Source organism: Podarcis melisellensis (assembly GCF_964234715.1).
Source record: "Podarcis melisellensis genome assembly, chromosome: 7".
In the NCBI taxonomy this organism is placed as follows: domain Eukaryota; kingdom Metazoa; phylum Chordata; class Lepidosauria; order Squamata; family Lacertidae; genus Podarcis; species Podarcis melisellensis.
Window position 1 is genome coordinate 79,355,206 of NC_138539.1, and position 144,179 is coordinate 79,499,384.

Consider the following 144,179-nt stretch of genomic DNA (forward strand, 5'->3'; position numbering starts at 1 on the left):
TGAAGTGCTGTCAGGACAAATGAGGCATTAAATTTAGGCTTTGCTAATCACTCTGAACTATGATCAGAGGCAGTTTTAGGGGAGTGCTACCAGCTTGCCTGCACTGGGTGCCGAGCTGAGAGGGTGCCACAAAAATGACTTGGAGTGGAAGGCGAGAGGTGGAGGAAAGGGTGCCAAATTTTGGCCTTGCACAGGGCACTGCTGAAATTAGAAAGCCCAAAGTCCTCCACTGCTATGTTTTCTGCAAATGGTGATAGAAGATATTAATCTAAAGCTGGAGGAGCATTTGCATGGTGTCAGAACACTGATGGACAAGATCCATTTGAACTTTATTACAGTTTTATATTACAAATTTATAAAGTCAGTCATTTATTACACCACTGAATTGAAAGCAAGCAAGTTGTGTGTATGTATATATATATAAAGTTTTGACAAATAACTTATTAAAAACCAAACATAAATCAATTCACTTAATTCATCATGAAGTACATCAAGAGAAATGCCATTAGGAATGGTTTCCATAGCAATTTTCACAACTTTAGATTACACACAAATCGATGCACACAAAGCACTGAGTATTCTCAGCAGTTTTGAATATGTAATTATTACTAAGCCTCAGTCCTAAAATTCTGCCTGCACTGTTTGCATGTATGGATCCAAATGCCCTGTTTATAATTGCAAAAGAGAAGTTTGAAAAACTTGTTCCAATTAGACTTTTCCTTCTCAGATCACCAAAATGTGCAAAAACCAAATGAGAAGTGAATAAAATGAGAATGGCAATTTTTTAAAAGCTGAGATGTTACAAAACCAACAAAGAGAAACACCAGTTTAATCCCTTAATGTATACATGGCACTTTTTCACCAAGCAATAGCAGAACCAGTCACTTAAAAACCACTATCCACATAAATGAAAACGGCTAAGTAATGAAAAGGAATAAACATTTCTGTGCTTATGGGTTCTGTTCAAAATGTTCAGCTACATCCTTCTTGTGTGCTGATGCAGCAGACGTACATTGTACTGGTTGGAGGAATGTAGAGCTGCACTTCCACTTGAGTCTTGATTGATCCCTTCTGCATTCATGTGATTTAGCTGTAACATAGCACCTATTTTGTGCATGTCCTTGGGGTGGGGGCATCAGAACTGTTAGTGAGTGCAAAATCCCTACCATGCAGGAAAACCAACCACTGGATAGGGGTGCCAGAAGCACAGCTCCACTCCATGTACAGAAAGGAAGTGCATTTTACTTTAAGGTTCTGTGGGAAAGGCGCAATTGTGCTCAACTTTTTGGTATTTAAATAATAATAAACGTGTAATAATAGAACAATCACTTGTCTGTGCTGCAGGGCCACTTAACCCAATGTCTCTGTGCGACAGGAACTTAAAAATTCTACTAGGAACGTGGGTTTGGCCTCTTCTCTTGTTACAAAACATTCCACTAATTTAAATCATAATGCACCAAGAATGGATAATTGCACGTGTTCACAAGGCAGACACAGATAGTCCAAGCCACTTCAGGATTCCCCTGCATACTGATAAAATGCCGTTACACATATTTAATGGAAAGGCAGGGCACAAATTAAGTAAAATTGACTAAACAGTACCCTCATCTAAAATCCTTACACACTATTATTTTTAGTAAGGTGCATCCATGTGGGCACTCCTGTAGCTTTGAAGCTGTCCACAAAAGGAAGGGGTACGAAGCAGGAAGAATGTTAAGGAAATATATGGGTCACAGTTTGCAAAGAGGAAGAGGAGGAGAAATAATAAGGTGGCTTTATATTTCATTTCAAGTACAGTAACCATATTCAATTGCTGTCTGGCCACTGATAAAAATGCAAAAAATAATTATTATTTGTTACCGCTACACGCAAAGCATAAGGCTACATGCTACCCTAACTGAAGAATAACCGATAAGCTCATTTCCATTTAAAAAACCCCAAAAAGGAACCTACAGATGACATTAAAACATCTCCAGCTCCATACACTTACCACCTGAAAATATCCAGCATTAGACTTATGGCAAAGGCAACTCAAGTTTAGATACAAAAGGGTATAAACTTACTGACTCACCAATCCTACTGTTTCTAGGCTGCACAAAGTTCAAATTGCTATGGGACTATGCCTCCTAATGCTTTGACTGAAAAGCTGGCTTTCATCATTTCATCTGGATACATCAGCATCCCTAATTTCATACTTCACGAATTCAATTAACTTGTCTCCTTAAGCTGAAAACTTTTAAGGATTTGTTGCAGATGCATTTGTTGTCCATCCCTGAGTCTTTGCCTTCCAGCTTGTATCCATACTGGGGTTGGGGGAAGGTCTAAAACAAAGAGCCAGCACTATAGGTTTATACTCCCAGAATGATTTAGGGCCCTGACCGCGCAGGGTGTTTCTGATCATACAGGGAACAAGCTTCCTGCTTCTGAGCTCTCCCCAGCTCATTGATGGCAGAGGGCAGGGCTGCCAATCACACAAGGTGGGTGCAATTTTGCATGAGTGAGGGGAGACAGCTTGCATAGGGCTATTGTTTCACTGTGCCTTATACCCAGACAAAAAGTTTATCTTACATAGGAGATATAATTCATTATATTTTTTAGCAGATTACCTTAGATGCCAACTTGTTTTTCTGTCCTTATGAACCACTACAGGTTTTGCAGCGTCAGATGCAGGCTGTTGAGAGGTACATACAACTTGCACTTACATTCTATGTTCGTTTTCCCCAACCCCAAAGCTGATTACACACACACAGAGAGTTAAAGAATGACAAGCTATTTCTTTTCATCTGCCGTTTCCAGGATGTACTTTGGATACACTGAGTACAAAGCGTTTCAACGGAAAAAATGATTGGTAGCATCACTTCCACTTTTCAACGGTACAAATTTCACATTCATCTTTTCAGTCCTGTACATCAAAGTAGTCAATCACAGGCTCCTCTTTGAATCCTCTCTCTGTGCTGCTATTCCCGTGCCTGGAATTAAAACAGAATGGGGGGAAGGAGAAATAAAAATTTGATACTTTCAGGTAAAAATCAAATTTTGGGATTTTCAGTAATTCAGGGCATTCTGGACTGACACAATAGCACATTGGTCTTGGTCAGCAGGCAGAGTCACCTTACAAATTATGTTAAAGGGAAGGGCTTCCCCTCCGTTCCCTGACTATGCTTGGAACCAGGAGAAGCTCCTGAACTTCAAGAGTAAGACTAAGCACTGTTACAACAAGGTAAACTAACAAAAAGATGACAAAAGGAAAGAAGGTAATCCCACTAAATTAAGCATTTTAAGACACCTAGTGAGGGTGTGTGGACTGCGCAAAAAATGCTAAGTCCTGCTCTTCCCAAACAACCAACATGAACGTGTGTGCTTCCTATTTAAGTCTGGGGTGGGCTGCCCTACCCCGTTCTTAATTAAAACTAAATTTTGCTTTCTCCAGTAATGTTTTACTATAGTGGGATTCCTACTGAGACTACCTTCTGGAAAACTCTTCTGCCAAATATTGCATCAGAAGAATACAAGTCAGTGCACTGATACTTAGCAGCCTTACAGATAAAAAGACAGGATTCAAAATCAAAGTCCACTTCCTGATTGTGCAACTACATGCTTGTGCAGGATAAGACATTTGTGCTGTGGCTATGGCTGAAAATGACTGGGGCATCAACTGAGGGAGTCTTCCCAAGGTTTTGGGAGACAGTGTCTAGCCCTAGACCAACGGTAAGGAAGATGTGGCCCTTCAGATGTTCATAGAATCACAGAATGGTACAGTTGGAAAGTACACCCAAAGGTCATCTAGTTCAACCGTCTGCAATGCAGGGATCTCAGCTAAAGCATCCATGGCAGATGGCCATCCAACCTCTGCTAAAAAACCTCCAAGGAAGGAGAGTCCATAACCTCCCAAGGGAGACCTCTCCCCTGTCAAACAACTCTTACTGTTAGAAAGTTCTTCCTAATGTTTAGTTGGAATCTCCTTTCTTGTAACTTGAAGCCACTGGTTTGAATCCTACCCTCCAGAGCAGGAAAAAACAAGCTTGTTCCCTCTTCCATGTGGCAGCCCTTGACATACTTGACGATGGCTATCATATCTTCTCTCAGTCTCCTCTTTTCCAGGCTAAACATACGCAGCTCTTCAACTGCTCATCATAAGGCTTGGTTACCAGAGCCCTGGTCATCTTGGTTGCCCTCCTCTGCACATGTTCCAGCTTGTCAACATCTTTCTTAAATTGTGGTGTCCAGAATTGGACACAGTATTCCAGGTGTGGTCTGATCAAGGCAGAATTGAGTGGTACTATTACTTCCCTTGATCTGGACACTATAGTTTTGTTGATGCCGCCTAGAATAGCATTAGCTTTTGTTGCTGCTGCATCACACTGTTGACTCATGTTAACCTTGTGGTCCACTAAGACCCCTAGATCCTTTTCACATGTACAACTAGTAAGCCAGGTGCCCCCAATCTTATATTTGTGCATCTGGTTCTTCCTGCCTAAGTGCAGAACCTTACATTTGTCCCTACTGAAATTAATTTTGTTAGCTTGGGCCCAGTTCTCCAATCTGTTATTATCATTTTAAATCCCGATTCTATCTTCTGCGGCAGTAGGACAGACTGGGCTGCATTGCCAGCTTGCCCATTTGTAAGTGTATGTATCTTATTTCAGAAAACACACTGATAAAAAATACAGCACAGATATTTCAAAGCAATAGTACTTACTTTTCTGATTGTTTGTGATGAGGAATAGGTGGTGGGGGCCTCGTCTGCCTTTCCTTGGTAAGCAGCGAAGTCAGAGTAACTGTTGGGCAAACTGATTTCCCTCTGGAGAAAGAGAGCCATAATATAAATGAGCTTTGACAAAGGATGCCTACATGGCTGCAACTAGATTTCCCTTCCTCTCATTCCCTCACACCCACTTCTATATCAAAATCTTAAAAAGAAATGGGCTTTGAAAGCAAGGGAGAAAAGCACATCCTTTGTATGGATCTCGCTTCACACAAGAACCCCAGCGGGATAGGATAATGCTTTCATTTAATGTCATGCGTTATTTGGAAATACTAGTGAGTAGTTGTGTTATATAGAGAAAATTAGAAACAAACAAAAAACCCCATCCACCAAGTTAATACTGATGGACAGAAACAATGTCCCTCCTCTCTGCTCCCACAGTAAGACAACAGACAAGTCTACAAAGTCTATAAAAATGAGGGTTGGGAGGAAGACTGATTAACTAATGGTGCTTATGCTGACTTTTGCTCTATATGAAAATCTGACTTGATGCCAACTATTACAGAATTCAAATATGTAATATATATATATAAAAAAAATGAATCAAATGAGGAACGTTTTCAACAACAGAAATGTTTATGAGGACACATTCCTCTCCACAACACAAAACGCTATTTTGAAATACGCGACACACAAAGAACGCACGAGATGTTTGCACAGTGCAAATGTAAAAACAGAACAGGCTTAAATAGAACAAATGCGAATATTACAGTGTCTGTTAAGGAGGTTATTTTGCAACTTATAACAAGAAAATGGAACAACATACTTCACCGCACTGATAACAACATTGCGCTTTGGTTCGTTATCATAGCTCACACTCTCTATGCCGTAAGCCTGAGCAAGCTCATGGATGATTCTGCGGTGTTCTCTGTTCATGGGCGGGAAGCAATGGCTCTTCTTTGTATGCTTGCTCTGGGTGACAGAGAGATGTTTATTTTATATGTTTCTTTCATGAAGGTTGGAGAAGAATGAAGCATGTAGTTTCTAGCTTCTGTTATGTGTTAATCTGCAAGACTAGAGAATGAACTATCTACAATAAATCTGTATCACTTCTTTGAATCACAACTGTTAATTGCAATAATAAAAATATCTATAGCATCCAAGTTTATGTACATATGTGCATCATATATACATATTTCTCTCTGCCCCATAAGTTAAAGAAATCTTACAAAATAAATTTTAGTTTTGTTCATGGCTTAAACGTATGTACACTTCAAAAAATTAACAAGAAATAAAAGGTTCCCCCGTTACTAACCTTATTTACTGCTTCTACAAGGGCTTTCATTTCTTTCTCAACTTCACTGACAAACTTTAAATCTTTCCTGTAATAATAAAGAATTGTATGACAAATGTAAGGAGGACTACTGCTATCCATACATAGCATTTGAAATACACCAGTGTTTTCCCAGCACAAATCATACAGGATACACTGTGAGTGGTTTCGGACTCTCACTTGCAATCCAATTTCATTATGCCTCATTTTAAAGCCACAATTGACATTTTCTGCTTTTTCACAAGGTCAATTTAAAAAAAAAGTATATACGAGCTTCAACATTCACACTGCATTTAAATTCTGATGGAATAAGCATCATACATATCGTTTCACTGCTTTTTTCCCAAGAGGTCACCAACCTCTTTGGACCAGTGGGCACATTTGTGCCTTCAAACGGAGGTCAGTGAGAATCACAAATAAAGCACTAGGTAGGAACATAAAAGCCTGATTGGGCTAACAGTCCATCTAGTTGAGCATCGTCTTCTCAAAGTGGCCAATCAGATGCCTACAGGAAACCCAAAAGCAGGACTGAGTGCAACAGCACTCTTCCTCCTCGTGATTCCCAGGATCCAGAGATTGTTCTGTCCAACAATGGAAGAACAAAGCCACTGTGGAAAGCAGCCATTCAGAGATTTCTCTGCCATGAATTTGTCCCTAATTATTTAATTATCACTAATATGGCACTCGCCAATTTCATAGCTGCCATAAACCGCATTGACATCTTAAATCAATTTGAAATGGAGATTCTGAACCTTCCTCCACATGCTTCCTCTCGCCACAGTGCTCCTCCTAGCTGAAACCAGCTCCAATACTGGAAATGAACATGTGTAAAAGAAAAATCAGCTACAGAAGGGAAACCCCAGGCAGGGGGAAGAGTACAGAATTCCATTGCCCATGTGCTCCACTGAGGCATGAAATTATGCCCCCACCCACAGTTTATGTTCAATATACAGTCGTACCTTGGTTTTTGAACGGAATCCGTTCTGGAAGCCCATCCGACTTCTGAAAATGTTCGCAAACCAAGGTGTGGCTTCCGAGTGGCTGCAGGCGTTTTCTGCACTCAATCAGAAGTCACACTGGACGTTTGGGTTCCAAAGAACGTTCACAAACTGGAACACTCACTTCCGGGTTTGCAGTTTGGGAGCCAAAACGTTCGAGTAACAAGGCATTCGCGAATCAAGGTACAACTGTACTAAACATGCTTTTCACAACATAGTATGCCACCATTATTTTCTTGGAGAACTCGCAAGAAAAGAGGGAAACATTCAAACAAATTTCCCTATCATGTATGGGGGAGAAGAGGCACTTATCAGTATGAGCATTTAATAAAACCTTTGCAAATTAGACCAACTAGAATTTTAACATTAAAACAATTCTCCAGCTATAACCTCTGGACACTGAAGTCAAAGGGCTACTAATGTGTCCCTGGAGAATACACAAACCACTAAGTAACAACGATACATACCTTGCATCCTCTTTCAAGCTATCACTGTACTTGGGTACAGAGGCACGGACATTAAAAGGATCAGAACTGTCATCAATATGAAGAGCCTCAGCAAACCGCCTAATTAATGAATATTAAAAAGTAGTTGTTTTACCCCAGTACTTGACAAATATTAAACTACACAACATTCACATGATTTCAAGCCTTTCTTATACAGTCATTATACTATAGAATCACGATTCACCTCTGGGATTTTTTTCTTTTACATGATTTGAGGTGCTCAGGAGTTTTTTAAGGCATGACTGACCAGTGTTTGAAATTCCCATTGTTCTAGATGCATTTTTGCGACAGGAAATTTCATTACCGTGAGCAGTTTCTGAGCTCTGGGCACAGTACTAGGCCAAGGATTTCAGATTAAAACTGCAGACTGGAAGGAAAGGAGATTTTTTTTCTGCCTCCCCATTTCCAGCTACTCTCTGAAAACTGAAGAAGAGATCCGATACACTTAATATTAGGGGGGTGGGCAGGGGAAGGACTAGACCATGTGAAAAATGAACATAATGTCTCAGCTGCAGTTAATTCATTTTCAGCTTTGCGTTCGTTATAAAAAAGCGCACCTAGACGTTCTGTTGTTGTGCCCATATCCTAGGTTTAAGGTGCCATTTAGCTCCTAGCTTTCATCTCTAACATTGCTACTAACCCATGATTATGCCAAATAAATGCTTCTCATTTACACAAGTAGGGAATTCCTGTTTATGGCTTCATCGTGGTCTGGTAACTTTTTGTTGCCATTTACACTGAGGAAGGCTGCTCCCCTCCACAGGTGTGGTGGACCCTTTCCAAGAGTTCACCTCCAGAGGTTAATGGAATTCCAAGTTGCCCACAGGCATGGGTGATGCCACACTTGTTCCCAGTCCATTTCAAGCACAATTCCAAGTACTAGTGCTTACCTTCAAAGCCGTACACAGTTTGGGACCAGAGTGGTCCTAGATTACTCACTTGCCCCATCATCAGCCTACCATAGAGTGAGGTCTTCTCTGAAGGCCCTTTTCTGGGTGCCACTGGCTTACTAGGGAGAGGCTCTTCTCAGTGCTGACACTGGTGCCCCGGTCAAGAAACTCACCTGGTCCCCATTTTGTTACTTTTTCAGTGCCAAGGGAAATTTTATTTCGCTCTGGGCCTTTAAACGTTTTAAATCCAGGATGTGGCTAGTTTTATATTGCCTTCATCACTCTCCTTTTTTATTTGCTTCTCATTATTTTGGATTTTATTAATGTTTCGTTTTTTGTGTACCTGCAAGCTACACTACAAAGCACTTTTTTTTAATGGAAGGAACAAAGGTTTGTTAAATAAATGAAATACAAATAAATTCCAGTCTGTTCAGATTACCTCCTCCTAATCTTACGTAATTTAATTCCACGATATTTCCACCCAATCTAGAATAAAGAGATGGTTGTTTTATTACATTTATATCCCACCTTTTCTCCAAGGAGCCCAAGGTGGTGCACATGTTTCTCCTCACCATATTTTATCCTCATAACAACCCTGTGAGGTAGTTAAGGTAGAAAGACAATGAGTGGTCCAAGGTCACCTTTGTGGTTAAGTGGGGATTAGAACCCTGGTCTCTCACTCTAACTGCTATAGCACACAATCCGTCTTGCTAAATTAAATTATAAAATTATTACCTACCTGTTTCTTTCAAGAGCCAAACATTCATCATCACACTGCAGCCTACAAAATAAGATACAATGCACAAAATTACATTTCCTTGAAAAATCCTCTCTCCCCCACATATAGAAAAAAATAGTATTTTCAGTGAAACAGAAGCTCCTATTTGCCTTGTCTTACCAGCAGCTGGACATAGCATAGAAAGATTTCAGGTGCTAGTATTCAATAGTGTTCGGACTTGATGCTTAACTGGAATAACTCTATGGGAGCTTCCACTCCTCACCCCTCCACAGGAAACTATGGACAGCTCATAGTTAGTGAACAGTCAACAATGGTAACTGATTACAGTCTGCACCTCCAGCCCCCAAGGCGAAGCAGCAACTGATAGGTAAGCCTTGATTTTAAAAGTCGTTAAGCTCCTCAGTTCAGCAGTAATTTGAGTCTATTCAAGTATTTATTTCATAATTTGATTACCTGGTTTGCTTCATTTCCTTTTTGGTAATCAATTTGCTGATCTCTATTGAATCTCCGTGATGTGGATCTGTTAACTTAGAGGCTATAGAAATAGCAGCTATTCTGGAAGAGAATGATATTTATGAAACATAAAATGTCTTTAAATGACGCAATAGAAAATTCTTGGGGGATGGCACCCAACCCTGAATCAGCAGCTTTCTGCTGGCACAATAGCCTGCCCTGTAACCCCCCAAACAGCTCCACAACATCTCTCAACCCTCCAGAGCTAATTTAGAGGCTACACAGAGGGCTGGAGGGTACACAGAGGATTGAGTGTGTCAAGGAAACTATGAAGTCAAGGGCAATGATGGAATGCACCTGAATGAGCAAAACATACACCTTAGAAGTCTTTTCCGTTAAGGAATAAGCTAATCTCTCCTACCAATGATGCAAGAAGAATACATAGCAGATATTATGTGATTACATCCATAGCTGTCCCCAAATTTTGCATGTATATTATTACTGGCATGCTATCTGAAAAACTTAAATTAGCATCCCTTACTCAATTCAGACACTAGTGGTCTTAAATACCCAAGCTAGACCATGATTAATATGGTGCTTTTTTTTTAATGTAACATTTCTGATAGGAGTTACAAAAGACGATTCAATATAAAAAGTAGGAAAAATTATCATAATTTTCCACTCAGAATAGTTGACAAGAAAAAAATTCTGCCGACAGTTTATTTATGTCTAGTTATTTATTTATAGACTTCCTGTTAAACTGAAACACAGGCGACGTATATTGCAGAGCTGCTACCTCCTGTTAGTAGCAGGAGAACACGTTACAATGCTCAGTATGAAAGAGCAAGTGAGTAAATTAATTTTCTGTTTCTAGGACATACAAATTTTAGACAAAAGCCATGGCTGTGTATGATTGATTACTGCACAGAAACAGCAACACACACATACATTAAGTCTGCAACTTGTGCTGACTCTGCTAACACAATCGTGACCATATGCGGGTGGGGTAGAAATAAGTAAGTAAGTAAGTAAGTAAGAGTTTGGATTTGGATTTTGATATCCCGCCTTTCACTCCCTTTAAGGAGTCTCAAAGCGGCTAACATTCTCCTTTCCCTTCCTCCCCCACAACAAACACTCTGTGAGGTGAGTGGGGCTGAGACTTCAAAGAAGTGTGACTGGCCCAAGGTCACCCAGCAGCTGCATGTGGAGGAGCGGAGACGCGAACCCGGTTCCCCAGATTACGTGACTACCGCTCTTAACCACTACACCACACTGGCTCTCTAGTAAATGGAGTAAATGGAGAACTGGGGAACCCCATTGCTCTTCACTCTCCATTTATTTCTCCCAACACAACCCACCCCTGTGCACCCAGCAGGTTTTCCTCACTTACCAAGCTTTGCGAAGGGAGCAGGAGCACTCTGAAAGCATCCAGAGCCATCATGGCCACTTCCCAAAGCCCAGTAAGCATGGTGGTACCTATCTTACTGGCCTTTGGAAAGGCCAACTCTGGGACTGTCCCAGAGGCCAGTTAAGGAAGTAGCCTCCTTGCTCACCAAGGTGTGGGAAGCTTGCAGGACAGCCCTGGGAAGCTCACAAACACCCGCCCCATGACCTTCTCAGACCCCAATAAGCAGTCCTTCACCTTGCGGGGGGGTGTATTCTGGGACTTTGCACAATTTTGCCTTTGCACGCGTGGACCTTACCCCCCCTCCTGGGAACTGAACCCTCACGTAAGGGACAGGCCTACTGTACTACAGAAGTCAGAGCCAGTAAATACCTTTGAAAAGTGCTTGAGGCTTCTGAACAAATCATAGTCTCCTTTCTTCTCCCACACTCACAATGAAGTTCAACCTATAATGGCACAAAAACAGGAATATGGCAGGAATCTAACGTTCCGAAGTATTTTATGATTTGAAGAAAACACAGGTGAGAATTCCCTGATTCCCTAAAATACGATGGATTCATTTGCTGTTATCTAAGTGAAAATCAAGCTACTGCAATCAACCTTCCCCAACCTAGTACCCTCCAGATGTTTAGACGACTTCCAAGACATTCCTGATCATTGGCCCTGTTGCCAGAGGCTGATGGTAGATGTAATCTAAAACATATGGACGGCAACAGGCTGCATTACACTATAACAGTAGCAATCCAAATAATCTGCCAAACACTCTGCTTGATTGACTGAAAGAGTATCAAGGTTATATCTACTATAATAACATATACAGTGCATCAATGCTGCATAGAGAAATCCCGCTCCCCCCTTTCATAATACTAGAACTCATGGCCATTTAATGTTCAGGACAGCTTCACACAGAACATGGCTAAATTATGGAATGTGGTCCCACAAGACATACTGAGGACCACCAACCTCAACGGCTTTTAAAAGAATTAAGACAAATTCATGAAGGATAAGGCTCTCAATGGCTATAAGATACAACAGTTATGTTCCATGCCCACTGTCAAGCAAAAGTGGGGACAGTGGTAGTGCACTCCGGTCCTACCTGAGGTCTTGCTACAGGCATCTGGTTGACCAACAAGAACATGATGTTGGACTAGGTGGGCCCTTGGCCTGATAGGTAAAGGGACCCCTGACCATTAGGTCCAGTCATGGCCGACTCTGGGGTTGCGGTGCTCATCTCGCTTTATTGGCCGAGGGAGCCGGCGTACAGCTTCCGGGTCATGTGGCCAGCATGACTAAGCCGCTTCTGGCAAACCAGAGCAGCGCACAAAAATGCCGTTTACCTTCCCGCCGGAGCGGGAATGCACTTTGACATGCTTTCAAACTGCTAGGTTGGCAGAAGCAGGGACTGAGCAACGGGAGGTCACCCCGTCACGGGGATTTGAACCGCAAACCTTCTGATCAGCAAGTCCTGGGCTCTGTGGTTTAACCCACAGCGCCACCCAGATCCCCTGATATAGCATGTTAAAAACTGAATAGGGCTCATCTCTATTGGGAGAAATGGCCGATAGGTTTTTCCACCTTCTTATGATGCTTTAAGTCCCTAACAAAACTTAATTCATTCTAAGTGCAAGATCAAACCGTCTTCGTGAATGCAATACATCAAAGATTTCAGTGGCTCTCTAATTTATTTTATTATTTTACTTATTAAATTTGTATACTGCCCTTTATCTACAGATATCAGGGTGGTTCACAACATAAAGATACAATATAAAAACACAAAACATATAATAAAAACAAGGACATCTGACCACAAACCAATTAACACCTCCCTCCCTGCTCAACAACAGTATCATTCACAAACTAATGAAACTTCAATACTTGCAAGTTCATGACATCTGAACAAACCCATTTGACAAAATCAGCTTTAAAAAGAAAGGCTGTGGTTTTTATATTTTGCAGACTGGGCCATGCTGCCCATCTAAAGTGGCTGACATTAAATGAAAACATTTATTATTATTTTTTGGAAAAAAAAGTCTGATTATTTTTTATGTCACCTACCTTTGCACTGCAAGATGTTGTGGGGCATGGTAAAGATGGGTGGCATGGAGACATACATGGATGATTACAGTGAAGCCGAAGGATAGTACACGGTTGCCTGCATTCTTCATCTATGAGGCATTCCCCTTTGTGGCAAATCCTTTTACATTTGTGCATTCCACATTTTAACATTCGATCACAGGGAAGACCACAGGAGATGTCAGTGAGGTAGCAGGGAATATTGCTCCGCAACTAAGCCAGGAAGGAAAAAAGAAGAACCGAAGAGATGGATATTGGACAACCTTGTAAGAAATAAGGTTTATGAATATCTTAATATTTAAAAGCAGATATACTAACTGCATAGGATGGGCCCATCTCTCATTGTAGAGGAACTTTTTTGACAGACATATGAAGGGACCTGTGCTCATTAAAGGCTTCTGAATGAGTTCATCAGGCATCTGTGTTGCAGTGAGACACATGAAGAACCCCTTCATAAAGCAGAGTGATCTTCAGATTTTCACTGTAAAAGTGGCTATCCAAAAGTCAACTCATGGTGAGAAAATGGTTGTCTAAGCCCACATATTTTACTACAATTTTTCACAGAGGCTCCCCCCTCCCCAAATGGGCATGGGCTGCCAAATACTTAAAGAGCTTTGTCAGTTCAGAGCCACAAAAAACGGTAAACACAACTCACACTCCGTTCTCTGCATCAGCACAAATTTAAAAGCCTTGTCATTGAGGAAACAAACTGGTTTGGTCTGGTTTTTTTAAAAGCATCTAAAAATATAAGTTCTGTTTGGACAATCACGTTTTCAGTCAGTAAGCCAAAATATGAATGACCCCTTTTGCCCATGCATGCAGACTTTCTTCTCTTTTCACACTGCACCCAAATGAAGTACAGATCTACAGTCGTACCTTGGAAGTCGAACAGAATCGGTTCTGGAAGTCTGTTCAACTTCCAAAACGTTTGAAAACCAAATCGCAGCTTCTGATTGGCTGCAGGAAGCTCCAGCAGCCAATCAGAAGCCACGGAAGCCCCGTCGGACCTTTGGGTTCCAAAAGAACGTTTGCAAACCAGAACAATCACTTCCGGGTTTGAGGCGTTCGGGAGCCAAAATGTCCGAGTTCCAGGGCCTTCGGGATCCAAGGTACAACTGTATACAATTAACTATGGTTTCCCATTCAATCCGAAAGCTATGATAAGCCTGGTTCAGATGAAATAGGACACTGTGGTCAATTGGAGTCATCTGTATTTGACCCAGGTGTACTGCAAAGAGAGAAGAGAAGGGGCTGTGTGTGCAGACAAAAGGTTCATTTAAATCTTAGCTTAATAAATCAAGACACGATCTGGACCCAGCTGTACAGTGTACAGATATGAGTTCTGCAACACCACTAACATGTACAAATAAAACACAGCTATGCCTTACCTTATCTCTAAAAATGGGAAGTTAAACAGTCACACTTACCTCGTGTCTTCCCATACACCATTTCTGAACGAGGTATGTACATGGTGGACACTTGTCTTCACTATGACAGGAATGATACACTGCAACCACAGAAGGAGGGAAAACGAGTTTCAAATAACGTAAGGAAATGTTTCAAGACGAAATCTCTTTAATGAAACAAATTCAAATATGTCCTTCTAAAGCCATGTATTTTAGCATTTAATATTTTTACATTCTATTGTTCAGTGCAATCAGGCAAGCAAATTTTTACATGGTTGCTCCACTGATTGGTACATCAATTATGGCCTCATCTAAGACACTTGGTCTGCTCTCATTTTAAATGTGGTATCATTTTACCAGTTCTCAAGATGGACTTCCTCTGAGCTCAAAAGAGGACTCCTCTATTAGTGCACAAAAAAGAGGCTTCACAGTGCAAACTATGACATTATTCTTTGCAACAGCATGTCCACCCTCTACACTGTATTGTGGGAAGGTATTTGATAGCTAATCAAATTAATTCATTCCATGTGAGGGATCATCTCGCAACCTACTAGGTTTTATCCAATGCTATGTGAGTGCAATTCCACTCACGCAATGGGACTTTCTGTTCATGTATTCTCCCCAAATGCCGCCAAAATCTTCTGAAGAGGGTTTCCCAACTCCCTGGAGCAGATTTTGATTGTGTAACAGAGGAGAGAAAAGGAGGGGGAAGTTCCATTGTGCAGAATCTGCTGTGCAAGCAGAACAGCAACAACAGACGCAACCTTGTATTTCAAGCTATTTTGTTCCACGCTAATTGAAAAAATAACCACTGCCTCAGTTATTCTACCAGCAAGACAGAGGAAACTTTACCAAATTATCTTTTATCAGATCTCTGATCACATGAAGAGTATTTGAATCTACTTTTATTTGAAGTGAATGCCCTATTTATTCTTCTATGAATAAAGAAAATGCTTTGAAGGCTTTTACACATGCATTTTACTACAGTAAGAAATGTTCTGGAGTTCAGAAATTAACATTAAGATTTAAGTTCAAAACCTACACCTGAATCTGCACCGTTACATCATACATTTGAAAATTTAATAGATTCATCATCTTAGTTTGGCATGGTTGTAGTAGTAGTTGTAGTTGTTAAATGCAGTTTGTATATAAGTCTTACCTGGATGATCACATTCATGAGGTCTAGTACATGAATTTTTACATTCTGGTGGTCGAGTACCACAAGGTATCGGGGGGTATATCACTGATTCACCACAGTAACACGTTAATTCCTCAAAACCTGAAGAAAAACAAAACCAAAAGAGGGTGCAGACATAACCAATGCTGCAGCTTTGCTGGCACAACAGACTTTCATGTACACAATGGAAGAGTTTCCATGACCTATTATCCAACTGATAACTAACCATATAGACCAGTATATCTATAGATAGCGGGCACGAAAGCAAACTGGGGGGAAATGGTATGATACTAAGGGGTATTGCATTGTGCCCAATGTAGGGGTGCTGCTGTTTAGTCGTTTATTCGTGTCCGACTCTTCGTGACCCCATGGACCAGAGCACACCAGGCACTCCTGTCTTCCACTGCCTCCCACAGTTTGGGCAAGCTCATGCTGGTAGCTTCGAGAACACTATCCAACCATCTCGTCTTCTGTCGTCCCCTTCTCCTTGTGCCCTCCATCTTTCCCAACATCAGGTTCTTTTCCATGGAGTCTTCTGTTCTCATGAGGTGGCCAAAGTATTGGAGCCTCAGCTTCAGGATCTGTCCTTCCAGTGAGCACTCAGGGCTGATTTCCTTCAGAATGGAGAGGTTTGATCTTCTTGCAGTCCATGGGACTCTCAAGAGTCTCCTCCAGCACCATAATTCAAAAGCATCAATTCTTCGGCGATCAGCCTTCTTTATGGTCCAACTCTCACTTCCACACATCACTACTGGGAAAACCATAGCTTTAACTATACAGACCTTTGTAGGGGTAGATCAATCCAAAGCCCTGGTCACAAACAGCAGGGTGGGAAAGAGTAGCAAATCCACTGACACATTCAACAATCCTGCTGCTCACTCCAAGATGGAGGTGGTGGTTGTTTTTGTTTTTCCAATTTTGCTGCCCCAGCTCAAGGCTGCCCCAGCAGAAACTCAGATTAAGCACAACTCTGGGAAATGGATCTGCTTTGTACCCAGCAGATCCGTTGGCGGCTCTGCTCTGCCCCAATAAAACCTTCATTTTGGGGACTTATGCCAGCTACCCATACTACGGTTGGAATACTGCCAACCGTAGCTTCCCAACTACAGAGCCCAGCAAAAGGATAGCATCACCTGTTCCCAACCCTCTCCAGCAGCACAGATCAAGGATTGGGATTGTACTCATAATTTTAAACAAACTAATTAATTTTAAACAACCTGAGTGAAGCGAATTCACTATGTATTTCAAAACTAGTATAGAGCATACAATTCTGATGTGCACTCACTAGTCTGCCAGCACTTCTGACAATTGCCACGATGACAAGGTTCTTCGCATCTATGGATGCCACAATTGAGTTTCCGTCCACAAATTAAAGAGCACTTGTGTTCTTTGTCCTGCAAAAGAAAAAACGTGGTGGATGTGTTGTAAGCTATGTCGTTTTATGTGTGATGTGAAAAATGAAAATTGCGCCCCCTCTTTCCTTTATATCATATTAATAATTTATTTAATACTTGGTTTTCTTCTTAATGATTTGGACTGATAGAGTGCGACACGTTAAAGCATTTAGGATCCACAATGGGATGATGGGAAGTCGTTATAGAAATTATGTATAAGGAAAAAACCTAAGAATATGGGAATATGTATTTTTCTTTTTCTGAATGAACATTAATTTAAAAAACCCACATCAACCTGTTGCTTGCTTCAGCCTCTAAAGAAGAGTAATCAAAATGGCTTCAAGCAGATTTTTTTAAAGATCAAAACCAGGATGATTGCTTATGGCTATTATTAGCCAGCCTTCTAAATGTTAATTAAAAGTTCAAACAACTAATAAAAGGAAAAAAACAATTTCTTTTTCTGCTGGAACAAAATATTTCATTATATTTATGAACTCACCACACAGCAAATCTCATTACACTTGTGTCGTCCACATGACAGCTTCTTGTTGCATCTCTTGTCACACAAGAACACAACTTCAACTACAAATGAGAAAATACCATTTACATGATTGCTATTCATTGAAAATTACTGCACCTACCCTTAGGCTCCATGTTGCATTAACTGTGATAAGACATTAGCCCTTGCAAGACCCATATAAAGATCGCATGCAAAACTTATTAGTATCCTGCCTTTCAGGACCCTTCCAAGGCAGCTTACAGGAAACATTAAGCTACAATTTTAAGAATTGCATCAACATATAAAAAGTAACTGGAAAGGCAAATACCATAACTCATAAAACAAAATTGCTTCTGCATTTAGCAGAAGACTGATAGCTATTTAGAAGTTAATAAATATTTCAACCATGAGGCCTAAAACTTAATTTGGCTTATCTGGCTTCAGTGAATGACAAGTATGGAATGCCGAAGCCATGTGGGAGCTGATGATTACTTGTGTAAGAAGCAGCGTATCAATTGCAGATAAACCTTGAGGAATATTTGCATATTTCATATGTATACACAGACAGGTTCTGTTATCCGCCTGCTGGTTATGTGAAAATTCACTTATCTAAACACAGGGATTTTCTACCCATACCTCTGAGTCAGAGAATCACAAAGTTGCAAGGGACCTCACTACACAAACGGCTGATTCAGATATCCAAACAGCCAGACCTGCGTGTAAGCAAAACTCTTGAGAATGAATTTCCTTAGTCTCAGTGAAAATAAAGTAATGGCTTTAAATAAACTTTCCTAGTCCTCTTTTTGCTCGTTTGATTTGTGCGGGGTGTGCCCAGCCATTTTGGGTGCCGCACTCGCTGTTCCCGGGCTCCTTTCCTCAGTTCTGGTTCCAGCTGCCTCTCCTAGCCAGCCACACAGGTTCTCCGTTTTCCTGCTCAACAGCAGCATCATGCAGGATTTGATCTTCCCACTTAACAGCAGTGAATGTGAAGGATTGGCTCCTACCTGGTGCTTCTCCTTCACCTGACATTTAGAAGACATATGAAGGCAGCCCTGTTTAGGGAAGTTTTCAATGTGTGACATTTTAATGTATTTTTAATCTTTGTTGGAAGCCGCCCAGAGTGGCTAGGGAAACCCAGCCAGATGGGCAGGGTACAAATAAATCATCATCATCATCATCATCATCATCCCCCAGCATAATGTCCACTGTTATGCTGGGGTGGGAAGGTGCAGCCAGAAAAACTGTGAAGAGAAACCACAACTGAATAAAGGGAACCAGGGAATAGTGAGCACAGCACCCTAATTAGCTGTGTAAAGGTAAAGGTAAAGGGACCCCTGACCATTAGGTCCAGTCGTGACCGACTCTGGGGTTGTGGTGCTCATCTCGCTTTATTGGCCGAGGGAGCCGGCATACAGCTTCCGGGTCATGTGGCCAGCATGACTAAGCCGCTTCTGGTGAACCAGAGCAGAGCACGGAAACGCTGTTTACATTCCCACTGGAGCAGTACCTATTTATCTACTTGCACTTTGATGTGCTTTCGAACTGCTAGGTTGGCAGGAGCAGGGACCGAGCAATGGGAGCTCATCCTGTTGTGAGGATTCGAACTGCCAACCTTCTGATTGGCAAGTCCTAGGCTCTGTGGTTTAAACCACAGCGCCACCCGCGTCCCTTAATTAGCTGTGTACAACCAGCAAAAAACAAAAAGAAAGAGAGTTTCTATAAAGTTGTTACTCTACGGTATTTTATATTTGCTGAGATCATTAAGTAAAGTCATTCTCAAAGAGTGGCAGCAGGACACACACACACACACACACACACACACACAGTAGGACCTGCAAAGCATGGATTTTGTCATTTCTTCTAGGTCAGGAACACAGTGGGATTTCCCCAATGGGAAACAATTTAAACCAGTGGCTTGGTATGTGAACACTCGCCTAACCAACCATTTCTGGGGAACAGATTAAGTTCTCAAGGCAGAGGACAGTGTACAGTGGTACCTTGGTTTACAACCATAATCCATTCCGAGGTCCGGTTGTAAACCAAAACAGGTTGTAACCCAAGGCGTGCTTTTGCCAATGTGGCCTCCCCACAAAAATGGGTTGTAATCCCAAAAAAAAAGGGACATGCACTTCCAAGTTTGACGTGGTTGTAATCCAAAACGGTTGTAATCCAAAGCGGTTGCAAACCAAGGTACCACTGTATACTTACGTGTGCATATATGCAAGAATTTTGCTTATGTGCTTTCAGTGACATTTCAGGAAATGCTTATGCTTTCTGAGGTGTCAAGGAGCCAGACAACAAGTAGCCACGATTAACGTTTCTTCATACACACGGGGCTCCCAGCATTGGCTGTAGCAGGCAAAGATCTGCAAGGCGTCTCCTTCTCTTTCAATAGTCAGTAACCAAAAGCCTCAGCCAAGTGTGCTGAACTAACTTTGTGAGTTGCAACCACTGTGTTTACATGGCACACAATGTGCTATTTCACAAGGGTACCAGCATATAATAGCTATGAATGTGTTTGTTACCTTGATTTTTGAGTGAGGCACAGGGAACTTCCTAAAGAAAAGAAAATTGATTGGATTATAGCCACATTATTTCTATCATCAGACTGACATTAAAGAAAAACACATTGCAACAGCTAATATTGCATCTTAACCATTGCAAAAATTCTCAGTGCCACATGTTCTCACTGCACCTAGATTTTCAGCATATGAAAACTGAAAAGTCTGACTGTGATGGATGAATCCAGTGAACTGTGTGAAGGCTAAATTATTCCAGAAGCACACAAAAGCAACCTTACAACCAACAGGAGGGGACAACAATTCAGGGTAGTAGCATGTATTTCACAATCAACAAGCAGAATTTCAGATTATGTAAAAGTATCTAGAGGCAGCCTCCTGATCTGGTTAAAGGACTGAAAATATCAGTCTCATGGGTTAGTTTATAAAAAAATAAAAGAGAGATCTACTCTGTGTGGCTGCATTAGCGACTGCAAAACTCCCCTTTGAAATCAACACTACCATAAAGTACATTTGCTGCACTATACAGGCAATAGTTTATTGGAAGCTGATTTGAAATCCAAAACCCCAGTACTGGGAATCAGAGGTTGGATGAGAATATAGAGAGCCCTGCTGCTAGTCCAGAATCCTGTTTTCTACAGAGCACAACAAAGTGCCTATGAGAAACTCACAGACAGGACAGGAATGCAACAACACTCTCCCTACTTGTGCTCCCAGCAGCTGGTGTTCAGAGGCCTGGCCTCTCTGATCCTGGAAGTAGTATATAGCCATTATGACCAGAGTCACTGATAGCCTTATCCTCCACAAATTTGAACGATCCACTTTTAATTCACTTTGAATGATCCACTTTTAAAATTATCTTAAACTGGTGGCATCATCATGTCCTATGGAAGCAAATTCCATTGTTTAGCTAGGCAGTGTGAGAAACACTTCCTTTTGTCCATCCATAATCTCTCACTGGAGAGTATGATCTAGTGCTCACTGGAAGGGCAGATCCTGAAGCTGAGGCTCCAATACTTTGGCCACCTCATGAGAAGAGAAGACTCCCTGGAAAAGACCCTGATGTTGGGAAAGATGGAGGGCACAAGGAGAAGGGGACGACAGAGGACGAGATGGTTGGACAGTGTTCACGAAGCTACTAACATGAGTTTGACCAAACTGCGGGTGGCAGTGGAAGACAGGAGTGCCTGGTGTGCTCTGGTCCATGGAGTGATGAAGAGTCGGACACAACTAACAGTGGCGGAGCTTCATGCTCTGGCACCGGGGGCAGACAGGTGGGGGCAGGGCTGGCATGCATTCTGGGGGGCAGCCCCAGACTAAACAACAACAACCTCTTACTGGTCAGCTTTACTGGATGACACTGGGTTCCAGTGTTACAAGAGAAGGGGGGAAAAGTTCTCTCTCTCCTCTTTCTCCACATCAAGTATCAAGATATTAAATACTGAAAAGCTTATGGTATTAGGGTAAGCTGCAGGAATCGAGAGATCTGGAATTCTTTGTTCAAGCCCAATTCACCTCATCAATACTACTTGGGGATTCTTACACCATCACATTTCCAAAACAAGAGGGGAGGGAAGCCAATTGGCCCATGGGTAAGCATTATAGCACATCTATTTTAAAAATATTTGAATACTTTGGTTAACACTGCCAAAAATAAATGGACCTTCAATAATTGCGGCACAAATATAGGAAAAAACACACCACATGGGACAGAAACGGAAACACAGTTTTGCAAGCTCAGATTAGAAGATAACCATGCAAACATAAAAAGTAGATATCATATGCTTTAGTCTTTCAAGTGCCACAAGACTGTTTTACTTTCAATATTCATTCTTTATTATTTTTAGGAATTACCTTTGTTTTTAAGGCACATCTGCAGGAAATCTTTGATGTGCGAGAACATGGTCCACATTCTCCTTCATGGCAGAGGTTTTCGCATGTATGAACAGCATCTATGCATAATTAAGAGAATATGGTCAACTGAAACTTTAATACGCTGGGTCGTATTTAACTAACGTGTCCTGTCAGCAAATGGGATTCCCCCTCCTCACCCTATACCCTTACCAAATCTGCTCCAGAGGGTTGGGCAAATCCACAGAACAGATTTAGAGGCCTGCTGGAGGAGGAGGGTGGGGGGAAAGTATTGTGGCACAACCAGATATTATTGCATTGATGGGGCATGGTAATGCTAATTTGGATACCACCCAGAGTAGCTATGTATTCCCTGAGCAGAATAAGCAATCACAGATTCCATTCCTTACAGTAAACAATAACACTAGTTGTCCATGATACGGCTTTTGCAACAAATTTTGAACTTTTAACTTTATTGTAAATATATCATTCACTAGGTCCTGTGAGATAGGTTAGACTGACAAATAATGGCTGACCCAAGCTCAGTCATGCAAGTATTTGAAAACAGGCGTTCCTAGCCCAAGTCTGGTGTTCTATTCATTACGTCACACTAGGTCTATACATTACAAAGGTATGGTGCTCCGTTCATTTGCTCTTGTGCAGGATTCACCAGCTTGGAAAAACTGCCTTTCTTACAGCATTTAGATCCTTTTTATCCTAGTGGCTGGAGGTGAGAGGCTGCGCAAAAGTGCAACCATTTGGTAAAACACAGAGCAGCTTACAACCTCTTTTCCATCTTACTCCCCAAAGATAGTTTCTTTTCTATATAGGCTTTTTCTATCAACTTGAACTGCCGCCATAGAAATGCACTTTTATTTCATTTTTTTTTTAATCGTTCTGGAAGCGGCAATAAAATTCAACACAAATGTTACATACACAAGCAAGCAACATTCTAATTACCAAAGCTACTACAAGGCAGAGGTTTTCCACATGTTCTTCCGCACGATGGGATGGGATCTGTGCAGAGTTTACGTTCTGTGCACCCCAGCTCTAATAATTTATTAAGGGGCGTTTGCCCACAAGGGCAACAGTGCACTATTTGTGGCAGCCGTGGACAAGGCTGGCAAGACTGGGGATGGCATACTTGTGCACAGTTGTGCATTCCACAGGACAGTTTTCTGAAATTAAAGAAATATAATTTATGCCATGTAAGGCTATGTTAATCCACAAACGTTGACAAAATTGAGCTCGGGTTCTAAGCAGAACTTACTTGCCGCAAGTTCTCAGACAAGAGAAATGATCCTCACTTGTCCCACATAACACTTCACGAGAGGTGCTCCCACAGTAACACACTGTCCAGAAAAAAAGCATTTGGGGAGAAAGAGAAACAGAAAGGGTTATCATAAAGTTAAAGGACAACACATGAGCCAAAATAAAGATTAAGCAGATCAATTGGATTAACCCACCCCACAAAAGAAGGAGTAAATCCTACGCCAATCCAGAGTGGAGTCCCTAACATGGTTGGATGGCACCTTGTACGCCTATCTCACAACTCTTACAGCCAAGCTGGTGCCAAACGTACTGCTCTGCTTTCCTTTGGTGAACATCAGCAAGGCTGAGAGGGGGGTTCTTGTCGTCTGGCAGCCCAGGACTTCCATACACACTTGCCCAGGCTTGTGCCCTGGGGAGGTCACTTCAGTGCTGCTAATGCAGCAAAGCAACGTGGGGGGCAGCAGTTACAAGTTACCAGTTTCTGCAGCCACACCAGAAATTAGCACAATTAAAACGCCATCCCCAATTGGAACCGTAAGAAACTGCACAGTGCAATATTGGATTGTTTCATCCTTCTCATGTAAGATTGTGATTTTAAGTTACTAGGTTGAACCACTAGGAGTGTGTACAAATAGGTAAAGGTAAAGGTGCCACTGCCCATTAGGTCCAGTCGTCGTGGCCGACTCTGGGGTTGTGCGCTCATCTCACTCTATAGGCCGAGGGAGCCGGCGTTTGTCTGCAGACAGCTTCCGGGTCATGTGGCCAGCATGACTAAGCCGCTTCTGGCGAACCAGAGCAGCGCATGGAAACGCTGTTTACCTTCCCGCCGGAGCGGTACCTATTTATCTACTTGCACTTTGACGTGCTTTCGAACTGCTAGGTTGGCAGGAGCTGGGACCAAGCAACGGGAGATCACCCCGTCGCGGGGATTCAACCCGCCGACCTTCTGATCGGCAAGTCCTAGGCTCTGTGGTTTAACCCACAGCACCACCCGCGTCCCTGTGTACAAATACTGTAGCCTTAAAAGAAGAAGAAAAACAGCAATGGGAAAAACAGGAATGGGAGAGGGAGAGCACTATTCTTCTGATAATACTCCCAATTCCCTAGCTATGTTCCATTTTCCTGATGGAACAATGGTGTCTCCAGCCCTGTTGCTGCTACATCATTTTGTTACTGTGCTTCAGTAGCTCTTCTATTTCGTCATGTCAATTCATGAAAAGATTCAGGAAAGCCTAACATAATTCTGAAGTATGTTGGTCCTACATAATCAACAACTCCTGGAAGTTTTAGTACTATTTTATTAGAAATTTAATTTTCCACAATTTTTGTTGTTGTTCTCACACACACCCCACTCACCTTGTTTTACAGTCAATTCACACGGCTGGCATTTTCCTGAATGGCATATCTGGGCACAGCTATGTGTACCACAATTCAAAACATTCCCACATATATTAGTACACTGAATTGCAGTAGAATGTCCACAGCGAACTGAATGGCTGTAGAAGAAAACTCAGTCAGTCTTCAGTTGCAGCTGGCAAGATTAGAATACTGTGTTTATAGTTTAGGCTATCACCCACATTCCCTCTGAATGTGACTACATATATTTAGTAAAGGAGCTGTTAATATTAACAGGCAAGTCCCTTTAGGCTTTAATATATGCTCCATTGAGGGTTTTGCTAAATTAAAGGGAGAATAATTCCATAATAGTGAAAACCACAGAGATCTTTATTTAAACAGGAAAAATGCTTCCAGCACCCGCAGTACCAGCATGTCTTAAAGCATATACTTTCGCACCATTTGAAAATGCAAAACTATTCTTTGCAATTATACAGTTGTAGCAGCACACAGCAGGTTACACCAAAATGTAACTTTAAAGTGGCAGCTATTTTGTCTCAAATAAAATGCCCATGCACCCTTTCTCAAATGCAAATTTGATACAATTAGTCTGAGTTCTGTGTGTCTAAAGAAGCGTTCATCTGCTCACACAATTGGGCATATGCTATCTAAGAGAAAATACTTGGGGGGGGGGACCATTTCCATTTGGTTCTATTTGTCATCTGTGAAGTAGTTCAAATGGCTTTTAAGCAAACAAAAGGAGATAATGTAGCATTTCTGTTAATTCTTTTGTACCCATAACAAAGGGAGTCAGCTCAATCTGAGAAGGTAGTTTGCAAACCTGACACAAAAGAATTAGAAATTCATATGTACATGAAATCCATACAAATCATGGTGGTTGGGGTGGACAATAAGAAAACCTCTTAGAATGGTAAAACAGACGAGTTATCTAGCTTAGAAGTTATTTATTTAACTCCAAATGGGGAATATGTTGCCCTCCAGATGTCATTGAACTCCAGTGCCCATCAGTCCCAGCCAACACTGCCAGAGATTTGGGGTCAAAGTAGCTTTGAGCTCCTCTTCAAGCCCCTAACACATTCACATTTAGCCCAAGTTTGGCTTAGCATGTTGTGTGAACCAGGCTGTAATGGAAACTATGTTTTAGCTTACTCTAAGCCTGCCCCCCAGAGGGTGCTATAGGAATATACCAATGAGATTTCAGTTTGCAAGTAGAAAAATTGGAGTGTTTTGCCCAGTACACATGTTAAAATTTAAACCATGTTTTCCAAGCCAACGTCAAACCATTTTTTTTTTTCATATGCCAATTTGCAGCTAATTTACAATTACTCACATACTGGCTGCACTGGAGGAATCAGCCATGGTTTACTGTGATGAGAAAGCAACACTGGCAATTACACTGAAAGTGTCTTCTTGCTCATGAGCAAAATGTCTCCTCAACAGACTTTACCACTAGCTCAAGAGGCAGGGTAGGCATCCCTGTCTCTCAGTGATTGGGGCTGCGATTCCCATCAGTCCAAGGCAGGTCTGCTAGCTGGAGCATTCTGAAATAGCTATACATCTGGCCCTGACCTCATTTTGCAGTATTTGGTTTCTGTGTACCTGGGGAGATAGTGGCAATGCAGAGAACTCATCTCAAAGGTCAGAGCATTTTGGCAGGGCTGTCTCCTCCAGCCAGGAGAGCCCTACATAAAGTACTGGTGGTTCTCTCATCCCCACCCCAAACACCCTGTTTCTGATGCTGCAGGGGGAAATTGACCTGACATTGTTTTAGTTTAGCTTTTTTTCCTTTAAGGCTGCTCTCAGTATCCATGCTGATTTATAATTCCAGTACCATTGTGCATGCCCTTTTCCATATAACCAAACAAGAGTCTATCCAGATAAGACTATTTTCAAAGTGAAGGGAAATTAAGACGAAAAAGGAAATGGGGGGTGAGGGTATAATGCAATTTCAACAGGACAAACTAATCTACAACTCAGAATTGTAATCATACACAAAGTGATTATATAGCATACTATGATACACACAGAAGCAACACAAAACTGAAAACCTGAGCTTAGTGGGCCTTACTGTATTTACCTTTTACTATTTTTCTTAGTTTTAATTCGTGGGACAACCTGAGAAAAAAACACCTTAAGAACAATAGCACCAAACATTGGCAACTTCATTTTTACATTAGCAGCAGCAATGAACAAAGAAAACTCGAGGGCCAGCCCATAAATCACGTTCCATTTATTTCAGATGTATCAAAATTATCTATGAATTGTCTGAAAATTCTTACTTGACAGGAATCTCACACAGCAGGGACACGATTAGTCACAATAGGAAGAGTTATTTGTGGTGTACATCATAAAGACAGCAGGCAATTGCTAGGCAATCACAGCAGAGAGGGTGGCATCTATTTCTGATGCGTTTTGCTGCACAGCCTGTAAGAGCTTGTCACTGTACATAGAGAGATCATGTACAGAAAGATTTGCTTATTGCAATATCCCACTGAAGCTTCATATAATATTAGTATCTATGTCAGGCCTTCCTTCTCAAGTAATTTTGTTTTTCTTCCCTAACAGCACCCTTCCATATTTTCAAATGTTGGTAAAAAGAATGATTGCCATTAAAAACACTGGCCACCAGCCAGAGGAGGGCACTGCAGTAGACAATCCAATTACACAGGCATCTACACATGGAAGGAGCATGTATACTAGGAGATACATGCCATTAAAACGGTAGCCAGCCAATTTCCTAATAATATGGACCATTTAAAAATATTATTTTAAATAAATACTGTATTATTTTAAATTTGTTAGATTCTTCAGAGACATTACAAAAAATAATAATACTAAATTATTATTCTGTGACAGGCGGCAAATAAATTTTAAGCATTTTGCAATAAAGTCTAAGTATGATCTCACCTTGTGCGTCCACATTCACATTTTTTGGTCATAAAAGCAGGACATGATGGGCAAGGTCCTGGATGGCAGAGTCTGAAAAATGGAAGCATTCAACAGAATTTAAGTTTTGTAACATTTTCATTTCAATCTGATTCACGAAGGTCAGCAGTTATCCTTGCACGCTGAAGTTAAGGCATCATCAGAACTTTACTACAGTGAACGTTATTTAATAATTACAGTGCTGGACACAATACTACCATGCCTAACACAACACAGAAGCCTAGTTAAGATATAATGATGAGGAACAAGTCCCCAGCTGTGTTTAGAATATCAGGAGCAGTTATTTATTTTAGAGCACAATCATTTGATATTCTAGTTAATGTCAATTTTCATTTAACACTCACCCATGATGAAAGGGCAAAAGGATTTCACACCCTAAAAGGAAGCAGCTGGATGGGAAGGAAATCTATGACCCTACAGCTGCTTATCTCTAACATGCAACTAAGTGAACCCCACCATCAACGTTTGCACCATCTCAGCAAACCCTGCTTACAATCTCAGCAGAACCACTGCTGTGTCTAAAATGCTGCCGTTGTCACTGGCTAGGCAGACAAACGGGGAGGCCAGTAAAGATGTTCTTTTTCACGGCACAAGCTCTGGGCTGGTATAGCCAAGAGGCCCAGGTTGGGCCCATTAGCAGTAGCTGGACCAGCTTAGCACCCAGCAGATTCTTTGCCAGTCAAGCTCTGTGTTCTCCCTATCCGCTGACCCTGAAGCTCCATTTTGGGGAGATGATACTAGCTACCATTAGTGGGGATGCCACCAGTGATAGCTTCTGCCCACCATTTTGGCCAGTGCAGCAAAGACCTTCACAGTGGCAGCTGGACAGTCAGCTGCATCCTAGTTTCCTTCAGTGCAGTGGATCAAGGGTTAGGACTGTTCTACCCACCACATGCTTTTACAGAACGAAAGCAAAAAGCCCTGCTTATCTTTCAAGAGTTAAGGCATATAATCTAATGCGCTGGGCATTTTGAAAAAATACTTACATATTACATAAATGTGGACAGTCTTGAGCTGATCTTTTCTTTCTACAGAGTTCTCCACAGCTATGTGGAATTTCATTTCGATTCCATTCAGGATTTTTTACCCTACCTATAGGGAAAAAAACCAAAACAGAGAATGTTCATTTTTAAAATCAATCAATCAAAGACAGAACTATATTAGAGCGTTAAAAGATTTCATTTTTGTGATTCCTCTTAATGAAGTTTTTTTTAATTCAATCCTCTTTTACATTTTACAACAGGTTTTTAAACTTACATGAGGACAATATGACGAAATTCTTCCAGCACACATCACCCTTCTCTTCTGTCTCTAATCCATTCTTTGTCTATGTATATATGTGTGTTTGTACATAATGTGTATTATATCAATTCAAGAAGTATGCACAGAACTTCATTTCATGTACCTACAAATACAATTAAGGTTTCCATGCTCCTTTCAAGTTTAGCCCTACAACTTCATCCCCTCACCCCTCTCCCCACTACAGGTTCATTCAACACACCTGCCAGCTATTAAAAGAACTGGAAACAATCATTTACAGCCATAATCATTCACATCCTATTATAATTTTAAACATATGTGATTCAGTCTATGCTTTAAAAGATGGAGCTGAATGTTTCCATAGTGACAGAAAAACTGTTCAGCAGCAGACAAGATGGTAGCATCCATACCACAAGCTGCAAATGGTATTTCTTAAAGATCTTTATGAAGACAAGCAAATGAAATGTGTGCTTGTGTAAGTATGTGGGGGTGTGTGTATATTTATGTATGTATATATTTAAAATGTTCAAATATATACTGTATATTAAATTTATATGCTACTCTTCAGTATTGCTTTTCTCAATGCATGTAATACATTGGGCAAATCCCCTAGTGTAAATTCCACCCATTCTAGTTTTTTAGGTGAAAACAGTAAACAAACAACCCTAACATTAAAAATATTAGTTAACTTAAGGAAGTGCCCTTCTCTTTTGTGCAACTACCTGCCTTCTGAAAAGCCTCTTCAGAGAAGAGGGGCTTCTGAATAACGTGGGATGGGAAGTAAGTGGAGTATAATAGATTATGTTTACTGTTGATAAACAAAATGAAAACAATAGCCATATTGAGTTACAAATGCACTGGAAGGTTCATTATGCCAAGCTGGAAAAATGCAATCAAAATGAACTTATATCAAAATGATGACATTTTCAAAAACATTCAATAATCCATGAATTCTGACTCTGAAAGACACTTACCACAGAAACAGGTGTAAATATTAGGAACTTGGGATGAAACATTTTGACAAGCAGGGCACCGCCAGCCACTATTACCATCTGCAAAAAAAATGAGGGAGGCTTTATAATTCTCAATCAATTTCAGGATGTATTTGATCACCTGAAGTAATAAAATATAGGAAAAACCATTTCTTGAAAAAAGTCTCATATAAGACAGTACTTCAATAAACTTGTTTTACATAAAGTTAATTGAGGCTGTCACACAAGATTATGTACAACTATCTAAAAGCAGTTAAGCACAGGGGGTCTTATCAATACATTTAGCAAGTTGGAGGAAATACTGACCTTCAGTCTGTGCTGCTGGTGATCTTGCCCACTTCTTAATGCAGCTCAAGTGGAACACATGATAGCAATTCTGACAGCTCCACACTGGGGCCACCACACGGATCACATCACAACATACCATACATTCATATTTTTCTGAGGTAAGCTGCTCTATCAGAGACCCTAAGGAAGATATTTTAGGACATATACAAACATTATTCCAACAACAAATAAGTCCTGCGGCATACTAAACAAATGTACAGCGGCATAACAATGCTTTTGCCTTCAGTTGCCAATTTGTGAATGGTATTTCTGCTTTCAGGACATATTCCTTTATTTTCTAATCTTATCTTGCATAACCATCTCCCCACCCTACCCAAGGCCCATACCTGTATTCCTGTATTTAACATCAAACACCTTCACTAGCCACTCCAGCCATTTGATGAACAAAGGTATCCAACAGCTCCTCTCCTGTCTTCTCCCTTGGACCACTCATTGTCATCCCACCACCAATCCCCGTGCTCTGAGCCTTCTTCCCTTCTTCCCCAGCTGGTTCCTCCCACCATTCCTCTGCGTCCAACCAGTCCATGACAGTTGCTGACAGGTCTCCAAGGAATAAATTTTATACGCTACAGGCAAAGAGCAGCAAAATGAACAAATATTTCGTGGTGGTAGAGTTCAGATATACACGCTGACTGTAGATGCTCCTCTCCAACCCTGATCACCGAGTTACATTACGAGAAGCAAAAAGTGCCATATTGCTAATAGGCAAGGTGATGCTCCCTCAAGCACTGAATATCTTTTCATCTAAATAGCAACGCTATCTCATCAGTGCAGCAGGTGTCCTGATTCTCTGTAGCTACGACTTTGCAAATGCAGAGTGGCTGTAATTGCCATGAAACAGCAGGCAATTCCAAAACACCAGTCTGCTCAGCAGTACTACAAAGATGAGAGACTTTGCACAGCAAGCGCTGCTGACATTACAGTACTACTGGCACACCTTTCCAAGCAACATGATGTTGAACTTCAGGACATTATTTGTTTGTTACAAACAGAGCATGTCATTTATAACCTTAGTGGTTACAAGTGTTCTGTCTTTAAGAAACACTTCACACACTGACTCAACTACAGTGATACCTCGGGTTACATGTGCTTCAGGTTACAGGTTCCGCTAACCCAGAATAGTACCTTGGGCCCCATTAGCTAAAGTGGTGCTTCAGGTTAAGAACAGTTTCAGGTTAAGAACGGACTTCCGCAACAAATTAAGTACTTAACCCGAGGTACCACTGTACTGCTGCAGATAATCTGAGGCAAATTCTAGCCTCACCACTTTCCCACATGTGCACCAAAACATTTGATAGTGCACAAATAATTGTTATGATGAGCAAGCTACGTTTCAGTAAAGCTTCTCACAGCACAATCCTAACCATGTCTACTGAGAGGTAAGCACTACTAAATGCAATGGCGCTTACTGCCAGGACTGTGAAATCAGCCATTGTTGGTCTTTTTCCTCTGAGGAACTCCTGAGGTGGTTCCAGGGAAACTTCCATAGTGTTCCTCAAAATCACCAACATACCATTTGGAGATCAATTAGGATTACTATTCAGATATCACACCCAGGAAATTAAAAGCTTGCCTGGTGCAATTATATACCACACAATTAATCAAGTTCACAATTGAAAACCTAGGAAGATATACAATCAACTGCAAATAAATAACAAGTACTGTAAGCAACTGACTCAGCAGCTGCACCAGCACACAATTATGCGTAAAATAAGCATAAAACCATATGAAGCAGCGTAAGTTCAAAACAAACTCTAACGTTATCCAACCAAGGGGAAACAGTTTAGGGATAAGGATGTTTTGGCTCTCCAGATTTTCCTAGACTACCAACTCCCATTTTACCGATGGCCATGATGGCTGGGGCTAATAGGAATTGGAATCCAACATCTGGAGATCCACAAGGTTCCTGTCTCTGAAAAGTTCAAACAACAACAAAGTTTCAAAGGCCAGAAACAGAAGGCCTTCACCTGCTGCTGAAAAGTTCCCATTGTAGACACTATATCCACCCATCTTTCTGTCATTCCATTCATTTTTTTGCCCTGTTCCAACACTGCAATCATAAAGCATGTACCTTAACTTATTTTTTCTCAGATGTTTCCTACATATACATCCAGAGCACTCATCCATACGGCCAACTTCTAGCATTTTGAATAACAAAGCAGAGCACCAAGGAAAACCACTTTTGTAAAAGCTAAAGGAAAGCACACAACTGGGCTTTCAGGTCCTCAAATGGATTAAGAATGGAGAAATTTACCTGTATGAGTTTCCTTGCTCTTTGGTGCATCATTTTGCTTTTTCCAGCGCCTACTTTTATATCCATCTTGAAGGACAGGTTTTCTCCCATCACGTGTACCTGATTCCTGTACTGGCTGTGCCTGTGCCACACTCACTAAGTTTGAACCCCTTTCACGCAGCACAGATTCTCTCTTCTCACTGGTGCGTTCTTTGGGAGGATGCGGAAGGGACGCATTCTTAACATGTTTTACATGTTTGCTCCTAGATGTATCTTGCCTTTTGCCAGTCTCTTTATTCCACATAGGCTCCCTAAAATATCTGTTTGCAAAGGGGTACTTTCTCCGTGCAATGCTATTGTCAGAAAAGCCATCAGATACTGCTTTTCCAAGTGATGCGTCAGAAGAGTCCGACTGTGTAAGATCTATTGCTGGTATATTTTCAAAGGGCTTGTCCTTCCATTTAGAAACTAATCTTTTATCCCTTTCAGGAGGATGTTTCTCCTTTTCCTTCAATCCTCTTCCACGTGAATGCATCAAATACGTCTTCTTTGGCTTTGCTCCTCTGTTATCTGCAGTAGCAGCCTCCTTTTCACTGTCTGAAGAAAAATCACTGTATTGTCTTGGATTCATCCTTCGTCCTGGAATCAATCTGCTATCTAAACATTGAGGATCTTCTGAATTCCCTGCATTTGTCTGCCTTGCCTGATTTTTGCCATGTGTTCTATCATTCCTTGATCTCAGCCATCGCTGACTCTGTAAGTTGCGGCCCTTTGTTTTACCCATACTGTTGAACAAGGAAGAATCTGGTTGGCTTCTATGCTGACTCTCTAGACTATAAAAAGTATGCTGATCTACAGGAGAATTTTCATATTTACTGTGTCTAGGGTGAGCAGAAGGTGGTATAGCATTTCTGTCCCGATTTGATTCCAATCTGGATTGACTGTTCCAGTTCAGACTGAAAGTTTGCCTGTCTCTTGGAATGAAGTCAGTTGCATCTGGATTTAACACACCTAGGAAAAAGGAATATATATTGGAAAAAAGCATTTGGCTGTTCAGCAAAACCCAGAATGAACTAACTGGCCAAATACTGTAGCCTCTTTTGGGTACATTTCAGGTTTTGGGGGAGAAATTTCTGGGAAACAATGAAGGACACACTGCCATGTTTTTTTTTACTCCAAACTACATTTTGTTTCTTTGGTAAAAAGATTAAGACCACAGTACTACATTTATCACAATTAACTGATTGATTGCAGTATTAAGCCAAAGCCAAATAACTACAAGCACTGAGGTATATGTGCTTTTCTCATGCAGTATACCATTATGACATTCTATATATTGTCAGAGTATTTTATATGAATTGCCCTGAGGCCCCCAGGTACAGAGCAGTATATAATTCAATAAATAATAATAATGATAATAATTTATCAGCTACATTTTATAAGCAAATATCCTTTGGTGTGCAAGACCTATACTGCTTGTTGTGCAGCAACCAAGAGTCTCAAAGCACATCTTGCTGTTGCTATTACAGATAAGAACTTATTTGCTTCAACAATAAAAAAAATAATCAGCAGCTCATCTCCGTACCCTACTCAGGAAATAACATTTTGCAAACAAATTGCGTTCTATAAGATGCTTATTTCAAATAACCTTACCGTAAAGGTCAACTGCAAAAGTGGACGGCGGGGGGAGGGGAGAAGGGGGAGAGAGAAAAACGACTCTCGCAACAGCCCTTGCACAAAAACAAACAAACACTTCTGCTAAAATTATATTCTGCCGCTGCCCCCCGCCCCAATCTGCATCCCGCAGAACATACTGGCAATCAACGTCTCAGTACTGCATTGCAACCACGGACAATATTTTCGGCTTCATGGTATTTCGGGATGATCTCTCCCCCGCATGGGGCATTTCAACGGAGCCCTTTCCCGAGCTCCGGCGTTTCTCTGCTCCCTCCTGCACCGAGGGTCTCCTGCAGCTGTGTGCATGTTCCTTTCCGCGCTTTTTGCATGAGCGTCACGACATCTGTTGATGCGAGATGCACTGCAGCAGCAGCGGCGGCGGCGGCGGCGGCGGCGAAAGCTGAGGAATGAGGACCGTCACCACCACCACCATGCAATATTGCAGACTTCTTCCAGGCTTGCGCTTGGGAATCACGGATGGTGCGCCCTCCCCTCCAAGCTGCTCGGAGAGCCCGGCGTACAAGTAGCAAGAGCAGCGCGTTTATGCAACCGATGCTACTGCCGCCTGGATAACCCCCACCCCCCCCACCCGGCCCGCACACACGCCGCCGCTCCTCCCCGGTTGCACTCACGGAAGCAAGGCGAAAACTCGCCCTCCCGACCTTTCCCGCCCGAGGCCTTGTGCCCGGCGGAGGGGTTAACCCGGGTGGAGGCGAGGAGTTCCCCTCAGGCGGCGCCTTCGCCCCCCTTTCCCCACCCCTCCGGCCTCCCAAGTCGGGTCCTGTCACACACGAGGCTCGCATTTCTTCATTCCCCCCACCACCACCACCCAGGCCCGGCGGCGGATTCGGCCTCCCTCCCGCCCGCTCTAGCCATTCCTTACCTGAGCTTGGCAACGCCGCCTCCGCCATGCCGCCCGCGCCACGCCGGGCAAAGCAGCCGGCCAAGCCGCCTCACACACACAACTCCGCGCTCTCCCTTCCGCGACGCTGCCCCGAGGAGCTCCCGCTTGCCCCGCTGTGGAAGAAGGCGCGCAGGCGCCGCGCTCCGACCGCCCGACCGACCGCCCACTGCCTCAGCCTGGCGCCGCCCCATGGGCGATGGCGCCCCCTTCTTCTTCTTCTTCCTCTTGCCACAACTACCTGATGCAGGCCGGCCCAGGCGGGAGGAGGCCGCGTCAGGACAGCCCTGACGAGAAAGCGCAGGCCCTGCTGAGGCTCCCGCGCCCAAAATCCAAGTCGGCTGCCGACTTTTCCTCCCTGAATATTACCCACGTAGAAACAATACGAATCAATAATAGGCACTAGCAGTGCTTTTTTTTCCTGAGGGGACGCATACCCCTAAACATTTTGTGACTCTTAAGTTTGGCCTCATTGAGGGGCAGTGTTTCAATATGAGTAAGAAAATGAGAGTATCCTTAAAAAAAAATTAAAAAGCACTGGGCACCAGTATATATTTAATATAGTCTCCCTCAGAAAAGAGGGAGCATTTCAGTGCAATGATGGTTGCTCCTCAGGAGAATTTATAATCCCTCCTTCGTCTTTGAGGTTGGGACAACCAAAATATATTATGCTCTTAAAAATACACACACGTTCTTTTAAGTAGCTGGTATTCAGCGGAACAAACAAAAGTCATGGCAGTTGTCATTTCTTGACTGCCTTTCATTAAAAAAAAAAAAGGTCCCTGAGTCATATGAAAACACAACACAGAACATACAATAATCCTCCAAAACAATAATTCCATACAACACATTACAGGATAGTAAGATCAGGTCTTCGGTTTTTAGAGGTCAATGTAAAGATGTATTTCTCCATCCAGTGCTTTTTTTCTGGTTGGATGCAGGCGTACGCATACCCCTAAACATTTTGTGAATCTTTGTACATTTGTCCATTTGCTGTATTTATTTTTCCCAATTTGAACTATAAAATGGTGATTTTCTTGAGTCAAAATGAGAGTACCCCTAAACGGTTTTTTTTAGAAAAAAAGCAGTGTCTTCATTGATCAACAAGCTGCAATCAGATGGTGCTAGATACACTTTTTAAATTTATTTATTTATTAAATTTGTCAGTTGCTTTATCTTGCCCAGGATAACCCAAAGTGATCTACAGCTAAGCAAACAGACAACAAACCCCACACAGATATATTAAAAGGAAGAGGAAAGAGAAAATACACATTAAAAATATCCCACCAACTTCTAAAAAGCCGCTGATAGTTAAAAGGCCAAAGGCCTGGTTACAGAGGAAAGTTTTTGCCTGGCTTTCCCCACCCCTCATTATTTATTTGTTTTATTTTGTAATTTCATCTTGAGTATATTGGAGAAGAGGCCGTTCAGCTTTTATCATGCCATTCGTCCTAAGGACAAAAGGTTTAATGTCAGCTATGTCTGAGCGAAGGTGGAATGTATTTATAATGCCAGGACCGTTCCGATTTATATGTTGTATCAATTCTGCACCTTCTGCTCCCTACTACCTGCATGACCAGCAAAAATTTAATCAGTAAAGCTTCTCTTGGAAATGGAAGATGTGTCACCTGTTGGATATTTTACTTTCATGCAGCTGTCCACAGCATTTAGCCCTAGGATTCAGGAGTCTTAGATATGTTGAAGTAATGAGGAAGAGTGTTATCTCTCAGCCTGTACAACTTTGGATTGAGTATCTGGCTCCCCAGTTGTCATATCACACCAACAACTTAAGACTGCAGTCGTATACCCACTTTCCTGGGAGTAAGGACCACTGAATTCAGTGGGACTTACTTCGAACTGTGTCAAATTTAGTGTGGTGTGGGCAGTTCCCCTGCACAGGGTCCCAAGTCAAGGGACTGCAAAAAAAGAATAATAATAAAAGCCTTATATTTATGTGGGTACCTACTAAGAATATCCACAAAAAGCAACTGTACCAAAAGGAATTGTTGTGAAAAGAATAAATATTAGGGGGAACCAAATTTTGCCTTCACTCAGGGCTTCATATTACCAAAGTCTGTGGCAGTGTGAGCAGTAATCAACTGTTCAAGTAAAAACCCTTCTTTCTAAAAGCTGCATGCTACATTCACCCACACAAAATCTTTTGTTTTGAGTGAAAAATCTCTGGCCTCCCAAATACTAAGGTCTGTGTTTTAATAACAACATATCAGGAGATGTATTCAGCCAAGACAACTTCCGTATTCTGTCTGCAGAATTAGGAGCAGATTGCTGCAAAGATGGCACTAACAGTTTCCCTCATCCTAATTGTACCAGGATGTCAATACATTTTCCCCAGAAGAAGACAATGAAAGCTTTCGAGTATGAACAAACTCAAATTGAATCCAGACAAGATGGAGGTCACGACAGTGAAGCAGTCCACAGCAAAGGGCCATTCTCATGTTCCACCATCTGGACCTCTGGCACACAAAGAAGGGCCTCAGATGATGATCGCAGGGTCTGGGGAGATTCATATGGGGAGAGATGGTCCTTGAAATATTGTGGTCCTGAACTGATTAAGACTTTATAGGTCCAAACCAGCACTTTGAATTGGGCCCAGAATCTAACTGGCAGCCAGTGCCGTCAGGCCAGCACACAATGTTATATGCTCAACCTGTTTGCTGAATTCTGCACCAGCTTAAGTTTCTGAAACATCTTCAAAGGCAGCCCTACAGATAACATATTGCAGGAATCTAACCTGGAGGTTACCAGGGCATGGACAGCAGAAGTTAGGCAATCCCTGCCCTGATAGGGATGCAGCCAAAGCTGATAGCACTCAGCGCCACTGAAGCAAACTGAGCCTCAGACGACAGCAATGGACCCTGAAGGACCCCCAGGTTGCATACCCGCTTCTTCAGAAGCAGTGTAATCCCATCAAGAGCAGGCAGCTTCCCAGCAATCTGGTCCAGGGTACTACCAGCTAACAGTGCCTCTGTCTTGAGCTTGTTTATTGGCTCTCATCCAGTACCTTATCAACCCAAGACAACAGTCCGGCACATCTGCTGCCACATCTGCAGATGCAAAGGAGAAGAGCTGTGTATCATCAGCATATTGCTGACCATGTACTTCAAAACTCTGGATGACCCCACTCAGAGGTTGCAGGTAGATGTTAAACAGCATGGGGGATAAAACCAAACCTTGAGGAGCCCCACATTGAAGGCTCCACGGGGTCGAAGAATACTCCCCAAGTATCATCCTCTGGAAATGACCAAGTGGGACCAGAACAACCTCAAAGCAGTGACACCAACTCAGACAGCCACTCCAGAAGGATACCGTGGTTGATGGTTATTGAAAGTCACTGAGAGGTCGAGGAGAATTAACAAGGACATATTTCCTTGCCTCCCTCCCAACAGTGCGACCAAAGCAGTTTCTGTGTCAAAACTGGGCCTAAACTCCAATTGAAATGAACCTAGAAAATCACTTTTATCCAAGAGCGCCTGGATCTGGTCTGTGGCTACCTGCTGAATAATTTTGCCCAAGAAGGGGTGATTGGCAACTGGCCAGTAGTTATTTAGATTTTATTTAGGGTTTATTGAGGAATGTTTTTACCACTGCCCCCTTCAAGTAAGGCAGGGACCAAGCCCTCTTGCATGGCAGCATTAATAACCTCCATGGCCCAGCAAGCTGTCCCCTCCCTGTTAGTTTTTATCAGCCAGGAGGCGCAAGGGTCCAGAGTGCAAGTGGCTGCCCTGACTGATCCAAGCATTATTGGGGCCACAACTGATAAGACTTTCTCACAAGCTACCCCGCCTTGAACCTCTGAGAGTGGTAGAAAGACCAAGCCTTCCTTCATTTTCCTGCTTAACTTTCCCACCTGGCATATATGGCCTACTGGTAAAGCACTTTAGAAAACACTATGAATAAATTAAATCATTAATTAAAACAATCATATATTGATACATATTGCTGTGGAACATTAATTCCTGCAGTGAAACCAATAGAGCAGGTTCATCACAACTAAAGTATTGTGGCTGTCAGTAGGATTTAATGCGGCTGTACATTATAATTGTTTATTTAAAGCATTTTGTCCCAATCTTTAGATGAACTTACAAAGGGTCAATAACAATTCTATGTGTCACCTCAGAAGTAAGCACCACTGAGTTCACCTGGAGTTATTCCTAGGTGACAGCGAAAACAGGACTGCACCCTTAGTCACACAACTAACTTTATAAAATAATTATAATTTAGCTGGATTTTGGCCTGGCTGTTTAAGAGAGCCTCCTTATTTCATAGGGGTAGCAGACCAGCCATGTGAGAAAATCAGCACCTTTTTCATTCAATTAGAGAAGAGTAAGGGAACATAGTACAAAATCACTTTTTTACCCTGTTCCCCTGATTAAAAACCCTTCTGTGTGACAAGAGCTCCACACAGTGGTCACAATGTGTGAGAACTGCTCACCATGCATGATGGGTGTGTGTAATTCGTGCAATTATTAGCTGTGTACTGTATTTTATAGCTTCCACCTTCATTTCTACTGGCTATTAGTATGAAACGGGGCTAAAGGTGAATTCAATTCCATTTGTAATGGAAGGAAACCGTAATAAAGAAAGTATTTCAATTCAGCAGAACAGTTTCCCTTAGTACAGTGATAGGGAACCTCCAACCACCAGGCCGGCCAGGCCCCTTCAAATGGCCAACAAAGCCGTTTCCGGCAAAGTCCTCTCAGCTGCCAATCACTTGATAAAATTTTACATCTCATATATTTCACTTATTCTCTATACAGTTCCTCCAAAGAATAAGGGTGAACCGAATGTAAAATATATAAATATATATGTAAGAGCCATACAATTTTGTACAATATTTTTGTTTTGTTTTGTTCGTGTTGGAATCCACTTTTACCCTGTGGGTTTTTTTGTTTTTTTGTTTTGCCTCTGGCTCCACCTACCACCCAAATGCAGCCCCCAGAAAATTGGCAAGGTATGAATCTGGCCATAGGTCTAAAAGAAGCTCACTAACACCTCTGTAGCATATAATGTATTTTTATGTGAAATGTGTATCTCTTCCACTTGTCAACATGGTGTTTTATTTTGGGAGATGGGTGAGAAATAGACACTTGTCTATTTCAAATAACAGGAAGCAAGTAACAGCTACCTACATGATGCTGAATGTGGTCTTAAAACAAAGTAATGTCAGTAGTTGCAAGGTATACCCAAATCAAAATTAATTACGTATTCCTCCCATCAATGCTGTCAACCTGACCAAGACTTTTGCTCCCGAATCCTTTCCTACCATGGATATTTGGCTGTAATCTTCTCTAAGACAGTGTTTCCCAACCTTTTTTGGGCAAAGGCACACTTGTTTCATGAAAAAAATCTCGAGGCACACCACCATTACAGCCCCGTGACGTCAGCGCGCAGCGTCACGCCGGGAGGGACATGAATTGCTAGCAAATTACATAATCACCTCCTTGAGGGCTGGCTCATCTTCTCCGAAGGCAGAACCCCATTAATTAACAGCACAGACTCACACCATAGCCAAGACGAGGGGGGAAAACCTCAGTCATGCACAGTCATGCACATGTGGGGGCTAAATGAGGACGAAGACCGGGCAGAGAGCAGGGTTCAAATCACCCCACCTGGCCAGGACAATCCCTGGGTGCTCCCTTGGGCCACTCGCCTGACCCACCTCGCAGGGCTGTTGTTGCGAGGATAACACGGGGAGAACCACACATGCCCCCGGGAGCTCCTTGGAGGAGAAAGCGGGCGATGAATGCAATGCACGAAATATATGAGAGGTGACCAGGTTTTGCAGGTGAGGGGCCCCCGCCTGCCTCCGCTTCCAACACCCGGCGCAACGACGCCGAAGTTTCCCCCCGGGCTCGGCTCGGGGAGCACCGGTGCTCCCCCCGCGGCTCCCCTTCGCCCTCCCGGCTCTCTCTGCCGCCCACTGGGCACCCCCCTCACCTGCCAAGTCCAGAGCGCCGGTGGAAGTTGCATGCATGCATGCAGGGCGTTGCCATTGCATTGCACTGCACTCCATGCAACGCCTGCACGCATGCATTGCCTTGCACGCCCGCCAAGGGGTCTCCCCGCGGTCCGATGCGTCCCCTCCAGCGCGGATGCAGCATTGCAAAAATAAAAAACCCCCGACGCAGCCCTACCTGGGGGGCAGCCTCCGCCTCCGCCGCTCCGCCTCCGGAGGGCGCAGGCAGGCTGTGCGGGGTCTGCGCGGAAGAGCCCCTGCCCGCCTGGCTGCCGCCGCTGCGCTCATTCCATGGCCGGGAGAAGAACGCTTCAAATAAAACGCCCGGCCCGCCAGGCCACGCTGTGAAACGTAGTTCGCGCACCCCGCGCGGGCGCGGAGCCCAAGGGCGAGGGGACTACGGATCCCGGCAGCCCCCGCGCCGGGGACAGAGGAGGAGAGGCCGGGTGCAGGGATGGAGGGACGGGTGGGCGAGCGAGTGAGTGAGTGGCAGCCGCCAAGCCTTGGCCGAGAGCCAGGAAGGGCCTCCCCGGAGGAGGAGGAGGAGGGAGGCGCAGAGCGGGAGGGAGGGAGGGAACCCCAGGGGTCATCTAGTGACGGCGCCCCAATCGAAAATTTGACTTTAAAAAAAAAATCTTTCAATTTTTAAATTTTTCCCGCGGCACACGAGGCAACATCTCGCGGCACACTAGTGTGCCGCGGAACAGTGGTTGGGAAACACTGCTCTAAGATATATTCTTCTATTTCATGCAGCTTTCATTCAAAGAACTGGCCAGATTCACACCTGCTATCTCCAGCAATGTTGCATTCTCTACGGTTGCCTCCCAGTCAATTTACTGAGCCCTGGTCTTGGGTTTTAGTCCTAAGCATATTTACATGGAAATAGGTCCAACTCAAGTAGATCTGTTGCTTGCTTAAACTGCAGAGTCTACAATCATGTTCTTCCCAGGTATGCTAGCTTTACAAACTATACTTTCTGCCTTCTGCCTGCCACTGCCAGTTTCTACCTATTGTCATGTAGGTAAAGGTAAAGGGACCCCTGACCATTAGGTCGAGTTGTGGCCAACTCTGGGGTTGCAGTGCTCATCTCGCTTTATTGGCCGAAGGAGCCGGCGTACAGCTTCCGGGTCATGTGGCCAGCAATGACTAAGCCACTTCTGGCGAACCAGAGCAGCGCACTGAAATGCCGTTTACCTTACCGCCGGAGCAGTACCTATTTATCTACTTGCTTTCAAACTGCTAGGTTGGCAGGAGCAGGGACCGAGCAACGGGAGCTCAACCCGTTGCAGGGATTCGAACTGCTGACCTTTTGATCATCAAGTCCTAGGCTCTGTGGTTTAACCCACAGCGCCACCCTCTCAACCCCTGTGGGCAAGATTCCATATTTGCCTCTAGAACAGTATCTAACACTGCATGTCTACTCAAAGAATCAGTGGGAACTATAATCCTACATACACTCACCTGGAAGGACAGTCATGCCTCGAGTTGAATGTGCTTCAGGTTGAGCGCTTTCGGGTTGCGCTCCGCAGCAACCTGGTAGTAACGGAGTGTGTTACTTCCGGGTTTCGCCGCTTGCGCATGCGCAGATGCTCAAAATGACGTCATGCACATGCGCAGAAGTGGCAGAACGCGACCCGTGCATGTGCCGACGCGTCCTATGTTCCGTTCAGGATGCGAAGGGGGCTCTGGAACGGATCCTGTTCGCATCCCGACGTACCACTGTAAGTCCTACTAAACTCAATGGGGCTTTCTTCTGAATAGAAATAAGATAAGCTGCAGCAGGTGATCTCCCCCACCCGCTTGGGCTTCAATAGGCCTACTGGCAGGGGGGGAAATGGTGTGTTATGTACAATATTTTGGTACATAAGCTTCAGTAAGCACACAGCATCATCATCATCACCACACCTTTTCTCCAAGGAGCTTAGAGCAGCATTTCGATTTCAAGATGCATTTGTCCCTAGACTTTGTCTACAACAGATGTATTGGAAGTTGTGAATAATGTGTGCGCAAACCCGGCACCCTCAAACACCAACCTCCCAAGCATGAATACAAAAGGCTGGTTACAAATCATAAGTTTTCTTTAGTTAGAAAAAAAAAATCTTATCTGAATGTTCATCAATACAAATTGTGTTTGGTGCTTCACAAAAACACGCCTTGGGCACAGATCAGTGCACTTGACTCCTTACAAAAGACTTGCAGTTTCTTTTAAATTTAGATGCCTGCATTATCACAATATGCACAGTCAAGTCTCGGGTGACTATGGCAGACTCCAGTGAGTTGCAGTTACTTCGTCGTGTCCTTCCTCAACACACTTTTTTTTTGCTGAAGCCACAGGGGTTTGGTTCAGATTCTCATTCCTGCACTTCTGTGAAATGACCCATACATGCATTACAGTTCATTTTTGAAAGTCTTTCACGGCCTTCAAAGTATCAAACTACCTAATGTGTAGTTTCAGCTTTGGGAACAGCTACTTAGCAGAATGAAGGGTTTTTTTAAAGTTGTTAACAAACAATCCTTCCTGCGCATTCTGTGAAAAGATGTTGCTGTAACAGGTACACATGATACTTTTTCTTCAGGGCACTGTGGTGAGGTAGTGGGACACCTTGGTTCAAAAACTACCTCTTGGTAGGAGAAGGTTCTTGTGGCCTCACCCAGCATCCCGGTGCTGCAAACAGAAAGGAATTCATCATTAATTGTTTTGTTTTAAAATGCAGAAGCTGCTAGATATGCATAAAGTATCTATGCATGAAGTGCTAGATTTAAAACAAATATTTACAAATACATTTTGGAAAGTGGTTTGTCTGTCTACCTGTCCGTTTGTTCTCTATAGGTTTGGCCATTAAGGATGGGCGATACCTGGTTTTCAACATTGTGATATATCAGCAGCTAAATACTGTGATATGCTGGTATGTCTGGAATGTATCTCAGCTGCTTCTTCCTCCCCACCTTAGTGGAGGAACAAGCAGCCGAGATACATTGCCCAGCCCTACTGAGCAAGTCCCCATACCGCTCTGACTCACACATGCCAGAGGGGCACAGGGCTTCCTTAAACTGTTCAGCTGAGCAAGCCCTGATACCGCTCTGGATCACATGAGCCGGAGGGGCATTGAGACTTCGTTGAACTGCTCAGCCAGCACCAAAACAGCAAACCCCACTTAGTACACCACATCTGGAATGTTAGGGATGCTTCATGGGGATGGTTCCAAAGGGAAGGTTTGAGTATATGCAGTTTCATGTACAGTGGTGCCCCGCAAGACGAACGCCTCGCAATACGGAAAACCAGCTAGACGAAAGGGTTTTCCGTTTTGGAGGCGCTTCGCAAAACGAATTTCCCTATGGGCTTGCTTCGCAAGACGAAAATGTCTTGCGAGTTCCTGCGGGGTTTTTCCCCTCCCCCCCTTTTCTAAGCAGCTAAGCCGCTTATCAGCTGATCCGCTAAGCTGATAAGCCGCTAAACCGCTAAGAGCGCTAATCCGCTAAGCTGTCAATGGGCTTGCTTCGCAAGACGAAAATACCACTATACGAAGAGCCTCACGGAACGGATTAATTTCGTCTTGCGAGGCACCACTGTATATGTGGAAGCCTTGGAAGTGAACTGTCATGTAAGATGATCACTTTTATTTCCTGGTTATATATATATATATATAATATTTGCTTTCGTAGATTTTCACGGGTACAGGAATGCAGGTTTTGGTGTCCTCGGGTGTCTTCCCGTGTAAAAGTTGGGGTGTCTAGGCGAAACGTCGAAACGTCGCCTAGACACCCCAACTTTTACACGGGAAGACACCCGAGGACACCAAAACCTGCATATATATAATATATATATATATATATATTAAATGACCTTTTGGGGGGAGGGGGATTAACCAAACCATTGAACTCTCCCTTGATAGGAATTTATTTGTCCATTTTTTTTCTGGTTTTTAATTCATTCAGTTTCAATCATAGAATTGTAGAGTTGGAAGGGACCTTAAGGGTCATCTAGTTCAACCTCCTGCAATGCAGAAATCTCAACACATTGTCCCCTATCCAATTACAGAAATTCCCCCTATTTGCAAGGGAAATATGTAAGATATAATGCTATGCAGTATCTCCTTTGAAGAGTGAGTTATCAGATGGAAAATAGTTTGCACATACGGGGCTGTCTTTCAAAGACAAACCCCACCATGATCACACCTGTTTTCAAGGAGACTAGCAAATATGTAAAACCCAACTCAAAGCACAATTTCCTTTGAAAATGAGATATTGGCATGAAATTTGACCTATGTGTTCTGGATAAAGACGTGTTCTGGATTTCAAATTTAAACCCATCTTCAGCTCTAGATTCTGTTTCAAGAGGGCCAGGAGTCAGGTCTCTCAAATACTATTTTATTAGTAACGATCAGCTTCATCCCCAGTGTTGATCAGGAATTGTAAGAAACAAAATAATAACAATCTGTAGTTTTGAAAGGTTCAGTCCACCATCTTGATTCAAAATGGTGTCTAATTGAACGCAAACATAGAAAACTGTTCCTTCATCTCAAGAACCATCATGCAAAATTTGGTTATGATATCGTAAGAGGTGTCCCAGTGCAGAGCGAACAGGCAAACAACTTTCCGAAATATATAGCAGATAAATAAATCACGATCCTATACTTACACTGAGGTTTTCCAGGGCTAGTGTTGCTAACGCTGCTTTCAAAGGAAGAGTGAAAATTGTGTATGGTCTCCTGTAAAATTTTTCTTTCTCGGCCCTGTTGAAAACCATAGTTAGAGCAAGAACCAAATGCATAGTCCATGTTTAAATCTATCAATGCAATCATTAGTAAGAGAAACTTCAGCTTGGTTCTTTAGGAATGCATGCCAAGAAAGGCGTTCATGTTTGCTGGTAATGGTGTCAATGAAATAACCTTGTTTGCTCCAGTCTGCTTCCGGCACAAGGTACTCTGGTTTGGGACTGTACAACCTTGTGACCCAGCAAGCTAAACACAGCCCACTAGTTATATATTATACTGTGATGCATCTGCTACCCTCTATAGTAACATTTTGGCAGAATTTTAAAGCATTCATACTCATCCATGCACTTGATGGCTGAAAGATGCTGTTTTAGACAACCTTGAATAATTTACCTGCAGGGATAATTACTGTATTTTTTGCTCTATAAGACTCACTTTTTCCCTCCTAAAAAGTAAGGAGAAATGTGTGTGCGTCTTATGGAGTGAATGCAGGCTGCGCAGCTATCACAGAAGCCAGAACAGCAATAGGGATTGCTGCTTTCACTGCACAGCAATCCCTCTTGCTGTTCTGGCTTCTGAGATTCATATTTTTTTTTCTTGTTTTCCTCCTCCAAAAACTAGGTGCATCTTGTGGTCTGGTGCGTCTTATAGAGCGAAAATACGGTAATTGCTTTCAAATGTTTAGTATGGCTTTGGTGTTTGCTGCCCGGTTCTCCTTTGGGAGGAAAAATCTAAACAACAACAATCTTGTTCTGCAGTGGCAGAAACATTTTATTAGGGCAAACTGCTGACGTGGAGAGAACACTTTCCATGTACTTGTTGCCCAGCAGGAACTGAGAGTGATGATTGGGTGGCAAGGATTTCTGTAACTGGCCTTGCCCACATAGTAATGAGCCTTGAAACATTGCAGAAGCTTCAAATCTGGATTTCCAGTATGCCAAACTAACCCCAGTAATATACAAATTGTTGGCAATGAAGGCTGAAGTCAGAAGAACTGAAAAGTCCCTGAGCCAGCCCACTAGGGCAAACCTCTTTGGCGTTAAAGCAAAGGACCTGTGCAGTCCTGAAGTCAACATTTTCTTCTCTGAGCACGCTCTATCAGATGTTGAAAAATCAAATTCTCAAAAGCAGAGAAAAGCAACACTTTGAAAGTAAAATATATTCTGAAATACCTTTCCTGCATTCAGCTCAGAAATAGCTGCCAGAATTTGTTGTCGAGAACCATCCGTTTTAATTCCCAGTTCCTTCAAATCACCATCCGTGAGGGTGAGGAAAGCCTCCATATCCACCTGCGAAACAGAAATCCGTAAATGCATTTTCTCTCTTCTAATTTATGAAGGAGACGCTGAGCTAAGAGCCAGAGAGAGCATTTTACACTCTCCCCTCCATTTTGGCTCCAGCAAGACCTAAGTCCCCATAACAGTCTGAGGAACTGCTGCTACTAATTTTAGCACTGTGTGAAGTGCTAGTCTGAAGACCTAGCAAAATAGCAAAGGAAGTCTCTGCATCAAAACTTGTCTCTGCTATTCATTACATGGGTGGCTTCATGGAAGTCATTCTTGGCCTCAGCCGGAGTTAATAATTCTGTTACAGAGATATTATAAGGGTCATGGAGATAATGTATGTGAAATACTTTAAATACCCTAAAGCACTATATCACTATTATTATCTACACTAGTGGCCAAAATTGTGGAAACCTTTTCTTTTTTAGTAACACCATAAAATTATACATCAATGGAAAGATAATTTAATGAAGAATGTAATGCAACAAAGTTGGTTCAATTAGCTGTATTCTATCAAAAGTTATAGCCAAATAACCAGAAAAAGAAAGCACAACTTGCTTAGGTTGATATATGCAGTAGCTTTCCTACAATGTAGCCAATGAGCATGAGTGTTTAGAGAGCCAATCAGGTGTTATGAGCCATCAAACTTTGGAAATACACTTTCCCCAAAAGGTTTCCACAATTTTGGCCACTAGTGAATGCACCAACGTGTAGGAGTCTCAAGCTGGCTCAGACATATGCAAGGTGAAATATATGGGGAAAGGGCCATAGCTCAGTGACAGGCTTTGCTTGGAGAGACCTGGGTGAATATCCAACATCTCCATGTAAGACTAGGGCAGGACTCTGTTGGAGCACGACTATCTGTCAGTGTAGACAGATGGACCAATGGTCTGACTCAATATAAGGCAGCTTTCTAAGTCCCTACGGTCAATACGTTTCTGCCATTTGTAACCAGACACTTAAAAACTAGGAACATACATCAAAAAGTTATATTGATTGAATGTTTAAATGCCGTTGCATGTCTGTGGCTCACTGAAATAGTTAGAGAACAGGTTCTACTTTTGACTAGCTTTCAAGATTTGCATGAAAAGTTATCACAACTGTAGCAGCAGGGCAAAATAGCAAAACACAACTGTATTTCTAAGTAATTCTAAAAGGTTTACACAGCAGTGGAATATGCTTAAATGAATACTAAATTGTTATTCTATCTGAGCTCAAAGGCAAAAAGCAACTTACGCCCAAAGCTTTTGCACTTTCATACTGGGGGCACTGACCCAGAATATATATATTATATTTTCCTCCTTTATGTTCATGAAATATCACTTACAGTCAATAGAAGTCACTCAAGCAAATGGGTGTAATTCTTTATGTAAGTTTTGAAAAGCCACTTCCCTTTGCTATGTGGTGAAAATGGAGCGTAACCAAAGGCAGCTGGACGAGAAATACTGGGTAGTTTGCTTTTGCTGTTGAAGCTATGGAATATGGAGACTGCCAATGATATTATTGTCCTTTACCTCTCAGGAGGCCTAGTTGTCCAATCACAAAAATAATAGCAGATTTGAATTCCTCACACCGAAAAACATATTTTAAAGCTCCCTTACTGAAGAAATATGCAAAAATTAAGTTTCACTCCCTAAAATGACAAGCCCTAATCAATGAAACTAAGACAAGAGCCTGAATAATCCTGGTTTCATACGGTCATGATGTAATTTTTGTTCTTATACCAAATTTGAGTGTGATTCCCTTTTGAGAATCTCTTCTAAGCTGCCTTTAAAGCTTCTCTGAGCGATAAGGAAGATATAAGTATTCTTAACAAATAAATATTCAAAAATACAGCCTTGCATTGTTGGTGACTACTCTGTGTTCCCTTTTAAGAACACTGTTTCTGAAAAGCCAGATAATAAAAATCTGAGATCATAATTCTGTAAATAAATTTCCTTATTGACCTCCATGGCCTAATGATTCTTCATGATTTGAAAGTTTCAGCCAGCCTCACAGAAAGCATTAAGGAAAAGAACAAATAAAAAGTTTATACAAAACTTTACCTCCTGCTCTTCAAAAATAGGCTGATACTTCTCCAGTGAGAGTTTTTTAAGGATGCCTGTGAGTTCATCTTTAAATAAAAAAATGAAATAATATTAATCATTTTGACAAAGGGCAGAGAATACATATCTTTATCGATATTTCAAGCTAATCATGCAGATGCAAAGATCATATTAAGTAGTCTGAACTGTGATTTGTCCCTGACCTTTTCCTGTAACCCTGAAAATATTCTATGCAAAACCTTCTATGCAATGCAGAGCATAATGGGTCTTGTGATTGTCCTTTCTCATACATACATACATACATACATACATACACATACATACACATAAACAGAGTATTTATAGAAGAAAGGCCAGTCTGAAGATTTTAGTTTACCCCTGAAATTACTGGGGCCTGCTCCAAGTACTAAAACTTATGGGAAAGGCAGTAGGGTGTCACAGCTGAGAGCCAGGGAGGGTGATCGTTCTCCAAGTCTGTAGCAGCACTACCACAGTTCTTTCAGAGCTAAACTAGGCTTCCTGAGAGGTAAAGTGAAATATACTCGGAGTCGAGAGTGAATTCCATGCTCTTTATTCAGCTCATAGTGGTGAGGAGGAATGGAAGTTCCCCCAGAATGTCTGCTTTATATACATTATTTACACAATGGGCCCCACGTGATTGGCTAATTCCGGGATTCTCCTGTAGGCCAATCAGGTTGCGGATTCATTTCCACCTGGAGCTGGATTGGGTAGCTCCTGTGGACCAATCAGACTGCTGCATTCTGGATCCTATTGTTCTAGGACCAGTCAGACTGCTGCATTCCGGATCCTATTGTTCTAGGACCAATCAGACTGCTGCATTCTGAATCCTATTCAACTCAGTACATAACATAAAGGATAGACGAGTAGGAGATAACCACACAGCAATTACTCCCCTCTGCCTTCCTTTTGCTGGATGGGAAAGTTCTACCTACTTCAGGATGTGCATGTTTGAAAGCAAACCAGTATTTTTAAAAAAACAGCTCCTATATACTGAAAGGGACGCAGGTGGCGCTGTGGGTTAAACCACAGAGCCTAGGACTTGCCAATCAGAAGGTCAGCGGTTCGAATCCCTGCAACGGGGTGAGCTCCCGTTGCTCAGTCCCTGCTCCTGCCCACCTAGCAGTTCGAAAGCACGTCAAAGTGCAAGCTGATAAATAGGTACCGCTCCAGTGGGAAGGTAAATGGCCTTTCCGTGTGCTGCTCTGGTTCGCCAGAAGCGGCTTAGTCCTGCTGGCCACATGACCCGGAAGCTGTATGCCGGCTCCCTCAGCCTGTAAAGCGAGATGAGTGCCGCAACCCCAGAGTCGGTCACGACGGGACCTAATGGTCAGGGGTCCCTTTACCTTTACCTACATACTGAAAACTTGCACGTTTCTGTGACAACCCTTCTGCTGCAGCAGTTCCTTGCCCCATACGTTCTGGTTTCGATTTGCAGAGCGTTTTTGACACAGGAGGACACCCAAATGCACAATTCACATTCTAAGTAGTACAGTCCAGGGAGATCCTGCTGACAGTGTAGCCGGGGACTGCTTACCTTCATCTGTCAGAGTTCCACTGCTGGAGCCACCGCTGCTTTTCCCTTGCCTGTGAGAAGAGGAGAGAGAGGACTCTGCACTTTGAACCTTGGGAGATGCAGATGGTGACGGTGACGGCGTAAGAGTTGGGGACGTGCTTTTAGAAGTAGACGAATTTTCAGATGGAGGCTTTTTGTTCACATCCAACTTCTGTTTTTGTTAACAATGAACAGAAGAATAGATAATCATGTAGTTAATAATAATAATAATTCAATACTTATACCCCCTCCATTTAGCCGGGGGGCCCCAGTCACTCTGGGTGGCTTCTAACAGAATATTAAAAACACAATAAAACATCAGTGGTAGGCCTTGGTAGCAGGAATGTCTCTCTATTTTATTTTAATGTTCACATGAAGTACAAGGACTTTAGCACATGTTTACTTGGGTATTTTTATCTCCTTACATAAGCAGACTCTGCGGTAATTAAAATGTTCCTCCTGACAAAAATATATTTGGCAATTGGCCTTACCGACGGCGTATTGGGGTGATTCACACGGTTGGAATATGAAGACATCTGGTTATAACCTTTCACAGAAAAAGCTGTGTGTGCTTTAAAGCAGAGGTTGTGTTCCACAACATGCATGTATGTTGTCTTGCAAGCATCTTGCCACTTCCCTCTAATGACCCACACAGTTTCCCTTCTGGACTAGTGCCAGAAACGCCCATATAAATTACTCTAAGGGTCTCAAGGAGTTGGCCAAATTGAATTCAGTGAATCCATTGCATTTACGAATGGAAAACACACCATTTCTAACATTGGAAAGCTTTTGACGTGTCTAAACTTTTTACCAGTAAATCAGCTGAGAGGGTAGCTCTAGATCTATACTTGACCCTGAAATAAAGTGGATTTCCCATGCTGAGATACCCCCTTATTCTAGTAATATCTAAGCACTCTGCCCTTTTATGACATCATCACATCATGAATTTCCCCTACTTCCAGTCCAGATCATTGCATACTGCTGTTGGCTAAGGCTTAGAATAGGCTAACTGAAATCAATGGGACTTAAAGTTAATCATGACTAACCTGTCCTATTAATTTCAAAGGGTCTACTCTAAACACAATTTAATCTGGATCCAACAAAAGTGGCTAAATGTGCCTAAATGTTATCTGGAGGGGTGTTCAGTTGAGCCAAATTCAGAATGGTGCTTCACCATTCTGCAGTATAAGCCTCAGAACATGCTTGCTACTCTTGCCTGAGAAATTCATCTCCATGGTGAGGACTTGTATCCTTTTTTCTGCTGGGCATGAAGTAGTCTCAAAGACAAATAGCCCATGGGGGGGGGGGGAACGCAACATCGCTGTCCCCATTCTTCTGCAGCTTCTTGTAGCCACTTTGGGTAAATTAAGCTAATAATAATAATAATAATAATAATAATAATAATAATAATAATAATAATAATAATTTTATTATTTATACCCCACCCATCTGGCTGGGTTTCCCCAGCCACTCTGGGCAGCTTCCAACAAAATATTAAAATACAATAGTCTGTTAAACAATAAAAGTTTCCCTAAACAGGGCTGCCTTCAGATGTCTTCTAAAAGTCTGGTAGTTGTTTTTCTCTTTGACATCTGGTGGGTGTTCCACAGGGCGGGTGCCACTACCGAGAAGGCCCTCTGCCTGGTTCCCTGTAACTTGGCTTCTTGCAGTGAGGGAACCGCCAGAAGGCCCTCGGAGCTGGACCTCAGTGTCCGGGCAGAATGATGGGAGTGGAGATGCTCCTTCAGGTATCCTTCACATTTAGTTTGACTCTTAGTAACTGGGTAACTGGCAGCCCTCCCAAGGGTGTTCCACTAGTTGTTTTGATGAACCCAGGTCACAATCCAGCTGATATCGCTGAGTCCTGGATTACATCCTTAGTTTGCATCCTGATGAACCGTTGGCATAATCAATTTGCTTAAAATGCTAAAACTCAGATGTTATTTGTTCCTTCTTCCCTATATTCATTTTGAGGACATTCTCATAAACAGATATTAGCTTTAGGTCTACAGGCCAAAAGACTTCAGTAATCGTAGCAATTTACATATATGCCGTGTGACTGAGACGGGAAGTCTGCAAATCAAGAATGCTTCACTACTTCAGCTCTAAGCTACGAGAAATTTAAAAGACTCAAAAACCTTTAAAATGTGTCCATTGCCAATGGTCTGTGCACTTTCCACGTCAGGTGGGCAGGGTGAAGGAGCTGGGCCTATTGGCACTTGCTGTTGGCTTGCTTTATGTTCAGGAATACCAGCAGCTTTCTTCCTCTGAGCAGCCATTTGAGACAAAACACTATCGGCACTGCCACCTAACGAAAACACAAACCCCAATCTTACATAAGTCAAGACTGTAATGGCAATTTTATTATTCTAGACTGAGAACAATCTCATTTCAACATTTTCAAGCAACATTAAAAGCATCTGTTTACAAAGGAAGTGTCATTAAAAAGAAGAAGAGGTTTTCTCTCTATACTGTATTTGTTCTAGTCTGTCGTCATGCTGATGATGAACTGTGCAATGTGAAGGAAGCATAGGAGACAGGCACGCAGTGAGGTCAGTGAATGGCAGGGTGATGCAACCAAGAGGGGCTTCTTGTGAAATGACAAGCAATGTGGGGGGGGGGCAGAGGAGGCAGTGGTGGAGCAGAGCAGGAATGGAAGATTAGGCTGAGAGCCAATGACTGGTCAGTCAGTGAATGGGGATTTAAACCCCAGTCTTCTAAGTCCAACACTCTAGCCACAACACCACACTAGCTTGTTAACAATATATCAGAAAAGACACATCATGCTATTGCGAGGACAAGAAGGCAAGAGGCCTTCTGAGTCATCAATGTTGAGAACAGAGGCCTTGTTGAATTTGAAAAGACTTACTTCTGAGTACGCGCGGTTAGGATTTCACTGTTAGTCTGAGACCATTCATAATGTGTACTGAATAAAATACCATGTAAAAGTTATTCACCCTTTACGTTTCTGTGCAACGATTGCCTCTCAAAGTCATCCTAGGGCATTCAACAGTTTAAAGCAGTGCTTTTTTATTTTTACTATTGCCATCTGGCTAGCTCCTGTAAACAGCCTGACAGCTTGTTCATAAAGCTAATGAGAATCTATTGATGTCATCACATTTGTGTGATTCTGTGCATGGGATTTGAAAAGAATGCAGACATGCAGAGCTTTGGAGACGTGAGATTAGGCAATATAAGAGGGACCTGCAAAAGAAGATGAGAATGTATTCCTACTAGGTTGTTCGGGGTATCCAGCCAGTCAACCACCAATACTTTCCTTCATCAGGCCATTCCATCCTTTCCACTAATAGTCAACATGTGCATGCTCTGAGCATGCTCAGTCTTCACTGGGGTATTTAGGGAGTGTTTGTTTGTTTGTTTATAAAATGTACTTTTACAAATCTTGCTGTTACCCCTATCCTGTTTCTCAGCGACTCTGTTTTGGCTACAATCCTGTTAGCACTAAGAACCTTAGTTTGCTAAAGAGTGATCAAATCTGAGCTCTTAAAAAACAACCACCAGAAAATAAATATCAAATTACTTTGAGGATGAGAAGGACAGAGGCACTGAGGCTAATAAGAGCCTGATACATGTAATTTTTGAAATGCTGTGTTCAAGTTAACTGAATAACTTTATTCAACAAGCATGGTGGTATGTTCAGCACATTCACAGTGCTATCACTACTCCCTGATTCACTGGCCTCCTTTAGTTTTTTTGAAGTTTCTGACCAAGTTCAGACCTTGAAGGTGTGTTCTGTAGTTAGGGCTCACAGACAGCATTCTAGTAGAAGCACCATCACTCATCAACTGCTTGACAGCTGTGAAAAGGATGCCACCACAGTTTTTCTTGTTCTGACCCTTCCTCGGCCCAGATCCCATCATCCACTTTCCTCACCCACCTACCTGTTGAAGCAAACAGCACTTATGTTTTACATCACAGAAGATGGGAGAGCTTCGGGCAAAAGCGATCAGGAATGAAGGTGGAAAAAGTTGCTGCAGTGTAATGATCTAGGAAGCCTCACTACTCATAATGTTCCCTTGCCACCTGATATCTTCCACATCCTTCCGCAATTATATCTGAGACTTCTCAGTTTTCCTTAGTCTTCAAGTCCTGCCTGACCAGAATGACATTGCCCAGCTGTTTTGGTTGGGAGGTGTGTGTGTGTGCACCTTTAAACAAGCACAAAGCTGACAAGTAAAGCTTTGTCTAATGACATGTGCATGGAAAAGTTTTACAAGCACAAGTTTCAGCAGGTGAGGTTCTGGGGAAAGCTTTACCAGTTGACCTTCTACTTATTCTGAAGTTCTTAAATACAAAGAAACTCTACAGAGGTCTTATCCACCTAGATAATGATGGGTCTGTTTATGGGCATTACAAAATAAGTGCACAATAATTTCATGTTCATTTACAGGCTTTGAACAAAAACTTAGAATCATAGAATCATAGAGTTGGAAGAGACCACAAGGGCCATCGAGTCCAACCCCCTGCCAAGCAGGAAACACCATCAAAGCACTCCTGACATATGGTTGTCAAGCCTCTGCTTAAAGACCTCCAAAGAAGGAGACTCCACCACACTCCTTGGCAGCAAATTCCACTGTCAAACAGCTCTTACTGTCAGGAAGTTCTTCCTAATGTTTAGGTGGAATCTTCTTTCTTGTCAGGCAAAGAGATAAGAATCAATATATAATATAAGCACCTGATTTATTATGCATTTCTCCACCATGTCTGCTTACTCCGGCTATGCTGTTAGATCCACCAGAAGAGTGGGGGGAATGGTTGAAGTTGCTCGAGGTGGAGGGAGTAGGAGGTCTTCTTGCAAAGGCTGATAGTTTAATGGGTCTAGTACCTCTACTTAAGGACGCCTAGAAAAAGAAATGAGATGCAGCTTTAACTAATGCTGTTCACGAATATCTGAAAAATAGAATTATCCACTCTATTTCACTTACATGTACATTCAGGAAAGCCTAAATCCCTACGTTTAATTAAGCAGAAGAAAAGCATTTTGTTTTTAAAAATCTCAAGCACACTACAAAACATCTGGTTTAAAGGAGAACAAAGCAATGTGTTTGAACAACTCTTTATGATTAATTGAAACCAGGTAGGGTATTATTTTACTTCTCTTCCTTTGTCGGAACTTCCGCCGCCATTATTGTCAGGACTGGTCGCTCGGTGTGGAAGGCCAAGCCTCGTTTGCTCTCTGCTACCATCCTTGCTTGGTTGCGTCCTGTCAGAATTCCACAGCTCAAAACTTGATGGGGGCAAGAAAGGTGGAATGACAGCTTTCAGTTTGTCGTTAGGCAGTCTTGTAAATGGAGCCCCACTTCTTAGCTAAGCGGGAGGTGTGGGGTGGAGGAATAAAGAAAGCAGGGATTTTTTTTAAATAGCAAGAAAAATAAGGCAATCACAAAGAAGGCAATTCTGTGTACTCTTGTTTACAACAAAAGGACAATAGAGAGGAAATAAACAAACTTTAAATCAAGCATTTACATCCAATAAATTAGAATTTAGGCTGCAATCCCCTACACAACATCCCATTTACCTGGATGTAAATTCCACTGAATTCAATGGAACTGACTTCTGAGCAGGCATGCATAGGATTGCATTCTTAGCTATAGATGCTACTCATAAACATAGGTATTAATCAACTTAAGTAGACCCAGCAACATAAACACTGAACCAATGAAACTGAACACCATTTTATCACTTTTACCAATCCTTTAAGGTGGCAGGACCTCCATTTTGGAATTTAATGCCTGCTGAATCAGACAGGTGCCTTCATTGTACATTTTTCGGCACCTACTGGGTTGTTTTTTTCCTTCTGGGAAGCCTACCCAGGTGTGTAACTTTAATATGTAATCTTGATACATGGTTTTAATAAGCGTGTCTTGTTCATTACATATTTCTTTTTATATATTCATGTTTATGTGACTTGTCTGTAATATTTTTTCTTATTGGTATTTTAAATGACTGTTTTTGACTCTTTATTGCAAACTGTCTAGAGGTATTTTCCTCTAGTAAGCGGTATATACATTTTGTTAAATAAACAAAAATGAAAATACTCAGAGAATACTGATCAGCGCCGTGGCTTCTTTTTGGGGCGAGGTCTATATAACCTATCTGACAATAAAGTAATTGTTAATAATAACAGAGAGAAGGACATTCATGATTCCTTTTGGTTCAAATCTGTTTTAGGGCAAGAGTTGCTAGAAAGTACACCAAGAACTTGGAGCACCAGCAATACTCTGACTTACCACTGTTGTCAGCAATACGTCATCCTTTCCTCCCTTTGTGCTTCCTATACCTGAATAGGGGAAAAACCCTCACATATAAACAATGCTATTTTGAATCTAATGACTAAACCATGCAAAGTTTAGCATTTCTGAATAAACCAGCATTTGGAAGTATTTGAACTACAGTATGGTTAGCTGGAAATGAAAAGCTTCTAATCTGCCACTTGTGGATATGAACAAGGAGAATGCACCTGTTTGTAGTTCATTCACACAGTGAGAAACCATGTTGTCCATTACAAATTAACTGGGGCAGTGTGATAGCTTAATAGTCAATATACACATTCAACCCCTGTCTCTCGACACCAAACAAAAAACATCTTTTTAACAGGCTTTTGCAAAAACATCCCTTGAAAAGTTTCCAAAACCTTCCCTTAGTTTTGGACAACTTCACATCTGTTTGAAAAGAATGTTGAATAATCTTTACCATTAGCCTTGCTCTTTGTTGCCCAAGCTGTAATGGCATCATAATTTACACTGTTATCACTTGGTAACGTGGCCTTCATTGTGCAATCAAATGGCGATGCTGACTCTTCTGGAAAAGGTACAGCTGGATTGATGGAGAATCCATGATTTAAAGTCTGGGTCAACTTCAGCTTGCGAAATCTATTGGACATCCTGTTCCACCATGACTAGATAATAAAAGATAATGATACGGGTGTTTTTTTTAAAGACAAATAATTATGCATAATGATATATTTTAAACACTGATAAATAATGCGCTGAATGACCTGGAATTTATTGGTGTTGATTTTTTTAAATTAAAAACAAAACAAAACTCCAAAAGGTCTAGACATATCCACATCCCTTTTTCCTGCTGTGTAAATCTAATGCAAGAGTTTGTTGCAGAGTCCCTTCCCTGGAATAGCGCTCATGAAGAAGAAGAGGAGACTTTCCCTAGGAGCCAAGAACAATGAATAACCACAATGGTATGGCAGCAGAACATTGTTCAGGAAGCACTTGTGACAGTCATCAGTTCTAGGGTGGTTTCATCTACATGTTAACAAATTGTTCAGGATGAGGAGCTTCACCAGAGTTGCAGCTTTATAGGAGCAGGTGGAACCCAACTGGCACTTTGTGGGACCTGATCTTTGGCCACACTCAGTGGTGGTGCTACCGTGTAGCAGAGAGTAGGTCAACAGATTTCTCATCCAACAAATTTCCACAATGGGCAAAAGAAGAAGAAGAGTTTGGATTTGATATCCCGCTTTATCACTACCTGAAGGTGTCTCAAAGCGACTAACAATCTCCTTTCCCTTCCTCCCCCGCAACAAACACTCTGTGAGGTGAGTGGGGCTGAGACTTCAAAGAAGTGTGACTGGCCCAAGGTCACCCAGCAGCTGCATGTGGAGGAGCGGAGACACGAACCCGGTTCCCCAGATTACGAGTCTACCGCTCTCAACCACTACACCACACTGGCTAGCTGCTAGCTGAAGACAATGCCTTACTGAAATAAACAAAATCAGCATACCCTCAGTCCTCCCTTGTCATCAGGCAACACTGGAATATCTACAGTTTGCTTATTTCTTGAAGAAGTCACAACTGATTTGTTGTTCTGCTTGCTCTTTTCTTTATCAACCTGCATGCAAGCTGAGGCTAGCAACCGCACGAGTTCCGCATCTGAAAAAAAAATAACACACAAGTTTCTGGAAAGAATTACCTACGCCACAAGTGCATCAGCAAAAAATCAGGCTCTTATCTTATGGGAAGTACTCCACCCAAAAGACCCTCTGTTGTTTTTGCTGCAAGACTCCAAGAAGGATACCCCACTAGAAAAAGAAGTACCTGGATCATTCAGCAGCATTATCAGGTCAAAGGCTGTATATCCATTTTTGGCACGCAGGTTGACATCAGCTCCTTGATTTAATAAATACTTAACAACTTCTTTATTCCTTCAAAGAAAATAGAAGGTAAGTTACACACACACACACACACACACACACATATATATATATATATATATATATATATATATATACACATACACACACACACACACACACACACATACATATATACTCGGCTCAGTTAGAAGAGGGTACTAGAAAGGTCTGAGAATTTGCCTGCCTGCCTCTTCCCTCTAATCTCCCCTAAACATTTGTGTGTGTTCTATTAACAACTGTTTGTTGTGCTAAGGCCCCCTTATATGGCCCAGCTACTTACCAACTGATCTAGCCCTGATTGGTTTGCAATTCAGCTCAAGAGTTGTCATCAGGATTTTAGGTACTTTTGCAACACACTCAGTATCCAAATATTGCTGTCGCAGGACCAGATTTGTTGTCCTAGTACCTGTACTGTTTGGTTGAGACAAGAACCCTTATCTGCACCTGGAGTTTTCCAACAACAGCTCTTGTTAACTTTCTGGCATCACCCACAGATCATTGTGAGTTCCATCTTCTGGAGGTAACAACCCTGGTACTATGTACCTGATTGCTTATACCAGGTACAGATAGGTAGCCGTGTTGGTCTGCCATAGTCAAAACAAAATAAAAAAATTCCTAATTCCTAGGAATTTTTTATTTTGTTTTGCTTATACCAGGATAAGAGAGAGAAGAGTGAAGAACTCCTAATATTGGCATAAGTTAGTGAGCCTCCATGATTTCACCCCAATCCATTCCTTTAAAAATATTTATCTCAAAAGTAAGATCAGGGTTGCTAGCAGAAAAGAACAGATTGAGTAAAGAAGACTGAACAGAGTGATGAATTTTTGGTTTTAGGCAATGCACCTTGACATGGCCTAAACCACAGATGGGACATCTATAGCCCTCCCAAAATTGTTGGACTCCAATGCCCATCAGGCTCAGGCAGCATGACCAATGGTCAGGAATGATGCAAGCTGATAAACGTTGGCTTTGCTAGGGAAAGTGTCTAAAATTAACTGTTGGTTAAATTGATTTGCATTTATGGGTGACTACCTAAACAGTTATAATATTTTCTCTTCCTAAAACCGTTTTGTCTAAAACTAGTAACATGCTATCTTACTAAAACTTTAAGTAAAAGCATTGTTTGTTTTGGGGGGAGAAACTGGTTTGAGGCCCTGTTATTCACCCCACAAGCTGATGCCCTAACACTCTGCTCCCTCAATAAGAATGATAAGTTGGGTTAGTAAAAGTCCAAAATATTAAAAGGGCAGTTCAGTGGAGGCAGAGGGAGAGAGAAAATATATCCATTGGGTGGCAGGGATGAGGAAGGGTTGGGGGGCTGGCTAACCTTTATTCCCCATGCCATCACAACCTTACAGTTCCTGCCTACATTGAGAGCCAGTGTGGTGTAGTGGTTAAGAGCGGTGGACTCGTAATCTGGGGAACCGGGTTTGCTTCCCCGCTCCTCCACATACAGCTGCTGGGTGACCTTGGGCTAGTCACACTTCTCTGAAGTCTCTCAGCCTCACTCACCTCACAGAGTGTTTGTTGTGGGGAGGAAGGGAAAGGAGAATGTTAGCCGCTTTGAGACTCCTTCGGGTAGTGATAAAGCGGGATATCAAATCCAAACTCTCTTCTTCTACATGCTTTCAAATGTAATAATAATGTTATGCCCAATTCACGGCCATAGGTAGGTAGGACAGGAAAACACCCCCAGTTTTTGGCCCACCTACTCCTAGTCATTTTCAGGGGCTGTAATATTATACCTAAACATGGGCAGGAAATTAAAAACCGGAATGCAAATACACCTCCTTGGCAGTGGTAACAAGACTTATCTTACTCCACACTGGGAGGGACGGGGGTGGGAGAAGGGTATTTACCCATGATATGTGGCCTGCATAAGTGCTGTCCAGCCATGGATAGTATCTTGCTTGTCAATATCCACGTTTCTTGAAACAAGCAGCTGTACAAGAGGCAACTGTCCAGTTACAGCTGCAATCATCAGTGGAGAAGCACCGTCATCGTTAATGACATTGGCTTGTGCAGGGTCTTCGTCTGTAATCTCTTTAACCAGCTGAAAATTCCCTGTGGAGATGGTTAACATGGTTAACAAAGGAAGAGCTCAGGAAGTTAAAAGGTTTATTTTTTAAGTGCCGAAGGGATTAATTCTAACTGTATGGGTGAGACTGAACTAAGCTGCTTTGTGCACCTGAAAGAGGTCCACTGGTCATTTGAAATAGCCAAACCTTTGGGCTCTTTCCTACTGGAATGCCTCTAGTTACTATACCCAGGAATACACCAGATGTGTTAGAATATTTTTAAGGACCTTACCCATTTTCAAGGCATGGAAAATATCTGGTTGCCTCTTCTGTTTATCTGGGGGTGGGGAGAAAAGTATAAAGTTTATAAAACAGCTGCAGCTGATGCTACAACAGCAAATAACACGATGTATTTTAAGTACAGTGGTACCTTGGGTTACATATGCTTCGGGTTACATACGCTTCAGGTTACAGACTCTGCTAACCCAGAAATAGTGCTTCAGGTTAAGAACTTTGCTTCAGGATGAGAACAGAAATCGTGCTCCGGCGGCGCGGCAGCAGCAGGAGGCCCCATTAGCTAAAGTGGTGCTTCAGGTTAAGAACAGTTTCAGGTTAAGTACGGACCTCCGGAACGAATTAAGTACTTAACCCGAGGTACCACTGTAAATCGTTTGACTTCAAAATTTGTGTTTTGATTTATAAATGATTAAAAAAAACAACAACCCAAAGTAATGAGAAAATACTTGGGATAGTTATGCTGTGTTGCTCATCTCTGAAGTCAGAAGGCTTGTTGAGGTACCATTACCCTCCTCTCGCCCCTGGTCTCTTGGGGCTGTGATTGTTTGCTATGTGAAAAGCTGTTGCGATTTTCGTTTGACCCAAAGGAGCACTGGGGTACCATTTCCCAAAACATAAGGTGAAAAGTCACAAGAACAAGTAAATTAATAATATGCAGCTATCAAATATTGATAGCTGCGTATTATTGGCATTGCAGCTACAGCAATGGCTTGCCTCTCTCCAAAAGGGTATGGGATAATGGGATGCTAATGTCCAATATCAAGATGAAGGTCTACCAGACTTGCATGCTGAGCACGCTGCTTTATGGAAGGAACTCACAGGCAACTTACACCTGCCAGGAGTGAAACCTCAATGCCTTCCACAAGATTTTAGGCATCCCATGGCAGGACAGAGTCTCAAACAAAGATGCACTCTCCCAAATCCACATTCCCAGCATGTTCACACTCCTGCCTCAGTGACTAGTAGCAGCATCAACCCTGCCATCAATCCCTTGCAGACAACCACAGTGCCTGGAGACAGGCAGTCAGGTCATGCATCTATAGCAGTGACTGGTGGAGGAATAATTGCTGGGTGGAGCACAGAGGGAAGAAACGCCATGGTGCATCTGCAGCAGCACAACCGGACGCCTTCATCTACCCCAGGTGCAACAAAACATGTCTCTCCTGCATCGGCCTTTACAGCCACAGCAGGTACTGTAACCTTCCAACAGTTTGACCCCATCCACAAAGGCACACTCCTCATTGTCTCCCCAGAAAGATATTTGTAGCCTTGAATAACAGAACCTTAGGACATGATTCAGCCCTTCGCATGTCAGGGGAAATAGCACAGGTATGTTTGTACATTCTAGACTCCATGCCAGGCTATACCAGGTCATTCAGTACACCCTGAGTGTACAAACACCCTCAAGCTGTATGTTGTGAGGCAGGCAGGCGGGGAGGGAGGATCCAGCAGAATGGCATGCTCTGGCCACCTCCATCCAAGTGTTGAGGACCCAGGAGGCCTGAGCACCCATTTTAGCCAGCTCCTTTCTCCTATAATCCTATCCCCAACCCTACTAAGCACAGAAGGCTTGGGAGGAGCTTTAAGGCTAAGAGCCAGTCTCAGCTCCCCCACCACTGAAGCCTTGCATATGGCAGCATCCTATATGCAGCCTGTCCCAGAGCAATTTGTGGGTCTAGGCCAATAAGGACTCACAGGGGTGCGGATGCTCTATGGCAGGGTACAGAGCGAAACTCTGAATTTAGTAGTGATGTGCCTTTTCCCAAGGCATAACAAGCCTTACCAGAAACCAGCACAGCAAGCCTGCAGCCCACGTAGAACTCGAGTCCTATACTCCTGAGAGTCATCTTTTGTACTAATGAAGCCCGTGAGACGTCAGACTTGCTGGATCAGGGAAAAGACAGGAGAAAAGGAGAGGAAATACCAGTATTGAAGAAGGCAGAAATTCTGATTGTAGAGATGGAAAGAATGAAAGAGCTAGCTGAAAGAGAAAAAGAAATAAAAGGTTAAAACTATATTGGCTGCCAGCACCCTTCTGAAGGAGGGAGGAGAAAAAGATGGAGGGTGGTGCTTATTGTATGGTAAGATTTGATTATTTACATCACCAGTCTTTCCCAAACTACTGCCCTCCAGATGTTTTGAGCTCCAACACACACACCCCTCAGCCAGCATGGTTAACTGTAAAGGATGATGGGAGTTAGAGTCTAAATCTGCAGGGTACCAGCTTTGGAAAGGCCACTCTACATAAATCAGGTTGGTACAGTTTTTCTCCACCTTAAGTCTGTTGTCCAGATTCTGTTGTCAGAAACACAAGAAGCTGCACTATAGTGAATGACACACATCTTGCTCAGTATTGTCACACTGGCTAACAGTTGCTGTCCAGGGGTTTGGACAGATGTCTTTTCAAGCCCTACGTGGCAATGTCACAGGTTTAACCCGGTACATTTTGCATGCAAAGCACTGCTCTTTCCTTAGATCACGGTTTGGATCGAATCATATCTTGTTTACTGCTTATGTACATTCCTACAGATGCAGTCCCAGGACGACTCCCTTGGCGTAATACTACTACGCCCTCCGTTAAAGTTCATTCAAGAAATTCTCAAGTTCTTCTGCCATGGAAAAAAGTTGGGTTTTAAAAAAAAGAGTATGAGGATTTTGAAAAGAGACAGGTTGCTAAAATACAGAAAAGAACAAAAGGGGAATGAAATAAAAGCAAAGACTGGAAGCTGAAAGCAACAATTTAAGTCCATCAGTTATGGACTTAAATAAACTCCATGCCCAAGTCCTCTGATCCAGCAATTCCTTGCAAGTGTGGGAGCTCTGAAGCTCACATGGTGCTTCCCTTTTTCCAGAAGCATCTTCATATATTTTAAGGGAGGGGACTCAACTGATCATAAAATGGCCCCCTCCATTATAGTGAGTGACAAAGCCCCCTCATGAATAAGCACTTTGTGTACAAAAACTGTGGTCATTTCTACAAAAGGAAAATAACTATCTAGTTGATTATACATCATGTAAACATACTTCAAATGAATGGATTAATCCATCAATCAATAATATTTGCTGGCTATTCAATCAACAATGTCCTCTGGGCAGTTTGCACTGAATTCCAACAACTAAAACATTAAAGCATCTAAGATATTAAGAATCAATCAAGTCAATTTATTGCCTTAAAAGTAGCAAAACAGCATTTAAAAACTGGCAGCAATAATCTGTTCCAAGGACCGAAACATAGTTCTGAAAATCCAGGGAGAATACAAAGGTATTCAGCTGGTACAAAAAGGTTGACAACCAGAATCTTGTTTGTTTTCTATTAGGAATAACAAATCATGTATCACACAGGAGCACTAGATGGTCCCATAAAGAGAGACCAAGGTTTCTTGTGAGAAACTGGACCGCTAGTATTCCTCTTTATAAACAACTTTATTATTTGAACTGACTGCTTACCCCTTGTATTACAATGTCTTGAGAGCTAAACACCCCTCTCCTGACATTATTAGTGGGCATAATATGGCCATAAGGACAAGACCTAAGAGACCCCCTCTTTGCTATCAGCCATCAGTCCTGCCAAGAAAATCATCCTTGTTTTTCCTTTTTTTGTAGTCAGGGAGTTTCCCAATCAAGAAAATAACTATGGCGAGACCCATAACTGCAAAGAGGGTCATACCTGTTTGAGGTCTAACTGTTGTTAAAGGTGCCAAATAATCCATCATATCTTCATGTTTGAAGTCAACAGATATTTCATATGGTGTTTTATGCAGTGTGTTCAGATGATCGGGATTGGCTCCTTTGTTCATAAGCTGCTGAGCCAAGCTCACTCTTCCACTAACAGCAGCCAACATTAGGGGAGTCCAACCCATAGTTTTCACGGTATAATTACAATCCGCTCCCCAGTCCAACAGAAGATGGACCACTGCCTCATGCCCGTGCTGGACAGCTGCCATAAGGGGGGTGATAGCTGGCAATTCCTCTTTGTTGTTATCCCAGCTAGTACTCAAGTGGTCGTAATTATCAACGTAAGCGCCCGATTCCAGCAACAACTTCACCACACTGACATGACCACCCCGAGAAGCCATGGTAAGTACGCTGGCTCCCAGTTTGTTCTGTGCATTAAGGTCAGCGCCGTTTTCTAGCAAGATGCGAGCCACAGTCAGATGTCCAAACCTTTGATTGGGGGGGAAACGAGAGAGAGAAAACGTTATGATACCCAGTAGGATGAAACAGCATTGTTTGGATTTAAGGCACTCTTGCCTTAACAATGCAGAGAAACAGTGTGGTGTCATGGTCAGAGAATGGGATTTGAGCGGGTAATTGCTCAGTTCAAATCTCCTTCTGACCTCTTAAGTGAGGCAAACCTCTCGTTATGGTTTGCACTTACAATTTTTTCAGGGGGTTGAACCAGATGACCCTTGTGGTCCCTTCTAACTCTGCAATTCTCCGCTTCTCTGATCCTAAACCTCCGCTGCCTTGCGGGACATTTTTGGGAAAAGGAAAGGTTAAGTTAAGGCTACCAGATTTTTTTCAATGAATCCGGGGACACTTTTCAACTTCAATGGATTTTGTATGGGGACTGATTTGTAAATCCGGGGACTGTCCCCGGGAAACGGGGATGTCTGGTAACTTTAGTCTAAGTGCTAAACGCTACACAAATCCAGAGCAAAGTCCCTAAGACGGTTGGATGGCGAGTTGTAAACCTCCTTCGGGCAAACTCCTGCAGCCACGCTGGTGCCAAACGTACTGCTCTGATTTTCTTCATCCCTTTGGCATCAGCGAGGCCAAGAGGACGGTCCTGTTGTCTGGCCCATCCAGGACCGCCATACACATTGCCTAGGCTTGCGCCTCAGGGAGGTCACTTTGGTGCTGTGAACATAGCAGTTTTGATTTCACTTTTAGAGATGCATTCCGCTGTCTTTTGAGACAGAAGCATGCCGACAACAGGGGGTTGGATTAGATGACCCTTGTGCCCCTTCCATACAGTTCTATGATCCTTCTAACCCACACGATGCACCCAAGCAGGAGTGCCAGTTTGACCCTGCCATGCAACGTGCAAGGCCCTGGCACCAAAATCTGTGGGTGCCCAGCAGTGGTGTAGCGTGGGGGGTGCAGGGGGGGGCGGCAACACCGGGCGCAACATCTGAGGGGGGCGCACTAATCTAGTGGAAGAGACTCGAGTGCTAAAATCCACGGGTTAGGGGGCGCAAATTACTTGCCTTGCCCCGGGTGCTGACAACCCACGCTACGCCACTGGTGCCCAGCCCTATCACTGGGGGATTTTGTAGGTGCCCAACACCCAGGGAGTTCGGACCTATGTTCACAAGGGTCGGGAAACCCGGCCAGCATCTTCCCTCGCATCCCGACGTTACACAAGACCCCGATCTGGCTTTGCTCTCGCCCTGACCTGGCCGCCTGCATGAGCGGGCTCCAGCCGCAGTGGTTGCGGCTCTGGACCGAGGCTCCCCTCCTTAGCAGGAAGCCCACCAGCTCCTCGTGGCCGCCGGCCGCCGCGAACTGCAGCCCCGTGTTGCCGGCCTCGTCGGCGCAGTCCACGGGCACCGAGCCCGGCGGCAGGCCCGACGCAGCAGCTCCAGACCCGCCGGGCGCGGCGGCGCAGCTGCCGGGTTCCGCCGCCGCCGCTTCATCGCCGGCCCCGGAGGCCGCCGGCGGGCCCAGCAGCAGCCGCCGGGCGCCCTCGCAGTCGCCTTGGTCGCAGGCGCGGAGCAGCAGCTGGGCGCCGGCCGCCACCCCGCACTCCCCCATCCGCGGCCCTCGCGCTCCGCCGCCGCCGCCGCCGGGCGTCCTCCTCTCTTGGCTCCCCGGCTCCGCTCGTCAGAGGAGGCGGAGGAGCGAGGCAGGGAGGGCGGCCGTCTTCTCCGCACAGTCCGGCCGGGAAGGGAAAGAGGGAGGGACGGCAGGCGAGGCAGGCACTGGGGTGAGGCCTCCGGGCGAGGACTGGGGCTTCGCTTCGCCACGGGGAGAAGGGAGCCTCGCACAGCCCGCCGCCGCCGCCGGTTTTAGTTATTCATTAATTTGGCTTGTTAAGTTTGGCTTAGCGCCCGAGCGCCTTCCATCCCCGAGAGGGAGAATAGAACCCTCGTACAGCCAGCGCTGTGCTGCTGCTGCTTAAATATATTTATTAAAATTTGTATACCGCCCTTCATCCGGAGATCTCAGGACGGTCCGCTACAGAAAACAGACCAGAACACAAAATGCAGAATAAAAAAAAGCAAACCAATAACCTTGGGCCTCCAGATGTTTTTGAACTACAATTCCCATCATCCCTGACCACTGGTCTTGCTAGCTAGGGATGATGGGAGTTGTAGTCCAAAAACAGCTGGAGGCCCAAGGTTGGGAAACACTGCAATAAACATCCCCCTTCTCACAGCCAACACCAGATTGACTGATTGATTGATTGATTATTAAATTTGTAAACTCCCTTCTTCCTGAGATCCCAGGGTGGCCCGCAATAGAAAGAAGTATGAAAGGAGAATGCAAAGTATGTAAAAAAGGGAAAACAACCCAACAAGCCCACCCTCCCACAGCCAATGCCTTATTTATTTGTTTGTTTGTTTGTTTGTTTAGTATACCACCCTTCATCCAAAGATTCCAGGGCTGTCTGCAACAGAAAAGCAACCCACAGGGGGTAGTGGCGCCCGCCCTGTGGAACGCCTTCCCATCAGATGTCAAGGAAATAAGCAGCTATCCTATTTTTAAAAGATATCTGAAGGCAGCCCTGTTTAGGGAAGTTTTTAATATTTAATGCTGTATTGTTTTTAACACTCAATTGGGAGCCGCCCAGAGTGGCTGGGGAAACTCAGCCAGATGGATGGGGTATAAATAAACAAATAATAATTATTCTTCATATACAAGATGAGAACGCAAAATAAACAATGCAACAAAAACGAATCAAGAATTGGCCCACTCCTTAAAAGCACATTTTAAAAGCTGCAGAATGTCCATCAGCCCCAACGCCTGGTTGAAGTGAAGCGTTTTTGCCTGGTGCTGAAAGGTACATAATGAAGGTGCCTGGTGAGTCTCCCTGGGGAGAGCATTCCCCCAAGCAGGGAGCCACCACAGAGAAGGCCTGCTCTTGTGTTGCCACCATCCGGACTCCTCCAGGAGAAGGCAACAGGAGGGTTTAGTATGGATAACTGGGGAAACAGCTTTTTGTCAAAACCTCCCAGGATTTCTCTCACCATTACATAAATATCTGGAGGATTCCTCTCCACTCAGAAGTGAGTCCTTGGAAACCGTCCCAGGAACTAGGGGTGTTATGTACTGAAGTTCTCACCCTGGGCCAGCAGGGGTATACTGTAGATGGTTTTCACTCAGGTCCACATATGCAAATAAGGGATTGAAAGTGACGTTCAGTGATTGGATAGTTACAGAAAATGGTTACTGTTGCGTTGTAGTGGAGCTCTATACAGTATAAGCAGGCTGGCTGAACCCTTCAGTTTAGTTCTGTTCTGGCCTGTGAATAAACAAAAGCTGTTTGAAGAACTGCTGTGTCGTGTGATACGTTCACCCACAACTTAACAAGGGGCACATAGGATTGCAAATACACTTGGTCAGGAAACAGGCCCTGTTGAAAATAGTGGGGTTTCACCTCTTTCCCGGGTTGTGCTGAAAACTATTCACATGCATCCCCCACTACCCCCAACAATTCTCATTCCACGGCCCTCACCTTGCCTCATCTTTGACAGAGGTGCAAAGGGCAGCAGGAGCTTTTCTGCAGTGGCTCCCTGCTTGTGCAATGCTTTCCCGGGGGGAATCTAGCCTGAGGCCTTTATTGCAAGCCTTTAGTCACCTGTCGAAAAAAACTTTTTCTTCAACCAGGCCCACTGACAATCTGGCTTTTTAAATGTGTTTGTGGGAGGGGTGGGGAGCTTTTGGTTGCGTTTTTTATTATGTCTCATGTCTTATTATTATTTCTGTCGCAGACTGCCCTGAGATGAAGGGCCGTATAAAAATTAAATAAACAAATAGGCGAAGACGTCTGGTTTTTCTTGTTTTCTTGTGTGTTTTGTGTTTGGTTTTTCTGTGGCGAGCTGTCAAACTTCCGAGGCCAGGAGCCGCGCGGCCTCTGAGGCGAGACCTCGGCTGCTCCTTCCCTCAGCGCCGCCTCATCCTGCAAAGAAGGCCGCTTCCTCGCTCCGGGCCCGGCGGCGGCGGCGGCGGGGCGGCCCTTCCTCCTCGGGTCCCGCCCCGCGCTCCTCAAGCGAGGCCAGCGCCGGCTTCGGGCAGAGATGCGGCGGGTCCGGCGGTCGCGGGTGTCCCGAGCGGGAGGGCCTCTGGCTTTGGCTTTGGCGGCCCTGCTGGTGGCGGCGACGGGGGCGCTGGGCTGGCTGTTGCTGTGGCAACGCGGCCTGCCGGACTCGGAGCTGGGCGAAGCCGCGCTGCCCTCGCAGCAGCCAGCCGAGCTCGCCCGGCGGCTCCTGCGCAGGCCCGTCTACGAGAAGCCTCCGCTGGGCAGGGAAGCGGAGCTGGGCGAGCTGGGCCGGCCCGTGCGCCTGGAGCTGAGCGCCGCCGAGCAGCGGCTCCAGGAGGAGAGCATCCGGAGACACCAGATCAACATCTACCTCAGCGACCGCATCTCGCTGCACCGCCGCCTGCCGGAGCGCCGCCACCTCCAGTGAGTGAGGCGGAGGGAGGGCGGCAAAGGGACGGGCGATGCCCGAAGGAAACAGGGGAGTCGAGGCAGGGGGGAAGGCTGGATGGCCGTCTGTCAATATACGATCTAGCTGAGATTTCTGCATTGCCCGGGGTTGGGCTAGATGACCCTCAGGGGCCCCACCCAACTCTACAATGGAGTCTGCTTCCTCAGGTACCTGAAATGGCCACCTCACTTAGAGCACAGGGGTGTGTGTGTGTGTGTATGGAAGGTGAGCTCCAGACAAGTGCTCTTTTTCCCTGGGGTACTCAGTGGTACTCAGTACCAGCATTAAAATATTTATTTATTTGGTTTTCATATTAAAATTTAACAAACAGATTTCCAACATGCACCATAAAAACAAGACCCCAAAGGATCTCCTGGACTTCCCCCTCCTCCCCTTTGTGGGTCCTCTTATTAATCATCCAAATCTTTTGCATCTCCATTGTATCCAAATTTCACCATTAGACTTCAAGTGTTATTACAATCCAACTAACAATTTTAACAGTTTGCAGTGATTTTTAAAGTAAGTTATGAATTCCCCTCCCCCAGTCCCCCATTTTACCCATAATGTTAAAAGTGCGGCACTTACTGTAACAACTTCACATTTTTTTTCTATTAAAAAAAGAAGAAGCACTGAGTAAAACCCATTCAGAGTGGATATGAGCTACTGCCTGTCTGGGGAAGTGTTGGCAAAACAAGATTGTACTGTATAGCGTACATGAGTGCCTAGGAGAGAAGGTTTGCTTTCGGTAGCAGATTCATAGGGGCCCAGCTATACTCTTCAGTTGTAACAGTATATCATGCCTGTGTTTTTCTCCAACATTTTAAAATCTCCCCTCCTTAAACTTGCCCTGCCTACCGCAACTCGTCCCCCGCCTTACAGGTGAACATATGGCAATCTTTCCATACAGTTGTGTGCAAATATTGGCGTGTTACTGTAAATACTATGTCAGAAGAGGAACAGAGCAGACAACTATGATTGCTCTGAAAACAGAGACACAAAATTTGGAGGGTGGGGGGAACCCGTGGCCTTTCTTTCAGTGCCTGTTCAAGTCAGAATGGGATCATGGTGCAGTGGGAGAGCTGTCACTCACCAGATACAAGGTTGGTTCGTTGAAAGACTTCTGTCTGCGGGTATTTAATCCACCTAGATTCACCTGTTCACTTCCTGGAACAGTACAATGCATCATCCTAGGTGCCCCGGAAGGATTTGTCCCATACTTTCAGAGCCTGTGTTTTCATACATAAAAAACCAAGTCACTTGTGGCATAAATAGCTAGAATAGGGTTACCAGATGTCCCCAGTTCCTGGGGACAGTACCCGGATTTGCAGATCTGTCCCTGGACAAATTCCATCCATGGAATGTCCCCAGATTTGCAAATCTGTCCCTGGGAAACGTGGCAGCGGCAGCCCCAGCAGCCCGGGGCCTGCCTGGTAGCGCATTTGGCTCTCGCTGGCTTCAGGAGCTGCTCGCTGCCACTGCCAAAGGAGAACCCGGGACAAGTGGCGGTACAGATCTCCTGCCCCCTTTGTTTTGACAGATCAAGGGAGGCTCGGGAGTTGTGGGCGGGCGGCCATTGCCCATGAGGGGTGCAAGGTGCTCGGTTTCTCTGCCGGGCAAGGTGCAAAGCCCTTCTTTCGCACCCTGTGAAACATAAATGCACAGTTTTTTAAAAACTGGGCAATGGCCGCCCGCCTGCGACTCGCAAGCCTCCCCTGATCAGTCAAAACAAAGGGGGAAGAGGGAGGAGATTGGGGGAGGCTCGGGAGTCACGGGCAGCCTTTGCCCAGTTTTTTAAAAACTCTGCGCATTTATGTTTCACAGGGTGCGAAAGAAGGGCTTTGCACCTTTATACGATATGCATGTGTGCTTGAGCCCAGGGTCTTTTGCCTCACCATCCCCACTACTGACTCCCTGTTGCTACTCAGCTTCAACAAAACAAAACAAAAGTGTCCCCGGATTCATTGAAAAGAATCTGGTAACCATAAGCTAGAATGCATATGAAAACCCAATCCTTAATTAATTGGATAATTCAATATATAATGCCTACCTATGTACAAATGTCATGGTATGTAGTACCTGTGGCTGGAAGTTAATGCAACCAGCAAACTCCACGCGAGAAGCAATGAATGGGACCTGTGCCAAGTTAGCTTTAAAGTAAAGGGTCACCTCTTTGAGAGCGTCTCCAGTTGAAAATTGTGTCCCAAATGAAGATGTTTGTAAGTTGGTGAGAATGTTTGTAGCCTCTCAAAATCATTGCTGCTTCCAGTTCTGCTGCTGCCCAACCCGTTTCCCATATTTTCTCACCATCATCCTGCTGCCTCCCCAATAATTATCCAAAAAGATGTGAGTTCACACAGCTATATTCCACCATTTTTGGAAGTTTGATATCATATCAAGATATTTTGGCCATGATCATTCCTCAGTTGAGCACTTTCTTTGAACCCAGCCCTATATGTATAGTTAACCAAGCTTATCACTGAGGCTGCAGTCCCATGCTTAAGATCACACAGATGGTTGCTTTCTTTTTATGGCTGCCTGTTCTCAATCAGGCACAGTGCTAGCCTTTGACAATATTTTCTTCCTGGAAATTTTCCAAGCGAGGCACCCTCAACTGACTTAAGCCGGATGTAGTTCCACTCTTTATGCTAGCTGTTCATAATCCTTTCATTCTTGCCACCCCAACCTGTACAATAAACTGCCCTGTACAGTACACATGGACATTGCCAGTAGCTGCCTTATCATGTTCATTTCTGCTTGTTGGAGGAAACTGAAGTCTTTTATTTACAAAAAGATTCTAACAAGATTGCTCATAAGAAGAAGAAAATACTACACTTTACTTCCTGGACTAGAGAGACTGTAAACTGCTGACGTTGCAATGTCTGTGAGTGCAGCGTAACTGAATGGTGTATATATTTCCACCACACAGGTGAAGCTCAGTGTCTGGTTATACACCTATTAGCTACTAACAACTTCTCAGAAATTGGTTGAGTATCATGCAATTTCACTGTGTTAGGGAACTTTCTCAAGACTACTGCAGCATGTGAAAGTTATCAGCATGATGAAATTTTCACCGCAAAAACAATCATTTGATTTGGCCCTTGAAGGGAGCAGCAGGAGCATTAGTGAGCAAAATGGGAACACCTCTGGGTAGGAGAGAGGTGTTAGTGAATGATCTGATGAAATATATTTCCTAGAAACCAGAAAATTGAGCAAGTGTATTTTATATGACCTGGCTGTGATTAACCTTGGTGGGGCAAGGAAGGGAAGTCTTCTGAAGCATACATGTCTAATGTCCTACACAACCTCAATCACGTAGTTTCTTTATAGCAGAATGAAGACAGGCAGTAGATCTGGGTAGCCAACTGGATGGCCTCCCGATGTTGCTGGACTACAACACCTATCATTCCTTACCATTGGCATGCTGTCTGGGGTTGATGGAAGTTGGAGTCCAACAACACCTGGAGGTCACCATGTTGGATACTTCAGGTCAAGATCTTGACATGGTGGCAACATAATGACTTCTACTTTAATTGCCTTTGGCTCTGTAGGTAAGTCCCTGTGCCTGGCATTCTCCAAGTTTGGTAAACGAGGGAGATAGAAGAGTGGGTGGCAATTGCCTCAGTAATTCGTTGTAAGGTTTTAATCTATTCATTGGTATAGTTAATTGAATATCACAGATTTTCAAAGCTGATATTTGAACTGCTTGAATAAAGGAAAATGAAGCTCAAATGAAAAACACGTGTGAATCTGAACAGTTACTGCATTCTGTGAAAATATGCTTAACATTTAATAATAATAAACCTATATGGTTAACTCTGCAGATATTAAAAATAAGTTCTCACTGATCCAACTCTAATTGTTGTTTTAGAAAAGATATTTACATGAAATTAGTAGCAACAGAATTGGGAGTGAGATGGTATTTGCAAATAATACATCATGGATAGGTGGTATTGACACTTGGATATACATTCTGATGTGTGCTTGGAAGTAGCATTGAATTCCTTAATATAGTTAATGTAGTACGGAGCGTATCACAAACTGGATGTTATTCCTAATAGAGTTGATACGCTCTTTGAAACTGCAAGATGAAAATCTAGGAGAAATTACTTCCTTGCTGCAGGTCCTACTCTGCACACTTACGATACATATTTGTGTATTCACCTCACTTCTGCATAAATTGTTGGGCAGAGTATTGCTTAATTATGTATCTGATTTTTCAATTAAAATGTATGCTTTTCTTACAGATGCAGAGAAAAGAAGTATGATTATTATAACCTTCCAAAGACTTCTGTTATAATAGCTTTTTATAATGAGGCTTGGTCAACGCTTCTCAGAACAGTTCATAGTGTTCTTGAGACTTCTCCTGACATCCTTCTGGAAGAAGTCATCCTTGTAGACGATTACAGTGATAAAGGTAAGCAGTGTCTCCACAAAGCCCCTTGCTGGCACAGGATTTTCTGTGAAATGAATAGGGCATTTAGTAGCTACTACACTTGGAGGCGGGATGCGGGTGGCTCTGTGGGTTAAACCACAGAGCCTAGGACTTGCCGATCAGAAGGTTGGCGGTTTGAATCCCCACGACAGGGTGAGCTCCCATTGCCCGGTCCCTGCTCCTGCCAACCTAGCAGTTAGAAAGCACTTCAGAGTGCAAGTAGATAAATAGGTACCGCTCCGGTGGGAAGGTAAACGGCGTTTCCGTGTGCTGCTTTGGTTTGCCAGAAGTGGCTTAGTCATGCTGGCCACATGACCCGGTAGCTATACGCCGGCTCCCTCGGCCAATAAAGCGAGATGAGTGCCGCAACCCCAGAGTCGGCCACGACTGGACCTAATGGTCAGGGGTCCCTTTACCTTACACTTGGAGGCAAGCGTAGCCCTTTTAGGATATAATTGGTGTAAGAGTGCAACTTGGCAGGAAGTATTTCCAAGGAACAACATAGACTGAAACTGGCTTGCACAGAGATGCGTTGCTAGTGGCCTGCATTGTAATGTTTGCTCTATACTCCTGAAAATTACTTCTCGGTAATCGTAGTGTGATTATCTCGTCGGTATACCACAATGTTGTTTATTTCCCACCTCTCTTAAAATCTTGGCGGACATGTGAGACACCACAGGATGTGGAGACATGACTAATAACTTTTGGGAATGGTTGCGATCCCTAAGAATAAAAAGCTATGCTGAGGGGAACCTAGGAGGCAGGGCCTGATGCACACAGGTAGGCAAGCTGCAGTTCAGTCATGCTGGTACATTGAGAACAAGGTTGGAAGGAGACCGACAGCACCTCATTTCCATCAAGAGCTGGCTGTAGATGTGGCAGATGCAGTCTCTATGGAGCACACTGCAGCCATCGCTGCCACTTTAGCAGCAGTAGTGGGCGATACGTTCCTTGGAGGCCAGATCTTCTGCTGCCTCACATTACCTCATGGGTGGGCCGTCTCAGTGAAAAGAGGACTTCAAAGTCCTCAAATTTAATGCCAGATGAGCAGATAAGGAGAGTGGGTTGATTAACTAAGGTACTTGCATCAAGAAAACCCAATCTTGGATGACCACCCACATAATCTTAGAAGGTGGGAACACCCAGAGCCAGACTTCCAATGATGATCTCAAAAACCAGGCAGGTTTTAATGAGTACAGGCCGTCTTTAATGAGTACAGGCCATTCAGAAACCCTGATTGACATTCAGTTGGAATACGTTCAGGTCAGCATCTTGGGCGCTGCGCTGCTCTGCTTTCAGAGGTGGGGCAAATGAACATGCAAGGTAGGTATTTTTGGTTGTGGCATCACAAATCTGGAACACCCTCCCAAGGGAGGTTCATCATAGCTCACTTTTTTGGTGAACTGAAAATGGCTTTCAACACTGAATTGCTGGGTATGTTTTGATGAAAAGCCGTTTTGCTAGCAGTTGCTTTGTACGTCAGCAGTTCATTCATCTCTTTTTTACAGAGCACTTAAAGGAGAATTTGGAAAACTATGTGGCTAACTTGCGCAAGGTACGGCTTATCCGCGCAAACAAGAGAGAAGGATTGGTTCGAGCAAGACTGCTGGGAGCTTCTATAGCAAAAGGGGATGTTCTAACCTTTCTTGATTGTCACTGTGAGTGCCATGAAGAATGGCTTGAACCATTATTAGAAAGGTAATGTTCAGTCAGATACTTTCTACATGCATTAAAAAAGTGAGTGGCATTTGATTTTCATTTGTTTCTCAGCAGTGGCAACCAGAGCCAGAGTATTTGCCTCACATTCTGTATTTTCTGTTCTTCTACCTGCTATTTTAGATGAATCCAAATACAGTGGTGCCTCGCAAGACGAAATTAATCCGTTCCGTGAGGCTCTTCGTATAGCGGTTTTTTCGTCTTGCGAAGCAAGCCCATTGACAGCTTAGCGGATTAGCGCTACAGCTGTCAAGCGGCTTCCAGCGATCAGCTGTTAAGCGGCTTATCAGCGGAACAGCTGATAAGCGGCTTAGCGGCTTAAGAAAAGGAAGAAAAAAGCGAAAAAAAACCGCAGGGGGATGCAAGATTTTTTTCGTCTTGCGAAGCAACCCCATAGGGGAATTCGTTTTACGAAGCGCCTCCAAAACAGAAAACCCTTTCGTCTAGCGGGTTTTTCGTCTTGCGAGGCGTTCGTCTTGCGGGGCACCACTGTAGTACTTTAAAAATGATTTAAGACATTCTAATTTCAACAAATACGTGTTGGTTAGAACCAACGTAAATAATGTGTAAACCTCCAGTACTTTACTAAGATTCATGTAGCTGCTTTATGCATGCCCAATGAGATTAATATCTATTTCAACCATAGATTGCTGCTTTTGAAAATCCCCCACAGTTCAGAAGAAATTGCCATGTATCAAGGAAGGACATCTGTTTAAAAAATATAAGCCCTAAATCCCTTGGATTCATTATTATTATTTTTCCTTTCATTTCTACACCACTTTATATTTTTAAAACAAAATCTCAAAGTGGTTTACATCCTATGTTAAAACATCAAATAAAACAATTCAGAATAAACTATTATAGAATAATTTCAAATATAAAGTATAGTTTCAAAGCAACATAATTAACAGAAAACTAAAATATTACCTTAAAGACTTCAAAAGAAAAAATTACCAAAGGAAGTCAAATATATACATTTAAAACAGCATAATTAGCAAAAGAATAAAATATTATCTTAAACATAGAACATACCTGCTGCTGTTGCTGCCAGTACTCCAACAGCAGGACTGTGGATGACCTGGGTCTGCAGGAAGAGTCAGCCAAGATGGTCTCTGGCCTCATCAACATTCTCAGTTTTTGTAGTGGGAGTGAGTCAGGGCTGGCTTTAAATTGATAGTGTTTACATTTGTAGATAAAAAGGTTGTTCATTGGTATGCCCTCCTTTTTTCAAAATACATTTTGCTTATATTGAGATGATGCCACTGAGACTGACAGTTGATGATAAGTTATTTTCAGCTTCTTGTAAGATGGAGATGTTGTGGGATTTTTCTAGTGGTATAAAGGAATGAGAATGGCAAGGGAAGAAAATGCTTGATGGTACACTGTGCTGTGTAATGTGTTTCTGACAACCAACACAAAATACACGTGGCCCAGTTTCCACATAACAGTAAGCCAAAACGTGGCGAAGCATGAAAAACCAAACATGCAAGTGCTCATAGTAAAAAATCACGCCCAGATCACTCATTTTCCACTCTGCTGCTATGTGGTGTCTTCCATAGCCAGACCATGAGTAGCAAGCATTAAATGAACTTTGGCTACAACTTGCAGTTGGTCTGGAGCGAGACAAACCATGAGTCCAGGTTTTAATGTAACACTAAGCCAAACAATGCTTAGTTCTGGGCAGTGCAGCAGCAGCAAAACCAGAGGAGGAGCAGAGCAGACACAGCTTTTGCTGTGTCTCTCTTAGTCACAGTTTTACCTAGTGATACATGCAAACTGGGCCCTTACGTATTTTGCAGTGTCATAAATGCATTATACAAGCACTGAATATCATCAGGCATTAAGCCATAATAACTTACTGGCAACCCCTCTCCCACATACATTAAAAGCATACTTGTGGTATGAGACTTAAGACTATTCTTAACACCAAAATGCAAGGAAACCCACAAATGAGCACAAACCCCACTGTCAGAGGTTGTGGTTCTGCATTGTGAATGAAAGAATAAAAAACGAGACCTCTAAAAATAATTCAGGGAAGTGGAATTTTAGGCAGAACACCCGCCTAAACACCAAAAAACAATATGAAGATGTGAAAAACAACATGTAATAATGCTTGGAATGTAATTAATATTTAACGGGAAACATTTTGAAGGGAAAACTAATGCTTTGACTTTATTTAATAATTTGAATTATTAGGTTATAGAGGCCTATATTGCCACATTTATTCAGTTCTTTTGAAGTAACCAAAGGCATGCTTATCAATTTAATCCACCAGATGGCAGTGTGGGGCAAGCTTTAGTCTGAAAATGAATATTTTCCCTCATATTTTACTGCGTTCTGTTTATTGTATATACACTCTATGTAGTCTTAGCAATGATTCACATGTTTCCTGATCTCTTATTTCCACTTAAAAATATCATTATGAACTGGTGCCTCGTGTGGTCTCAGCTGCAGCAGCCTCCATAACTAACCAGCAGCGGTGCAAACTGCTGCCGTAGAGTATTCCTGCATAATATTAACTATACTATTGTATATTTTGGCCCAGTCATAGCTTTTACTATCCTGTCCTCAAGCTGCTGCTCTTCCACCATTGCAAACCTTGTTCATAAACGAATTGACTGCACCATTGCAGGAGTTCAGGACATTCCCTTTTCTCTTGCATATGACCTGATATGACTCAAGGGGCAATTAAAAATTAGAAATGGGGAACAGGGACATGGCTGGGTGCATTGACATTGTATATATTGAAATAATTGTGCCAGCTCTCTCCCCAATTTATGGCATCACAGTGCACACTATGGTTGTTGCTCTCAGGTGGCCAGTAGGGTAGGGGTAAAGGGAGAGCTAACACATTGTAGAGCATGTGTTGGTGCAGGTTTTCATCTTTTGACCGCTTGGCTTTAATATCTGTAAGTAACCCACTCCTGCTATTAAGTTTCTCTGGCTCTCCTTTCCTCGTCCTCTCTGACTTCATCTCCTTTCTCTTCTTTGGCTGTCTGGCAACCAGCCTGCACTTTGCCTCTCTGCCTGGATTGTGGCCATCTCACTGACAGACCCAGTCAGGAAAGACTGGTCAATGAACTCTTGAAGCGCCTTGGAATGGAGAGTGAGTAAAATGAGTTTGCTTGTGCTCCCTGTGTGTGTGGTGGTTCTGTTGTGCTTCAGCTTTGCCTTTGTATCTGTTTCGCCTGCCTTTTTTCCTTATGCTACCATCCCTTTCTTTGAAGAAGATTAACAAAAGACTTTGTAAAAAGACGCCAAGAAGCAGTTAGATAAGCTTCCCCCCCCTCTTTTTTGTTGTTTGTATGTTTAAGTTGCTAAATATTACCTCAACTACAAAGAGGAAAAATCCTGACTATTAATACAGTGGTACCTCAGGTTAAGTACTTAATTCGTTCCGGAGGTTCCGTACTTAACCTGAAACTGTTCTTTTTTTTATATATATAATTTTTATTAGGTTTATAATATACAAAATTCAAATTCCAAATACATGTTTCCATAAATCTAATGGACTCCCCCCATCTTCCGGACACTGCATTCTCTGTAAAACCAAAACCTCAGCAATTTGTTGACTTATTTTAAACATAATAATATATCTTCCATTTTATCGTGATATCTGGTCTCTAAACATTTCAATCCGAATCCATTAATTTTTAGTTTCAACACAATAAAATTATTTCATTACACCACTTCTGTCTTGTTGTGCCTTATTTACCAATTCAAAGATTTACCGATACTGAAGCTATAATTTCCTAGAGAGAAGCATTTTTTAACATTCATACAACTTATAATGCTTTTTCAAATAGTCCTTAAATTTTTCCCAAACTTCCTCCGTTTCTTCTTCTCCCGAGTCTCGAATTCTGCCAGTCATTTCAGCCAGTTCCATATAATCCATCAGCTGCGTCTGCCATTCTTCCAGTGTGGGTAGATTTTGTGTCTTCCAGTGCTTTGCCATCAAGATCCTTGCTGCTGTAGTAGCGTACATAAAGAAAGTTCTATCTTTCTTAGCCACCCTCTGGTCTACCATGCCCAGGAGGAAGGCCTCCGGTTTCTTGGGTAAGGTGAGTCTAAGCACCTTTTTTAGTTCATTATGTATCATCTCCCAGAAGGCCTTCACCTTCGGGCAGGTCCACCAGAGGTGTAGAAATGTCCCTTCCTCCTCTTTACATTTCCAACATTTATTATCAGACAGGTGATATATCTTTGCAAGCTTGACTGGGGTCATGTACCACCGGTATGTCATTTTCATAATATTTTCCTTCAAGGCACTACATGCCGTGAATTTCATTCCGGTGTTCCATAACCTTTCCCAGTCTTCAAACATAATGTTGTGCCCCAAGTCCTGCGCCCACTTTATCATGGAGGATTTAACAATCTCATCCTGTGTATTCCATTTAAGCAGCAAGTTGTACATTCTCGAAATTAACTTAGATTTTGGCTCAAGCAACTCTGTCTCTAGTTTCGATTTTTCCTCCTGGAAACCCACTTTTTTGTCCGCTTTAAAAACTTCCTGGATTTGAGCATAATGCAACCAATCTCGCACCTTGTTTTTTAACTTTTCCATACTCTGCAACCTCCATTTATCTCCAATTTTTTCAATTATTTCCCAATATTTAGGCCAATGGGCCTCCATATTGAGTCTTTTACGTGCTTTGGCCTCCATCGGTGAGAGCCACCTCGGAGTTTTACTCTCCAATAAGTCTTTATATTTTGACCAGACCATAAAAACCTGAAACTGTTCTTAACCTGAAGCACCACTTTAGCTAATGGGACCTCCTGCTGCCACCGCGCCGCCACTGCGCGATTTCTGTTCTCATCCTGAAGCAAAGTTCTTAACCTGAGGTACTATTTCTGGGTTAGTGGAGTCTGTAACCTGAAGCGTATGTAACCTGAAGCATATGTAACCTGAGGTACCACTGTATAACAACTTTACATTGGCAAAGTAAATATATGAACATTATGATGCAGATTTGTTCTGTTCAACTAAACCTGGTGTGGTTTGGCACGGAGTGAAACCATTTTTTGTCTCTAAAACCACCATGGATTGTTTTCTCATTTCTCATGGGATGTTGTTAATGCGGAGGAAAGGGACAAAAAGAGGTTATTCTCCAGCTCTCTGGTGGTGACTAAACTCTAAAAAGTCTCTAGCTGTTAATTAGAACACTTGTGCTAATTTTCCCTATCACAGAGTACAGTTGTTAAATGTCAGTTGTCGAGCCTCACCTGCAGTTACTGCATACTTTGTCTAAACCAGGCACCCCCAAACTCAGCCCTCCAGATGTTTTAGGACTACAACTCCCATCATCCCTAGCTAGCAGGACCAGTGGTCAGGGATGATGGGAATTGTAGTCCCAAAACATCTGGTGGGCCGAGTTTGGGGGTGCCTGGTCTAAACTAATGGATAGTTCCCTAATCATTCAAGCTTACTGCTGAATTGATTAAGCCTATGTGACTTATTTAGGAAGCTGCCTTACACTGAGTCCAACTATTGCTCCATCTAGCTTTGTATTGTCTACAGAGACTGGCAGCAACTGTTCAGAGTTTCAGGCAAGGGACATTCCCAGCCCTACCTGGAGAGGCTGAGGATTGAATGCGATACCTTTTTGCAAGCAAAGTAGGTGTGCTTCCTCTGACGTATGCCCTTCCACTTCAGCTACACCCCTTCCCCAAATATATACTTCCTGGCATCAAGGCAGTCGCATTGCATTAGACTAAAGCCAGGTTCTCGGGTTGTGGAACAAGATCCTTCAGTAGGTTTCAAGATACTTGCAGTAGTTTAGGAATGATGGTTAATGTTGGAACTTCAGAGTGAACCATGGATGTCAGAAGACAAATGGCAGGTGGGCCTTTTTCTCTTCTTGGTGAATGTTCTCTTTTGCTTGAGATGCTATGTGGGAACTCTGCAAGCAGTAGGTAGGGGCAGAAGATGCTTAGTTGTGCTTTGGTGTTAATCCTTAGAGCAGCTGGGCAAAAGAATAAAGAGGATGGGGTGAAGAAGATAAAGGATGAACACTCCTGCTTTGTCTTTTTAGACAAAATCCTTAATATTCTGTGAAGCTGAGGTTCCAATACTTTGGCCACTTCATGAGAAGAGAAGACTCCCTGGGAAAGACCCTGATGTTGGGAAAGATGGAGGGCACAAGGAGAAGGGGACAACAGAGAACGAGATAGTTGGATAGTATTCTCGAAGCTACCAGCATGAGTTTGACCAAACTGCGGGAGGCAGTGGAAGACAGGAGTGCCTGGCGTGCTCTGGTCCATGGGGTCACGAAGAGTCGGACATGACTAAACGACTAAACAACAACAAATCTGTCACTCCCTTCCATAAATCCTCATGCCACCAGTGGGCTGTATGTTCTCAACTGTTTTACAAACCTGCTTACATTCATCCATCAAACAGTAGTTGGAGCAGAAGGCAAAATAAGTACAGGAAGGGGATGGATTCAAGAGGTTTCAGGGAAATTGAGCTAGCTTATGTTTACTTATTTTTTTATTTTAAAAAGTTATAAAAGCTTCCTGCCGCACAATGGAAAATAATAAACAATTTAACCTATAAACATACGTACTCTAGTGTGCTTCCATAATGTTGTTTGATATTTCTTGCTTCTGTGAACATCATCCAAATATTATTTCTTTATTAACTTACTTAGAATTAAAGAAGAGCCATCAGCTGTTGTCTGCCCTGTGATCGATGTGATTGACTGGAACACTTTTGAATATTTGGGAAATCCTGGGGAGCCACAGATTGGTGGGTTTGACTGGAGACTGGTCTTCACCTGGCATGTAGTACCCGAGAGGGAACAAAAACAGAGGAGATCCGAGGTTGATGTCATCAGGTCAGACTGATTTCTACTTTCTTTGAAATACATTTTAAACTGCTAAACCCATTGGGCTGACTAAACTGAAATTTGCTTCTCAACACGGGTTCTGAATGTTCTATCTATAACACATAATATAAATGTGTAGGTTGTCATATAAATTCTGCTTTTAAAATCACATATGTAAATCTTCCTCTTTCCTCATTTGTAAACATAGTTTTATACTGTACAATTCTCAGAACACAGAGATATTAACCAGTGGTGGTGGAGGTGAGAAGCCAGTACATATATGTTTGTTTGTTTGTGTATGTGTGTGTGTTACACATCAATAGGCCACAAAGAGAAAATCAATTGCTGTTCAGTTCACAAGGCCGTGGCAAACAGAATATTGGTTACAAATGCATTATGGCATATCTGGAATAGGTTTTTCACAGTCATCTTCACTGAATACTAAAATGTTCTTTCCAAATTACCCTTTAACAGGGTTGAACAAACTCATTCAGAAATAGTACAGTGGAACCTTGGTTTACAATCATAATCCTTTCCAGAGGTCTGGTTGTAAACCAAAACAGGTTGAAACAGGTTGTAACCCAAGGCACGCTTTCGTTGTAATCCAAAAAAAGGAGCACGCACTTCTGGGTTTGATGTGGTTGTAATCCAAAACGGTTGCAAACCAAGGTTCCACTGTAATGCAAAATCTTACTTCTATGGGCTGGTAATTTGTACAGGATTTAAACTCCGCTTTCCCCTTTACATTTAAGGTAGTTGCATTCTACTTTCCTCCAGACACCAACAATTAAAGAGAATTATGTACATGCTAGTTTTTTGGAAGGCAGTGTTCATTTCTAACCCAAAGTATTAAGAGTATTAATAATGCACTGAAGCTAGCTATTCCTAGTGCAAATTCAGAAATGTTAGAGCTAATATGAAATAAGCTTAGTCTTGACCTATCTCCATGGGATTAATTTTACACTGAAACAATAGGTTAAGATGTATTGGTTACTAGCGGAGAACAAGCTGGAATGTCAAGATTTTAGGAGATAGTTAAGAATAACGTAATTCTTCTTCCTAATTGAAAATTAGAGCCACTGTGCAATGGACGTTTTGTTCCTATCTGATGGCCCAATTCCCGAATGAAATTGTCAACAAGTGTCAAACTAGGATTTTGGAGTACCTGCACCTCCAAGCATTGTGGTGACCCAGTTTACACATAATAACAAGCCAAACAGTGGCTTTGTGCGAACAAACAAGCGTGTGAGTTTCCAGAGTGATGATTGCAGCCATTGTGCTCCTCCCCTGGTTTGGCTCTGCCATGCTACTCAGAGTTGTGCTATGGTTTGGCTTCATGTTACATCCAAACCCAGACTCATTCTTTGTGTGGAGTGAAGCAAACCATGAGCCCAGGTGTGACGTTAACATATGAGAGTGCTGGAAGTGAAATAGTTAAACAAGTTAACCAATCAGAATCCAGGGGGGTGGAGTCAGAGGGACTATCAAACCAACTCTGGGAGGGGCGAAGGGGAGTTCATTGGGAGTTGGATGGTTGGTTGCCATGGGAGTGAATTGGGATAGAGTCTGGGGGCAGGTTGAGTTAGTGTAGCGAAATAAGCTGAGTCAGGAACAGGTAGAAGTTAGGAAGACAAGTAAATATCTGAGAGGTGGTTTAGCGAGTGAGAGCAGGTAGCGGAAGTTATAGGTCTGGATAGGCAGCCCATGATTGTAATTGACTGAGACCATTTATAAAACCACACGCTTGTTAAACTGCAATAAATAAACAGAAGTTTATTTTCCAATTTAACCCTGACTGGACTCAGTATTGTACCAGGTAGGGCCTGGGTGGTGGCAGCGAGAAATAAAGTGGTGGCACAGGGATCAATAGACGGTGAAACATCCAGGGACCCTGTGTGATCGCCACACCAGGTTCAGACATTAATGCCAAGTCAAACCATGGCTTAGCCCTGGGTAGCGCAGCAGCAGCAGGGCCACAGTCTGTGCCGTAGGAACCTGCTCATTTGCACTAAGCCATGGTTTTCCCTAATGTTGCATCCAAAGTGTGAGCAAACTCGTTCAAAATAAGTTTCTAGGTGAGGATGTGCATGTTCTGAGCAGGTTGTCTGGAGTTCCTGCAGGGCTGTCTCATCAATGAGCAATGTGAGGCAGTCAACTCAGGTGGCAGATCTGATTTCCTCCATGCATGCCTGCCACCATGGCCGCCTCTTGTGTGCCTGGCTGCTCCCTTTTCCGCCTTGACCTCTGCACCACTGGCTGCTGCTGAGGAGGAGGAGGTGGCAAAAGGGGCAGTCAGGTGTGGAGGAGGCAAAGGCAGCACATGTATGTAGAAGAGGCAATGGCAGCAAAGTGGGGAGCATATTCAGTTTTGTCTGAAGCAGCAAAATATCCTGGGCTGGCCCTGCAGAACTGGATCTCAGTCAATGCAAGACCAGCATATTGGCGAACCATGGAATTAGGATTTAGCCAGTTCTAGATGGAGTTGCACTGCTCAAACAGAACCAAGACCATAGGTAGGGGGTGCTATTACGTAGATCCAGTCTTGCAGTGGACGTAGTTCTCAAAGTGCCTTTTAATCAACTTCTGTTACATGTGTCAGCTGCAGTCCTACTTGGAAAGATATCATGCCGCTGTTTTCCATGCCCTGACAATATCCCTGTTAGATTACTTTAATGTGCCCCAAACAGAATTGCTTGCTCCCTTGTAACATCTTCATCAGAGGGATGGCTTTAGGTACCCCCATCATCAGGGCTGTCAGGGAGAGGGCCTTCTTCACGGAGAGGGCCTTCTCCTTTGTGGCATCCCATTTAGGGCTCTTCTTCATATTTATTTGTCATGTGCCTCCTTTGCGTGTATTTAAGTGCCAAGTGAAAATGGTTGTTTGTCCAGTGATATAATGCTATTTAATCAATCTTTATTGGTTGGTTTGTTATGTGGACTGATGTAAGCTACTTTGGGGGATATGGCTGAATAGAAGAGTAAAAATAGATTAAATAAAAAAAAAGGTAAAGGTACCCCTGCCCGTACGGGCCAGTCTTGACAGACTCTGGGGTTGTGCGCCCATCTCACTTAAGAGGCCAGGGGCCAGCGCTGTCCGGAGACACTTCCGGGTCACATGGCCAGTGTGACAACGCTGCTCTGGCGAGCCAGAGCTGCACACGGAAACGCCGTTTACCTTCCCGCTGGTAAGCGGTCCCTATTTATCTACTTGCACCCGGAGGTGCTTTCGAACTGCTAGGTTGGCAGGCGCTGGGACCGAGCAGCGGGAGCGCACCCCGCAGCAGGGATTCGAACCGCCGACCTTTCGATCAGCAAGTCCTAGGCGCTGAGGCTTTAACCCACAGCGCCACCTGTGTCCCAGATTAAATAAACAAGGTACTAAATAAATAAAATTTGAAACATACTTTGAATTGATACCGAATTATTTAACATGCATTATTACTATACCTTTCTGTTGCTTAGAAGCAGTGGCGTAGCGTGGGGGGTGCAGGGGGGGCCGGCCGCACCGGGCGCAACATCTGGGGTTAGGGGGCGCAAATCCACAGGTTAGGGGCGCAAATCCACGGGTTAGGGGGCGCAAATTACTTGCCTTGCCCCGGGTGCTGACAACCCACGCTACGCCACTGCTTAGAAGTCATTGGTTTTCTCATCCTTTCCTTAGTAGAGAGGTAAATAATTATTCCCCCTCTTCCTTCTGAGATTCTTTTAAAAACGTTTGAAACTGTCAACCTGTTTTCCTCAAATTTTCTTTCTTCTCGGCTGAGCGTGCCTGTTTCCTTAACTTTCCTTGTATGATTTGTAGCTCTCTGAAACATTAAGAACTTTTCAACATCCCTCTTGAACTAGAGTACCCAGAACTGCTTTCATTTTTAGTAAAGACCAAAACAAATAGGCTTTGATTACTTCAGCTGCCTCTTTATCCTCACTGTGCCTTCTTTTGTATTGAGGAAATATCCAATGTTGTCTTTGTTTTCCATTTCCTTTTCTAACATATTTAATACAAATTCCTTTGTGTTGGTTGTGTCTTTGTCTATCTGCAATTCATTTAGTGCCTTCGTTTTTGGGATTTAGGCTGTGCAGTAATCCTAACTCCGCTTACCTGGGAAGAAACCATTTTAAATTCAACAGAACTTGCTTCTGAATAGACATGGTTAGGATTGCGCTTAAAGCCTTTTCTAGGAGCTAATGTGGTGTAGTGGTTAGAGGGCTGGACTGTGACCAAAGCCAGTCATGATGGTCACCATGGGCTAATAATTGTGTCTATATCTAATTTATTCATAGGATCATTCTGAACGTTTCTTAAATGTTAATTTCAAAATATATGTCCCACCTTTCTATATAATAAAAGGCAGCTTAAAAACAAAATAAAACAGTACACTGTGATAACAATAAATAACAATGGGGGATAAAATGGAGGGCATTCATACTCGATATGCTTTATCAATACAATCTGCCCTTTTCGCTCTTGGATCTGTCACATTAGTTTAAATTATTGTTTTTCTGGTATCTTCACCCTTCTCTCTAAATGGGTTTTGGTGTCTTGTATTTGTAGTTTGACCATTAAACAAAAAACAAAAAAGCCCGCTAGCCATTTTGGGCACAGTGGTACCTATTAATCAGAGGGTGGGTGGGAAATCCCTTTCATTCCGAGGTCCACATTCCCTCAATAGTGTGTGCGGCTAGAAATATACAATCCTCAATCCAGGCAAGGAAGAGGTATAATCACAGTTCAAAGATACATTCCATCCTAATAAAGAGCGTCAGAGGAGGGTCCAGGGCCTGTGAGGGGGATGGCCTACATAGAGTCCTGAGGGCTGGATAGAGAGACATTTGGCCCCTAGATCCAAGGGTCCCCACCCCTGCTGTAAATTAGCAGTGAATGTCCTTGGTTTGCAGAGGAATCCTAACAGTGTCTACCGAAAAGTAGGTCCTACTCAATGCAGTAGGACTTTCTCCCAGGTAAATGGGGTTAGGGTTGCAGCCTTTATCTTTCTAGTTTGCCTGGAGGTCAGTTAGAATTTAAGTAGTACCATTCAGTGAATGCATGTTTGTGTAATAACATTCTAACGTGCCATCAACTCTAACGTGCAGCTCAATTTTTAGAACCTTGAAACCAAAAAAAGTATTTGCTGGAGAATGTAAATGTGCCATCAAATCTAATGTGCACCTTAATTTTTGCAATGTACCGTAATTTGGCCAAAAAAGGTGATCATTAGATTTTAGTAAATACAGTATATGTGTGTACCTTATTTCAGTAAGATATCTGCCTGCCTATCTATCTATCTATCATCTATCTATCTATCTATCATCTATCTATCTATCATCTATCTATCTATCTATCTATCTATCTATCTATCTATCACAGCCTTTGAACCCTTATTCTTTTAAAGTATTAAATAATGTGGATTTATTAGCCTAGTTGTAATCGAGCAGCCTGTGAAAGCAGAATGTATTTTATCACAAACATTTCTTGCAACCAAAACTTGTCTTGTAAAATGTTAATATCTTCCTCCTTGTTTTCTTGGTAAGGTATGAATAAGTTGCATTCTGGTCCATGGACATTTTTTGTAAAAGGTGTACCATTAATAATATGGCACTGATATGTTGAGCCACATAATGATGCTTGTTACAGAAAAACAATGTGTTCCCTAATGTCAGAGTTACTTTCCTCTCATAGGTCTCCTACTATGGCTGGTGGGCTCTTTGCAGTCAGTAAGCATTATTTTAGCTACCTCGGCTCTTATGACACAGGAATGGAAGTCTGGGGAGGAGAAAACCTTGAATTTTCATTCCGGGTAAGTAACGTTATTGGAAGTAGCCCTGAACCATTCCCCTCCACGCAAATCTCATTAAGCTCCTTATGTCTCCTGCATGAATAACTGTCTTTTAAAGGAAATATGCAAGTAGTGTAGTGTAAGTTGTTAATCAAACCAGTCCTTGCCAGTGCTATTATGAATACAAAGTCTAGTTTATTCTCCTGAGCTGCTTCTGTTATCCAGAACTAGGTAGTTGTAACATTCATATTTTGTAGTCCAGTGCTCTGATGGATAACTAGCTGGTGATTCCATAGTTTCAGGCAAGTCCTACCAAATGTTAATGGAAGTAAAATTGTACTTGCTATGCCCCATATAAGGAAAATAAAGGTAAAGGGACCCCTGACCATTAGGTCCAGTTGTGGCCGACTCTGGGGTTGTGGCGCTCATCTCGCTTTACTGGCCGAGGAAACTGGCGTACAGCTTCCGGGTCATGTGGCCAGCATGACTAAGCCGCGTCTGGAGAACCAGAGCAGCGCACGGAAACTGATTACCTTCCCACCAGAGCGGTACCTATTTATCTACTTGCACTTTGACGTGCTTTTGAACTGCTAGGTGGGAAGGAGCAGGGACCGAGCAATGGGAGCTCACCCCATCGCAGGGATTCGAACCGCCGACCTTCTGATTGGCAAGTCCTAGGCTCTGTGGTTTAACCCACAGCGCCACCCGTGTCCCTAAATATTTCCCCCCAAAGATGAACATATTCCCTACTTAGAATTAATGGGACATAAACATACAAGCTTTATTTGGACTGGGGTGTTTGGGTTTTGTATGGATTGTAATGTCTAGTCATACACGTATGATCCATAACTGCAAAGTCATTTCTTTTTGGTGGCACCACATGTTATTATCAAGCTTGGTTATATGTAAATAGTGTAGGTTGCATGGCAGTTCCTGCCTCCACGTCACTGTTTAGAGAATAGAGCAACATCTGAGAATATTAGATGTCATACTAAGTATGGAACTTGTAGATTAAACTTCCCAAAACACTCCGTACTGCATCTACCTATAAAGAAAACGTACATACTGTAATGCTTCAGTCTAATACCGCTACTTAAATTATATACTCTTTGATCTTAATATAGTATCTAATTGAACGGATCTAATGCACAAATGAGCCAATAATTATTTCATGCTGTGAAATGCCCAGGCATCTCTTCTATCCTCTTAGCTGAAGTGTCCTCTGTAGCCACCCGCTGACTCCGTGTATAAAATACATTCTTCAACTAATTACATCCTGTGTAAAGATACTCAATGTCTCTGCCCATTTGTCCTGTTCCTTAAAAGTTAAGGCCGGTGCATATCTGCTCAAAGTTCACAAGGAAGAAATCCAAATGTAGGAAATATCAATGTTGTATGCTTCCAGTAATAATTGTGCTAGACTGTTGACATAAGGTACTTGCAATATTTGATTGTGTTCACACGGCATGAGAGATCAAACATTAGGCATATTTTTAGGGGAGGAATCATAAATATTGGGTGGTATTCAACTAAGTTGAATAATAAATAAAAATTATTATTATTATTATTAAGTTCTACTCAGAGTAGACCCACTGAAATTAAGTTAGGTCCATTAATTACAGTAGTTCTGCTTAGTTGAATACCACCAATAGAATAGATCTTGAAATATGCATGGAGTTAAACTAAGCTATAGAGGCTGACACAAAACAAAGCTAGCCAGAACTGGTAATGGAAAGGGATTTGGGAGGAAGTGTGGCAGGAGTATTTGCTCAACTTCTAAAGCATTACCTTGAGCTTCAGTGGTACAAGTAGCTTCTTAAACAGCTGCTGCTTAAGCCAGTTCATAGGATAGGGCTGCAATATTGCATGCATATAATACGGGCTGTTTTGTTTGTTTTTCTTTATTTTCTTTAGATCTGGCAGTGTGGAGGAAGTCTTGAGATCCATCCTTGTTCTCACGTGGGACATGTTTTCCCAAAGCAAGCTCCCTACTCAAGGGCAAAGGCTTTGGCTAACTCTGTCCGTGCTGCAGAAGTGTGGATGGATGCATACAAAGAGCTTTATTACCACAGAAATCCACATGCACGCAAGGTAAGCTTACTGTTCAGATCACTTTTCTGAGGAGCCTGTCACCTAAATTTTGACTCTAGAGGGAAAAGGGGAGAGCCAAGGAAGCAAGGGGTATTATTTATGCCAGGCACATAATTTGAATTGCCTTGGTGCTTGTCTGTTTTTGTAACGTGCTGAGAACACAGAGCACTTTTTGCAGGGCTGTTAATCCATCTTACAAAAGTGACAAAATTCCTTGGGAAAAGAAAATTAGGTACCGTAGTTTTGGTAGATATGATATAAAGGATTAAATAAAAATGAGTTGACGAAATTGACGAAAGAGAGGACGTTAAATTATAATATATTAAATTATTTAAATGAAAATAAGGTTGGAAGGATTTGCTGAAAAAACGATTGGAACTAGAATACAAAATTGGGAGGTATGAGGTGGTCAAGGAAAAAAGTAAAGGAAGAAAATTTGTAAAGGTTTAATCTGTTTTTTTTTCTATTTTAAGTGAATGTATTTTTATACCTTTTCTCTTTTTTCTGTTATTGTTGTATTCTTTTTCTTTGTATTTTGTATTGCTTTTTTCTTTTTTGTAACTTTAAACTTTGAATAAATATTATTAAAAAAAAAAGTGACAAAATTCCTAAAGAATGGAAATGGTCTCCAATGAAGTAGATCTACTGGCACAAGGACTTACGGCTGTGCAAGGGAACTTTCCTTTCCTCCCCACACTCTGCCTCCCTAAATCTGTTCTGATGTTTTCCCCAACCCCCCTGGAGCAAATTTGGGGAAGGTGCAGAGAGAGAGGACAGAGAGGGAAAATTCCATTGCACAAGTGGAAACCCGTGGAGTAGTGGATCTACTTTGTTGGATTCTGCCCCTTAGTGTTTTGCCAGTTTGAAAAAGAATAGGATTAATAATCTTGATAATTATTGGTTAGCTATCCTGACTAGAATAACTGAACTGTTGATAAATACATAACTCTACATTAAAGGAAAGATTTTGATGGTAGAATTTGAATTATTACAATTATAACTATTGCCAATCAATGTGGTTTCAGGATTAGTATTACCAAATACATTTATAATCTTGAGAAAATGTGATCAGCTGGATAACTATAAATAGTTGGTTCTAGTAATCTGATTTTCATTTAGAAGAGGTAAAACTTAAGAAGGATCGCAGGGAAAAGGATTACTCTGGTACCCAATAGCTCCTGGTGGCATTACATGAAATCAAGAGGCCGGGACATTTGAGGGTTTCTAATTCAAAACTCCATAGGTTGGATCTCTGCTAGTATCAGGTAGTCCTACAGAAGGGAGAGGCAATTTTGCCAAAGCCGCCAGTATACTCAAAAAATCTGTTCCATATGGTTAGAGAGCCCTCTGAAACAGTGTGGGAGGTAATACATGGAGCACTAGGAAGGGGGAATTGGCAAAAATAGCTTCCTTCCGTCCCCACCTTCTGAAGCAGGAGCCTCCACTGGACCTCTGTCTCTTCTGCAAATGGAAGGGGAAACCTGCATCTAGTCCAGTAGGTTTATTAATGATTTTGAATAGTAATATTGCAGACGGTCAAGGTTACAGCTGGTACTAAAAATGTAGAGGCTAGGTTGGGATATGATTAAATAGATACCAAACAATCTGGCTCAGTTAATGGGCTGGATGCAATCAAATACCACACATTTTTAATGAAGGTAAGAACACAAACTCCCTGATCTAGAAATCTGTAGTATGTACTGGTACTACAGATAAATGGGATTATGATGTTTGTACTGAGTTACCTTTGTGAGACTTCACACAGATTTTGTCTGGATTTGGGTCCTTCACTATGTATGATGCTATGATGCTTGCCTATAGGGAATTTTGCTGGTAACTAACCCTCTTTCAATTGTGATAATAACCATAGGAGCCAACCCCTAGGGGCTGAGGTCCTTTGACCCCCCCCTAAATATTTGAGGGGACCAGCCCCTCCCCAAGTTGAGGTGCATTGCCATTCAAATGGTGTGGGGGGGCATGTCATATGATTGATTATGTGAGGCAGGGCTTACCTCTCCACAGTATTTAATTCAAGCTGGCATCCCTGGGTCATATTAAATATGGTCTTTGCTCTATCAGGATAGTATTAGGAAACAGTGTTTGAAGGTCAGTGACTAGCTGTGAACACGTGCATCAGTTTTATTGCAGTAGCAAAACTAAAGTTTGGATGTGAAATCAGAACATCCAAGTAGAAAAAGCATATAGAATATTACCGTATTTTTCGCACGATTGGACGCACCGGACCATAGGACGCGCCTAGTTTTTTTGGGGGGAAATAAAGGAAAAAAATTTTCCCTTTATTTCCTCCCCAAAAGCAGGTCAGGGAAACCGAACCAGGTCGAGGAACAGCGGGATAGTGGCGCTGCGCCTCCCTGCTGTCCCCCGAGCTTGTGGGGCTGGCTGATGTCTGCCTAGCACGCGGGGCGCTCTGCTTCAGGGCGCCCCACCCGCCGGGCGGCAGGCTGCTATCCGCAGCTTGGGGAGCCTTGCGGGGAACTGCTGCAGGGCTCCCCACGCTGCGGATGTATGCCTGGTGTGAGGGGCGCTCTGCTTTAGGGCGCCCCACCCGCCGGGCGGCAGGCTGCTATCCGCAGCTTGGGGAGCCTTGCGGGGAACTCCTGCAAGGCTCTCCACGCAGCGGATGTGTTCCCGAAGCGCCAGACGCTCTGCTTTCAGGGCGCCCGACGCTCCGGGAAGCAGGCTGCTATCCGCAGCGTGGGGAGCCCTGTGAGGAACTGCTGCAGGGCTCTGCACGCTGCAGATGTCTGCCCGGCGCGAGGGGCGCTCTGCTTCAGGGCGCCCCACCCGCCGGGCGGCAGGCTGCTATCCGCAGCGTGGGGAGCCTTGCGGGGAGCTCCTGCAAGGGTCCCCACGCTGCGGGTGTGTTCCTGAAGTGCCGGGCGCTCTGCTTTCAGGGCGCCCGACGCTCCAGGAAGCAGGCTGCTATCCGCAGCTTGGGGAGCCTTGCGGGGAACTGCTGCAGGGCTCCCCAAGCTGCGGATGTATGCCTGGCGCGAGGGGCGCTCTGCTTCAGGGCGCCCCACCCGCCGGGCGGCAGGCTGCTATCCGCAGCGTGGGGAGCCTTGCGGGGAGCTCCTGCAAGGGTCCCCACGCCGTGGGTGTGTTCCCGAAGCGCCGGGAGCTCTGCTTTCAGGGCGCCCGACGCTCCGGGAAGCAGGCTGCTATCCGCAGCCTAGACACGGCTAGCGGAGCGCTAATCCCGAAGCTTGGGGCGTGCGGAGCTCAGCGCGCCCCAAGCTTCTGGGCGCCGGCAAGGTCTCCGCTAGCCGTCGCGGGGCTCTCCCAGGGCTAGCGGAGACCTTGCCGGCACCCAGAAGCTTGGGGCGCGCTGAGCTCCGCACGCCCCAAGCTTCGGGATTAGCGCAGTGGTCCGCTAGCCCTGGGAGAGCCGGGCGACGTCGCGGGGCTCTCCCAGGGCTAGCGGAGACCTTGCCGGCACCCAGAAGCTTGGGGCGCGCTGAGCTCCGCACGCCCCAAGCTTCTGGATTAGCGCAGTGGTCCGCTAGCCCTGGGAGAGCCCGTGACGTCGCCCGGCTCTCCCAGGGCTAGCGGAGACCTTGCCGGCACCCAGAAGCTTGGGGCGCGCTGAGCTCCGCACGCCCCAAGCTTCGGGATTAATGCAGCGCTCCGCTAGCGGTGGGGGAGCTGGGTCTCCCACTCCTAGCGGATAGCTTCCTGAAGCCTGGAGAGCGAGAGGGGTCGGTGCGCACCGACCCCTCTCGCTCTCCAGGCTTCAGCAAAAGCCTGCATTCGCTCCATAGGACGCACACACATTTTCCCTTGCTTTTTAGGAGGGAAAAAGTGCGTCCTATGGTGCGAAAAATACGGTAACTTAATGATGTTAGTATGTTGATGTCCTATTTTGACCATACTTTAAAAGGCTGGAGGAGGAGGAGATTTCTATACTTAGCCTTACATTTTATCTGTTTCTACTTTCAGGCCTGCACAAATTGTGACTAGCCAGGGAAAAAACCCATGGTGTACCAGCCATGTTTTGTGGCCTGCCAGAATCTAATAGCTTCCCCTATCCCAACCCCATTTTTGCCATTTCAACCCAGTAGCAGAATGGTATGACTATATGACTGGTGGGCTGAATTCAGCTTGGTAGGTCACAGGTTGTACAAACCTGACAAATATTCCATGCAGATGGACTCCATTTCCCTCCTGACATTTCAAAGTTTCTGCTGTAGCTTTCCTTATGTTGAAATTTTAATTTACTTTCGGTTTTCTTTTTAGGAGCCTTATGGAGATGTGACAGAAAGAAGATATCTTCGAGAGAAGTTGAAATGCAAGGATTTCAAGTGGTACTTGGATAATATTTACCCAGAACTCCATGTGCCAGAGGACAGGCCTGGCTTTTTTGGGATGGTAAGTAAAATGTTTTTTTAGGTGGGTTTTTCGTAAGACTGACATCTCTCCTTCAGGATAGTTTGGCAAGGCAGAAATCAGCAGAAAGTGTAATAAGTTCAGATCTCACCCTAGACATGAATTCACTAGGTAGCCTTAGGTAATCCACTGTCTCTCAGCACTGGACTCCGTGTCAATAATAATACCATCTACCTTGTACAGAGCTATTGTAAGAAGTACTGATAATGTGCAATGTATCGGACAATCGGCTTCCAAAAAAGTTTGAAAACCAGAACATTTACTTCTGGGTTTTCGTTGTTTAAGAACAAAGGCGTTTGAGAACCAAGGTACCACTGTATAACTAGGTTCTTCTGGAGCTCATCAAGGGTCCAGAATTGTATTTGCAGCAATACAATGGTACCTCGGGTTAAGTATTTAATTCGTTCCGGAGGTCCGTTCTTAACCTGAAACTGTTCTTAACCTGAAGCACCACTTTAGCTAATGGGGCCTCCTGCTGCCGCTGCGCCGCCAGAGCCCGATTTCTGTTCTTATCCTGAAGCAAAGTTCTTAACCCGAGGTACTGTTTCTGGGTTAGCGGAGTGTGTAACTTGAAATGTATGCAACCTGAAGCGTATGTAACCCGAGGTACCACTGTAATCAGCTAGATGCTTCCCACTAATTAGATCCCATGATAGGGATGGTATAATGCAGGGGTCAGCAAAGTTTTTCAGCAGTTGGGAGGCCGGACTATATTTTTTGGGGGGGAGGATGAACAAATTGCTATACCCCACAAATAACCCAGAGATGCATTTTAAATAAAAGGACACATCCTACTCATGTAAAAACATGCTGATTCGCAAACTGTCCACGGGCTGGATTTAAAGGCGACTGGACCGCATTCGGCCCCCGGGCCTTAGTTTGCCTACCCATGGTATAATGCCACTATAAAGGAGCCATGCTTTTTTCTGGGAATACCCCTTCACATGTGTGCCACTACCACAATATGTTAACATTCACCATATGTCATGTGTAAGTGTATTATGTAATATGTCAGATGACTAGCTAACAAATGTTCCTCCAGTGGCTTCCTTTTTGCTGCCTACCAAGAGGATACCTATCCAGTATTGTCTTGGCTGTCTTCCCCATAGCTGAAAACATCTTGCCCAGTCATGCTTCCTTTATGTTATATTTCCTCCCCTCTACTGGTTTTATTAGTTCTTGGCAGATCCTTTCTTTATGAAATCCTTTTTGGGTGATACTGCTGTGAATTTCCTTGAAGGGAAAATTATTCTTCTTTTTATGTAGCTCTTGGGTCTGACATTTTGAGTTCAATGCAAATAAAGAAAGAATCAGTTCATTCCATGCTTGTTTTCACTGGGGAGAACTATGTTTACAACACATACAGCTTCCCAGCAAATTAGTACACAGAAGACCTGAAAGTTCTTCCAATGAAGATTCAGTCACATTATATTCGACCTGGCCTAAAGAAATTTGGAGCTAGGGTCAATAGTAATTCATATTGAAATTATTATTATTCATGACACTTCTCAACAGCATGACACTTCTCAACAGCAAATTCTCATTTGCTACCTCATTCTACGTAAAAAAGTGAATATAAAGTTAGATTATAAAAACAGTTCATATACCAGCTGAGTGAATTTTGACCATTGGTCTTCATCACCAGCTCGTATTTGACATTTCAAGACCAATTATAGAACATGGGAGTCTTCCCTGGCACAAAGAACAGTCAGCATATTTTAAAAAGCTCCAGGGCATATATTTTCAGGCAGTTACCAACACAATCTGGAGAGGAAATCCCCCCCCCCCAAATATAATTGCATTCTATGTGTGGTACCTGACTAAGTAATATTCACAGTAGAGCCCCTGAAATCAGTAGACTTAAGTTACTAGTCAGGACTAACTTAAGATCATTGGTTCCTACTATTTAGTTGTGATGGTTTCTCGTAAAAAAAAATTCTTATTGCTGCATCTGATGTGATACTGAATTATAAGCTGCTAAATTAATAGTTTTTAAAGTGCAGTGACTGATGGGATGTTTGGATTGTGGGCTGGTATCTCTTAACTGCCTTCTGCTGCCTTTCAGCTGAAGAACAGAGGGATGGCAAATTATTGCTTTGATTATAATCCTCTTGATGACCATGATATAACAGGACGTGTAGTCATATTATATCCTTGTCATGGCATGGGACAAAATCAGGTAAGATTTTCCCTTTACTTCCATTAGAGGGTCGAAATGTAGTTGCCCTTTCTTTGTGCATGTTTTTTGATATTAAAATATTTACAGCCCACTCCATCCTGCTTGATCTCAGGCAGGACACCTACTTTGTATATTGAAGTGTTGTATTAATGAATTAACGCACACAAAACAATAAACAATGAACACTAATCTTAAAGCACAAAGCAGATTGTAGTAGCAGGCAGCAAATTTTGACAGTGCACAAATACCTAAGTAAATAACCAGTTTTTAACCTGGCACCAAAACAAAACCGAAGTTGTTCCAGGTAGACTTCAGAAAGGAGGCCATTCCATAACCAGGGCATCAGGCCTATTTTCTGCATCTCAACATAATGGGCATTGCCTAAAGATGGTATCTTAATGAGCCAATCTCAGTGTTCAGGCTGTTTGTTTGTTTGTTTATAAATTCAACCATTTAACACCATAGTGGAGAGAGATGCTACTTCAAATACCTAAGTTTCCATTTCTTTCGAGTTTTATTGACTCCAAATTTATGAAATAGGCCCAGAAGTGTATTTGCAATCAGTGCAATGCATCTTAACTCTGGCTTCAATATCTAGTTCCACTTAGCAGCCTAGTTGCCACATTTTACACTAACTGAAACTTCAATGTCTTCATCAGGAACAGCCCCATATAGAGTGCATTACAGTCACTGAACTGGGGACTACCAGAGCATGAATTACTGTGGAGATGCTATCCCTGATCAAGAACGACTGTAGCTGGTAGATCATACTGAAGTTGGCCAAACAGACTCCAAGCCATACACCTGCTCCTTTGGGGCAGGGTGTTTTGTGTGTCAAAACGCTTCCATGTTGTTTGCCTAATTCCCATACACAGAAACCATCAACCCACAAGGCCTCTGTCTTGTTGGGATTCAGTCTGTTTTACTTCATATGCAGACCCCGATCCAGCACTCCACAACTTCCCCTAACTTGGTAGATATGGATTGGGTGCTAATGGCACCCAACTCTAAACTTCACCCAGCGGCTTCATACAGATATTATATGAAACATGTTCCCAGCAACAGGGAGTGTGGGGGAGCAAAGCCGCTGTAGTTTTAGCACTATGCACCAGAAAGCTGTGTACACCAGGCATAGGCAAACTCGGCCTGCCAGATGTTTTGGGACTTCAGCTCCCATCATCCCTAGCTAACAGGACCAGTGGTCAGGGATGATGGAAATTGTAGTCCCAAAACATCTGGAGGGCTGAGTTTGCCTATGCCTGGTGTACACCTTTAAACCATAGTTAAGCCTAACTGTGGTTTAAAGTGACATGCAAACTGGTAAATTAAGTTGTTTCAAAGTGCTAAATTGGATCGCTCTCTAAGGTGATGCAGATTACTCAAATTTGCATACAACTTTTTCCACTACATTTTTTTCCCTGCAAAACCCACTTCGCTGATTGCAACCGCAGGAGGCTTTGTTTTTATGTTCTAAGATCTAAGTTCTGGTGGCATTCATCTCCTGGGCTGGATCCTGGCATAGCCAGAGTGAGTCTATTGGTGTGCACTTTGCCTTTCCCAGCTGGCTGCATGTCTCTGAAGCTCTTAGCCCCACAGCTTCTTCTGCTGTAACAGCTGCTCTCACATTTGAGGTCCTCCAACTCACTCAGGGCTAAATGGAGGAGGAAGGTTTTTGCCTTTTCAGCTGCTTTCTCTCGGCTCGGTACTCTGTGGATCAAACCAACAAACCTTTATTAATGCTGTAAACCTCCTGTCCTGCCCCAATTCCCACAACCCCTTCTTTCCCTCCTCTTTCTTCTCATGGTCCTGGCTGATTATGAAATACCCTCCCCAGAGATTCTTGTTTGGCACCTACCATCCTATCTTTTAGGTGCAGAGTTAAAATTATTCTCTTCCCTTGGGCTTTTGGTAAGTAAAAGCACAATCCTTTTGTCGTTTGCTGTGTGCCAATTTTCCTGCTGCTAGTTTCTGTTACTGTTTTGTTTGTGTTTTAAACTTGTGTGAATTTTATATTTTGTCTTGGATTGTAAGACACCTTGAAGACCTAGTAGAAAGGCAGGGTATAGTATTTTTTTTAAATATAAAATGCTACATTCGTATATACCCTACTGCTTGGGATGAAGTTGTATTGAACACAGTTAGCAAACATGCATAGGTTTCCACTGTGAGCTGCCAAAATACCACTAACCACTTGCCCCGACTGGTCCTTCATTAATCATCTTTCTATCCATTTCCCTGTCATTTTCTTGGGTATTTTTGTGTGTGTTCCTTTATATTCATTACCACTAACTACTGTTACTATATTGGCAGTAGTTAGTGCCTGATTGTCAGGGAACTGGGGGCTGAGAAGGAGGAGATAATGGGAAAATACAGAGACAAGCCTACTTAAGTAGTTGCTCCTCATCAGAGGGTGAGGATGAAGAAGGGATGTCAGGAAGCAATGAATCAGGGAGGGGGGAGTAATTTCCGGGGCTCAGCTCTTCACGTAAAAGAGGAAGGAGAAGGGGAGGGCTCCGGAAGTAGCTATGCTGGAGAAAACGAAAGGAAACTTCAGTCGCTGCATCTGATACCGAATGAGCAGGACGTGCTCTGAGTGCTCTGTGTGTAAATAGGAAAATGGACTTAATAAACCTGTAAAACTGGCTGGAGGCCCGGACTCTTATCTCTACTAGCACCCACCAATCAACCTTGACACTGATGAACAAATTACCAAAAACAATCTATGTCGGGGCTGCAATTCAGAAAGGTTACAGTTGTCGCTACTGGATATGTTAATTTAGTTCCTGGTCTGGAGGACCCCTCCAAAAAAGGTGACTTTTTTGCATTTAAGCTCTATAGAAGGCTGTCTGTCTGAATGTCACACATACATACCTAAAGTTTTAGTAGAGATTTTATTTCCGTTTGGGGTTTGCAGTTTTTTGAATACACCTCCCACAATGAAATACGTTACAACACACGGCAACCTGAAGTCTGCGCAGCAGTTGATCCGGGATCTGATTATTTGAAAATGTATTTGTGCCAAGAAGGTATCCAGAACATTCCTGAAAATCAGAAAATTTTCTTCAGAGAGGTAAGGAGGCAGCACAGTCTTTTTGCTTGCATTGTACAGCCAGCAGCCATTAGCAATGAGTTAATGGGTTAAGGCTCAGTCCCCGAAAGAAGCTTCAAACAGAATTGCTCTCTAGAATAGTGGGGTGGCAGTTCATTGCTTGTTTCCCTTCACTCACTGAAACTACTTCAAATGTATTCATGCTTAAGAAGAAGGTTGGTTTTAGTACAATGTGAGGGTCAGGGGTCTGTAAGCTGTTGCCCATCTGTGCCCTCCCCCATCTGCACCTGAAAGATCAGGAAATATATTTACAACAGAGCGTTGAGTGGATTTCCTGGATAAGCTTCCACTGTAGATTTGCAGCACCACTTGATTGGCGCAACCCCAGTTGATAGGTAAAGGTAAAGGGACCCCTGACCATTAGGTCCATTAGGGGTTGCGGTGCTCATCTCGGTTTATTGGCCGAGGGAGCCGGCGTACATCTTCCGGGTCATGTGGCCAGTATGACTAAACCGCTTCTGGCGAACCAGTGCAGCACACGGAAACGCCGTTTACCTTCCCGCCGGAGTGGTACCTATTTATCTACTTGCACTTTGAGGTGCTTTCGAACTGCTAGGTTGGCAGGAGCAGGGACAGAGCAACGGGAGCTCACCCCATGGCGGGGATTTGAACCGCTGACCTTCTGATTGGCAAGTCCTAGGCTCTGTGGTTTAACCCACAGCGCTACCCGCGTCCCTTAACCCCAGTTGATACTGGACTGCAAAGAATGATAATATGCCTTCCTCTTTTAAGGCAGATATGCTATCTGAAACTGCTGTATACAGTTGGTAATTTGCAGATCCAGGCCATTGCAGCCCTTCACCAAAGTATTTTTGATTGACTAAGGAAAAGGAGGGCGTACCCTCAAATTGTAAACTTCATATCAGATTAAAATCCTTTTTTGATTTCACTTTATTCAGTAGATGTGTTTAAATAGTTGCTCCCTTACTACATAGACTGCTTTGGCTACATTGTGATAATTACTACAGTGGTACCTCGCAAGACGAATGCCTCGCAAGACAAAAAACTCGCTAGACGAAAGGTTTTTCCGTTTTCGATTTGCCTCGCAAGACGAATTTCCCCTATGGGCTTGCTTCGCAAGACGAAAACGTCTCGCGACGTCTAAAAACAAAGACATGTTTTGTTTATAAAGTTAATTTATTTTCCCTTCAGTTTTTGAACTGCTCTTTACAGTATGTGTGACTTTAAAGAGCAGTTAATAAACTGTTGTTGTACCAAATTTGGCTTTGTTTAGACCTTTTTTGACCATAGGAACGCATTAATTGATTTTCAATGCATTCCTATGGGATTTCGTGCTTCGCAAGACGAAAAATTCGCTAGACGACAAAAATTGCGGAACGAATTAATTTCGTCTTGCGGGGCACCACTGTACCAACAACTTTGTCAGAACTTCCAGAGAATAGTTGAGTTGAAAGGGACCCTGAGGGTCATTTAGTCCAACTTCCTGCAATGCAAGAATCTCAACTAGATCATAGAATCTTAAGAGCTGGAAGGGACCCAGGGGTCATCTTGTTCAACCCCCTGCTAAGCAGGAATCTCAGCTAAAGCATCCATGACAGATGGCCATCCAGCCTCAGCTTAAAAACCTCCAAGGAAGGAGAGTGCACTACCCCTCATGGGAGTCTGTTCCTAATGTTTATAAACAGCATTTAAGAATGAAATAGTTTTGCCAGAACTCATGTTAAAGTTAATTTCTACACTGTTCAGCGAAGGCTGCCTTCGGAGGGTTTTAAGAAAAAGAGTTCTCCTTAATTACCATTGTCTTGACAGAGAGTCAGTCACTTACTAAGAGTGACTGCAGTTGCTAAATAATCTTCAGATTCTGAATCTGCACACACAAAAATATTGACAGAATCCCACGCCTCTTTGCTTTTCTGTTAGTCTTCCTTCTTTCAGTTAGACTAATAAAAAGCTAAAAAGCGATGTTGATAAGTGCATTATCAGCTGGACTCTCAAATATTATTATACTGTCTTTACTGTAAAGTATAAAGTGTTCTGTACCATCTTTTGTAGGATGGAACGTTACTCCATGTGCAGACCCAGAAGTGCATACAAGCAGAATCTAATGCTTATGATGGCAATTCAGCACCTTTATTACGGCCGTGTTCCAATTCAGAATACCAGAAGTGGTTTTTCGAAGAAAGGAGCTGATGTGGAACTCCACTATTTTGTGCAAGAAAATAATTGAAATGGAAGAAAGAAAACCTTTATTATTTTTTTATGCAGAAGGGCTGCACTTTTCCTTTTCTACTTTCCTGGAATACTAGCAGGCATTGTAATGTATATATTAAATTGGTACAGATTTTCCTACAAAAGAAATCCGTACCTTACTTGGCAGCTATATGACTTCTCCAAAAGTGTCCTAATCCCACCCCTGCCACTGCCAAAAGACCATGTATTTATATAAACCTGTTAGGTATGGTAATGAAACGATTGCACTAACATTTGACAACATAAATATTTATTTTTTTAGCAAGATTTTCTGCAGTTGTGCCTCTCTAAGAGATATTAAAATGGGCCAAATTTTGCTGTGAAATGTGTGATTACAGGAGATTTCAAGTAGATTTATTTTCTGTGTACACCTGACATCTTAGGACTGAGTAGCAAACATGGTGGCCTTCAGTTGATGTTGGATCTAGCTCCCATCAGCCTCAGCCTGAATGGTCAATGGTCATGAATGATGGGTGTTGTAGTCCAACAGTATCCGGAGGCTACTCTGTTGGCTATCCCTGCTTTAGGGCTAGCACATTTGCTCAAACACTGGAGAACCATACAGATGGTACATACTGGAAATTCAACCATAGGCAATCATAATATGAAATATCAAACAATCATGCTGTGTCATGGCATGCTAGGTTAAAATTACTAATCATTTAGTGATTGAAATTAGCCTTTTAAAGCACCCATCATAAGCTTTATTTCAGCAAAAAATGGTGAACTAGATCTACTGGGGGCCTATTTCTGGCATACAGAAAAATTAGTGAAGGGGGAAAGAATTTGCAGGAGCAGATTTACTAAGGGGGAAACTATGCGTTGCACTGCAGCCATGTGTCACAAAGCGCTGACAGCCCCATCTATGTGGCAAGCACATTCAGGTGGGGGCAGTTTGCATCAGTTGAGGTAAGGCGAACGGTCAACCCTTTTCTTGCCGTCCTCTGGAGCTTCCCCTTCCAATGTGCTTTTAGTATTCGGAACCTGCATTTATCTCACAAATAGGTCTGGAGCCCTCTAGGTACAAAGGCAGCAGTAGGGGTGGGACGTTCCAGGAGGAGAGTTGCTGCAAAGGGAAGGGTTAAGCGTCTCATTTCCTCCTGGCCTTTTTCTAATGCAGATCTCCACCTCTGGAAGGTGCTTTCCAATGGAGAAGGAGATGTTGGGTTTGTTTCATATGTTTGTGATGTAATGTGTAGTTTGCCCCTGCTAATTAAGGCAACCAAGGATAGCATTCAGTTTTAAAGCTTTTAAAATAACTTGAAACTTTTTCTATACTTCGTACATTCAAGTTAAACTCAGAATAGACCCATGCAAATCAGTGAACCTAAGTAAGTGAAATATTGCTATTAATGGGTTTGCTTTGAGTATGACTTAATTGAATAGCACCCAGACTCTTGGGTTTTAAAGAACCAACAAAGCTACCTCAGACCACAAATTTTGAACTGGGCTTTAATCTTATGGTACTTTATTGTGAGAATTTTCCTTTTGAAAAACATGATAGGAAATGCCCCCATGCTCTGCTAGCACATAGCAGCCAACTTCAATAAAGCAAATATTGCATTATACCAGAGGGTACCAGTTTACTAACATAAAGTTAAGTATACCAGATTAGGCAATTGATACTGTGTTAATACTAAGTTTCAGTAGCCAGCTTCCATCATTGGTTCTCCACTACGGAGAAGAAAAACTAACTGTAGTGGTTGGCATTTCAACACAAAGGGATTTTTCTGCCTTGAGCCATTCATGTACCAAATTTTAAGCTGCTCTACTTAGGGCATAACCAATCTTCAAGCCATACAGTGCCAAAGTCCCACTTGACCTGTTAACTCCACTTATCTGCATGACAGAAAAGATGAGGTGTGTTATAGGTGTGAGGAATCCTGCACAGCATCTATACTTTCTCCTCCCCCCTAGATAGTTCCTACACTTCTGTTTGTGTGCTTAAACAGAAGATGGGGATACTTTTCTTGCAGCTTCCTCACTTGAAACAGAGTAAGTGGAACTTACTTTGAGAGAGTGTGAGGATTGTAGCTTAATCAGAAACAATTCTTAGTCAGTGATGAATCACCAGTCCTGGAATTTTTCAGGCAACAACAATTGATACATTGCCAGTTTCCACAGATCAAGCTTCATCATCTCATACCTCTTTGTACTTCAGTTGAGGTTCATCAACTTCTTCAGTGTCTCATGAAGGATAGCCCAAAGCAACACCTGCCTGGGTTGTCTGTTATTTCACCGGGTATACACTATGCTCCTTGGGAAATATGCTTCAGGAGTACCATTTCCCACCATTAATCTCTACCCCTGGAGTTTGCTGGGTATATCAGAGAAGAAGAAGACAAATATATGGGAAGCAGGGTAACATGAAAGCATAGGGGAGATGGCATCTGAAGCAACGCTGCAAACTTGGGAAGGGGTGAAGCAGTAGCATCTCGATTCACTGATGGTATTTTTCTTGCAGCGCCAAAATTGCGTGATTTTTGTTGCTTTTCAAAGTGGTCTATAATTCTGATCCATATCAGACACAGTTGACATGCATCATGTGCTATGAAATTACACAGTTCTTGGAGGCTGCTTCTTCCTAAGTGCCTTAAAAATTAAGCAGTCTTATTCTGTTGGATATACTGGGATGTTTCTTCACCTTATACTTTGATTTGTGTTATCACATGGCTGTTGAAACTGTTTAAAAGTATGATAAATGTTGTTTAGTAACTTTATAAATGATAGTGAGACTGTTTTATAATGGTTAGATATCCAACTTTTTCTAGGAATGTGAGCATAGGTGGGAGGTTTGTATAAGACTGTATAAAGTTCTGTGTTCAATTAATGTAGCGAGTACAAAAGCCAATAAACTATTTGTTGATTTGTCCTTCCAACTTTTCCTTTTAACCTTTTTTTTAATCTCCTAAAGGCCTTATCTGCCAGAAGCAGGCAGGTAAAACAAGAAATATGTTGCCTGCCAGTTTCCTTTTTCTGAAAGTATAGTCTTTTCTGAAAGATTATACTTTGAAGATTCTTTTGAATCTAATACTGACATTAATTGCGCTACCTTGCAAAATACCTCTTTTTTTTTTATTCTACAACATTTGCATTTAGATAACTGCTGGATTTTGACCCATGAAATCTAAGGAGTCTTTAAGACAGACATGAGAGGTCATTGCAGTGCGAAGGGTAAATAGGCACTTTTGATGCCATTTAAAATGTTTTAGTCATAGGATAAGAGTTTTGTTACGAATATACACACACACAAAAAACCCCTGGAATGTCAGTATTTGTAATAGAGCAATAGAAACAACTGAACATTATTTCCTGATTGTATATTTTCCACTTAGCTACTTAAAGCAGAGATTAGACAGGTAGCTACTAGAGACAGAGCCTTTTCTGTGGTTGCACCTTAATTGTGGAACTTCATTGCTGTCATTGCTTTGCCCAGCAAAGTCTGTCCTTTTTTTTTTTTTTGGACTTTTTAAAAAAAAAATGGTGCTCTTGCATGTTTGTGTGCACTCTTTATGCTTTTGACTTTCTGCTATTTTTATTATTTTGATAATTTGCTCACTACCCTGGAACCCAGTAATCTCATAAAGGCATTTCTTACAAAATACATTGTAAAAACACCTGCTATGATGGTAGGTCGGATACATGTGGGGGAATGCTTGTAACCTGCGGAGACCCCTTGCAGGTTGTAGTGTTTCTTTTGTGTGCACAGATAACCTTGATGGTGTAGCCCAGACAATTCAATCTCAATGGTAGTAGAAATGACTCTGCTGCGACAGTCATTTTGTCCCCTAAGTGCAGCACTTTATTTTTCCTCACATACGATTAAGTGGCAGAAAGTAAAAGAGTGCACTCATGTGCCATAAGAGTTGCAGCTAAATTTATTGGATTACTCCATTATCTGCGACAGATAGGAGCTTTTGCGTCTTTTTAACTTAAGTTATATTCATCGTTTTGACCCGTGCAATTTAAAGTGAACCACTGAGAACCAAACCAGCTCATCTGCTTAGCCTTACACATTTTATCCTCATTCTGTGTCTTTTTATTGGTGAAATGCTGGAACATATCATATCAATATTTATAGAGTGTACATTATCTCTTTTGGGGTCTGACAGATTTCAGGATGATTCCCCTCCCCAATATTAATATATATATATGCCACTTTTTAACATTGTATCTTTGTCATTTGATGGCTTTGTATGTTAGATTATCTCTAGGTGTAACATTGTACCCTTCTATTATTTTTGTTTGTTTGTTTATCTTAACCTTCTATATCGCCTTTCATCTGAGAATCACAGGGCAGTTTACAATATAAAAACACAAAAATACATACGATAGTATCAAATAAAAAAAATACGCCCACATTTACAAGGCCATAGATTGTTTAATAAGCCAAAGGCCTGGGGAATGTTCTTGCCCGGCACATAAAGATATGTACAGTGGTGCCTCGCAAGACGAAAAGCCTATTGACGGCTTAGCAAAGCAAGCCCATTGACGGCTTAGCGGATTAGCGCTATTAGCGGCTTTTAGCAGCTTTTAGCGGCTTATCGGCTTAGCGGATAAGCAGATAAATGGCTTAGCGGCTTAGAAAAAGGGGGGGAGGAAAAAACCCCTGCAGGAACTTGCAAGACATTTTCGTCTTGCGAAGCAAGCCCATAGGAAATTCGTTTTGCGAAGCACCTCCAAAACGGAAAACTCTTTCGTCTAGCGAGTTTTCCGTCTTGCGAGGCATTCGTCTTGCGGGGCACCACTGTAATGAAGGTGCCAGGCAAGCCTTCCTTGGGAAAGCATTCCACAAGCAGGGAGCCACCACAGAAAAGGCCTGTTCTTGTGTTGCCACCCTCTGGACCTCTTGTGGAGCAGGCGAACAAGGGCCTCAGTGTAGTAAACTCTTTAGTAACCAATAACCTAAACATTCCTTGGATGACTGCCAACTGAAGGCAACCTATGTACATTGTGGCCTCAAAAGTAAGCATAATGTCACACACTTCATCAGGAGAAGGGTAATTAGGCTGAAACAGAGCAGCATTCATTGCTCCAGTGTCCCAAGTCAGAAACATTGAAACTACTAGTCCAGCAAGGAAGCACTGTTGTTACCTGAAACACAAGCAGTTACCTATGGCCTGTCTGAGTAACACTGCTTGGAAAGAAGCCTTGCAAAGCTGAGCCATAAGGCTATAAAAACCACAGGTATGGAGAATTGTAGAGGTGAAAATAGCTAGCTCTAAAGCATTCACCATGCAATATCTGTTACAAAGGCCTGCTTGGTGTAGTTGCAACAAGCAGGTGCATCTCTCCATCCTCTGGGAACATAAGGAGGCTAGCATTTATCAAGGCACCTGCTCCCTAGCAGCAGGCTTTGCCAGAGCTTCTCAGTGCCAGTGCTCTTAATACAGAGCAACAGGCCATGGAGCTGGGGAAATTAACCAGCTGGAGAATAATAGTTTGGTCCCCAAAAAATACATCCATATCTGAAACGCACATATGAGAAAGACCACAAGTTTGTAATGCTGAGATTGCCATGAAAGGGTTTGCGTATCAGTAGCTTGGTCATGTGTAAATTGTGTATTTTAAATTGTGTTTCCACGTGGTTTTGTATCTCGAAGGTTCAAAGAAACAGCAAGACTGTTTCTGTAGAGTGAGGAGTGCAGGAATGACATCCCTGTGGCCCTCCAAATGTTTTTCGACTCCATCATCCCCAACCATTCTCCCTGCTAGTTGTTGTTGATGCGGCTTGACAGGTTCCCTGTCCCTGGTTGAGGAAACCCAATCCCACCCAGTATGGGCAAAGCACACTTAGTGGCCAACTGTTGGGTTGTGGGGCAGAAAATAAGGTGAAGGGAGAATGGAATTAAGTATTCAAGAGGGCAGTGGAAAGGAACATGGCACATACAGTAAAAAGGTAAAGGGACCCCTGACCATTAGGTCCAGTCGTGACCGACTCTGGGGTTGCGGCGCTCATCTCGCTTTACTGGCCAAGGGAGCCGGCATACAGCTTCCGGGTCATGTGGCCAGCATGACGTCAGCCGCTTCTGGCGAACCAGAGCAGCACACGGAAATGCCGTTTACCTTCCCGCCGGAGCAGTTCCTATTTATCTACTTGCACTTTGACGTGCTTTCGAACTGCTAGGTTGGCAGGAGCTGGGACCGAGCAACGGCAGCTCACCCCGTCGCGGGGATTCGAACCACCGACCTTCTGATCAGCAAGTCCTATGCTCTGTGGTTTAACCCACAGTGCCACCCGCATCCCTTACAGTGCCCACTTGCAAATACAAATAGCAAACTCAATTATTTGAGAGCCAATCCTAATGCAGCCAAAACACTACTGCCAATGCACAAGAGAGAGGTATCAGCAGGCTTTGGGTACCCTTAAGGTTTGTAGAAGTACACATTTATTTAGATCCCTCCCCAACCTCCCAAAGATAGGAAAAACCTGAAACATTCCATTGGCCATGGAATGATGTCCATTGAGGTAAGGAATGGAATAGAATAGAATAGAGTGTCGTGGAAGACAGGATGGCCAGCTGACTAGAACATTCTTAATTGGAGCATCCTACGCTGTAATGTTTTGTCGCAGTTCACACTTCTTTATTTTGAATATTTGTAGGCAGCTTTTCCAGTGGAGCATCCATTTGAAGTGTAGCATGTATGCTGACTGACTCAAAGGTTTGTTTGGCGCCTCATTTAAGGATGGGGAAAACCCACACTTTTTGATAAGTTGAAAAATTGTTCCAGGAAAGTGTGAATGTGTATTGTGTGTGTATGTTGTAACCTCATAAGAATCAGGCAGGCAGCACCTTGCATGGCTAGCTTTCATTGCGAAAATGAAGGTCAAGTCCAAAGAGAAGACAGGACAGTCTGTCTTCCACTTTTTAATATGGTGAGCACATTTACCAGGAAGGCTCATTACCTTAGTTATATATGTCTGATTTATCTCTATGTGATAAATGTTCTTTTGATCAGGACACAGTTGTGGCCCATTACTTGAGGTTGCCGTCATCTAATAGTGAATATCTAAGTTCTCTCTGGGGGGAAATTGGCACAACTCCAAGAGCAATTCAAAACACTGTTCCTATATGTTTACATAAATTATATATGTTTGTATGCATATGTGAAACTTCCTTAAAAACTCAGATAACCTAACATCACTGGTCTCCTGTTCCCAAATATATTTATTTGGAAGTTCCTGTTGTTTTAATCGAAAGATTCCATTAATAATATAGGATCTGTTGCACTTCTAATAACCTTTATATTATAGCCTTACAGATTCATTGAATGAATGATGAAGTGACAAGAATTTTATTTCTGTGCAAACTGTAAGAGATGGATAGGCCGTGATTCAAATTTCATGCCCTCTTTTCCTTTGCCGATTTAAAATAAATGTGATGAGGTTTCAGCCAATTCCCCTGAGCAGACTTCTCTGTAATTTGATAAAACACTCCAGCAGAATATAGTCAGAGAGCTAACATTTTGTAGAGTTATCTGAAATGAAATCTTTGCACATTTGATTTGGCATTAACAACTTGCTAAAGAACAATGCTTGGGGGGTCGGTCTCTGTGTGTCCCTGCATGTGTTTTGCTGATGCAGTGGAGAATAAATTCTGATGAATTTATGTTCAATAAGGCTGATATTTCATAATGAAATATCTAACTTTAAAATATATATTTTCAAAAACAATATTTTTTAAATGTTGAAATTGTATGAATAAAAAAAAATTACTTGTTTCTTTACATTTTTTTCTTAGCACATGGCATAGAAATATGGTCAGCGGCACCTGCAAACACTGTTGCAAGGCAGTTTATACAGTCATACCTTGGGTTGAAGTAGCTCCAGGATGAATATTTTCGGGTTGAGCTCCGCGGCAACTTGAAGTAACGGAGTGTGTTACTTCCGGGTTTCACCGCTCGCGCATGCGTTCAAAATGACATCACGCGCATGCGTGGAAGCAGCGAAACGCGACCCATGCACGCGCAAACGCACAGCTGCGTCTTACGTTTACTTCAGGATGCGAACGGGGCTCCAGAACAGATCCCGTTTGTATCCAGAGGTACCACTGTACTCCTGACTTATCAGCTGATTGTCGGGCCTTCGGAGCACAGTGCAAACATCAACAATCTGCAAATGTCAACAATCAGCTCATTGTTGGTGCTTGCAAAGAGCCCTGTGCAACTGACAATCAACCAGCCACCAAAGCACAGCCCCAAGAATCAGGTGGGATTGGCTCCACTAAGGAGTTTACCATTGGGGTGGAGGAAATGGTTTGGACTGCTTTTTCTGTAGAGGCAGAAGTGCTCCTAAAAATGGATAATTCTTCAGAGAAAGCTTCCCATGTGTTTCCTCTAAGGATTTCAATCCAAGCTGCTTCATTTGGGAAGAAGAAAACACTCAGTTTTCCCCTGTGCAGGGTCTTGTAGCTGATTTAAGGTTACAGGGAGCTCCTTTGAAAGTGTGCTTTCAGCACCAGTCACCTGACTGGTGCTGAAAGAATGTCTTCAGTGTGGGTTGCTGCAACTCCCAATCAGCTGATCAGTGGTTAAAGTTATCTTCTTTGAACTTTGAGAGGCATCATTCACTACATTATGACAGCTGCTGATTGACAGTTGGGTGATCCAATAGGGATATAAAGTTCTGGCCTTCTGACCATATCTAATTCCCCACTCCCATAATATAATATGGGTTTCTCCTTGATAGTAACAGGTGAGGAGGTCCAAAGCACAAATACCATATGCTGTTCACTCCATATTCACGAGGAGCCAAACTCTCAGTGTGACAAGACCTGTGTTTTGGACCTCCTCACCTATTAATATCAAGCAAGATCAAAGTGTTTGAGTAGGCACATATTGGGGGAGGGATATTGTATGATTGCAATGTAAGCCACCTTCAAAATGGACTGAAAGCAGCATGTAAATCTAAACAAAAAGGAGCTAGACAAGCATTCCTGAAGCAAAGGATAACAGCTATAAATTACTTTGCTGGCATCATGATACCATCGTCTTAATCTCAGAAACCTACAGAATAACTTGATTCTGCCTCCCTCTGTTAAAGGTAAAGGGACCCCTGACCATTAGGTCCAGTCATGACTGACTCTGGGGTTGCGGCGCTCATCTCGCTTTATTGGCCGAGGGAGTTGGTGTACAGCCAGCATGTGGCCAGCATGACTAAGCCGCTTCTGGCGAACCAGAGCAGCGCACGGAAACGCCGGTTACCTTCCCGCCAGAGCAGTACCTATTTATCTACTTGCACTTTAACGTGCTTTTGAACTGCTAGGTTGGCAGGAGCTGGGACCAATCAACGGGAGCCGTGGGGATTCGAACCGCCGACCTTCTGATCGGCAAGTCCTAGGCTCCCACAGTGCCACCCGCATCCCTTCTCTCTCTGTTACTCACCCCCCTTTCTTTTTGCTTCCCACCAATTCAGCAGAATTGGTGAAGTCATGACAGATCTGGTTTCTCTCCTGTTAAAAGCCCACAATCAATATACAGACCACAGCCACCTACACTTCTTCCTCAGTCCCTTCCTTCTTGTCATGTCCACTTGTGCAATTATTACATTCAGCGCCACTTAATTTCCTGCCTAAAGATTCTGGTTGCTTTCTGGTGTTTTGCCACGTGTTGATGAGCACAATGTCTCTATCCTTCTCCCGCCTTGCTTTTTATCTCTTTTTACTGTTCCACTGCTTCCCCAAGACAAAATATTTTCATTTAAATATTATTTACTAATATTTCTCGAATGCTTTTTTAATTAATTCTCATTACTTATCTTCAGCACCCTTCTTGGTCCCAGTGTATGGGCATTTCCCAAACTGTCAACAGAATGATGACATAGTACTGCAACAAGAATGCATCCATTCTATCGTGTTGAAGGTGTCCGGAAATGAAGCAAAAATAATGAGTCAGCATACATTCACATAGTGGTACTACTATAAATAAAGGATGAGGCCTATTAGTTATGACCCAATAGTGAAGTCTTATTGCTGGAGATAATGCCAGATTAAGGAGTAGCTACCGTATTCTTCGCTCTATAAGACGCACTAGACCATAAGACGCACCTAGTTTTTGGTGGAGGAAAACAAGAAAAAAAATATTCTGAATCCCAGAAGCCAGAACAGCAAGAGGGATCACTGCACAGTGAAAGCAGCGATCCCTCTTGCTGTTCTGGCTTCTGGGATAGCTGCGCAGCCTGCATTCGCTCCATAAGACGCACACACATTTCCCCTTTTTAGGAGGGGAAAAGTGAGTCTTATAGAGCAAAAAATATGGTATGTTCTACCACACAGAGCCTGAACAAGGAATGTTTCCACAAAATAATCAAACTTAGACAGTGCAGCATCCATTTCAACTTTATAAGGACACAGTTCTATAAGGATTTACTTGTTGTGCTTAAACATGCTTCTGGTGAAGTGAACTCTAGCCCATGAAAACTTATGGAAAAATGTTTTGGTCTTTAAACTTTTTGTTCTTTTTAATTGTTAGGATTTTAACCCCCTCTTTCACATTCTTCCTGGCTAAAACCGAACCCTTCCTTATCTCTTGTTAATGCTAATAAAAACAGAAAATACTCGCTTTATTTTCATTTCAAACTCTTTTGGTATAGTTGAACTGACAGTCCTACTCTACCTTCAGTCATTTTTAATTTATCAACACCCGTTAGAACTTAACTCATAAGAAATCCAAATAGAAACAAAATGGTTTTTCTACAAACAAATTAACTCTGCCACATTAATTTACCAATCAATTTATACTTTTTATATTAAAAATACCCGAGTTCTTGATGCAATCTGTTTTTCACAGAGCTATATTTTATGGCATTAATTATATTTTTTTCTATCTTTTCTAATTTGAATTCCATATTAGAACGAAGTCTGATGTCAAGGCAGTTGTAGTACAACTGACATAGTTTACAGCCCTTTGGTCTACCTTTTTAACTTCTGCCATGTTCTATTAACATTTTTCCCCTGCAGGTTTGCTTTGTCTGGTTGCATACGTTGCAGGGAGAAAATGAAATTAAATCTTTTTAAAAATATCAAATTGTAAACAAGCCAGGCTGTTTGTGAAATATATTGTCTTTATCAAAAAGGGCTTATTCAGTCAGCTTGAAAAGTGGGAAACAGTAGACCTGTGAGATAATGGGATCTAGGCAATCTTTGATTTTGTGCACAGATGTGTGAATTAGTGTATGCAGGAATGTTTTCATTATTATTATTTTTTATGTAGGACATATGTTAAGTGGAAGGGTCTTGAGGGCAACAGAACTGGCTGTGGAACTGGCAGTGTTACAGATACTCATTGTGCATTTGTAAGAAACATGTTTATTTATTAAATACTTAAGGATTGCCTTGCTGGATCAGATCAACAACAGTATCAGTACAGCATTCTGTTTGCAAAGAGATGTCGTTGCATCAGACAAACAATGGAGTGGCTGTTGCTTTTATATGTTGCTTGTGAACTTCCAGAGATACCTATTTGGCCACTGTTGCAAACAGCATGCTAGACTTAACTCAGACTTTGATCTTATCCAGGAAGACAATTCTCTTTGCTTTTTGCCATGGTAGATAGGAAGAATGAAACAGTCATGTACAGAGGAAATGCCTCCTGCATTATTTTCAATGGACATGTATCCATTTAGCTATCACAACATGATTTGCCACCCGTTTTTGCTATTCCCCCACTCCAACTCCCTAGAAGCTCTGTGAATTTCTCTTAGAAGCAAAAACAAGCAGTGACAATTGCCACATGCTATGGCACTGAATGAGGGATGCGGGTGGCGCTGTGGTCTAAACCACAGAGCCTAGGGCTTGCCGATCAGAAGGTCGGCGGTTAGAATCCCCGCGACAGGGTGAGCTCCTGTTGCTCGGTCCCTGCTCCTGCCAACCTAGCAGTTCGAAAACACGTCAAAGTGCAAGTAGATAAATAGGTACCGCTTTGGCGGGAAGGTAAATGGTGTTTCCGTGCCCTGCTCTGGTTCGCCAGAAGCAGCTTTGTCATGCTGGCCACATGATCCGGAAGCTGTCTGCAGACAAATGCCGGCTCCCTCAGCCTTTAGAGTGAGATTAGCGCGCAACCCCGGAGTCGTCTGCGACTGGACGTAACAGTCAGGGGTACCTTTACCTTTGGCACTGAATTCCACAGGCTAATTATTTATTGTTGCCAAGCAATGTGCATAGAGCTCTACACAGAACTTACAGGATGGATCGGTTTTGCATGGCGGTTTGCGTCTTGTTGGTTGGAGACCAATCAGTGTTTTTGAGGTGGGGACGTACAACTCCTGTGTGAATAGAGGGGCTAAACTGTGCACAAGCCCCTTCTCAATGTGGCAAAATGTCACCAGTGACCAGGGTATGTTCACACCACTGCCTTAGTAAAGTCTGGTAAAAAGGAGGCTGAGAGGAGATACGATAGCCATCTTCAAATATCTACCAGGCTGCCACATGGAGGATGAAGCTTGTTTTCTTCTGCTCTGGAGGGTAGGACTCGAACCCGTGGCTTCAAGTTGCAAGAAACCCTCAGAAAGAACTTTCTGATGGTAAGAAACATTCAACAGTGGGATGGACTCCCTCGGGAGGTGGTGGACTCTCCTTCCTTGGAGATTTTTAAGCAGAGGTTGGGTGGCCATCTCTCATGTATTATTTAGTTGAGATTCCTGTATTGTAAGAGGTTGGACTAGATGACCCTCAGGGTCATTTCCAACTCTGCAATTCTATCATTTAATAACACAGCGAAGTTGCTGCTTTTTCCTGGTGTATTTCACAGCTCTCCTTCCCTTCCAGGCAGCTGTTCATGTCAACACGGCTTCTTTGGTGTCATATTTGTTTCTGTTTGCGAATGGTTTAAGGGCTCCAGCTGGTGGAATCTTAATAGCAAAGTACAGGATTCATTAGCATTTTGGGTAGAATGTATTGAATTATAAAACCCAGCACTGGGAAGGCAGCAAGCGCCCAGTAAATGGGGACTTCCGACCCAACAACCTGAGATCAGCCCACCAGCTTGTATGTGGCGGCTTTTCAGAGGCTACAAAAAACCTTCCAGTTTTGCTTCCGAAAAGAAGAGCTGACTGGCTCTCCTCGGTACACAGATGGTGTGCAGTGATGCTGTGCTTGGTGTAGGCAAAGACACATTGCCAAGGACACTTGACATGTGGGAGGGACATTGGTTCGGAGGCTGAGAGCACATGCCTGGCATGGAAAAACAGTTCCAGGCTCAGTCCCGGCTATCTTTCATTCATTGAAGTCTCTCAGGTAACAGAACTTGAGGTGCTGCTGCCCAAACCAGAATAAATCCAAACAGGCTCCCCAAGTATGAGTGGCGCCTTGCCAGGGCTTGATTTGCCTCCTGTTTTTGCTACTTTCCTCAGATGCGGGAAGAGAGAGAGAGCAGGAAAGGAGGGAGGTGTTGCCAGGCCTCAAAACATGGCTGATGGGCTGCCTTTGGCTTGGCAAGCCATGCCTTGCGCAGGCCTGGAGGAGACAGTTGGAGGCTAGGCCACGAGCCTAGGAACAAGACATGGGAATAAATGAGAGTAAGACAGCCGCACAGGTTCACCTCTTCGTGTTTAGAGGAAGTTAATGGGGAAAAGTGCATTGTTCCTGAGGGAAACGAAAGAATAGGTGCGCCTCAAGTCTTCCCCAAGCGCCCCTTGGCTTGTGCCCAGCCAACTTTGAAAAACCAAAACAAAGAAACGATAACAACAACAATAATAATCCGTGCGTCACGTGTGTGTGAAAGAGGCAAGAGAGGGGCACCTCAGCGCGCCACCGCCTCGAGGAAAGGGGCAGAGGCCTCGCGCCAAGCCGTCCCTTTCCCGCCTTCCCCAGCGGCCCTCTTTCCTCTCGCACCCGCCCCAGCCCGCCTTCCAATGGGCTGCTGGACGTGCCCAAACCCTGCATCTCCTCCTGCGTCTCGCGTTGGTGTGCGTCGTCTCCTCAGCAGAAGAGCCGCCGTCCCTCAGCGGCAGCCGACCAGCCCTCTCCCGCCGCCGGGGAGGAAGGCAGGGCAGGAGCCGGGCGAGCGAGCCAAGAAGCCCAGTAGCGCGAGCCGAGAGGTGGCAGAAGGATTTGGGCGGGCGCGCGGAGGGGCTCTCGCCTACTACATCCAGCCGCCGCCGCCGCCGTTTCCCCCCTTTCGGCCGGTTTGTGCGCGCCACTCTGCGCGCGCTGTGTGGCGCGGCGTGGCGTCTGCTTGCAGCGGCGGCGGCAACGGAGCAGCACGGCAGCGGCGGGAGGGCTCCGGGGGAATGCGGCACTAGCGTCCCCAGCCTTGTGGAAGAGCCGAGAACCCCCCTCCCGCCCCAATTGTTTTCCCCTCAGCCCTCGTCGCGTTTACGCGTCGCCTCCGGAACCTGCCCGGGAGCAGGGAGGGAAGCGCGCGCCCTCGCCCAGCCTGGCTGCGGCTGAGTGAGGGGCTGAGGAGGCGCCCTCGCCCGCCGCTTGTGGACTTGGGGGTGGGGTGGGTGGGAAACGGGGGTGGCGGGCAGCGGCTGCTGCTTCGTGGTTCGTGGTTCCATTTGGCCGCCCCGAGGAAGGAGCCGGCGCCATTGCCAGGAGGATTAGAGCCGGGGGGGCCGCAGCGTGCGCGCCCCTTCCTCCCTGCCGGGGCCATTGCCGGGCAGAGGGCAGCGGGCGCCCTCGTGCTTGTGCCCCCCTGACCTCTCCCGCAGGATGCCTGCCTTGCCCCGGCGGCCCAGCGCGGCCACCACCTCTGCCTTGCTCCTGCTCCTGCTGCTGCTGCTCCTGCAGCCGCCGCCGCCGCTGGTCTCCTCGGCTTGGTCGCGAAGCAACTCCCGGGCGCCGGCGGGGTCGCTGCCCAACGCCGCCGCCACCACCCCCATCGCCATCATGGGCTTGATGCCGCTCAGCGACTCGGTGGAGAAGGGCAGGATCGGCCGGGGGGTCCTGCCGGCCATGCAACTGGCCATGGAGCAGATCCTCAACGAGTCCTTGCTCGACCCTTACTCGCTGGACCTGCGCTACTACGACACCGAGGTGAGTGGGGCGGCAGGGGGCTCTCTCGGCGTGGCCAGCGCCGGGCACCTTTCGGTGGGGGGGGGAGGGCGACACAGTCCCGTTGCCTTCACGCCGGATGGATGGGGCAGAAGGTGGGACCTGCCTCTGCCAGAGCCTTGGATGCCGACCTGCAGCCAGCTGTTTGGCATGGGGTGGCAGGATGAGTGCTTCCAAGGGGAGGCCACCCCATTAGATGGAGTCACTCGAGTTCCTGTTTGGGTTCCTCCTCGGTGCCTTAAATGCATATATAATTTAGATGCTGTGCTGCAAGAAGCAGCGCTTGGCCTTGGGCAAGTCCAAAAGGGAAAGAGGAAATCATGTTGCAAGGGACTCCAGCTGTTTCAAAGGGAATCACTCCGATCCGTGTTTGTGTACCTCTCCAGAGCCCTTTCCCCCCGCTGCAGCAGCAGCAGCAGAGGCTGGCCTTGGATGGAAACGATGCGAGGCGGAAAAAAGGCATTTCGAAGAGGCTCCAGCTGTTTGGAACGGGATCACTTCGGATCTGATTCGCGCTGCCCCCACCCCTTTTGACATGCTCAGTGGCTTGGCTTCCACCACGCCACCAGAGGCTGGTGTTTAGCGAATTTGCAGCTGGTTTCCCGCGGGCAGCTGCTTCCTGGCCCAGCAGCCTGGGCTCAAACCTGCAGCCCTTGGCGTGCCGAGAAAGCGCCGCCCGTTATTTAAGCAACAGATGCACGTCAGGGATTTGTGGTTGGCGAGCCGCGAGCAGGCGCCTGGCCACCCGCATAGCTGAGCTTGAGCTGAGCTGCAGCGTTTGCGTACTTGGAGCGCCACTTGATGCTCTCCGTGAACTCCTGAAGGGCGAGCGGGAGGCCAGTCGGATTTCTAGCGCTTAGCGGGGAAGGGGAAGGCAGGCAGGAGAGGGATGCGGCGGGTGGGGTGGCTTGCCCTCCCCCCTTTAGCGATGCGAGGGGGCAAAGAGAGGAGGATGCCGGCGCCTCCGTCTCTCAGGAGCAGCTGCTGTGATCCGTGGACACGCTGCCCCCTTTGGAGCGTCCTCTCCTTTGCGCTCCTCTTGGCGCACTCTCCTCTCTTGTCTCAGTTCGCGCTAGCTGGTTGGCAGGTACGGCGGCGCACAAGAAACAGAGAGGCTCGTTGGGAAACCGGGAAGGGATGGAGAGGGAAAGTGCGCGAGGCTGGCATTCTTTCACCAGTCGGTTGTGCAAAACCAATCAGCCAGTGCCCAGAAAGAGTTAATTTTGCAGTTCCCCCCTCGTCGTCGTCGTCGTTTGCCTGCCATGCATAATTCTTCCTGTAAACGCTGGGTAACACGTCTTGTGCACTTAGGCTGGGTGGGCCAAGGGCAAGGGACCGTTGCAGGGCGCTCAGCAGAGAATTCCTTAGGCTGCTCAGTTTTCGTTTCCTGACCATTCACACGAAGTTAATCGAGGGGCTTTGTTGCGGACACGTTGGAGTCTTAATGTTTTGTGCTTGGATTTTTTTTGGTCACAATTCAAGCAAACGTGTTTGCGGCAAATAAATGCTGATTCAATGTTGGACCTTTCCTGAAGGTGGCAGCAGTTTCTTATGTAATACTTATGCCTGGCGATCACTGCCAAGATAACCCTGCTGTAAAGAGTGACTACTGAGAAGAAAGGTTAACTGTCCTCGTCCAAAATTAGTCTTAAGGTGACACCATGTAGGCTTCTTCCATTTTGCACTTGGTATTTGGTAGAAATACAAATCAGGAGCAAACGAACATGCTTTGCTGTCATATACTTCATTGCATCTTTTGGTTTTTAAATTACTGATTTTATTTAAATATTTTCTGCATCGTTCAACCTAATGCCCTTTCCACATTTGCTTAGAAAGGAAATCAAGGGACAGTAGCATTTAAAATAACAATCTTATGTGGAATTTATGTGTTGAGCAAGGGTACAGCTGTGGTCAAAGCAAGACTGTAATTCCTTATCTGTAGAAAACTGAAAGCAGGGGGATTATGATATTTATTTTTGTACAAATATAAATATTTGTCCATAAATTATCACCTTTGGTGTAAATTATTTGAATGGATGGCTTGAAAATGAGATTGTAATGGTAACAAGTAGGCGCCTGCTTATTTCCTCATACGTCAGATGAAAAAAAAGTCAAATTTACTTGAAAAGCATTTGGGATTTTGAAAACATTCATTACAATCTGAAATTCAAATAAGGAGGGTTATGTTTCTATAAGGTTACATTTGTAAGCATATATGAGAAGATATAGGTTGCAATCCTAGACCTGCTTGCCTGGTAGTAAATCCAATTGAACTTAATAGTGTTTACTTTTGAGCAGTCATGCATAGGTTCCCACTATTAAACAATCTGCAAAATGTGGAGTTTTGGAAAAGTGAGACCCAAGACTGATTCTCACATGCATTCCTTGGTTGATAACTGTAGCATCAGCTGAGAGTGTGCACATGTGAATGTTACCATCACAGACAGAACACCACAGGCAGAACTTAAATATCTCATCAACATCAACCTCAGATGAGGCTGTCCCTGGAGTTAGGTCACACATTCAGATTCCAGTCATTCGTTTAGGATGCATTCTTTCGTAGATTCATAGAATCTAACGAACAGATGATTACTGTTGGAATTGAGCTACTTGTGATCTTTGAGAAGTTTAAGTATATATAATCTTTCTGTCATGTTTCAATATTAAGGAAAATGCATTTTTTTGTTGTTGATCTCCCATTCCAGTTTTAGCTGTGTATACAGGTAGTTATGTGACTAAATGACCCTTGTGTTGCCTTCCAACTCTGCCATTCTGATTCTAGTTGCTGTAGAATGTGGATGGGTTGCACATCTGAATGCTTGTATTGCTAAATGCAGTGAGGCGACATCTGCATCTGAATGAATTTTCATGTTCAGCCATAGGTTCCCGATCCACTGTCAGAGATCCATGCATGGAAGATGCTTCTGTGTGTGGATCTCCTTTTTCCAAGTGGAGCATGAGGGTTTAGTAACATCCTTTTTTAAAAAAAAAAAACCCAGCACCTTTTTTTTGTACTCCAGAGAAGAAATCCTGTAAAATACCAAGGCAGACTTTGATCTTCTGAGTAGTCTCATGCTTGTTAACATACATTTCACTCATTTACTGATGTTAAACATATTATTAATAGGAAAAAATGTACAAGTTGAGCTAATGGAAATATGGGAAAGGAAGGAAGCGTGTGTTCTAGGCATTAAGCAGGTTTTGCATCTGTGAAGAGATGTAGCTATCTCGTCTTTTCCAGTATTTGCCACATGAATTTTTTACTATAAGAAGCTAGTTATGATGTAGGAAACGGAACTGTATAGTTTCTGAGAGCCATGTCACATGTGACAAGCGCATGAGTGTGAGTCTCTCCACGCATAAATGGCTTACCATGATTGGTGGCCTTGTAGGGGAGCATGCACAATCTTACGCCAGTGGTCTTCAACTGGTGGGGTGTTAGCACAAACCAGTGACACCCAGCACTGCATGTCTCATTTTTTTTCTTTTGGTAAAACCTTTTTCTAACATAAAGAGGTTGTGTATATGAATGGATGACACGGGTGAGGGCGTTGCTTTCCCTTGTATTTACTTTCCACCAATTACTTCCCAGGAATGCACTGTTGCTTGCTAGCTGACTTGTACTTCATTCTGAATGGATTTGTGCCCTTGGCATAGATACCTATTAAACAGGTTTATCAGATGAACCTGTTCAATAGGTATCTATGCCAAGGGCACAATCTCATTTATATAAATCTGGGATGTCCAACAGGTCGATCGCGATCTACTGGTAGATCCCTGCGAGGTTTTGGTAGATTGTGGTCGATCTTTGGTTCCCTTCCTTAGCATCACTAAAACTGACTCCTGCCCCGCCCCTCGGCCCACCCTCCATTGCTGTATGAGCTCTGGAAGGGAAGACGGAGCTTTCTCTGTGCTGCTGTTTTCATCCATAGCAATCTTATTGTGAGCGACCTTACCCCTTTGTCCCTTGCCTGTAAAAAGTTTTTTTAACCCCTAAAAAAAGCTAAACAGCTTTGAGCTGAAAACGGGGGTAGATTACTGCTGGTTTTTAATTCTGAAAGTAGATCGCAGTCTCTTGAGAGTTGGCCAACCCTGATATAAAACAACAAAAGACTGTGATTCTTTGACTTGGGTTGATATAGGTAATGTATAGATTTATTTTCAGAACAATTGCTCTTAAAGTGCACATTGTATTTTACAGTCTAATCTTGAGTACTTCCAAGAGCAAGACTGTATCCTTTATTTCCTTCCCAATGAATTTGTTTGCCCTAGAATTGTAGAGTTGGAAGGGACAACAAGGGGCGTCTAGTCCAACCCCCTGAAATGTAGGAATCTTTTGCCCAATATGGGCCTCAAGCCCATGACCCCAAGATTAAGAGCCTTGTGTTCTACTGACTGAACTGTGTTGTGATATGAACAATACCAAATGATGCCCCCTAACAGAAAATGTGGGTCATATTGCTGCTGGCTAGGGTTAAAGGCAGATCTTGTGGCTAAAACATCTGACGCCATGGGTGGGTTTCAGTGTAACGCTAAGTGGGTATGCATGAGTGGAACAAGGTCAACTTGCGTAATGGGACTTTCCCCCACTCTCTTCCTATGTGTGCCCCCAAACCCATGATGGATTTTCACCAGCCTTACAGAACAGATTTAGGGGGTGCAGGGGGAAGAGAAGGGGGAAAGCCCCATTGCATGAGCTCACCTCATTCTGCTCATGCAACAAGTTAGTTGAATCCTGCCCTCTTCTTCTATACAAGGCAAAAAATGATATACATATAGGAAATAAGAAGCAAATACTGTACTAAAAGAAATAATGACTGTGGAGCTGTCCGTGGTGCTAGATCTCTTGAGACTTGTGCTGGCAAAGTGGAGCTGCCCAGCAGTGTAAAAATCACATACTGCTAATATATCCTTGCTTTATTGAATTAGGATTCATTTATTAAACATTATAAATTGCTTGATATATAGTGATTGCTGTTAACAGAAGTTTGTCAGAGGTTTCTGTGTGCAGAAAGGTTAATATCGTCCATTTCTTAGTTGCTCCGTTACATAAGGAATGAATGAAAAAGTGATAGGCTGTGCTTACCTGAACTGAGTTGTAATGGGTGGGTGTGTTTGGTGCCTTGTACCGCACTGTGAGTGGTAAATTGTACAGATTATTTCTTAAATACCGAATAAAAATTGTTTTTAAAAGGTGATTTTGTTTTTCTGTTGAGGCATCAGCACAAGCGCTCTCTCCTCCATTCCTGGGATAATAACAAGATCTTATGGTGGCCCTACATGTTGTCTGACAAATTTTGGCTTACATTCCATAGTTTCGAGAACATTGGTCTCATTATTTGAAAGTGTGGTTGATAGCCAGAATGATCTGGCTTATGAGTCGTCAGGTCCAGTTTTGTCAGGACATCACGTGACAGTTTCTGTGTCCTAACACAGGGAACAAAAAGTTAGGCTTTGAATTTAGGACTTTGGTAGTAATTCACGTGTATCTACTCACAGAGCATAAGGCTACCCCCACGGGAACTTCAGCAGGAAAGTACAGTGTTGCACTGCCCTGCTCAATAGGTTGAAGCCAATGGGACAAGCAGTGGGTGGGCACTGGAAATGACAGCTCATTGCTCAGAAGTGGTGGCTGGATCATCTTCCTTCCAGGAAAGTTCAGGAGGACACTTGGAGAGGGGAAAGAGAAAAGAGACGCACCAGCTCTCTTTCCTCTGAAGTAATGTGCTCTAATACGGGACGTGGGTGGCACTGTGGGTTAAACCACAGAGCCTAGGGCTTGCCGATCAGACGGTCGGCGGTTCGAATCCCCACAACGGGGTGAGCTCCCATCGCTCTGTCCCAGCTCCTGCCAACCTAGCAGTTCAAAAGCACATCAAAGTGCAAGTAGATAAATAGGTACCACTCTGGCGGGAAGATAAACGGTGGTTCTGTGCGCTGCTCTGGTTCGCCAGAAGCGGCTTAGTCATGCTGGCCACATGACCCAGAAGCTGTATGTCGGCTCCCCTGGCCAATAAAGCGAGATGAGTGCCGCAACCTCAGAGTCGGCCATGACTGGACCTAATGGTCAGGGGTCCCTTTACGTTTAATGTGCTCTAATACTGGGCTGTTGAACTCAAAGGCTGAAATCTGCAGACAGACTGCTTAGCTCTTAATTACCGGGATTTAAACACCCTAAATGTGTGCAGGGTTGTGGCAAGGATCTTTTAAACACTGCGCAGAAAATATTGAATGTGAAATAAATTTATCTTAAAAATGATTTGTGACATGCTGTCATTTTCAGTGCTGTGCCTGAATTTGAAGTCGTTCTATTTCAGTGAATTAAACCCAATATTTAAATTGGCTTAATGAATTTTTTATTCAAAAGCATTAAGCACCATTTTTGTTCAGGGTCATGTTTGGTGGCAAGGCTAAAGAGGCATTTTTTTTTTTTAAAGTTATCCATCCTAAGGTTTTGGGGTGGGATGGGCTACAAGCCCGAATGAATTAATGAAGTAACAAATGCGTTAATGAAAGAGATTAAATTTAGCAGCACACGAGGAATAGAATGCAGCCTTTTTCATCTTGCAAGCAAATAAGTTTAGCATGCGCTTACAAATAATTGTATTTCTACTAATCAATAGCACTGAAAAGAAAGTTGAAATAATACGGTCATGTTTCTAAATCAGGACCTAATCTATTGCAGTTGCTTTAATTTCTCTGTAAAGCATGATTAAGGCCTTATGAAAATTCTGTACACCATTTGGAGAGAAAAGTAAATTGAGGATTTGGTCTCATGTTTATGGCACAGTTACAGAAACCTGCACATATTTAGAATCAGGGGCATGGTGTTCCATATATTAGCACTGTTTTTGCTTATGCGCAGAATTTCATGCATTTTGGGGAGGAATTAGTACAGTATCTATAAAGGGGTGCTCTGGTTCATTCCTGCCTGGATCCCATGATGCCTGGTGCTGGCTGTTTGGGAGAAACCTGTGGTTAATGAAGTACATGCCTGGTTGCACTTTTTCTTTCTTAACTGGAGAAAAACTATCTTAGCAAGCAGGAGACTCAAGTTCAAACCCCACTTGGCTATGAAGCTGTTGTGAGGATAACATTGGGAATGGGGATCATATATATGTTGCCTTGAGCTCATTGGAGAAAAGGTGGGATATAAATAAAATAAGGTAAAATAAATAAATGTAGCTGGGTCCCTAGATAGGGTTCTAAAACAAAGTTCAGGGCTGCATCCCAGTATGGCCTGACTGACATTGAACAACAACAAAAAAATCACTCCAGTTTTGATTTGACTGTATTTTTGATCAATCTAACAGGGTTTCCTCTTTAATTTCAGAATCAAATATGTTGCCAACAGTCATCCAATCAGTATCTGTACTAAAAAGAATAATGGCTGTAGGTCAGTAATGCCTAGCTTGGTAACTGGGGCTGTTGAAAGTTGTGGTCCAAAACATGTGGCAGCTACCAGATTAGGAAAGACTGAAACATTTTTTTTCGGCATCATGATTTTGATCCTGTGACCATTGTTGATCCATTTGCCGTTTATTCTGTTCTGTTTTCTGCCATTTGATTAGCTCAGTTGTCACCTGTTAGTTCATTAAGGTGAGCAACCTGAAGTATTAGATATGAGGAAGATGGGGACTCTATTCCGTTCTGAACTGGACTTTCTCTCTCCTGCCTATTCTGGTCAACCTGCCATTTTCTGCAGGCCACAAAGATCTTGTCTTGACATAACAGGCCTTTTGAGGATAAGAAGTTTGCAGTCCTTTCCCCATAAGATATGCTGCTTTTAACAGTTGTACATTTTCCCTCCCCAGTGCTCCATTGCTTTATGCACATTATTCAGTGAAGGTTAAAACAACTCTATAATTACTATCCCCATATTACAGGTGGGAAGACTGTAGCCTGCCCAAGGTATTCCCGGAGGGTATGGCAAAACCCAGGTAGCAACTTGGTATCCAGTTGCTAAAGGTACAGAATATCAGTGGAGGGACGAGGGAACTGCCATTCATGCAATCAGGAATACAGAGGTACCTCGGGTTAAGAACTTAATTCGTTCCAGAGGTCCGTTCTTTACCTGAAACTGTTCTTAACCTGAGACACCACTTTAGATAATGGGGCCTCCCACTGCTGCCGCACGATTTCTGTTCTCATCCTGAAGCAAAGTTCTTAACCAGAGGTACTATTTCTGGGTTAGCGGAGTCTGTAACCTGAAGCATCTGTAACCTGAAGCGTCTGTAACCCGAGGTGCCACTGTATGGGTAAAGAGTGTGGATACTTTTCTTTCTTTTTTATTGCAGATGTATGGCAGACTAGGTAAATTTATGGTAGGCTATTGCACCTGCTCACATTTCTCGCCAACCCTGCCTGCCCTGTGTTCATGCAACTCTAGGATTTTGATGAGGCACTACAAATCCTCCAATGGAGGCTGCATGATGACTGCCTTACATTTTTATGTATATAGGAAGAAATAGTTATTTGGTCTCTTCTATACATCCGTGCCAGATAGCACCTCGCAATTTCTACTAATTCCTGCATTGAAAGAGGAGCTGTGATGTCACAATCCTATCTTGCTTGGCAAACTTCAAATTACATTTGCTTGAAAACTTTAATAGTTACAACAACATTGCCCATTGAACACGTAATTGAATGCAGTTATGACCCTGATACTGCAATCTGACAGCTAAAAGAAATCCCCAGTGCCCAACTTGACTGGTAGTGTATCTATTCATTATGTTTCTAATTAATTTTATGAGCCTATGCATGTCTAAACAGAACATCTTCCATGCCACATCATTGCACAGTTTATAAGTGATTTTGTGTGTGGTAGTGTGAGAGAAACTTAACAAAACACTTATCCATGTGGGATTCTCTCTGACTGGCATCATGTATAAGTCAGGCTGTTGGTTCTTACATTTGCTGCGTTAGCAAGTCTGTGCAAAGTGCTCCAGGGCCATGGATTGCTTGCATACCAATACTGTGTGAATTTAGTTATGTGGAATCCAGTGCTGGTGACTTTATTCTGCATGCCTTTCATCAGGTCTCAGTTGTCCACAGTGGAAGTCTATACATGCCCACTCAGGCCGTGTACTCAAGACACCTTTAAAGCACCTGTGAAGCGCATCTTTCTCTCAAAGTGTTCTGGACACTGTAGCTCACTCCTCACAGAGTTACAGTTCCCAGCAGCCCTTAACAAACTCCTGTACTCAGAATTCTTTCAGGGGAAAGAATGTGCTTCAGAGTAGGGTGTGCACAGCCTCAGAAGAAAGCCCCTTAGAGTTCACTGGGATGGACTCCCAGTTAAGTGTGTATAGGTGTGCAGTTGCCTTAAATACTAAGAGAAGATAATTGAGTTTGTAAAACCAGCCAGCTTGAAACCTGTATGTCCTAAATGTGTGGTTTCCCAGGCAACTTTAATTCTCCTCTCTGCTAGGCAAGTATCCTGATGGGAAAAATAGTATGTAGTCATGTAACCAGGGAATGTTTCATAATCCCTGTGAAGAAGAGCGAAGCAGCGTATGGCCACACAAGCAAGTGCAGATCTCAGGCTCTCTCACCAAGGCATTTAAAAACAAACCAACAACCCCTTTCCTTATACTTTTTTTTTGTAAGCAGGAAATGACAGGCCAAAGTAAATGGTGACCATGTGGGAAATAAGATTCTCCTGTTAGCAAGCTGGAAGCTTGAGCCATTAAACAGCCTGCACAGATGAGCTGCAGTGCTTGCTGCAAGAGGGAAGATAAAGGCTTGAGACTGCCATGTTTGGTGCGGAGCTCTTCCCATTGGAGCTAGAGAAATATTAGCAGCAGCTTGATGTGAAGAAGTCAGCAGGTGGTATGCACACATTTTCGTACAATATTGCACGCCTGCTGATGTGCAGAAACATCAAAAATGATATTTTAAAATATGAAAATTCCCATGAACAGACAGATCTGTATCCTGAAGAATTATTATTCTAATATGTTTATAAATTTGTCAACTAGGGGGTGATGAATTGTGCTAGCGAAATGTCCAAAATGACAAATATTTAAAATTAGACTTGGCAGAACAGTTTGCCTCAAGAATTATTCTTGTGAGGAACTGATTCACAGCAGCACTGCTGTGAGCAGGATTACTGTCCAAATTGGAAAATCCAGCCTTGGAGAGCAGTTTATCCTTTAATAACAATTAGCTCTGTTCTTAGAGAGACACAGCAGCCCAAGGAAGTAGCAACTTCAAAATGTCAGACTGACAGACAAGCTGGGTCCTGTTTGCTCTAGAGATGAAAGCTCTAAAGGGAGGAAGGAAGTCAGAGAGGAAGTCTGAGGAATATGTTTACTTGGAAATGGAGGACGGGCCTTCTGGTAATTTGCGTGCTGCTAATGATCAGATGTTCGGAGGAGCGACCTACTGCTCGACCTCGCACTCTCGTATCCATTCTTGGGCTTTTACCTGTCAGTCATTTTACAGGGCATGGTAACCTAACAGCAGGTGTGTTACCTGCAGTTCATATAGCCTTGCAACATTTACGCAGGCACTGGATTCTGAAGAACTACGAACTCCAAGTAACATTAAAGGACACTCAGGTAAATTCTAATGCACTTGTTAAAAACATTTTGGTTGTGTGTTGTTTCGAAACCCTTTAGAGTTTGTTACTGTCCCTCTCCCCCACAGTTCCCTCATGTACAAGGGGATTGTGCGACAAGGCAAATTAGTTCTAGAGTCCTTAATTTTCTCTCTGATACTTTCTGTTGTGGATTACAGTGGTGTCTGAACCTGAGATACTTTTAAATAGCATCTAGGATGATCAAATGCAAAGCAGGGCAGGGCTCTTGTACAGCCACAGCTATCCTGCCTGTCTCCTAATATAAGACATTTCATAATTTTAAGTCAGACTATTGATCCGTCTAATCTAGAATTATCTACCCCCAGGGAGCAGCTCCTCAAAGGACCTGCCCCCAACCCACCCCTCAGCACTGTTACCTGTGATACCTTTACGTAGAGATGCTACTGAGTGAACCTGACACTTTCTATATATGAAGCATTTGCGCCCTGTGGAATTCTCTGTTTCACGCAGCTGAAAGCAGAGGAGTCCTTTACATCTATAGTATCTTTCTGTCCTAGTGGTATATAAATGTCATATCAAAGGACAAGGTGCGGTACTTTATCAAAATGGCACCACTGCACAGTTTATATTCAATGAAATACAAGTTTGTATGTCTCAATGTCTCAAGTATGCCTTAAAAATCATTTATGTGCATTGCGTCATTTGTGGGAAAACAGAGCAATGAGATTGGTGGACACAAGATCTACAGCATGTTTCAAAGGTCTGTTTCTTGGATGCATTCAAAAAAAAAAAAGAAGAAGCAAAAAAAAAGGTATTTAAAAGCAATGTGATGAGTACATGATGAACACAAACTTTTCCCCTTTTAAGGATGGGGTTTGAACCATGTGGGTGGGGGATGATTGCCTCCTAAAAGGGCACCCCTAATGAGGAAGACATTAATACATTAAGGCTGAAGTTGTTGTGTATTGAGTCAAAGGATTTTATATCTGTATTAGTATTGTCTGTATTTGCATTAGGATAAAGTTTGCTTTTGGTTCCAGAGGGTACAGCTACTATTGGTTCATTTAAGCTGCTGTATTTGGATCCTCTGTCTTATTGGTTTCCTCCAAAAGGCAGGACTGTGATTGCCTGATATTGTTCCCTCCAAAATGTATCCTTTCTAGCTAGTTCCCTGTCCCTATAAATGTAGCTCTCCCCTCCTCAGGTCTCAGTCTTGTTTGCTTTAATAAAGAAGTGTTACTAGAGAACTGTCTCCAGCATATTATGTCAAGAGAGCTGAAATCACAAACCCCACGTCACAACAGAAGTTATGTGCACATTTACTTAGGAATCAGCCCATGGAACAAAAAGCAAATGTGGTATGGGAAAATATGTAGAATGTCCCAGGTTCAGTCTCTAGCTCCTCTAATTAAACTTTGAAAGCTCTCAGGTAAAAAAAAGGACCAGGAAAAGACTTTGGATTAGATGGGTCTGTGATCAGCTTCATATGTATCCAAAATAAACAAAATAATAATAATAATAATAATAATAATAATAATAATAATAATAATAATAATATACAGTGGTAGTTATAGACTGAATTAAGCATTGCTTTTTAAATCTGATCCACAACTGTCTCTGTAGCTTTTCGGAAGTAGAAGTGATCAGGATGCAGTGACAGACAGGGCTAGTCTGTCTTTTCATGCTTGTGTAGAAAAGTGAATTTTGGCGGGTTTAACATGTCATGATGAAGCTGCGCTTGGTGAATGTTTCGTTTCTACACATATTGAGAAATATGCAGGAACACTGCCCTCTTTTGCATCTGTTATTTTTACTGGCAAATCTTATCAGGTTGATGATTGTATAGGCCCTGAATTGGTTTTCAGGAGGTATGCATTAAAGCTCACCTTGGAAACTTTGGTTGCAGCTCATTTTTATTTTCAGCAGGCAATTGATGGGAAAGTGCTATGAAATGATAAATTCGTATGTTTAAAACCACAACAGATTATTAGTCGGTGCTGGAGCAGCGTGATACTAAATATCTCATTCTAATTACGTTGCACAACGTAATTGTCAGGTGCTAGAACCACTGACAAAATGTATTCTGCGAGGCACGGCTATACCTGAATGGCTTTTTATGGTAGATTGAGGGAAAGGACTTTTGATAGTAGAGGAGGCCTGGGGGGCCATTTTGACCATGACTACTTTCGTTTTGGCAAAGGTCACTGCCGGTATGTGACCCCTGGAGTCCCCTATAGTGCTGCCCTCCACTTTAGGTCTCAGCCATCAAGGGGGGAGTGGGGAGCAGAAAGGTCTTTGCTTCTGTTCAGATAAACTTCTAGCTCCAGGGGGTGAGTGCTCTTGTTGATTAGATGTTCTGTATTACCATTGTTTGTTAGTATCTTGAGGGCAACATGCATGCAAAGGTTTTTCTTGGAGGTAGGATTTAAAAATAAAAATAGCAGGATTTTCCTGGATACTACGCAGGTTCATCATCTCACAATACTCTGCTTCTGCCTGTATTTTGGTCCCCAGTATGTCTGTATGCAGCTCACCCTCTGAAGAAATAGTATCTAAGTGGATTAGATACATGTGGGAAAATGTGTCTTTCATTCGACAGGAGCTGAGTTTTTGAGGCTTTCAGTCACGAGAGGGAGGCCTTTTTCACATCAGCATGTTTGCTGTGGAACTCATGTTCGTTGTGGATGATTCTGGGGTGCTTTCTTGAGTTCACCCTCAACTCACATATGGTACTGGCCAGGTCTGAAGGGTCTCCCTGTTATCTTGCATGAACTCAAGAGTGCAACCTCAAACATACCCAAATGCTCCCTCCCTCCCTCGCATCGCATGGAAGATCTGCTGTGTGGGGCAAGCTTTCGTTTGGCATTGTTCACCTAACAGAGGAACCTGTGATGAGTTTCCAAGTTCTGCAGGTTCCCCGGAACACAGTTTGAAAAAATCATGGATATATATGTCCGTCCCTCCCAACTCCCACCTCTGCAGTGTTCTGTGGCTGACATGCAAGGGGTTCTTGTCCTCAGGAGAAGCTGTACCCAGAAGACAGACACAATTGCTTTACAGTAAACGCAATCTCTCCTTTGTTTACGTGTTGACTAGTCTCTGGCTTCTGAGCTTATGCATCAGTTGCCATGGGTCCTTGTCACTTAAGACACAGGTTCTTAAGAGCTTTATGAGTGATATTTCTTAGTCTCCCTGTATTAGTCTACTGAGAAAGGAGATACTTGAAATTTCTCTCTGTTTCCATCAGTACGTTCACATGAAGTTAGCTAGCAGCAGGGATTCCCTCTCCTTTTCACTGTGAAATTCAAATCGAGAACTGGTCAAGTAACCAAACATGATTTGCTACAATAGCCAAGGCTTTGCTGTGCTATGTAAAATTGTTGTGTTCATGCATCTTGGTGATTAGAATTTCTGTGGGAGCTGCTTACCTGGTTTTGATTTAAAGTTAATGAGCAATTGTTAACCTCTTTCATAATCAGAGTCTTTATTTGATTATGAAGTATAATTCTGCTATAGGTTTCCCTAATCTTGCCTCTGAATACTGGACAGAATGATGCTGAGATTTTTTATTCTTTTTAATGCTCATATTAAATGTGAAAAATATATATGTGAAGCTGGTTAATGTTCATTCCACAAGCAAAGGCTGAAATATTTGTGACTTTTTGGTTAGTGAAAAGACAATTGGGAGGACCTATAATAGGTATGCAAAATTACGGACAGCGTTAATGTTCTTTCATGGGAAAACCACCATGGCAGCAATAAAGAAAATGTGAATATACACAACACAACGTTAGCGCATCTCTTGAAAGCTAAACATATCAGTCGGATGAAGCAGCAATATTGTCAGCTGAGTTTTAGAACTTCGAAATCTACTTTGTTGTCTCTTTGGATCAAAAAGGCGGGGTATAAATTACGTGAATAAAAACAGTCCTTTTGTATAATAGAAGATGTAAGTCTGCAATCCTGTGCTTGCTTGGGAGTTAATCCAAATGAAGTCAGAGCATGGGAGTAAACATGCATAGAATCATATCACATCACTGGAAGATGAACTATATTTGACTTGGAATGCATTTGTTTTAAATAAAAGATGAAGATAGTGCTATAATGCTGTAATGTTAAAGTTTTTTTGTTTTTTTTAGTGATCAATATGGCTAAAATAAAAACACTTTCCAATCATGGTTTTGGGAAGTGATCATACTTATTATTATTTTTTTTTAAAAAAATATGTGATAGTATTATGAGGCATTTTATTTTAATTTTATGTATATGTATATGGACAAAAGACTGTTTTGGTGCATTTTAGAGTGATAAAATGGCACCCATGACAAAAGTTATAATGAATGTGTGGTAAACTCTAATAAGTTAACTGTCCTGATATGTCACTGCCTACATGGAAACTCTGACATTTTAAAAATATGTCAGAGTAGTGCTAGAGGCATTTACACCTATGGAGACTGCTACCCTTCCATTTTTCTGTGGGGGGGGGTCAGGCTTCCTGCAGTCTGAGAAAAGACACAAGAACCACAGGGATAATGCTGGATGATGATAATTGGATGTCCCATAAAATGTGAATGACTGAAGCATGACAACTCTGCACTAAACATCTTGTGTGGAAGCAGCCTCCCAGGCTGTTGGAAGGTCAGCCTTTCTCCTGATACCACTAATTTTTAGAAAATCTCCAATATTTCCCCAGAGTTATGTTAACTGCAGCTGAACCATCCTACTGTGAACTTGACCATTATATTCTGATGAAGTGAGCTCTGATCCACAAAAATGACTGCTGCAATAAATTTGTTAAGTATTTAAGATTAGCTATATTCCATATACTGTACAAACCTTTTAGGATTTTCCAAAATCGTGATGGGAAAAAGGAACCAAAAGCATTGTCACATATATTATTCCATGACAAAATGGCGCAACAGATCTACATAATCAGTAGTACAACACACTAGAAAATCAAACCATTGTGCCTCTCAAGTTGTGATACGAAGTGCTATAAGTTAGAAGTTCAGGTATATGGACCACTGTATGCCATAAATACATATTTTAAACAGCACATTTCTTTTCAAATCTCTCCTCCCTCACCTTATTCAGTACTAACACTTAGGTGGTCAGTGTGTAAGACCGTTAAGGGATAAAGCACACCTCTGTCCTTCAAGAGATGTGATCTCTCAGCAATACAGACTCAACAAGCTGTTCAGCTCAGCCTGAGTTCATGCGAGTTAAACATATCCATTACTAAGGCTATTCAGTGTGCCTAGAATAGACGTGTGCCCTGCAATGCATTAACACAAGGGGAGGTGGGGAGAAAGCGAAGGAATCCCAGCCTGCCAATCAGACTGATATCCATGTTACTCGCTGCTTTCCTAGATTCCCTGTCATCTACAAGAAATGTCTTGATGGCACTGGGACCAGCGGCATCAACACCCAACTCAACACGCTGTCCAAAAGTCACCTTCCTGCTCCACTTGCCCGAAAACACTCGGCCCCTCCCCCCCCACAACAAAGCTCTGGTGTGAGTCCCCTGGGCAAGGACAGGCACAGACTCATCAGGTCAAGAGGAGATAGGCATCAGGTATGAACAACGACCCTCACATATTTGCAAATGACATTTCAGTTGCTAAGTCCCACCTACCCTACTCTGCCATTGCCAAAGGATTTTCAGATTGGAGCATATGAGGTTTATACTAAAACTATGGGTGGTTGCTATGTATATACTGATGTAGACAGCAGAGTGTAAAATGTAGCTGGGTGTCTGTAAACACGCAGTGGAGAGCCCCCAGTTGGTTTGAGAATCCCAGTGTGTGTTCCCCATGTCTGTTTTATTTTATTTTCCATTGGATTTGGAATCCTGTCTTTTCTCCATGCACCCAGTGCCAAATAAATTTCATCCTCACACCAAGCCTGTGAGGTAAAGGTAAAGGTAAAGGGACCTCTGACCATTAGGTCCAGTTGTGACTGACTCTGGGGTTGCGGCGCTCATCTCGCTTTATTGGCCAAGGGAGTCGTCGTACAGCTTCCGGGTCATGTGGCCAGCATGACTAAGCCGCTTCTGGCAAACCAGAGCAGCGCACGGAAACGCCATTTACCTTCCTGCCTTCTACTTGCACTTTGACATGCTTTTGAACTGCTAGGTTGGCAGGAGCAGGGACCGAGCAACGGGAGCTCACCCCGTCATGGGGATTCTAACTGCCGACCTTCTGATTGGCAAGCCCTAGGCTCTGTGGTTTAACCCACAGCGCCACCCGTGTCCCTTAGCCTGTGAGGTAGTTCAGACAGTAACTGGTCCAAGTTCTCCCAGTGAAGTGTGCAAGTGAAGTTGGAACTTAGGTCTTCCAACATTTTGTCCACTGCACCACACTGACTATTGTATTTACAAATCCACATCTCAATGTTGTGCTTTGCTGATGTTTGTCACTGTGAATGCTGATGCATATGCAGCAAAAATACTTTCTATCTCAAATGTGAATTAGCCCTCACTGCCGAATGAAATCGCCATTAGAATTCAAAGCCTTGGTTGTCATGGCTGATGTGAGAGAGCAGATGAGTAAGGGGTGGAGGCAATTCACCAGTTTACTTTGCTGACATGTGCAAAGGCTTCTTTGAATGAAGCATGGATGGTGGCCTTTTTTTTTGCTGTCACAATTGACCTCGTTTAAAGATGATGGTTCTGGACTCATTACGTGCACTTCAGCTTGCCAGTCTTGTGGAGTGGTGCCTTACAGTTATTAACTGTGTCATACTCTTTCCCCATTTTAATGTTATTTTTAACGGGAGGCTTATACAGAGCACACATGGAAACCCTTGTTGGGAAGAAAGACAGCATATAAATTATAAATAAAACAAATCATCTGGTTCTTTGATTTCTAAAAACTGCTTAAGCAAGAATGTACAGTTCCACACTGGCAACAGTTCAGTGCAGCAACAGACCAAACATTAGCATTTAAAGTGTTTTCTTATACCCTGAACACGCTTCAAAAGCATTAATAAGCAAATGTTAACATTTTCTTGCTGTGAGGTAAATAGGTGCCATGACTAATTTTTCTGATTTAAAAACCAGGGATTTTACTTACAGAGAAGTTAAATGTTCTGCTCTTTGAGAAACCCTATGTCAAATCCTCCGCCCACAGATTTGACCTGAACGCTTTGGAGCAAATGATAAAATTCCATCGGGTTTAATGGTGCAGAATCTGCTGGAGGTGTCATTCTCTGAATATGGAAGTAGGAAGAAAGCCGACTCTTAATTACAGCCGCCCCCCCCCCCCGAGAATATGATCAGGAAATGCTTTTGAAGTGTGTTCATGATGCAGACAATAAGGGAATTGGAGGATCCCTATTTTTTTTTGAGGAAGGGGCAAAGTCTATCAGCAGCACGTATAAAAGGACGCAGGAACATGCAGCTGGTAAGGTTAGTCAGCAGCTTGTGTTGACAGTTGCTTGACTGCCAATAGTGGACTGTTTGTTTGGCCTCCTTTACCCTGTCCTCAGCCTTCATTTAGATCCTTTCCCAAGCCTGCTCCCCATCTGTCTAGTCTCAGTTGTCCTGGCCATATTCCTTCCTAAACCTGCCCGTCTTTCTGCTGACCAGCACTGTTTCCTGCAGTTCATCTTGCCCCTGGCAGTCCATGGTTGTTGTATTCTCTTGTTGTGAGCTGCTACATATGATTATAGGGGACACAACTAAAATATCATGACACCACCACCACCACACACTTATATAAGGATTCACCATGAAATATATGCTTTGCTATCCTTTACATAGTCATTTCCAGCCTCTTTGGGCATGTGGGCACATTTTGAATTTTGAGGAAGTTCTAAGGGTGCCAGTCGCAAAATGCCTGCCGTGAACACAAAGGAGCAAATTCATCTAAGTAGGTGTGCTAGCAGGAGCCTGTCCAGCTAGTTCAATGGGACTTCTCCCCTCTCTTCCCCTGTGCACTCCTATGCTATGGGGGATCTGGAGAACCCCCAGAACATCACACAGGGGGAGGAGAGGGGAGAACGTCCCATTAGTCAAACTGAAACATTTGCGCAGATGGAAGAATGTGATTCTGATACATGCAAGTAAGAGCCTCTGATATCTTGTTTCGGGTGGAAGTCAGGACAGTGCCTGGGCATTAGCTCCTGGACAACAAGTGACATGCCTAATCCTCTTTGCAAACTTTTCACATTTTTGCATTTACCACTTGGGGAGAGGATTCATTAACTCCCACGGATCTTTATTGTGTAGTAGCATTTGCAACGAAATGAAACGAAACGGGGGGAAACACACTTTTAGGAGGTACCTGATCTTAGACAGACCCACCACAGATAGATGCAACCTGGTTGATAGTGAGGGAACGAAGCACAAACTACGTACTGAGATTCCAAAGACCACCTGAAAATAAGACAAAAGCATGTGATAGTTGAGCAAAAACTCTCTGGTACCTTTGAACAGTGATCTGAGAGATTTGCTTTCTATCCAGCAATATCTCATAAGCAGTGTAGTTCAAAGTAAAAAGGTTACAAAAATTGGCATATGCGCAATTCTTTCCACCACTTGTGTGTCAACCATTCAGTTAAACTTTTCTACTTGAAAAAATGCAGTAGAAAACTGGACACCATGTTTCACTATCTCGGAAATATTCACAATTACAGCTGCTACAACTCAAAGCTGCAGCATCAACGGCGCTGCCCAGAGCCAGTTTATATTGAAATTAAGTTCTTTACATCAAGTAGATGGTTGCCCACAACCACCGGCAAGTGTGTTTATGAACTAAAATTCCTAGGATTTGGGGAGTGATAGATCCTGCTCCATTCTGCTCTGCTTCATCTGTTCTCTTCTTCATGCTCAAAAACCTTAAATGTGTTGATTATACGTAAGACAAAACTTGAACTCTGCGCCAATATTTCTTTTCTACAAAACGTGGACTATTTCCCCATCATTTTTTTTTTTTGCACTCATTATATGGAGCAGTTTCAAGAACTTTGAAGCATAACTGCTTCCACGGATAAGATGCCTATTTAGAAGACTATTTAAATAGTATTTAGGGCATTCCTTTGTTATCGGCGTTAACAGTTAATCTTATTTGTGGGGTGGCAGTTGTTGGAGGCATATTACTACCTTACTAGAATGTCACAAGAAGCTTTTCAGGTGTCATGTTTATACCAAGCACATTTTTAAAAGGTTAGCATTTTCCAAGGAGCTTGTATGTTCCCCAGTATATATTTGCACAGGCTTAATTGGACCTGTTGTCTAATTTAAAAGGTGTGAAGTGTGGGGCAGGTAATAAAAATTATGAAAAAATAGGGAGGACAAGGTAAGTAAGCACTAGTTTTATGTAGCAACGTAAGGGTGCAAAACTTGACGTGATGATGAATACACACCTGCCTCTGAAAACAGTTTCTGCACACTCCTCTGTAAAGTATTGCGTTTAGAAAAAAAATGTGCTTGTATCCTAATGCTGTTGGGTCCTGTATGTCAGTGTGACTCAAATGTGGGGGTCCATGGACTGGTGCCAATACACAATCCACCGGCTACTGGCCCCCAGTCACTCCATCACAGCTCAGGTTGGGTGGATGCTTCAGGAACCAAATACAGGATGGGTCCCAGGCATGTTGGTGGGGTGGGAAGTTGCTGACCCCCATATCAGATAGCTTGAGAAGCACTACTATGTGTCTCCATTCCTGTTCCATATTATTGGCTATTGCTGCCACTGGGCATATTCTGTTTCATATTAAGGAAAGGAAAGGACATACACTTTTAATGTGATAAAGGTAAAGGTAAAGGGACCCCTGACCATTAGGTCCAGTCGTGGCCGACTCTGGGGTTGCGGTGCTCATCTCGCTTTACTGGCTGAGGGAGCCGGCGTACAGCTTCCGGGTCATGTGGCCAGCATGAGTAAGCCACTTCTGGCAAACCAGAGCAGTGCATGGAAACACCGTTTACCTTTCCTCTGGAGTGGTACCTATTTATCTACTTGCACTTTGATGTGCTTTCGAACTGCTAGGTTGGCAGGAGCAGGGACAGAGCAACGGGAGCTCACCCCGTCGCGGGGATTCGAACTGCCGACCTTCTGATCGGCAGGTCCTAGGCTCTGTGGTTTAACCCACAACGCCACCCGCGTCCCTTTAATGTGTTAAGCATTCCACGTGTTAAGCATTCCACTTGCATTGGTCCAAAGTCCAATGATTCTACTGTATTGTCAGCTTTACAGTAGTCTGAAACACAGTGGAATCCTATGCATGCCTATTCAGAATTAAGCCCGGTTGAGTACAATGGGCCTTACTCCCAGTAAGAGTGTATAGGATTATGGTCATAATTGCCTTGGCTTCCTGTTAACTTCCAAGGACAATCCAATACTCTGCTTCTTACGTTAGTGAGCATCTGCTCCTAAGTATTCTGCCTTACCAGCTCATCCTACAGAGGCTTGCTCTCTTTTCCTTTATTTTCTGGTCAGAATGTGATGCAGAGTCTTTACAGTGGTAGCCCCTACCCATTGGATTTCCTTTTCCCGGGGAAGCATGGCTGGCCTTTCTCTGCTGTTTTCTGTTTTTTCTGACAGCCCCCTGCCCCCCTGCCTTACTAAGGAATGCATTGTAGGGCTTGTGCTCTGAGCAGCGATATTTTCTCAGCATTTTTTATGGCTAGCTTTCAGGTGTTTTCATTATTTGTTCTTATGTGTATTTAATTGTAAATTGCTTTGTGTGCTTTAATGGAATGGAATAGCAATTAATAAGCTTTATAAATAGTTAATTAGCTGGATAGTGCTGCCAGTTGCGTTTTGCTCGTTTATTAACATGTGACAAAATTGTGATGTCTGCTTGCTTTTTACCTTATCTTCTTTCTCTACTGAACTGAGTCCTGTGTTTGGGCTGTGCTACTTGAGGATGAAGGTGAGGGTTTACCTTATTGAATTCTTCTATACATAATAGAAAACTACCATGTCAGGCAGAAGCCTAGCTTATTTTTATGTATAAAAAGGTAAAGGGACCCCTGACCTTTAAGTCCAGTCGTGGACAACTCTGGGGTTGCAGTGCTCATCTCACTTTACTGGCTGAGGGAGCCGGCGTTTGTCTGCAGACAGCTTCTGGGTCATGTGGCCAGTGTGACTAAGCCGCTTCTGGCGAAGCCAAAGCAATGCACGGAAATGCCGTTTACCTTCCCACCGGAGTGGTACCTATTTATCTACTTGCACTTTGACGTACTTTCGAACGTATACAGATACATTATAACCAACATGCTAATTTTCTATGTGCCTGAATTATTCTTTTGTATCAACCTGCAAGATGAAATGCTGCCAGTCAGCCATTGGTTGCACCACCTCATTAAAAACTAGGGTTTGGTTTCTTCAAGGCCACTGACTATGTTTTATAGGTTGATGCTTGCACTGCAGAGTAGCAAGGACACTTTTTTTTTTAATGGCCCTGCTTCTTTGTTTTTAAGAATAGCCTGCATTGACACAGGCAGAAATTAAGCAAGAGGAAGTAGCTCTTCATAGCACCTCATTTGGTAGGAGAATTCCATATATTTATGTGTGCCATGCTGCTAGTAGCACAGGAGCAGGGCTATTTAAGGAGTTGGCAAGCCTTGGGAACCAAGTTCCACCCCATATTTATCTTAGCCGATGGAAAGCTGCAGTTGTGTATGCTAGAGGGTCTTAGGATGGTTCTCAAAATGCCAAGACCGGCCTTGTCCTGGATGACACCTGCTTTTTTTTACACTGCTGCTACTGCTGATTACCCATGGCCCTTAGCGGCAAGTGTGTGTGTACTGACTCTCAGTTCCACAGCTAAGGGTATTTTGCTCATGCTTTAGGATCCCTGAACTTGAATTGTTTCCACTGATCTACAGCTGCTTTTACTAGATGATCACTGAGGAAGTGTGTGTGTATTTTGGCTGTGTGTCTTTTCCATTCTTCGCAGTGAACTGTGTGCAAACCCCAAACCAACAGCTGCTATTGCCTAAAGACCTCCAGTCACCCGCCCCTACCTCATTGCTCTGAGTTGGCAATCCAAGCCAGGAGATACCCCTCAGAGATATCAGAATCGGCCTTCAGCTCCTCAATCTCATAGTATATGCCCTGCACTAGCTGCATCAGGGCACAGAATCAGTTGTGTTTTGTGTGTGTGTGTGTGTTTCTGTTTCTTTCGTTCACATTGTTTTTTTAAAATTAAGAAAACTCTTTTATTTCATCTTTTTCATCTACTTAGAGTGTGAAAGGCATAAAACTTAATCAGAATTGTTGAGGAAATAGCAAGCATCTTTGGTCTTAGCAATCAGTTATCGAATTAAATTGAGAATAAAGCAATTAGAAGCTTATTTAAATAGGTCATGGGGCAAATCAGTTTACAGCCTGACTTTTCAGTGCAACGTTTTTATGTTTTCCTGAACTGTGCATAAAAAGTAACTTGCCAGCTGGGTGTCCCCCCCCCCTTCATCATTATTTGCATCACAAAATATATTTACAGTTAGGTTAGTACATTCTGACATTAAGTTCCCAGTGTAAGTATGACAGAGGATTATTAGCTTAGTGTATTCTTGCCTGAACTGGGGAAAGAACAGAGTTGCAACGATAAAGTATCATTCATGGAGCAGCCACATTTGTGTGTGTGTGTGTGTGTGTGTATGTGTGAAATAAATGTGTATATTCTTGCTAATTATCAAAGGCCCATTTAAAGTTAGTTCAACACTGTGAAACAGGGAATTGTGGTTTTCATGTGGTCGTCGTTCCAGTGTCACAGTGCTGCCCAAATATTGTTTTCTGAGGCATGTTTTCCTCGAATCAAAACAGGACGCACCGTTCTTGTACCCGAAAAGTTCTTTCAGAGTGTGAAGAAGTAAGAATTGCTACCCACCCTCAAAGAAGGCTGCCTACTCCCTGTGTGTCCGCGCAGTTTACTCTTTTGAACAAACCTACTGAATGGGATGCCGGAAAGACCATTGTATACCAGCAGTAAAGTGGGAAAGATTGAGCCTGCAATCCTATGCACACTTGCCTGAAATTAAGCTCCATGCAACTCAATGGGGCTTGCTTCTGATTAGGCATGCATAGGATCGCACAGTAAATAGTCCAGTCACATAGTGGAAAGATATATCATAATTAAGTAACTGAAAGAAGGCAAGTAAGTTAGTTCCACAGAGGTGCGCCAGGAAGCCTTTTCTATTGATGAATACCATGGGCTCATAAAAGCTGCCTTTTATTTATTTTATTGACTTCTGGCAGTACGGTGGTACCTTGGTTTACGAACAGCCCTGTTAACGAACTATTCGTTTTACGAACTCTGCAAAACCGCAAGTAGTGTTCTGGTTTGCGAACTTTACCTCGGTCTACGAATGGAAGCCAAATGGTGGAAGGGTACTGGCGGCGGGAGGCCTCATTAGGGAAAGCGTGCCTTGGTTTAAGAACAGATTTGGTTTAACAATGGACTTCAGGAACAGATTAAGTTCGTAAACTGAGGTACCACTGTACATGATAAACTTCTAGCAGGCAACTTAACCAACTTGCTATTGTTATAATATAGTACGTGGACCCAGTGCATAACCCTGCTACATTAACCCCACTTACCTGGGAGTAAGCATCATTGTATTCAATAGGGCCTACGTATCAGTAGACCTGGGTAAAAACTGGTAAGACCCATTTAGTTCTATGGGGCTTTCTCCCAGTTAAGTGTGATTAGGCCTCGAGTCTTGAGGATAAACAGTCAAATCAGAGGTTGGATGGCCGTCTGTCAGGGATTCTTCAGCTGTGATTCTTGCACTGTGTAGAGCGTTGGACTAGATGACACTTGGTGTCCCTTCCAACTGGGACCATCACATTTTACTGCTTTTTATCAAATGCTGGCCAGAATGTAATGAGTTATCTCAATGGGAAGTACTTCCAAGTAAACACTAAAAAGATTTCATTATTTCCCAAGCCTCTTCTAATGTCTCATCTGTAAATACAAAATAAGGTCCCAGAACTTGTGTTCTGCAATTCTGTTAATGCAAAAGTATGCAAATAATCAAAGCAGGAAAAACACTTTGACAGAAATGGCTTAATGTAGTTATGTTGGAATCACTTTGTGTAATTATGTTAACATTATATGATTTTCTACTGTTCCCTCCCAAAAGATTAGACTAAATTGGAGGTATAGTTATGAAATCAGTTGATGAAAAAACAGACCATCTTCTGTCTATTACTGACTCCTGTTTGAACTGAAAAGTACGTTGCTTCAAGAAATGAATATCACAGGCAGGGATGGATGGTTGGATACTATGCTCTGTAGAACAACCCTCACAGTAAAATTGGAGCTCAAGCAAGAATAAAAAGTCCAAGGCACTCAGGCAGGAAGCTGTTTTTAGCGTACAACCGCAATTTCCCCATATTGGATGTCTCTTTAATAACAATGATAATAGTAATTTTTTTTATTTATTTACACTCCGCACATCTAGATGGGTTGCCCCAGCCACTCTGGGTGGCTTCCAGCACATATAAAACCACAATAAAACATCAAACACCAATGGCAACAATCTGAACCAATATAAAAAGTCACAATAACTTTAAAATGAACAACTTATATCAAATAAAGCAATATTCAATAATCCATTGGAATCTAAGAGTTAAACAGTAAAATTAAAACATCAGCAAATAATAATTAAACAGTTTGCACTTATCAACCACAAGAATTACCAATCGATAATCGATAAAAATAACAGCAAACCACAATGCATAAAATACCACAACACATGCAAAACCATATAAAAAGGAACAAACTGAGAAACAAGGACACACAAATATCTATCTATCTATCTATCTATCTATCTATCTATCTATCTATCTATCTATCTATCATCTATCTATCTATCTATCTATCTATCTATCATCTATCTATCTATCTATCTATCTATCATCATCTATCTATCTATACACATACCCACCCCCACCCCCTGAACTCCTCTGTTCCCAGCTGCTTCTGCTCTTAATTTCATGGTCTGGGAAAGGCTCCCAGGGCTGGAGGGTGGGGCAAGGCAGGTGAAAACAACATTGCCTGATGAAGAACAGGAAGTCTCTCTCCCCCATTACCCTTGAAAAGGACCACTTCCTGGCAATGGCATCATAGCCAAAGGCACCGGTGATCCTTTTCAAAAGCGAGAAGACAGGTAAAATGCTTTCTTTTTCCTTTCTATCTTAGCTCAGAGGTAGGAGAGTCTCTGCCCAACCCAGCCCAGCCCAGATCTTATCCCCTTCCTATGTCTTTTGATACACACACACACACACACACACACACACACACACACACACACCCTCCCTCATTCTTTGTTCAGCAGCAACAAGCTTTTAAAGGGATTTAATGCATAATATTGTTTCCGTTCAGCATAAAGTAGCCCCAAAACTTAAGTTATTTCTTAAAGAGAAGGCCAAGTAATTGATGAGCATTTGGTATTGATCTCATTAGATGTTGTTTATCAAGATTCCCCATGATGAACCCATTCTGAGTTGCAGCATTATGTGGGTTTACATGAAAATCCATTTTCTCCCACTCATTTGTTTTGTACTGATGTTTCACATAATTTTGAAAAAATACTTGCTTTAGTAATCAGTTTTAAGAGAGCTGCTATAGACAGCCTCTTTGTTCCTAATTTGTTCCTAATACTGTTTTGGAGGAGCATTTTAAATGTCTATAATTTATTTTATGATGACATTATCCTATGTTTTAATTATAATTGGTGATATTTTTCTGGCATTTGGGAATATTGAAAACTTACCAATATTTCTCCCCTGAGATTAAGCCTGTACATTACCATGTTAAATTTCCTTCTTACTCTGCTTCTGTTTCTATTTTCTATGCCTTCTGGGACAGCATAGTGCTGTGTACATTTAAATCATACATATTAATCAGTTTTTGTTCAGTGTGCTAGTAGGAATACCATTTTACATTCTACAAATCATAATCAAATTCATTTTAAACGGGAGATGCCTGTAAGACAATTTCTATGATTAAAGCTCAGTTCCACTGATCCCTCAGATAACAATGTACAAGACAGACATTTTTCTGAATCTTTATATCAGAGGAGCAAACTGGACCATATCACATTGATATGGTGAGCATTCATCTGTGCCAATTATACTGTCAGAATGAATTTGCTTTAGGTTAGGGTCCCTAATTCCAAGTCAAGTATTGTATCCAGTGTAAATTAAAAGGTAAGCACTGCTATGTGCCTCCATTCCTGTTCCATATTATTGGCTATTGCTGCCACTGGGCATATTCTG

General features: G+C 43.2%; 4 protein-coding genes across 7 annotated transcripts in view; 2 read left to right on the forward strand and 2 right to left on the reverse strand.

Annotated features, from left to right (window-relative positions):
- Positions 1-310: 310 nt before the first annotated feature.
- NFX1 (nuclear transcription factor, X-box binding 1) lies at positions 311-35,352 on the reverse strand. 3 transcript variants are annotated; one of them, XM_081920027.1, is made up of 24 exons: positions 34,916-35,349; positions 32,377-33,366; positions 30,081-30,242; positions 29,757-29,834; positions 28,509-28,614; positions 27,484-27,555; positions 24,577-24,716; positions 23,219-23,300; positions 22,909-23,126; positions 21,952-22,049; positions 20,104-20,134; positions 17,579-17,661; positions 16,971-17,079; positions 15,668-15,787; positions 14,530-14,609; positions 13,085-13,315; positions 11,402-11,475; positions 9,625-9,726; positions 9,172-9,213; positions 7,504-7,602; positions 6,021-6,087; positions 5,582-5,677; positions 4,700-4,801; positions 311-2,969 (listed from the first exon to the last, which is right to left on the reverse strand). In XM_081920027.1, exons 1-24 carry the CDS (start codon positions 34,941-34,943, stop codon positions 2,958-2,960), a joined length of 3,222 nt encoding a protein of 1,073 aa, XP_081776153.1. In that variant the 5' UTR covers positions 34,944-35,349; the 3' UTR covers positions 311-2,957. The 3 variants fall into 3 exon arrangements, 2 of the variants coding, with proteins under 2 accessions (XP_081776153.1, XP_081776152.1); XM_081920026.1 differs by having other exon boundaries at positions 5,532-5,677; positions 34,916-35,345; XR_014170736.1 differs by lacking the exons at positions 311-2,969; positions 4,700-4,801; positions 5,582-5,677; positions 6,021-6,087 and having other exon boundaries at positions 7,506-7,602; positions 9,625-9,721; positions 34,916-35,352.
- A 7,618-nt stretch (positions 35,353-42,970) lies between these two features.
- ANKS6 (ankyrin repeat and sterile alpha motif domain containing 6) lies at positions 42,971-67,247 on the reverse strand. Of its 2 annotated transcripts, none has more exons than XM_081920033.1 (16): positions 66,410-67,247; positions 64,679-65,175; positions 61,007-61,051; positions 60,556-60,760; positions 58,599-58,705; positions 58,285-58,433; positions 57,241-57,445; positions 56,778-56,827; positions 55,642-55,854; positions 55,223-55,388; positions 52,665-52,834; positions 50,509-50,698; positions 48,954-49,021; positions 46,798-46,914; positions 45,550-45,643; positions 42,971-43,575 (listed from the first exon to the last, which is right to left on the reverse strand). In XM_081920033.1, exons 1-16 carry the CDS (start codon positions 66,766-66,768, stop codon positions 43,526-43,528), a joined length of 2,685 nt encoding a protein of 894 aa, XP_081776159.1. In that variant the 5' UTR covers positions 66,769-67,247; the 3' UTR covers positions 42,971-43,525. The 2 variants fall into 2 exon arrangements, with proteins under 2 accessions (XP_081776159.1, XP_081776160.1); XM_081920034.1 differs by lacking the exon at positions 66,410-67,247 and adding an exon at positions 65,390-65,478.
- Positions 67,248-69,239: 1,992 nt separating this feature from the next.
- GALNT12 (polypeptide N-acetylgalactosaminyltransferase 12) lies at positions 69,240-105,290 on the forward strand. The gene is made up of 10 exons (XM_081920051.1): positions 69,240-69,640; positions 73,910-74,079; positions 75,606-75,795; positions 82,464-82,649; positions 88,318-88,435; positions 90,329-90,505; positions 94,763-94,894; positions 96,978-97,091; positions 100,006-100,161; positions 102,214-105,290. Exons 1-10 carry the CDS (start codon positions 69,255-69,257, stop codon positions 102,349-102,351), a joined length of 1,767 nt encoding a protein of 588 aa, XP_081776177.1. The 5' UTR covers positions 69,240-69,254; the 3' UTR covers positions 102,352-105,290.
- An 11,608-nt stretch (positions 105,291-116,898) lies between these two features.
- The window catches only part of GABBR2 (gamma-aminobutyric acid type B receptor subunit 2), a 293,156-nt gene continuing 265,875 nt past the window's right edge, over positions 116,899-144,179 (forward strand). The window contains exon 1 of the mRNA XM_081920031.1: positions 116,899-117,386. Within this exon, the coding sequence (XP_081776157.1) occupies positions 117,063-117,386 (324 nt within the window). The 5' untranslated portion in view covers positions 116,899-117,062. The remainder of the gene's footprint in view (positions 117,387-144,179) is intronic.

Coding starts and splice junctions, on each gene's coding strand:
- NFX1 (XM_081920026.1), bottom strand. CDS start 34,943: ATGGCGGAGGCGGCGTTGCCAAGCTCAG. Junction 23,301..24,576: donor TGAATTGACTGTAAAACAAG/GTGAGTGGGGTG, acceptor TTTTCTGGACAG/TGTGTTACTGTGGGAGCACC. Junction 2,970..4,699: donor CATCACAAACAATCAGAAAA/GTAAGTACTATT, acceptor TTTTAATTCCAG/GCACGGGAATAGCAGCACAG.
- GALNT12 (XM_081920051.1), top strand. CDS start 69,255: ATGCGGCGGGTCCGGCGGTCGCGGGTGTCCCGAGCGGGAGGGCCTCTG. Junction 88,436..90,328: donor ACCTTGAATTTTCATTCCGG/GTAAGTAACGTT, acceptor TATTTTCTTTAG/ATCTGGCAGTGTGGAGGAAG. Junction 90,506..94,762: donor GAAATCCACATGCACGCAAG/GTAAGCTTACTG, acceptor TTTTCTTTTTAG/GAGCCTTATGGAGATGTGAC.
- ANKS6 (XM_081920033.1), bottom strand. CDS start 66,768: ATGGGGGAGTGCGGGGTGGCGGCCGGCGCCCAGCTGCTGCTCCGCGCC. Junction 65,176..66,409: donor CCGCTCATGCAGGCGGCCAG/GTCAGGGCGAGA, acceptor CCCCAATCAAAG/GTTTGGACATCTGACTGTGG. Junction 58,706..60,555: donor ATGCAGGCCACATATCATGG/GTAAATACCCTT, acceptor TTTTCTTTGAAG/GAATAAAGAAGTTGTTAAGT.